Genomic DNA, 144,179 nt, shown 5'->3' on the forward strand with positions numbered 1-144,179 from the left:
AGGTTCAAAATCAAACTCTTGAGTCCCATTCTTTATTTTCTTTTTTAACTACAAACTACTAATAAGGTGGCTTTTATGAAATAATATTTAAGATGACATATTCAAAGAAAAACAAACTAACCTCAACTTATATTTATTGGTCAAAAAGGTCACTATTAAAGATGCAGAATTAGATGATATATAGTAAGAAAACACGAAACTGAGAAATTATTTCCTTATTATTTCCACCAGAGAAATAATCACCTGTGTACACCTTTTTTTAATTAATTGTTATTAAACTGTGTTTGCTAAGACCAAAAATGTACACTTCTTACATTTTCCCAAAATAAAATACTTGTCTAACTAATACATAGTTTCAGATAAACTCATATTAGTCCTTTCTGTTTATAATTTCTTCTCTTTAATTATCATCCTTGTGAATCTATTCCTATTGGTACATTATCTTCTTTATGCTCTTATTATTATTATTACCTTCCCCCCCCCCCTTTTCTTTGTTGAAGGTTTTTCTTCTTTGTATCTGCTTTGATTTCTTCCAGTATCTTCTCTTTACTACATATAATTGTTTCCCCCCCCTTAGTTATATCTACATATAAACCTTATTTCTTATTCTCCTATAACAGTAATTTATACACAAAGATGCTAATGAACTGTCCCTTGTAATGTTAATGAGATTAGTAAGTTTATATAAATAAATAGCCGAGACATATGAAATGTGAGAAACCAACCCTCTAAATCCTTGACTAAGGTAGGTAATAGCTGATGTGAAATATTCCGAGATTAGTAAAGTGTTGTCAAGGATGAGCCTTAGGATAGTATATAGGGGTTAGCTTGTTTGTTTGTTCATCTTTTCATTTCCTTATTTTTCTTGGCATATATGTCCATTTCCTTATCCTTGATTTTGATTCCTTTCTCATCTGCATTTAATTCCTTTCCTTCCATTTATCCTTGCCTTCTCTACTTATTCTTCTGTCTTCTTTCCTTAACCTTCCACTTTACTCCCTCCTGAATTCTCTCGTCCTTATCTTTCCTCTCCTCCTCACCTTGTCTTTCTTACCTTCAACATGTCTTCTTCACTTTACAAATCCTTCTCCTTACCTGTATTCCTTCACTATCTTTCCAACTTCCTCTTACCCTCTCACTTACTCTTACCTTTTTCACATACTTAACCTTCCATCCTTTGTCCCTCCTAAGTTATGTTTTACTATTGCATCTTTTGAGTTTATTTTTCGATCTTTACTTCTTCCTTTCCAATTTTCCTTTCAACCTCCTATCTCCTTAATCTTTATAAATCTCTATTCCTTCTATTTCTATTTTCCCTACAAACCTATTTTCCCCCTGACTTCCCACCAGAGGATTATGACAGTTTTTTGGTAATTTTTCAGCTATTTGTCCTTTTTTGATTCTCCCTTTCTAGTTATTTAAATACTATATTACCTTCTTCTCCTTCATGTTTCCATCTTTTGTAACCTTTTTCCCTTTACTTTTTAGTGCACTGTCTTGTTCTTTTTTGAAATTTTAATATTTTAACTCTTCTTTCTGGTAGTATTTTTCTTTTGAGTTTCCTTTTTACTATCTCTAACATATATCCACATCCCAAATCCCTTCCCATAGTTTGTTTATGACTTTCCAATCCTAACCAATTTTCCTGGGTTAAGGGAATGCTCGCCCTGAGCGGAGAACAGTTTCTTCCACTCCCTTCACTCTGTATCACCAAGGCAATATTCTCCTAGCAAGATGGGAAGCTTAATTTTTGCCTTCTTCCTCTGGCATTTTCTCCAAATTAAATGTTATGTAACTCAAATAATATTTGTAAATTAAAAAGGTGGTGACGGAACTTAAACCCTTGTGGGAGCAGGTCCAGGGCTGTGCTCTGCTCATTCGACCCATGCCTTACCATCTGCACCCCGATCACTTGCTGCCGCTTGCCTCTTGTTCTCCATTACCACCCGGTAGTCTGCTGCTCGATCTCCTCACTCCAATCTTTCTATATCCTCTCAGGATACTAGCAATCTACTCCTGGGTCCCCAACGAGCTCCTCCGGACCCCCTTTACCAGGGGGATGGTACTCACCCCTTAATAATTAGATAAGGGTACCAAACCACTGGAACTGCAGTTGTCTCCTTACCCGCTTCATGAGAGTACGACCACTCACGCCGCCATTACCACCAGAGGTCACCTGTGTACACCTTTTAAAGTCATTGTTCTAGACTAAAATGCTACATTGAAGTATTATTCCAGCCCTAGATCAGTGAACTTTAAAATATGTATACAGGTCATTATCTCTATAGGGATGCACTTCTAAGTAGCCATATACAGGACTATACTCTTAAATAATGTGATTGTGTGTGTGTGTGTGTGTGTAATAATAATATAATAATAATATAATATATTTTTTATTTATAGCCCGCCAATCCCTAGGAATCTGGGAGGGGTTACAACAGTAAAAATACATTACAATAAAATACTAAATGGTTCCTTCCCAACCCCCTTCCCAATATTAAAACTAGAATTAAACAATCAGAGTTTAAAAACAATAAAATGCAATACAGCATTAGGTTAAAATTAAAAACAATTTGGCGGGCAGAGAGACATACATCAGAGCATATATACCATCCTGCAAACTTTCTCTAACAGTCAAAGATTACTCTCCATGATCTCCAAAGCAAGGAAGCAATTGACTGGGTGGGGTGGAGAAGAGCATACGTTTTCTTTTATGGAGGGAGAAAGCAAACAATGACTCCTCAGATGAAAGTGGGTCTGCACAAGATATGGCAGAAGAGAGTTATATGGAGGAAGGCAACTCTCCTTATTTAATTGCTTCTCTTTCCCATCTCATTGGTCCTGTTTGATCTTCATTTTTCCAGCTGAGTAGACATAGAAGATGTCTCCTCAGATGAAGGGATTCCTGAGCCAAGTAGACAGCAAGGACCCTGAACTGGTTAAGTATATCTGAAAACTATTTATTCAGAGACTAGTACTCTCACCAGCAGCATTCAGCATAGGCAATCTCTGACAAGGGGTTCACCTACACAGGCAAAAGAAAATGGTCTCATCCTATCCTCATGGTGACCTGTCTTCACGGCAGTGACCTGTCTTCATGACAGGGCCAAATCCCCAATTCAAGTGCAGACTATCCATGATATAAGGCCAGTTCCACACTGAATCTGCCCTACTCCTCTCTTAACCTGCTCCAGATTTTGCAGGAAAATCGAAAACACTCCATTGTGATGCTGGGTTGTTGCTTATATGTTCCAGGCACCACCATGGATGATATGAATAACTCCCTCTGAAGTCACAATGAGGTTCCTCTGACCATAGAAGGAGTGACTTGTTCCAGCACTGGAACACAAACAGCAAGAATGTGTGTGTAGACAGCTGTTTTGTGTCACTGTGGTATGGAAAGGTAACATGGGGAGCCAAAGTAACTTCAGGGCCAGAATACTCTGGGAACAGCCCAGAGTATGCTGGCTTGTGTAGATGAACCCATGGTTGTAGTAGCTTACCACTTGGCCTCCATGTGTGCTACTTCAGTTCCAGAAATCTTCTTCTATGTCTACTCAGCTGGAAAAATGAAGATCAAACAGGACCAATGAGATGGGAAAGAGAAGCAATTAAATAAGGAGAGTTGCCTTCCTCCATATAACTCTCTTCTGCCATATCTTGTGCAGACCCACTTTCATATAATATATTTCCACACTTCCATATTTCTTCATGATGCCCTTGCAAGTTTCATTTTCTTTGGATATTGTGTTTCTCCAACTCATGAAATTCAAATTATGACATATATTGTCATTCATGAACTGCTTTTCTTGCTTTTTAAGTCTGTCTTCTTATAACAGGAGGAGTACAAGAAAGTGGCTTTTCTAATTTTACATTCCACAGATATCTGTGAGATTTTGGAAGGCTTTTCATTGTCATTTCAGCTCCACTCTTTGCATCTGTCCCTGAACTGTCCTCCATCCTGTCATCTTAACAAAACACTTCATGTAGTAGTAGTAGTAGCAGCAGCAGCAATAGTAATATAAATGTTATTTTTACCTTACTCTCCTCAAGGCTCAAGGAAGCATAAATGTAGGTTAAAACAGATAGACCCATTTAAACACACAGTTAAAACACATAAACATGGCACTCATTAAAATCAACTAAACATGAAATTAAAAATATACCAATACCAATTAAAATGCATAGTTTAAAATCAACTGGGTAGGCTTTCTGGAAGAGATTGGTCTTTAATACCATGTTCAATGCAGACAGTATACTTAACTATAGTATATCTCCTGGTAGGTAATTCCACAGTCTAGGGGTGGACAAAGAAAAGTTTCTCTGAGTGACAATTGCCAGTCTACCCCTGGCCAGTTAAAGTAAATGTTCCTCAGAAGATCTGAGTGTTTGGAGCAGATTATGTGGGAGGAGGCGATCCCATAGGTAACCTGGAACCAGATCATGTAGGGCTTTAAAGGTAATAACGAACAAATAACTTTAGTATCTACTGAAGTTACTTGAACTCCACAAAAGATTGTGCCCTAATAAATTTTGTAGTCATTAAAGGGTTATAAGACTCAGTTCCTTTTGGGAGACTTTGAAATGTTTCTCTCTTTCCATTACACGAAAACTACAAAACTCTATTCTCCAAATTGTTTCTTTTGAATTCAGCAATGAAGAGTGGCAACAAGATTATTATTTTTTTAAATAGATTTGAACATTTTGATGCTTGAAAGTTTTGATACTTTGCATGTCCATTCCAATTGTTCTTCTGAAAATTAAAAATGTGCTGAGTTCAGATTTATTTTTAAATTATACTTCAAGACATACTGGTATGAAATATGAAACCTGGAGAGAGAGAAAATCTCAGCCACTTTACAACTCCTTATAATAGGAGTAGGCAGTTCATATAGTGCAAATAGTTCCCAAGACCATTTTCCTGGTTTCTGAATGCAGCCCTAAAACTGTGCTGCTGAACTGCAGTAACAAAACAGAATTGCCCGCTAAAGCAAAATAACTTTTGTTCTCTTTATTTCTTAGGGGATAGAATTGTTGTTTGCCAACAATTCTGGCTGGGAACTGAGAAAACTCCATTAAAGACTTACATAGTTTGGGACTTCCACTCTGTGGAAAAAATTAAATAAAATAAATGTGGGTTTCTTACATTTTCTGCATGGAAACATTTTCTGCTGAAAAATCCACAGGCAGATATTTCTCAAAATAAATGACAAACTGTGAATAATCTTCAAAAATTGCACTTTCCCACAGTGAAATTAATTCAGGGTAAAAATAATTAAGTCATTTATATAGATTTACATTCTTGTCCTATTAGCTGGACTAAATTTATAGAATATTAGTTGGAATCCTCCTCCTATTCCTGATTAGCAGGAGTGTCAATTTTGTTTCCAACTCCTGTGTCTTATTTCTTTATACACTTATACATATGGGTGGGTGAGAACCAGAATTCCTAACCAAACATGGAAAAGTTACTTTTTGGATTATAATTCCCAGAATTCCCCCATACAGCACTTTTTACAAAGAGATCTGCATATTCCATTTTATGATGCCACATACTTGGAAACATTTGCACTGCCTTCTTGGAAATTTCAGAGACTATATGAAAGGAAAAACAATGAGAACAGGGTTTTGTTTTGTTTTTTAAATACTTTAGGGAACTGTGGTGGTGTTTAACTTATATTCCCCTTTCTATAACACTAAAGCTTTGGCAATTTCCTTTTCACAGGCAGGTCACTTGTTCTGCAGCCATTTAGCAAAAGATGAAGGAAATAAAAGTAGTAATTTTCTCAAGCTTTAGTTGGATCCCCACTTTGATGTGATTTGTTACAATGAACTTAGTAAACTGGTCAGAGGCTTTTCTTTTCCTCTATTATTCTCCTCAACCTCTAGCTGTGCTATAAGACACAGAATGTCTGTCATCTGCTATAGCTGAGGGCCATCAGCTCAGTTTGCATCTAAAAACAAAATCCAAAATTGATGCAACTTTTTTGTAGTGTTACAGTGTTACTAAATAATAACAACAACAACAATAATAAAGATTTATTTCTAGCCTGCCCTATCACACAGAATCTGGGTGGGTTAGAACAATAAAATACATCAAAGTTACAATGAAATCCAAGAAGAAAACAATCCCTATACTCACACCCCACTTCCAATGCTAAAACAGGATTAAACAGCCATAGTATAAAAGCATTAAAAACTATTAAAACATTAAAACTTTCAGCTAGAATTCGGAGGAAAATATGCAGACAAGGAGGCATTTTTCATAATTGTGATCATGTTCATGGCAGGTTCATATCCAGATCTATATCTATATTTCTATATCTGTATCTCTATATCTGGGGAAGGGTAACTAAGTTGGAAAGGCCTGCCAGAAGAGATACGTCTTGAGTGTTTTCTTAAAAGCTGTCAGAGTGGAAATGTGGCAGATCTCCTCTGGCAGGTCGTTCCATAATTTTGGAGCAGCAGTAGAGAAGGCCCTCTGGGAAACTGATGTTAGCCTAGATTTTTTAGGCTGTAATAAATTCTTCCCAGAGGACTTTAATGTACGGGACGGACAATACGGAAGAATGGCATCTATTGATTAGGGAATGTGGCAGGGAAAGTTCAAGGTCTAAATCTAAACTTTGGTGACTCTTTGGCAAGAAAAATATTTTGTTCCTTTTGGGGTGGTATATTTGTTGCTCAGAGTCATATTTTTAATATATCATAACAATTATCCATTATATCTAATGCAGGCTACATTTGTCAGCAAAACAAAACAAAAAACAACAACAACACAATGTATTTGTTACTTATTAAAGGCATTGTTTAAGCTGAGTACCATACAAAACAAAATATTTTCTTTTAGGGCTCTCCGGAATCATAAGCGGGTCTTAGGCTTCATTGGGCTTATGTTACTAATTATGTGCAAAGGCATCTTGTAGCACCTTTCACACTAACTGTGTAGACGTAGTTGTAACAAGGAAGTAGACAATGAAGGATTATGTTATAACTTCTACACAGTTAGTCTGAAAGGTGCTACAAGATCCCTTTGGATACTGAGATTCCAATCAAACATGGTCTCTGAATTACATACATAATAGTAAGGACATTACTAATGTAATGAATATTTTACAATAAATAGTAGCTTTCTTTACTAAAATTGCAAACATACAATGGTTAAAGGAGCGCACCAAGGAATTCCAGAAGCTTTATAGACTATAGCAAAGGCTTTGACTGCATAGATCATGAAAGTCTATGGAATACCCTTAAATACTTGGGAGTACCAACAGGTCTAATAATCCTGATGAGGAATCTATACTCAGGACAAGAGGCTATGATTAGAACAGATCACAAAGAAACAGAATGGTTTCCAATTGGCAAAGAGGTCAAACAAGGTTGCATCCTTCCACCCTATCTTTTCAACTTGTATACAGAACATATATGTAAAGAAGGCTTGGACACAGAAGAAGTAGTGAAAATAGGAGGAAGGAACAACAACAATCTAAGATATGAAGATGACACCATACTATTAGCAGAAAACACTGCACACCTAGAGCAACTACTGAGTAAGGTCAAGGAAGAAAGTGCAAATGCAGGCTTACTGTTGAACATAAAACAAAAATATTAACCATTGAGGATCTTAACAAATTCAATCTAGACAATGAGGACATACAAATAGTAAAAGAGTTCCTGTACCTTGGATCAAACATAGATCAGAATAGGGACTGCAGCCAAGAAATCAAGAAGACTAAAAATAGGGAGGGCAGCTATGAAAGAACTAGAAAAGGTCCTAAAGAGCAGAGATATACAACTAAACACAAAAGTCAGAATCATACAAGCAATTGTATTCCCCATTACTATGCATGGATGCAAGAGCTGGACAATTAAGAAAATTGACAAAAATAAAATAAATTTATTTGAGGTGTGGTGCTAGAGAGGAGTGCTGAGGATACCATGGACAACAAAAAGAATTAGTAAGTGGGTCCTAGGACAGATGGAGCCTGAAATTTCCCTGAAGGCAAAGATGACTAAGCTGAGGCTGTCATACTTTGGCCACATCATGAGAAGATGTGACTCATTAGAAAAGACAATAATGCTGGGGAAAGTGGAGGGAATTAGAAAGAGAGGAAGACCGCATGTTAGATGGACGGGTTTAATTAAGAAAGTCACAGATATGAATCTACAGAAAATGAGAAGAGAATGGAGGATAGGGTGTCTTGGAAATGTCTCATCCCCAGGGTCACCATGAGTTGAGATTGACTCAAGGGTGGTTAACAACAAACAAAAAAGTGTACTTCTCGCAACATCCTGATATTTCAGAGGGTTGAAGTCCACTTACCAGGCACTGTACTTTCACATTGTGTGTACATGCATAACAATTGCTTTTCCCCTATCCAATCAAAGTGGAGCTGAATATAAAAATATGTACTTAGCTAATGGGTGTATGTGAAGATGCTCAGATTCCATCACAAGATGTTTGCTTTGTGTGCACTGGGGAGACTCCTCAAGTCAATGGAATTGAGTAGTCACCATTTTATTTCTTTGTTTATATCCAAGCTTTCTCAAAATGTTGGGACAGGCTGGTGTGAAAGCAGAACAGTCATGGTGACATGAGAATATAACACAATTCTTTTTTCCCCTTAATTTGTTTACTATTGCTTGTAAGTTTGCAGAAATAATAGTAGCAACAACTGTAGCTGTGAGTCTGACTATCTCTGTGTGCATATGACCAATAAAAGAAATCATGATAAATTATATAGGTCAAAGACCAAATGGAAAATAAGAGCTAGTGCAGGGTTTTGGGGGTTGACTTTTTCTTTTTTGGGGGGAGGGGGACGTTTTTAACTGATTGATAGGGTAGTAGGAAAACTCAAGGAGCTTCTTTCTATCTTTTAGCATGACATGGATTTGGAGGGCATGTGAAGGATTTGGAGAACATGTGAAAGCACTGAGTTGTGTGCTCTCTGATACTGCAGCCTATGCTTACCAACTGAATAATCAAGTCATTCTTTCTTCTGAACAGATATGCATAAACTGGAGTTATGTATTATGTTGCTTTTATTCTGCTTCTATTGTACAGTTACTCACTGAGCAGACATGCAGTGGTGGCTTGGAACTAATTCCTTTAAACGGGCATGAAAGGGAGTGGATTTGCTGTTGCTCAGCTTTTCTGTATGACTGTGAGCATACTGCAGAAATTATGATTAAAATAATATTTAATACAACAATAATAATGCCATCATCATCATCATCATCATCATCATCATCATCATCATCATCATCATCATCTCCCTTCATGTTCAGGTTTGCGAGCATGGTCTTTGAGGCCAGGAACTTGTTGAAAACTGGCATAGCATAATGGTACACCACTGAAACTCCAAATAATTGTGAGGGAAACATGGCATCCAGTGTGGTGGAGAGAGGATAGATCTGTGCCCTCACAGCTTTCTGAGACACTGTTGTATGACCTGGGAGAAGGTTGACATAAAGAGATATCAGAAACCTCCACACATAAGGTAGTAAAAGTCCAACTACTTTCATAACTGGTCAGTAAAACAATCATCAATGGGATTAAATTCTTAGTGTTTTGCAATGGGCTGTTTGATGTTGATGATCATGTTACAATGTTTTGTTATTAATATCAGTATTTTTCTGAGTTCTGGCTATGTTATTAATATCAACATTGCTCTCATTTCTGGATTCCACCATCCACTTTTTTGTACTCATAATCTTAAAATGCCAGAGGAAAAAATGAACAACCTTTCTGGTTCCCACTACTAGTCAATTCTGATGTTGAAAATACTTAGAAAAATGTTTCAGCAACTGCTAAATTGGTGAACTTCTAGAGACAGAAAAGTATTCAGAACAAATTTCCCTTCTCTGTAACTCCATTTAGTGGATACATTCCTGAGTATAGTTCAGAGAAAATCTGTGAAAATCTTGTCTACGGGTCCTTTGGTCTTATCAACTCCTTTTCTTGAGATATTGGATTAACTTCATTCATTGTTATTGGCCCAAATAACCAAAACAATTAATCACCTAAATTTTACTAAAATGGCAAACCACAACATTTAATATGGTTAAACCAAGGCAAGTGCTTATCTTGAGATAAACTTAACATTGTAGGGTGCCCAAGAACAGTAAACACAAACCAAAGACAGTGTAAAGACAATCTTTTTATCAAATGGCATCTATTCAATAATGTCTGCCTCTTTGGAAATTCCGTGGGTGGAAATATCTAATATTTCCCTCTTGTCATGGCCGGATCATTTCCTGGTGGAGGCAAAAATCAAGGCTTCTACCCAGATCCTCCCCGGGGGTGGCGGACCTATTAAAATGGTCCACCCTCGAAGGCTGATGGAACCCAAAAGGTTCCAAGAAACCCTAGAGGGGTATATGGTTGGAACTGACAGCGACTCTGTTGATGCCTTACTAACATCTGGGATACAAATCTCTCCAGGGCTATACACAGTATCGCTCCCAAGCGCCCTCTCAGACCTGCTTCCAAAAGGAAGCCCTGGTATACGGAAGATCTCCGGGCAAGGAAGCAGGTTCTGAGACGGCTAGAGCACCACTGGCAGAAACACCAGCGCTTATCCGACCAGACTCTCCTAGACCATCTTTTGAAGGACTACGGAGAGGCGATATGTGCAGCTAAGAATTCGTTCTATGGTGCACGTGTCGTGTCCGCAGAGTCGCGTCCAGCAGAGTTGTTCAGGGTTGTGAGGGAGCTAACTCAGCTCCCTCCTGCCCTGAACCAGATCCTTGAACCTTCTAAGGCCTGCTGTGACCAATTTAACAACTTCTTCGCGGATAAAATCTCTCGGATAAGCGAAGGTCTAGATGCCAGTATTAGAGCAGAAACCAGAACAGAGGTGCCCAGAGCCTCCGTAGACGTGGTTAAACTGGATCACTTTGAGTCTGTAAGTACTGAGGATGTGGACAGGATCCTTGGAAGTGTTAGGAAGACGACCTGCTCTCTCGATCCCTGTCCCTCATGGCTAGCGGCTCAGGGAGGACCGGTTGTAACTTCAATGTTACACCGGATTACCAATACATCTCTCAGAGATGGGCAATTTCCATCGAATCTAAAATTGGCCACTGTAAGACCTTTATTAAAAAAGCCCTCCCTTGACCCCCTGATGTACAATAATTACCGGCCAGTATTGCTATTGCCGTTCTTGGGTAAGGTGATCGAGAGGGCAGTTGCGATCCAGCTCCAATCGATCCTGGAGGAAACGGATTATCTAGACCCATTTCAAACCAGCTTTCGGGCGGGCTATGGGGTTGAGACTGCCATGGTCGCCTTGGTCGATGACCTCCGTCTGGGCATCGACATGGGAAGCGTGTCCCTGTTGGTGCTCTTAGACATCTCAGCGGCTTTCGATACCATAGACCATGGTATCCTTCTGGAGCGCCTGGCAGAGGTGGGAATCGGGGGCACTGCGCTCCAGTGGTTCCGGTCCTACCTCTCTGGGAGGTTCCAGATGGTGCAGCTGGGAGACAAGTGCTCCGACAGGAGGCCCCTAACATCTGGGGTCCCTCAAGGAGCCATTCTGTCTCCCATGCTTTTTAACATTTACATGAAACCTCTGGGAGAGATCATCCGGAGACATGGGGCACGGGATTATCAGTACGCTGATGACACCCAAATAATTTTCTCTATGTCTCCGACTGATGCAGTGACCGGGGATGGCATCTCTCCTCTCGTGGCCTGTCTGGAGTTGGTAATGGGCTGGATGAGGGAAAACAGACTCAGCCTGAATCCAGAGAAAACGGAAGTGCTCGTGATAGGTTCCCCTGGCCCAGGGACGGAGGTGGTTCCACCTGTCCTGAACGGGATCACGCTTCCTGTGAAGGACTCAGTACACAGTCTGGGGGTGCTCCTTGACTCGTCGCTCCACCTTACGTCTCAGATGGATGCGACAGTCAGGAGCACCTGTTATCAGCTTCGGCTGATACGCCAGCTGCGACCCTACCTGGACCAGAGGGACCTTGAAACAATAGTACATGCTCTGGTAACCTCTCGGTTGGATTTCTGCAATGCGCTCTACATGGGGCAACCCTTGTACCATACCCGGAAGCTGCAATTGGTGCAGAACATGGCAGCAAGACTGGTCACTAATACATCTGGGACCAGTCACATAACACCAGTCTTAAAAGACTTACATTGGCTGTCTATTCGCTTCCGGGCGCAATACAAGGTGTTGGTTATAACCTATAAAGCCCTAAATGGCTTGGGCCCAGGGTACTTAAAGGACCACCTCTCTCTGTACAATCCGCCCCGCACACTCAGATCCACCGGGCAGCACCTATTAAGAGTTCCGGAGGCCAGATTAGTCAACAACACTAGAAGGGCCTTTTCCACTTCGGCCCCCACCCTCTGGAACTCGCTGCCCATTGAGCTCCGTTCAGCAACCTCCCTGGCCCAATTCAAGAAGGGGTTGAAAACGTTCTTCTTCGAGCAGGCCTACCCCTGATTTTCCTCCCTGAATGCCCTCCCCCCCCTCTGTTAGCAGCTGGTGACCTGGCATGAGTTCTTTTATTGTTTTAATTGTATTGTTTTTATATGCTGCATTGTATTGTTATATTTATTGCTGTTCACCGCCCTGATGTTTCGAAGGGCGGTATATAAATAAAGCCTTTATTATTATTATTATTATTATTATTTGCTCTATGTGGCAATAAATCATAAATAAGTCAATTTTGACTTGGTTACAGGGGTTTGTACTAGGGTCTGTATTTTTATTCATAACTATTTATTTATTTTATTTATTTATATATAGTCTTTTTAATTTTTTTTATTTTGGTATAGACATACAAATTCTCATTGTCACTTATAACATTGTTAAAAAGTTCTATACCTTTTTCTTAACATAATAAATGAAGAGAAAAAGAAAAAGAAAAAAAAACTATTATACCTCTCCTTCGAAATTCTCCTTCTAAGAGGAGTTCTTGTCTCTCATTCTTGAGGACAGACTACACCAAGTTTAATTAGTTCCCTATCCATATTATCGCTTCTTTTCCACTGTTACCGGATTTACCACTTCCTATCCTAGTTGTCTCTAACTAAATTTCCATTATTCCTCTAAGAGAGCCACTTTTCTGTAATTACCCCCCATTTCTTTTCATAGACCTGAATTGTCTTTCCAGCTATGTACATCGTTATTTGATCCGTGGTCTTAAATTCTTGTATTTTTAATTTCCATTCTGATAATTCCGGCATTTTGCTTGATTTCCAATGTCTGGCAAACACCATGCGTGCTGCTGTAATTAGATACAGAATCATACTGATTTGATTATTATTCAGTTTCGTTTGAATTACGTCAGTAATGTTTAATAAAAACAATTCAGGACACAGAGGAATATTAAATTCTACCACTTCTTCAATTTCTTTGTATATTGTTTTCCAAAATTTTTGTATTTTCTCACATTTCCACCAAATATGATACATTGTTCCTCTTTTTTCCTTGCATTTCCAGCATAGAGGACTACAATTTATTTTCATTTTATTAAGGCGGGATGGTGTTAGATACCATCGGTGGAATATTTTAAGGTAATTTTTTTTTTATTGTATTGCACCTTGTAAACTTTTGATTATTTTTCCATGTTTTTTCCCACATTTCTAAAGGTATTGTCTTCTCCATATTCTGCATCCATTTTATCATTACCTCCTTAATAGTTTCTTCTTTCATTTCAATGTTCAGTAATGCTTTATACGTTTTTTTAATAAAGCCTTTTTCTCCATTAAGAATGAATTTATCAAATTCTGTCCATTTTGGTTCTATTCCTTCTTCTAATACATCTTTATTAAACTCTTGCTTTAACTGAGTATATTGGAACCAGTTAATTTTTATCCCTTGTTGCTCCATCTGTTCTTTAGTCTTCATTTTCACTTCTTCGTTTGCAGTCGTCAAGTAATCATCATATTTTATCCAGTTGTGATCTTCTTGATATTCCTTTCTGTGAAAAGCCTCCTGCGGAGAATTCCACCTTGGAATTTTTGCATAAAAGAATTTTTGTAGGTTGTCCAAGTTTTGAATATCGCCTTTCTGATAATATTCATGTTAAATATTTTGTCTGATTCTTCTTGTCGTAAATAATTGTGCCATCCTGCCTTCAAGTCTGCACCTTCCAATTCCAACAATTTTGGATTTTCTAGCACAAACCAGTCTCTCACCCATAGGAGATTACATGCTTTATAGTATAATTCCAGATTGAGAAGTCCCATTCCTCCATTTTCTTTTTTGTCTTGAAGCACCTTTGCTTTTATTCTTGGTTTCTCCCCCCCACCCCCATATAAATTTACTTATATCTTTGTTCCAACCTATAAATACTGATTTGTTCCTGATTATTGGAAGGGTCTGAAATAAAAATAGGATTCTGGGAAGAACACTCATTTGTATAGTTGCTATTCTTCCTAAAAGTGACAAATGCTTATTATTCCAGTGATTTAAATCTTCTCTAATCTTATTCCATATATTTTCATAATTATTTTTGTACAAATCTACGTTTTGGTTATATATAGTCAATCATGAGGCTTCAAGACAGCTTACAAAAATTAAAACTGCTATAGACAAAAGTCAAATTACTGTAGAATTTAATATATGATTTAAAAGCAATTTAAAAGCATATCAATTAAAAAATAGCATAGGTATAATACATCACATTATTAAAAGCCCTTTCCCCAAAAAATAGTTCCCAAAGGGGAATAAAAGCAAACAAAGCAAAAAAAAAAATTCAAATCAAGAAATAAAACCTTCATTTGACTCCCAAAGGACAGCATGATGAAGCAAGCTTACCTGGTTTTGACTAAGGGCTAGTCTACACTTAAATGTATTGTGTGAATTGCTGCAGTTTTTAGCACATTCACATCAATGCTTAATTGTCTTCATTTTCCTGTGTAAATTCACATTCACCTCCCCTCTGCTGAAAATGTGCAGCCATGCAAATCTATGTGAATGTATGTGAAGAGAAAAGACAGCCACATGTTTGATCACACACATCCTTGTGGATACTCATGGATACTCTTGTAAAAACTGTGAATCCTTTTTCAGCAGAATTTATGGGGTTTTTTGCTCCCCTGCAAAAAGCCCATATTCTTCCAAATCACATGTGGCTGGATTGCAGTCTTTTTGAATAGAATACAGACTATTTAAATTATGTAGATAAGCCCTAAAATTCTCATTCATTCATAAATCCAATGGCATGTCTGTTATACTATAAAATATTTACTCTGTAAACTAGACATGTATTCAGAGCCCCACTTTGTCATAAACTGAGCATATTCTTTTCTTTTCTTTTCTTTAAAAAAAGGGTTAAATTGAACTTGATACTCAAAATTCAGCTCAGGAAAGATAGTGTAGCCATGTTTAACATGGTTTGATTGAGCTAGCATCAGTTTCAAACTAGGTTATTTTTCACTATGTTCCCAAACATGAACTGCAGGAGTTGTCAACAGTGACATAAAAATAATGCTTTCCATTAGCTTTCCTCATCCTGCCCTCATCTTGAAAAGTGCATCCACCAAGCACTGTTTGTCTACATGCAAATGAAAAGCACATACAAATTACAAACATTGATTAATCTAGGGGCTTGTTTGAAGCATTCATTCTTTAGTGCAGATTAGAGAAATGAGAAAGTCAGGTACCATTTTTAAAAAAATCCTTTTAAATTGTTGTAAATTGGTAAGACTGCCTGTGTTAATTAATTCACTAACAAACTCCAGTGGCAGTCCACAATGGACTTCTTTCAGTATACTCTTCTAAATGAATTGTACTCATTGCTGGGAAGGTCTTATATGCCAGGTCATGCTAGTGAGTTGAAACACTGCTGCTGGTACCTTGTTTTTTATGTTTCTACCTCTCTAGGGCAACAGAATCTGGTCTTGCCTTGGCTTCACTTGGACACATGTGTGGCTGATGGATCCTGACCTTCATTGGCCACCACTGTACAATTCAGAAGTCATGGATAAGCAAACACACAGCTCATCAATTAGAAGCTATAATGTCTTCATGCCAAAGCAGAAAAAAGATCAGAAACCAACATACTGACATATACGTAATAGGCAGATGATTTACTTTTCTAAGCATTCTGGATCTGGCTTCATGACATTGATGCTAGTACCTAGAGAGAGGGGTGGTGTTTGCCACTATTGTAGGAAGAGGCCAGGTATGTCATGGCAGTGCTATGTAGCATCCTTATATAGTGAACAGTGGGACAGAGCCAATAGGTATGTATACCTCTTCCATCCTGGTGTCAGGCTTTTCATCACTGATTAGATTATTTGCCCTTTCTGGGGGTTCTTTGCATGCTTCAACTACTTGTTTCCAGACACATAGGCATTTTTGATATGTTGACAATTGCAAGATTGGCAGATCAGCAGTTCAAGACCCAAGTACCACATGATGGGGGTGAAGTCCCATCACTAGTCCCACCTTCTGCCAACCTAGCAGTTCAAAAGCATGTAAAAGTGCAAGTAGATAAATAGGTACTGTCAGCGCAACTGCTGGGGTCCAACAACCACTGTCAGCAACTCAAACGAGTCCTGGGGTTAAATCAGACCCTTGGAGCAGAGCTGGCAAATTTCCAGAAGCAGAAGCATGGCTCCAAAGTCCAAGTTGGGATGACAGCAACTGGATGTCTTCCAGGAACTGCAGCAATGCAGGAACCTCCGGGGACACACAGCAAACCGATGCTATAGCTTCTTCTGATAAACCACCAGAGAAACTAAGTCTCCCAAAGTGCTCTTTATTCACAGTGCTATTATACAAAAATAGATCTCTAAAACTCCAAAACATACCAATCCAACTCCTTCTACTAACCCACACCACACCCTTGCAACCCCTGGGCTTATATAGTCTCCAGACCATGTGGTCTCTCAAACCCAGTGAGTTCAGGTGTGTAGCCATGTCATGTGTCTCCTGTGCGATCTAGACACATGGTTTCATCATCCATGGCTACGTGCACTTGGGCATTGAAGTGTCCTTGAGCCAATGAGCTTCAGCTGTGCTGATCAACCTTGCCACTCTGCTAAATGCTCATGGCCAAACACACACACATCAAACATTTCCCTGTGTGCTGTGTTTTAACCCTTCAAATCCCTGACAGGTACCACTTCAGTGGGAAGATAATAGTGTTCTGTGCAGTCATGCTGGCCACATAACAATGGAGTTATCTTTGATAATGCTGGCTCCCTTGGCTTAGTAACAGAGATGAGCACCACCCCCTACAGTCAGGGACAACTAGACAAGCTTGTCAAGGGAAAACCTTTACCTTTTAGTGAACAAAATGTAGCCAGAAATTCTTGTCTATCTTGCACTGAAGCCTGGTGGGACTAATCTGAGAAGATATGAGGGCATGCTTATATTTACATACTTGATCACACAGGTTACTGGGTAGTATGGAAGCTGATCAAGTATCTTCTGGCAGACACCCAAGAGTGTATTTAGAGGTTGTGTTTCCTCAGCGGTTTCCCTATTCTGTCTGTGACTCCTTTGATGTATGGTAAACATCAAAGGAGTCCGTTTGGGTGGTTGTTTGTTTTCACTCCTGTGGGTTTTTCTGGGTCTGGCATATGGTGCTGATATCTGGATGACACTTTCACCATCTGAAGCCAAGGAGAAGAAGATCTGACCATGTTTTTGAGCTATCTGAACAATATCTACCCAAATATCCAATTCATGATGGAAAAAAGAAAAGGAAGGAACATTGCCATTCTTGGATGTTCTGGTCATCCGCAAACCAAACCAATGTTTGGGCCACACAGTATACAGAAAACCTACACACATAGACAGATCCCTACACAAGAACTCCAACCATTACCCAGACAAAAAAGAAGTATAACAAAAACACTGGTAGACTGGGCAAAAAGGATATGTGAACCCCACTTCCTAGAAGATGAATTGAATCACCTAGACTGGACTCTACAGGGTTATGGTCACTTCAGCTCAGACATCAGAAGGGATGCCAGACCCAGAAAAACCCATAGGTGAAGACAAACAACCACCCAAAGGGAAGGTATTTTTATCATACATCAAAGGAGTCACAGACAGAATAGGGAAACTGATGAGGAAACCAACCTCCAAATGGTTTACAAACTGACCAAGAAAATCCAGCAAATGCTGTGCTCAGCGAAAGACAGGATAGATCCTCTCTCAGCCGCAGGAGTTTACCCCATACCATGCAGCTGTGGACAAGTCTACATGGGAACCACCAAATGCAGCATTCAAACACAAATCAAGGAACACAAGAGACACTGCAGATGAGGTCAGCCAGAAAAATCAGTAGTAGCAGAACACATTACAAACTATCTTGGGCATAAAATGCTGTTTGAAAACACTGAAATTCTGGACCATGCCAACAGCTATCAAGTCAGAATGCACAGGGAAGTCATTGAAATCCATAAACATCTGGACAACTTCAACAGGAAAGGAGAAACCCTGAAAAGTAAACAAAGTTTGGCTACCAGTCCTAAAAAAAATCCCACAAAAATCAACACCCAGCAAATGCAAATGAAAACCACCCGGGGTGAGTGGAGTTTCCCTGCAGACAACGGACCTTGCCATTCAACAACAGAACAATACACAGATTAACATGTAAATCATTTCCTCTTAACCAACAGTATATATACCCCACTCTCTTCCATGCCAGCATCCTCTGAAGATGCCAACCACAGCTGCTGGTGAAATGTCAGGAAAAAAATCTTCTAGAACATGGCCTCATGACCTCAAAAACCCACAAAAAACTATGGATGCTGGCTGGGAATGCCTTCAACTTCACCTAAATCTTTGCACTTGAGGATCTTGTCTAGTTTCTTAATAGTTGCCCTTCAAAGTCCTAGACTTCTTCTAATTTCCTGACTGCGGTCTCCACTCTGATTGTATCACACTGTCAATACAATGCATGAAAGGAAGTATACCATATGGTAATATTTGTATCATGGTATCATTAAAGTGAATGAAAAGAAAGCTATGTCAACATCTGATAGGAATTGCTACATCTTGGAGTAAATAAGTGGAAACTGGTAGTTCAGATGTGAGCGAGGCGGTAAAGCCACTGCAGGTATTAGTCCAACCTTTATAGGCAGTATTGAAGGTGCTGTAACTGTAGGATTCAGTACTCCTTTAAAGTTTGGACTAATATCTGCAGTGGCTTCATCACCATGTTGACATTGGACCCATCAGCTCTACAGACTGTAGCCACAGAGAAAGATGCATTTCAGACACCAGCCATAGTAAAAGGAAAAGAGGAAGCAATCTTCCAGATAAAGCTGAATCCATTAGTGGCATGTCCCCCCCCCCCCTCTTTTTAATTGTTCTTGGAGAAGCAGGAAGACAAGTGTGTGTTTTATTGTTTTTGGATAAGCAGAAGTAATTATTCTGAGTAGTCTAATTTTTGGCTAATCTCATTATGTGTTTCTTTCATTACATGATCTGCTCAAAAGGACTTGAAGGAATTAGACCCAGTAATAAAGAGAGAAGATGCACAGGTATATAATTGAATTAAGAAGGACAACCAACATATTAGCTTCTTGAAAGAGTTTAATGACTATTAACCACCCATCTTTCAGCCATCCCTTTTCTTGTTCTTGCTTCCTCATAGTTATGCATGCAGCTCATGATGATGTTTCTATCATCACTCTTTTGATCATGGGTGGGCAAGCTCCAGCAGCCAAATCCGTCCACAGGAGCCAATGTGGGTCATACTACCCACAAACCCAAAGGTAAGCTTGAAATCCACTTCTATTATTGGTAAAAAAATTATGTGCAATATAAGTTATGTCTATATATTTTAAGGTTTCCTTGCTTTAAAGAGCTGTCATACCTGGAGGCTTCCAGGAGTTCTAATTCCCACTGACATTTTTCCATGAAGGTCTTGAAGTACAAAATGGGCAGGTAGTATGATACACAAGGCCTAAAAGCCATATATTGTCTTCCTCTTGCATTGGTAGCTATGATTCTGCTTGGGTTGGGTTAGAGGATTTCCTGTCCTTTTTCACCTAATAGTCTTGAGAGGCAGGTCTCAAGCATTCTCTCTTTACTTTTAAGCTGGATATGGCCCTCAATGTGATCTTAACACAATCAAGGAAGAGTGATTTATCCACAGCATGTTGGACAGAGTAGTGGAAGGAAAGAGAGAAAGGGAGAAAGAAGGAAGTGAAAAGTGGGAGGAGAGAGAGAATGCCTCTATCTAAAGTGCAAATCCCAGATTTCCAGAGGCAGTCAGTCATAGTATTATAATAGTGTATTATGAACGAGTCCTGAGGAAATAAATGTCACAAGATATTGTGATGAATTATGGGGACTATTTATGGAAGTTAGAACCATCAGTGACCACTGAGATGGTTATATTTCGGTGTCAGAGGAATTGTCTGTTTATTATTTGTTGCAGGATGTGAGATGGAAGGTGAAGTTACACTTTTGTCCTGTTTACTGGCTTCCCATAGGCAATTGCTCAGTGAATAAAATATTGGTTTAACTAAAACCTTAAATCCAGCCTATCTGTTCTTATATTCTTAAATCAGACCAAAAGCTAAAGAGTCAAGAAAATTTCTGTAGATTGAGGTTATAAAAGAACTCCCAAAACTAAATAGAAAAACTGAGAATATTGAAAAGTATAGCATGTGCAGAAGCACAGCTTTGGGGAAAGCTATGACCTTTTTCACATCTAGGAAAAGAGCAACAAAAGCTGGACTTCTTTCTCCTTTGTGAGAGAAGTTCTATACACCCTAACTAAAAACAAAATAAAAATTGAAACCAGGTCAAAAGTATAGCGAAAAGGATATCCCTGTATTTGGGTTCCGTGTTAATAAGAAACATTTCTACCATTCAGATTTTCCTGCAATCCTGTTGGTTCTTTCTTACTGATGCTGTTAGGAATTTATCCAATTGAAGATTTTCTTTTTCTATTGTGATTCAGCATGCTACTCTTATGACTACAAAAAAAATGATTTTTAATTTTTAGAGAGACTAAGGGTGTATATATAACATATTAATGTACAATACAGTAAACCAGCTTTATATGTACAGCAAAGTCTCTTGCAAAGACTGCCTTGGAAGATAGGGGACTCTCCTTCATTGCAGGTTATCAAGCAGAGTTTGGATGATCATCTTTCATGAATGCTTTACCTGTGGATTGAAGGAGTTGGACTACATTGGCCATGGTGTCTCTTTTAACTCTATGATTTTATAACTAAGATCTGAGACATTAATCTCCCAAAGCACTAAACTATTTGGAGGATTTAGTCCACAGCGTATGAAGAGCCTAAAAACCAAAATCCGAGGCAAAGGAAAATATTTTGTGGATGTTACTGAAGGACAATTTTGAGTCACAATCTGTAGTCTACCTTTATTTTTCAGATGTTCTCCAGCATGAAGGATAAAGATGGCTGTTGCAAGCTACACATATTAGGATGTAAGGCTACCATTCAATCAGTGAAACAACTAAATAGCATAGATGTTTCCTTGGGCCACTGAGGGCAGGACAGGCTGCTTACTGCTGTGATCTGAAATCTCCAGTCACAACAGTTATCCTTGCACCTTCCTTCAAGCACTATCACAGGAAGGCAAATTATTTTTCCCACCTATTATCAGAAAGTCAGCCTTGAGAATGAAACAGCTTACAAGTGGAATATCTATTCAGGTGTTATTCAGATGATGAAAATAATCCAGGATGAATCCAGGTTGAATTTCCATTGTTCACATGCATCTCACATGCACACTGTTAAATTTGGGGGGGGGGGGGGGGAAGGCTGCCAACCCTCCCCCTTAATCTGGGATAATCAATATCAGGTTTTTCCCTGATTTTTTTAAAAAAAGATCTGCATTGTTGGTAATGTGAATAACTGATGCAAATAGAACTGAATAGACCCAGGAAAAACCTATGCATGCCTTGAATGTGTTCTGAAAGCTTTTGCATCATTGACTCCATCTTTATTTGAATGCTTGCACATGTGAACAACAAAACCTGCAGAAATGCACATCAATGCTGTTCCATAGTGTGAATAACAAACCTGGAATGCGTGAGTGAGCGCATTCACATCATCACACTAAAAACAATGATGTCTGAATGACCCCTTAGAAGGCCTCTCTGGGGGAGGGTCATTCAGATGTTGCTGCTTTTAGTGTAATGATGTGAATCATCTCACGCACGCATTCCAAGTTTGTTATTCACACTATGGAACAGCATTAATGTGCATCTCTGCAAGTTCCATTGCTCACACATGATAGCATTTGAATAAGGATGGAGTCGATGATGTGAATGCTTTCAAGAACACTTTCAAGGCATGCAGAATTTAATCCCAGGTTATCTGGGTCTATTCACATTGGGTGTTCACTATACTGACAATGAGGATCTTTTTAAAAAAAAACTCAAGGGAAAACCTGATATTGATTATCCTGGATTACCGGGGGGGGGGGGGAGGGGGGGCTGGCAGCCTTCCACAACTTAATCAGGCGTATTCAGAGATCGAACCTGGATTCATCCTGGATTATTTTCATCATCTGAACAACTCCCAGGTATTCAGTGGAGTTTACTCCTATTAGGATGGATTACGTGTAGTCTTAGTTATTCCCGTGAGGATTCAACTTGATCATAGGCAGGTTTACTCTTTTATATTTGTTGTTTTTATGTACAGCGCTGTGCAAATCTATAGTGCTATATAAATAAAGAATAATAATAATAATCATTTATTATGCTTCTTAATACTTGATCTTTTAGTACACTTCTAAAGGGACCAACAAGCTTGTTGGTATAATAGTGCCTTATTATTGGGGGGTCAGTCCCCCCAACCTAATCTTGGGAAGGTTCAAACCCCCATGCCCCCCCCCCCCCCATTCCAGGGTCAATGTAATTTTAATCATAATAGTTGGCACTGGAATTTGAAGTGATGGAAGTCTTAGAGTGTTATCTTCAGATTTTGAAGCACTACCTGTAACTCTGAACTAAAGATCACCCACAGCTAGCTGTGCATTGACAGTTCCATATTGTCAGTGTTCTGTTCTTTCTGGGTGTGAATGCTGAATTTGTGAGGCTTGGATGAGTCATCTTCAGACATTGCTGTTGAGAGTAAAAATAAATGAGACAGAAGTACTTCTTACATGTTCAGGCCTGGATGCAAAATTTGTCCAGAACATCTGCTTTGGTCTCTGTGAAATATTGTTAGTTTTCTATTAATACTAGTTTGTGTCCAAGAAAACAGATTCTAAGTATCAACCCTAGTTAGATAGTAGTGAATCTCTCAATCATAATAACCAAATTGGCAAAACAGAAGATGAACAACAGGTAATCTACCCCTCAGGTCTAGCAGTCTTCCTTGTGAAACATCTTCTGGCCAAAAGCAAACACATGGACTAATGGAGGAGATTGAGAGAGAGAGAGAGAGAGAGAGAGAGAGAGGACAACAAAATGGCTGTATGTTAGGGTGATGCAGGAAGACAGGAGATGTGGTAAAAGCAAACAAAAAGGAAGTTAACAAACATGCAGACTAAGTAAGTCAGTATAGACCTGCAAATGTTGCTAACATTCCTTCTCAAATGTGCATGCATCCCTGAAATCCCATCTTGATTCACAGGTTCTTGGATCACAATACTGGTAAAGGCTTGGTCAAGATGCGTCCTGTCATTTGAGTAGTTGGGTGAATAGATCACTTTGATTATTGCTTGATCAGTCTGCTCACACATTTTGCATGGGATCATCTTTTCTTGTTGTTTTCCATAACTTGAACTGGTTTCTATTCACTTATTCTAAAATCAGGCCAAGCCATAATAATCCTCTGCATATCTTGCTGCTGTTGTGTATCCTGAATATGTGGAAGATACAGGTATTTATGTTTCGGAATGACACATGCCATAGAACCATTTTCACATAAAAATAAGAACATACTGACAGTTTGATAAGCTGTACCACTTCCTACCCAACCCAGATTAGTGAAACATACAGGTTTTGGATCACTGTGAGCTGATAAATTTAGTTTAAAGTTTATAGCCTCTTTTAAATATCTAGCCACGTGTTTTCCTCTAGCCCAGTCCTTCTCTGTGAATATGCTAGTTTTCCTGCTCAGAATACACAGAGAAGAATGTTTTGTATTAGTAAACAAGTATAAATGTTTTCCTATTATTGTTTTATACAAATTGCTATTGGACAGAGGTTCACTTCCTTCATTGTTTTTAAGGAAGCTTCTTATCATGGGTATTGCTACAGAGTAGCCATCTTAAAGTCCTAGAGCATCTAAGAGTTCAGCAATCTTTTGAACTTGGTATCACTGGGAGGTGATATGAAATAAAATAAAATAAATATTATTTTACGGGTTTATCTTGACACCTGTGCTCAAGTTCTGCATCTGTAGTTGCCGAATAGTTTCTAGGTCATGATATCCAAGATATGTGTTCCATAGAATCATAGAACTGGAAGAGACCTCAAAGGCCATCCAGTCCAACCACCTGCCATGCAGGAATACACATTCAAACCACTCCTGACAGATGGTCATTCAATCGCTGTTTAAAAATCTCCAAAGGAGACCATGCCACATTCTGAGGCAGCATATTTCATTGTCATATACAGTAGCTCTTACTGCCAGGAAGTTCTTCTTAATGTTGAGGTGGAATCTCTTTTCCTGTATTTTGAATCCATTGCTCCGTGTCCTATTTTCTGGAGCTGCAGAAAGCAAAATTGCTCGAACTTCAATATGACAACCCATCAAATATTTAAACAGGGCTATCATATCACTACTTAACCTTCTCTTCCCCAAGCTAAACATATCCAGCTCCCTAAGCCTTTCCTCATAGGGCATGATTTCCAGACCTTTCACAATTTTAGTTGACCTCTTCTGGATATGCTCTATCTTTTCAACATTGTTTTTGAACTGTGGTGCCCAGAACTGGATACAGTATTCCAGGTGAGGTCTGACCAAAGCAGAATAGAGTGGTACTATTACTTCTTTCGATCTGGACACTATATTTCAATTATTGCAGCCTAGAATCACATCGGTTTTTTGAGCTGACATATCATGAAGGCTTTTCACATTCTTCAGTGTTTGAGCCATATTTGTACATTGAACTAAAAGTTTTAACTCATATACATAATCACTTTTTGTAGCTGTGTATTTCCTCCTTTAGAAGGTATTTCAAATCCCTTTCTATCTACAGAAGATACACTGATCATATTGTAATGTATGTCAGAAATAAAGAAGATATTATTTGCTATGTTTTGCACAATTCTGTCAGGTTTAAAATTCAGAGTACTATATTCAGAACCTTCAATTTGCATAAAATACCTGTTATTCTGAATGTTTCTTTCTGCATGCCTATCTAGAATATAAAAAATTATTGTAGAATGTACTGTGACTGTGCAGCCAGAATCCAGGAAGTTAATTTCTTATTGTATCCATCAATTTAGTTAGAAGACTTGTTCGGGGTTGTCAGTGACCTCTTGGAAGTATCTTATTCATAGAGTCACTATAAATCAAAGTCAACTTGACAGCAAATAATAACAAGAAACCATGATCACAGCCCTCCCCTGAATTTCTTCCAGTTTCTTCCTTAGGGCTGGAGCATGGCTTTGGTGCGACTTCTGGACTCTTAGGACTCATGCATCATTGAAACACCATACCTCCACTGTGACTTGAAGCAGCTTTATTTTGGCTGTCTGTAACAGGCCAGTGTAGGTGGTTATTTAGATACGTATGCACAATGGGTGACTGAACGAATGTGGAAAGTTTAGAGAGCATATATAGGGTAGACGCATGCAGAAAACCCATACTTTCTCAAGCGCCATTGTTCTAACAGCAAATGGGTGGAGGGGTTAAACAGAATGTTTGGTTAGGAAGCATTTTCCAACACGAACTGGTGCCAGTTTGTGAGCTGTGGGCTGCCATTCTCCGAACAGCTTCCGAGAAAGAAATGAACTGTTGTAGCCAAAGGCAGAAATATGGTTCCACTTTCTGATATATGAGGGGGAAAATGCTGATCACTCACAGTTCTTGAGAGGCATTGCTTTAAAGTATTGGGTTTGTAAGCAATTCTTTCAATTTTGTATTGCATGGATACATAAGACAGGCACACACAAAGAAAAAATGTATTTGTAGTGTCCCTGACTTCAAGGGCAGTGGAACCAGACTTCAAACAACAGCTGGATGCGCTAGCATATGTTCTTGTCAAAATCAAGCTATTTTAGTTTGAAGAAAGGGAGCTGGCCAAAAGACATCTGTTTTAAATGGCATGGAGATAGTGTGCCTTTCTTTAAGTGAGAGATAGGAAACAGCACACCAAAAACCTGCTCTCTCTTTGTTCTTTTCCAAGATTTCTGTAGCAGTTGAGCTCTGCAGTGATATCTCCTGGTGGAACATAATTCTTTACAGGCTATACCTGTTGACTTTGAAAAGGCTTTTCAAGTAATCTTATCCTACCCTTATTCCCTTGTAAGAAAGCATGTAAGAAAGTAGGCCCTTCTTATACACAGATTTTTTATACACGGATTCAAGCATTCATGGTTTGAAAATGTTAAAAAAAGGATACATTTCAAATATCAAACCTTGATTTTCCATTTTTTATAAGAGACATCATTTTGCTATGTCATTATATTTAATGGGACTTGAGCATACACGGATTTTGTTATACATGGGGGATCTTGGAACCAAACCCCAGCGTATAACAAGGGTCCACTGTACAGTGCACCCGTGCCATACAAAGGCACACTATATGCAGCTTCAAGCTTATGCTGAAGCTGCACAACAAGTAAACAAATGGTGCACACACGCTGCACTGCACCACAAGCACACACCCCATTGTTTACACTGTAGGGAACCAACCTGTTTCTCCATCTCCCTGAAGATACCGTTTTATGCCAGCCTTCCCCAGTGTGTTACTTACTGATGTTTCTGCCTTCAGCTCCTTTCAGCTCCAGCCAGAATGGCCAATAGCTAGTGATGATGGAATTGGACTTTGAAACATCTGGTTTAGGGGAAGCTAATCTAGGTTCCTGAAAGCTACCAAAAGCTCCAAGAAACCCATAGGGTCATACTTTCCTCATCCATTATCTGACGTAAATTATTTACTTAGGCAAGCAAGGCTATTGCTGTATGAAAACCAGACTGGACTGGTAATTAGCATCATTCATCACAGCTGGAATGGAGAGACTGCCTCATGTTCTATCATCTTACCCAAGAACAGTAAATTAAACATTGGATGATAGCTTTTTGCATCAATGGAGGTCAAATCAATCAATTGATTTCTCCAACAAAGGCCTTGCCACTGCTTACATTAAGATAGCAGGATCTACACCGTGTCTCAAGGGAGAACCAATCACATCCTAATATCCAACCCAACTCTGGTCAGTTTCACTCATACAACATGTATCTATTTAGAAATATGTCTCATCAAGTTCAATGAGACTTGTTTTAAGAAAAGCTTATGTAAGATTGCAACCTCCAGTTGCCAATACAAGTATTTCTGTGCAGCTTTCAAAATCAAGGACAAATGTAGGCATACATACAACAAACCTGCTTAAGGTATTCATTCCATAGTTTCAGAAACTCTGTATACAAGATTATATTTTATTCATAGTGAATGAATTTGCAAGCTATAAACATGATGAGTACCACTTGATTTTTTTTCTTTTCATTACTCAGCTGGTCACAGCCCCACTCTAAGACCCATTTCTATAGAAATGTGGTGTCAGCATTGTTGCAGGAAGATAAGAAATTCTAGCTATGATGACTAATCCAGTATACAAATCAGTACTTGGTACTATAATGAATCAGTGACGGATATACCCTGTAACCTAGTGTACCTCTATCTTTTTACTTTATAAATGAACACTGCAAACACAATTCCAAAAATTTTAACAATTTTCTGCTTTTTATAATTTTTTCTTTAAAAATCCCACCGATAACACTGCTTGTTTTATACTGAATCCAGCACATACACATTCTTCCAAAGTTCCATACCTCCCCCACAAAGCACCAGCACAGGACTTGTTTGCAGAGATACTGGTGCACAATAGTTATTGGAGTCAACTTCAAAGCCTTAAATAAAAACATGAAATAAATGAAAATATATAATGCAAATTCTACTACAGGGAATTCCCTACTAAATCTGTACATTAAATCCATATTACCTAATTCAAGATGACAGGGCCTTAACTTTTATCCTTGGCAATAGGGCTTTTCTCCTCTTCATCTCTCGCTCTCTTCTCCCAACTTGAATTAGTAAGTAACAGTAACCAAAGCCCTATATGGCTCAGGCCCAGACCCAACTTTTCCAAAGGATCCTATCTCGCAATATGAGTTTGTCCTTGTCTTGACATCTTCAGGGAAGGTCCTTCCTCTGCGCCATAACCGTCACAGGTACATCTGGTAGGGATACAGGAAAGGGCCTTCTCAGTGATTGATCCCAAGCTCTGAAACTCCCTTTTCAGAGAGTTTAGATTGACACCCCCCTTACTACCCTTTTATAGGCAGGCAAAGACCTTGTTGTATTGACAGTCGGCCCTTGAGTGCCGACTGCTCAGAGGGATAGGGCTTTCCATATTGCTTCCGTCAATGGAATGGGGGGCAGCCCTGCTTATTCCCATGGATCCTCAAAATATGTTCCAGACACCTGAGAAACACCTGTTGAGATAATAGATTTCTGTTAACATATCATTAGATTTAGATTTATGTCATAAAAGCTTAGAGAAATTTTTACTCTTTTTAAATGCCTTGAAAATCTGAAGAAAGATGATGCAGGTTTTGTGGAACTGCTCTTCAGAATTTCTGGTACAAAATTCTTTATCCCTGTTCTTCAGCTTGTGAGTTTCAAATCAAAATCAGTAATTCCATTTTTCCCTAATATGTATATGCAAAGTATGCCATCTTGGTTATCTGCTTTAATTTGTTTGAACTGTCAAAACAAATTAAACATTCTATTAAAATGCTGCAGAGAGAACCATATGTGGCCAAAGAATGTAAATTTCAATGTTCCTCAAAGGAAATAATTCCTCCAATTTGATTCATTGCTTGAAACAACACAATTTCTTTTTTTAGTTTCCAGTCACTGACAATGTTTTGATACCATTCTTCCTAAACTGTTTTCATTAAAACTTCAGGCAAAACAAATCTGTTAAAAACCCAGCAGCATTATTAATCCATACATCAGGATTATCATCAAAGCTAAAACACAGCTGTGATAGCTGTAATACTAGGGTATGGAAGCTGTCCTTCAAGAACATTTTATCAAACTTTTTAGAGTATGGTGCAGAGAAGCTGAGGACCTTCTCTGCTCCATACTCTAGTTTCATTCAAAAATGATATGCTACCTTGGAATTCCCAAAGAGACCACTGATTTCAAACTCAGTTTTTAAGAAATTTATTCTTATGAATGATTCAGGCTCTTTGACTTCTATATACAGCACCGATCATGCCTAACAATAAAATTGTTGTACTTGTTGCTGGTAACTGCCCTTAAGTCAACCCAGATTCATGGCAACCCTGTGGATGAGACATCTCCAAGCCCCCCCCCCCTCCTCTATTGCTCTGCTTAGGTCCTGTAAATTCAAGCCCATGATCTCCTCATTGAGTCTATTCATCTGGCATGCAGTCTTCCTCTCTTTCTGCTACCTTCTACCTTTCCTAGCATTATTGTCTTTTCTAATGCTATCATGATGATGCCAAAGTGCAACAGTCTCAGTTTTATCACTCTGGCTTCCAGGGAGAGTTCAGACTTGATCTTTTCAAGGACCCATTTGTTTGTATCTTTGGTCGTCCACGGCATCCTCAGCACTCTTCTCCAGCACCACATCTCAAATGAGTTGATTTTCTTCTTATCCACTTTCTTCACTGTCCATCTATCACATGCATACATGGCAATGGGCAGTACAGTGGATTTGACTATTCTAACTTTATTACTCAGTTGTATATCTTTACACTTTAGGAACTTGACTAGTTCTTTCATGGCTGCCCTTCCCATTCCTAGTCTTCTTCTGATTTGACTGCAATAACTGTTCTGAGCTGTGTTTGATCAAAACTATGGGAAATCTGTAACTATTTAACTATTATTACCAATAATATTAACAATAAAATATCTACAATAAAAATAAAAAACCTAAACTATACACAATTAAAATCAATAACAGCCAGAGCAATAGAAAGAACAGATAAAACCAATCAGCAACCACATTAAAATCTGAACCATCAAAGGTAGATTAGAAACCTCTGTGCTTCTCTCTTTCATAATTTTTTGCCTAAGTCCTCTGGAATGACCTATTAAAAAGATAAGGTGTGTTCAAGGTTTAATACTCAGGTCATGAAATCTTGAGGATATGCAAGCAGAATATCACTGATAGAGTGGTAACTGGGAATGGACATTGTGATCATGGGTGACCTATGCCTGATACAGTGCCTCCAGCATGATTCCAGATTCAGTTCTCTGATCTGATAAAGTCCTTCAAGGCATAGTAAGAACCATGGAACCTGAAAAACTGACTGTCGCTATAAATACCTGCCTGCATTAGGAATTTTATTTTTTTCTCACATGCAAAAATGAAAAAAAAAAAAGTCAAAAATTTTCTCTTCAGTGGATATTACCAGAGGTGCTTCCCATTTTTCAGCGACTTTCTTTCCCCCATTTTGTGGCCTTATATGAAAAAAAAAAAAATCACCAAATTTCATTCCACTGGCTAGATGTTTCCACAGGAAAGGTACATTTCCAGCAACAGCTGAGATAAGACTGTAGTGCCTAGGAGGTTTATATGAACATAGGGAGATGGTCTCTGAAGTAAGTTGGTCCAAAGTAGGGTAAAGTTTTGTATTCAGACATCATCATCTTAAACTTAGTTGGTTATTAGACTAGTAGCCAGTGTAAAACTTTGCCAAATAGATGTATCCTACGAGAAGAGAAAGCTAAAATGGAGCAGGAGAAATGTTTTTTTCTCCTCATTTCTCCACATACCATCGAAGTACTTCTGTTCTCTTCCTGACATAGACAGTCATAGAATCTTGTCTTTTGTCACACTGGAAAAACCAATTTGGCAAAAGACATGTTTCTACAACCTTCTCTCTTGGGAAGGAAAATGGAAGTGCTATGACAGCATGAAAAGAGGCAAGGAGAAAGCCGCTTTTCTCCAGTTCCATTTTGACTTTCTTTTCTCATGCAATAAGGCTCTAAGTTATGTAGATGGTAAGGCAACACACTTACCTAGCAGCTGCTACATTACATACTATCTGCAGCTTCTGGACCAGCTTTAACCAATTAATCTCTGTTACCCATGTGTGACTCAGAATGATCAGGACATACCAGTCTAGGAAAACAATACAAAGACTAATCAGACAGTGTATTTCTTTCTTTCCTGCTCTGCTTATTTTTGTCAACGCAGTCACTCTTGTCTTCCCTGTCTGCTGTATGCCACAATCAGTTCAACCTAAAAGGTTTCTACCCAAATAGAAAGAAAGTGCTTATGCTGACCTTTGCAGTCACTCATTGTAGCCAGCCACCTGTGCAGACAGAAACAGACAACAAGGTGAAGTGTATGGCATGATGTTATGTACAAATCAGGTCTTGGGTGGGAAGTAGCTAGGAACCAATTGTAACTCTCATGACTGAATGTTACCTTCAAACTTTTCTTTGAAAAATGTGGGTCATGCTGCAAGGATCAGGAGTCATTCCAGGCCAAGCCACACAAGCAAACAGCACTTATTTTTCCCGTTTGATACATATTTGGATACCTCACCAGACTGAAGAAGTGTCATGCGAACTGGCTGTATACAGAGTGGCCATCATAATAAATGGCTGCAGTTATTCCTATTAGACAATTCATCCACCCCAAAAGGCCTTCCCGTGGCCAAGCACTAGAATAAACAAATGCATGACAGTGTAAATCAGGAATGGACAACTGAGATGGGGTCAAGATTCTGCCCCAGAACCCTTTGATGATAATGTGGACTTGAAAAAAATGTTCCTGAACAATCCATTTCTGGTTTTATTGTTAAACATTGTACAATTTTAAGACATGAACTGCTGTTTCTGGAGGCTTCCAGGACAGGACAATTCGCTTTCTTTAAAAAAAAATGTTTTTTTTAAAAAAAAAAAAAACCTATAAAAGGGTGGTCAAAGGCTACAAAATGGTAATATTTTGACTACAAATGTTACTTGTTTGTGTGAAATAGCCTTGAAATGAGAAAAACTAATTTGACTCATCTTACTTGAACTACATTTCTCTTTGAGGCTACAATCCTAGTATAGACACTTGCCTAGGAGTATGGTAAGCGCCATTGAACGTGGTGTTGTTTATTTCTGAGTGAATGTGCCTAAGATTGTACTGTTAGATTTTTATGTAGCAATCCAAAGAACCAAAATGAAGTCTAAGGCTGTTGCTACATTGCAGAATCCATGTGCATTAATGCAGTTTGACACCACTTTAACTGTCAAGACTCCATCCTATGGAATCCTGGGATTTGTAATTTATTGTGGCATCAGGGCTCTCTGACAGAGAAGGCTAAATATCTCACAAAACTACAAATCCTGGAATTCCATAGCGTTGAACCATGGTAGTTAAAACTGTATCAAATTGCACTAATGTAGATGCAGCCTAAATCTCTATAATAATGGTTCACAGTCTATGGTCCAAAATACACTGCAGAAATATTCCAGTTGGACACCACTTTAACTGCCCTGGCCCAGTGCTAGGAAATCCTGGGAACTGTAGTTTATTTTGACACCAGAGCTCCCTGACAGAGAAGACTAAATGTCTCACAATACACTACAGTTCCCAGGATTCCCTAGCACTGAGCCAGGGCAATTAAAACAGCCTCAAACTGGATTATTTCTGTAGTGTGTTTTGGACCAGACATAAAGACACAGACACACACTCCCGCCATCCCTTACACACACACAATCTCAATATAGTGAAACTGAAAGACACGAGGCATCAAGTTTCTTATTCTGGAATTGGATGGGCAATACCAAGAAAAGGAAATAATTGCTGTCGTCTTGGCACCGCTCAGCAAAAATTGTTCTAAATGTGACTATTTTCCCATCCTTTTTAACTTGCTCTATACCTGAGGCTATTTTTATCAGGATAGTTTGAAATAAGGCAAAATTGTAAACTGCACGAAGTAGATAATGGCTACCAAGTTTCAAATTATCTCAACAGGTGTGGTTTGTGTAAGTAATAAAAGTCTGTGGCTGTTCTTAATGGAACTCTTAGTTCTTCTTTGTCTTAAATATATTACATTCTTAATTTTCAAAGCCCATAGAGAGAGAAAGCAGAGGCAGCATGCTCTGCATGTGTGTGCTGAATGTAAGCTTACTATTTGTGGAAGAGCAGAAGGGCAATTCCAAAACAGACACACACCAAAAGGATGAAAAAGGATGAACTTCCAGAAGAACTTGCATATGCACAAATAAGTTCTATTGCTAAGGAGGTCAAGAGATGACCAGCTACTGGGATGAGGGACCTACATCACAGAGAACACAAAATAGATGAACCCACTAAAACAAAACAAAGCTTAAGTATGACTTAGGAATTGAATGTGCATGGAAGGATATTGGAATGCACTTGTTTTTGTGGCAGGAAAAGCTAACTACTTATTGCTTTATGTGATATAAATACTGTTTTCATTTCCAAACATGATTTGCAATTTTACACTGAAGAGAGAGACAGAGAGAGAGAGAGACTAAGCTTGTAAAGTGAAGAAATCTGTAAATGAAAGGTTGTAATTCTCTTTTAACCAGAGAAGCCCAACATGATTAAATACGAACAAAGCTGAGCAATAAGTGTGCTGTCTTTCTGTTATTTATGGATTGTAGCAGTGTGAAGGTTTTAGCTATATAGCTGGATCTGTATTTACACAAATGATTTCTCTGTATAGCTTCTGAAATCTGCAGTTAGCATTATTAATTACGCAAGCAGTTCTACAGGCTTCTTCAGCACTTGTTTCATAATTCTCTTGCATGGCAACAGTGCCCTCTTGTGGCTCTACACATTTTAAAAGGAAGTTGCTTTTCTTTTGATACAACTGACTTGTCAATTGTTGGAAATAAATGCAATGGAATAGATCACTCACAACCTGGCCTGAAGCATGCAATAAAGCAATAATGGTGCATCCAAAAGTATGAGTGCACCAATCCACAACCAGCTGCATTCATACAAAAGCATATTCAGTGCCCGAGGTGTACAGAGTCCCATCCATGCTTCAGGGAAAGTACTGTATAGTGTATCATTTTTGGATATTTTTCAAGTGACCTGTTGCTACCAACATTTTTCAGTTAGTCTTAAAGGTGCTACAAAATCCCTTTGCATACTGAGCTTCCAGACTAACATGGATATATATATATATATAATTTTTAAAAAATGGAACTGAGAGGAAGCCTGACCAATGTGTATACTTTTTTTCTTCACTTCCCATGTTTTGGAACTCTGCTAATCTCACACATAAAATGGTTTAGTGTAATTAAAGAAAATATGTGTGATTTATTTAATTTTATACATATTATTATATAATATTTAGTGTGTACACTTCTTTTCATCACTCAGCATAAAAGTCAAGAATTAAATAAAATAGAAACAATTAGGTCTTTTCTATATCCATGATGCCTTACTACTGCCATCATAGCAAGGCATCTTCACCAAGACAGGGCTATTCCTGGAAAAATAGACATCAGGTTCTACAAAGAAATATACATGGAAAAGAAATCCCTACCTAAATTCTATTTATTTTAAAAGGAAGAATGTATCAATAGGATTGATTTTTATAATTTACTATAGGAACTGAATTTTTAATTATCAGCACAGAATTAGGTATTAAGCTTTCATTTCAGTTGTTGTTATGTGCCTTCAAGTCCTTTCCAACCTATCGTTTTCTGAGCTGGATCAAACCACACCTGCTGTCTTTCCATTTCCATAAGACAAAATTTTAAACTGGTCTTAGTTAATTAATACTGAAGTTCCAACTTAGATCAATCAAATTAGTTAAGAATAAATGTCATTATTTGTCCCGTTCCATTAGAAAAGTGCCAAGTTGGTTAATTTTAACTAGATACATCCTATCTCAAACCAACACAGACACTCATGTTTTGCCGTACTGTACTTATTTCATGCTTGGACAACTGTATGTGTGATATGATTCATGGAAAAAAACGATGACATCAATAGTATTCTATGATCTAGCATTTACTAGTGTTAACTGTCACTAATCTTCAAACTGCAGGTTATTTCATTAAGATTTTATTCAGCTTCAGTTCAATTCTTGCAGCAGGGATTAATTATGAAGCCAGTATCACAAGCAAAAGTAAAAATGGGCAAGCATATTCTTTATTTTAATAGACTTAGAAGTGTATCAAATCACCCTATCTCCCCCACCCCAAAATTATTTGCTTCATTACCTGAGCTGCAGAGAGATCTTTAAAAGCTACAGGAAACACATCTCCATTTTGTGCATGAGGCCTGCTTTGAAGAGATTCCCTTGACAAAACTGAGGGTGAAGGCCAATTGTATATGGAATACCAAACTGCTAATTAGATCAGATGTTCAGCCTGACTAGAACAGTTGTTTGCAGAGGCAACTGAAAATAAAGAATTCAAGAGACACATCTGCAATTGTTTCTTCAGAACACAGCAAGGAGCCTGCAAGAGACATATAATCATAAACTGCTTCATAATTTCCAGTACCCTATACCCTTCCTGCTACACTTTACATCAACTGTCTGGTACCATGCTGTCCTATCACTTTGTCTGATTATGCTGTCTCTTAGTACTACTGCTAAACCATTTGCTAGTGCTTGTACTTAAACCTTGCAACCTTCCCACTCAGTGGAAATATAAGGGACAGGCAAGTTGTGAAGTTTCTGAATACCTGAAGGTGCCTTGATACGTACAAGAAAACTGTACTTTTTAAACATAACTGTTTCCCAAATCAATGGAAATCAATGGCTGCACTTTTGCATAAGGCTAGCAGTTAGGCTGACAGGCAGATGTTCTCAGTATGTGCTCCAAATTGGAAAAACTGCCACTCAGAAGCAATTATTATTGAGTTCACTTGTGCTCAGCTCAGAAGGTATCAAGGGTACAGGATCAACATAATGACCTATAAAAGGCAACATGTAGACCCTCCAGTTGTTGTTGAATTACAACTCCCATCTTCCCTCACCACTGTCTATGCACTGTTTATGACTAGCTGCAATTCAACATCATCTGGAAGGGCTAAACCTTCTTCTTCCAGCATCACCTTCTCTTATGGGGTAGCCAGATAGCTGTATGTGGAAACTGACCACATCGGTTACTCCACCAGTACTACTTATTAATATTAACATAAAGTTTATATTACAACAACATTATTAAAGTACAGTGGTACCCCGGGTTACGAAATTAATTCGTTCCGCCGCCGCTTTCGTAACCCGGAAACTTTCGCTAGCCGAAATGCCCTTAGGCGCTAATAGCGAAAGCCGCGATTCCGTGTGAAATCGCGCCGAAAAGCACCAAATTTTTTTTCGTAACCCGAAATAACCTTCGTAACCCGGAAAAATGTTTTTAAATGGATTTTTTTCGTAACCCGGAAATTTCGTAAGGCGGCGCATTCGTATCCCGGGGTACCACTGTATATATATATTGCACTTGTATCTTTCTTCCAAGAAGCTCATGGCATTGTGTGTGGATGTCTTTCTTGCTTTGATTTAATCCTCTGAATGACATTGGTTAGGAGGAGGTAGTGACTAGCTCAAGGTCACCAACTGCATTTTAATGGCTAAGCAGAGATTCAAACCTGGGTCTTTTCCAGTCCAGCAAAAACTATACACTGATCATTTAAGAACAGACCTTGTATTGTCAAATTTCTGCATCTATTTTTTGGTATTTTTTATTGTATTGGTAAATTTTCTGTTATGTAGCAATAGGCCTGTGTGCCTGTTATTACAAGAGAAGCCTCAATGTTAATATACTTTTGATGTTCAAGCTTCCAGAAAAAATGTCAGAACTTTAATGATATGCAAACTGTTTCAGTGATCTGCCTCAAAATGTGTAAGGCAAAACAAGTGGAAACAAAATAAAGTGTTGAGTGAGCACAAATGCACAAGAAGGTTTATTGGAATTATGACAAAAGGTTTAATTTTGATTCATTTTGCAATTTATGATTTTATTTTAAAAGTAAATATAAATCCAAGAATGTGAAATAAACTCACAAACACAAAAGAAACATTGTTTCTGTGACTCAAAAAATTACATACGGGATATTCATAACTCATCTATTTGAACAAGAGTACAACAGAATGGAAAAAAACATATGGAGTCAATCAAAATATAAAGTTCTATCTTGAAAGACAATTATTTAATATTTTGCACTCTGACAACTGAGAAATGATGAAATTCCAAGACCAGAAAATACAACTTGAATTTCAGAATGCCTAAAATCTCATTCTATCTTATCAAATAAAACTGATGTGCTATAGTCAATGCTTCCCACAGATGAACCTTCAGAATTACTGCAGTAGTTATATAGAAAACTTTTTCTAAGTTTTTATTGCTGTGAAACAAGGATGGTACACTTATTTCCAGCCACCTGTATTTATTAATCAGTCTAAATTTCCAGGAATCAATTTAATGTGCTGGTTAGTAAACCAGAATAACTTGTTTTTGCAGAAATTAATTTTTGATATCACCATGCCGAAAAGCTTTAATTAGCAAATAAAGCAAGGAATCAAGCCTAAAATTAAAACCACAAATTTCATAGACTGGAGTTCAGCAAGATGTTTATAATATTGCAGATACCACAGAATATGACATTTAGATTAGGTGTAATGTAACTGGTTGACATCTATGATTAAAGTATCAGGCTGTGAGAACATATAAAATGTTTTCTGTATGTTCTGATCTTATTTTGCTTTATGCATTTTAATTGTATTAAACCACAATAAAGTATATAACCACAATAGTGAATTGTGTAGGAACTCTCTCCATAAGGAATGCTTTTGATTGGACCCTAAAAGATCAGGTATCCTTAATACGAGACGTTTTCTACAGCATACCTTGAATTCAAAATATCCCACTGGTATTTTAGATTAAGTTTTAAAATGATAAAACTAGTGAAAATTAGATACTCCATCATGCAAAAAGAAAATAACCCCTTCAAACAATGTAATTAAATAATGGGGGGAAAAACAGCAAATGGAACAATACAGTCAAAAAATGTCAGTCCCCAAACTTGTAAGGTTACTAGTTTCCAGAGGATGAGTATAAGAACAATTGTAAGAACTATTTGCCTTGCCTGTTCTGAGATAAATAAGGTACAGAATCCATGTAAAGTGCACCTGGTGAATGAATCCTTTACAGCTATACCAATAAGCAATACAAGCTATTCTTTTTAGTCATTCTACCCTATTAAGTAGTAAATATAGTAGCTGAAACCTAAATTACAATCTTTTATATAACAACTAGGTTTTCTGTACCATGAATGTTAGAAGAAACTAAATATTTTTTCATAAACACTGTAAAGTTGAGAAATATTTTATGACTATCATATAGGCTGGTGTTAAAGAAAATGAGTTGTATTACTGTTTTTGTTTGGTTTTTTAAAAAAGCACACTCAACAAAGTGTCTTCTTAAGGCTCTGAGAGAAGCAGTCACTTTTCTTAGATCTTTTGGCAAGAAATATTACAGAAAGTATAGCAGGACTACCTGACATTTCTGAACTTGAATGTTCATCTTTCATTAAAGCCAGCTCATTCAGTGTCTGCACACAGTTATTGCACTCATGTATTCCTTGGAATACATTCACTTCAACACAGTAACAATGATTGCTATATAGCCATGGTAAAAATAAAGGGTTCCAATTCAATACGAGATGAAAAATCTCTGCATATTCAAGAATGTTCTTTAGAGAATAAATGCAGACAGTCCCTATTGATGTCTGGACACAGTTGTTCAATTATTCACATGTAAAAAAAATTCATTAACCCTCATCAGTACGAATTTGTCAGGGAGCAAAAAGATTCATCATGCAAATTCTTAATTAGTGCTGTATACTGCTTTGGAATATATTTCTATCAGAGTTAAAAGAGCATTTTTCAAAAAAGATAATGAAAAGTGGATTTAAAATAGAAGTCTACTGCTGAATGCGAGTCCTTGTAGCAAAGTTAAGACAAATTATGTTTCATTTCATCACTGTACTTTAGTCTTCCTGAAAGACTACCAGTATTTGTCCATGAATTTCTTAGTAAATGCTACATTTCAAGAATTATGGAACTATCAAGTAGGCATTATCACCTCCATTTAAAGTTACTTTTCTCTGTAATATGTCAAGTAGGCTTTCAGCAATTCAGGAAGAGGGAGGCTCATAATTTTTTCCCTCAGTAAATTTCGTGGGGGTTCTTCTGGCTTCAAGGCTTCACTGTGTTCTTTATCATCCTCTTCTTTGTTGTCTTCTTCCATCTTTTCTTCTTCTTCACTATCTAGAGGCTGAGGAATGAGCTGATTGCCTACAAACACATAGGTATTAATTCTGCGCCTACGGCACCTTCTGCGTTTACGTTTTGGTGGAGGCTTTTGAGTAATACCCTTGGCTTGCATTTCTTCATTTATATAGTTTCTAAGAGTGCGTCTAATGTAGATCCGTGCCAGATCCTGTAGATTCCTAACAGCACAGGGTGCTAAAAAGAAAGGAAAATTAGGCTTGCTCTCAAAGTAAAACACTAAACTAATACAATAAATTATATAAAAAGTCCCCAAAGGATGCATCTTTTCATCTGAATGTAAAGGATTGGTTGCAGCTTTAGTCGTATTCAAGAGCAGGCTTGCCAAAAACCAACAGGACATATTCATGAATAAATATGAACAAAGGTGAAACCAATCCACTAATACTGTATGAGGTATTCCTTGACCCAGTATAAAATACATCTTAATTTAATGGTAGCTATTATGGTAAATGGGATTTAAAAGGTTTTATCAATAGGTCTGATAGGTTTTTATTTTTTCTTAATACCAGCTCTGTTTTATGATAAATGAATGAGATACAACACTAGCATATCAAATGTCATAAGGTTTTCTCTGCATGTTAAGTCTTAACAAAAGGTTGTTTTTAGTTTTTGTTTTTTAAGGAGGGGGACATTCTTTAGAATAGATCTGAGATCCTGGACTTTATATGTCCAATAACTGAACAGGCATGCAACATAAATTTAAAAACCACAACATAATATATAAAAGCAAAAGCTACTACCACTCTCCCTAATTTTGAGAGAACCACAAGAGGATTCTACTCTAAAGGGTATGTCCATGCAATTAGTATAACATTTTATGTATTTTTAAACCAGATATAAATTTAAATATATCTTTAACAAAAAGCTTCTCTTCTTCCACAATTTATACCAGTGATGGAGAACCTTTAAGAGACTGAGTACCCAAACTCAGTGGCAGCGCAGCAGGATTTCTGGGGGTGGGACTTGCAGGGGGGGAACCAAGGCACACGCTCTCAACCTCAGGCTAGCAATAGCCATCCCTTCCTGAAGAAACTTGCCAAGAAAACCCCATGACAGTTTCACCTTAGGGTTGCCATAAGTCGGAAATGACTTGAAGGCATCACACACACATAAGTCATGCTCTCTCAGCTTCAAAGGATGGCAACGGTAAAGCCTGCTGTGCTCCTTCTCCCACCCTCTCTTGCCTTTAACTAGCTCTGGGAGCCAGTTAAAGGCATGGCGGGGGGAAAGCGGGAGGAGGAACAGGCACATGCCTGCTCCACTCCTTCTCCTGCCTTTAACTGGCTTTGGGAAGCCTGTTAAAGGCATGGGAGGGTGGGGAAGGAGGAGAAACAGGTGTGCGCCGGCTGTTCCTCTTCTCCGCCCTCCCACCCCTTTAACTGCTTCCCCAGAGACAGTTGAAGGGCTGGGAGGATGGAGGAAAAGAAGGTGTTGGCACGCATGCTGGCAGTGACAGCTCTGCATGTGTGCCATAGGTTCACCACCCCTGTTTTATACATATGCTCTCAAACATTTTTTTTCCTTGCTGGTACCATTTCAAGAAAGTTTATAACCATCTTGCTGCATCCGAAAGGCCACAGGGACATAGAAAGATAACAGTAAAACTACACAGTAATATGTGAAATTTTGTGTTAGTCATTAAAATTAGGAGCCCTGGTGGCACAATGGTGCCTATATTGCAGCCACTCATTCACAAACTGCAAAGGTTGCAAGTTCAATACCAGCAAAAGGGATCAAGCTCAACTCAGGCTTGCATCCTTCTGAGGTCGCTAAAATGAGTACCCAGATTGTTGGGGGCAATTAGCTTACATTTTGTAAACTGCTTAGGGAGTGCTTAAGTGCACTGACAAGTGGTATAGAAATATACTTGCTATTGCTAAAATCTGTACAATTGCTCTTGAACTTTCTTTCTTCTGAGATATTTCTAAGTGCTTCTTGTTTACAAATCCATTTTATTTGATCTCATTTCTTTTGTTATACATTTGAGACAACCAAAATATATTCATTTTTCTCAAAGCCCTAATCCAAATTAGGCTAGCATACAATAGAAAAGAAAGGTTCAGAAATGTGTTTATGACAGAGATATAAAGAAACACTTTGCACACAGAGATTCATCTGTGTAGGACAGGGTGGTCAAATTCTAGCCCATGGGCTGCATGTAGCCCCAGAGCCATTTCTCTGCCCCCAGGGTAAAAAAAAAAATTATTTATTTGCAGTCTCTTCCCCCCAATTTTTTCCCCTCCCTGATTATACTCTATGAGCTATGGAAGACATTTTGATGCCCCTGCCCCCCTCCCCAGGAGTTCAAAAATGCCCTTTTAAACTGCAAAATAAGGCAAAATGCCCCTGCACCACCCAAGCTGCATTTGGCCATGACTGGTTTTAGATCAATATATTTTTATCGTTACTCTACTCTTCTTACGACTCTTAGCAATGATTTATCAGTTCAGATTTAAAAATGGATGTTAAAAATAATTACAAAATGGTACTACTATATTTACAGTATATGATGTGGGATTGGATGGCAATCATGACAACCTGAACATTCAGTTTGGTTCAGTAGCGGGGAGGAGAATCATCATATACACATATTTTGGACTGAACTATTTGGACACACACACACATTTTTTTCCACTCGTCTCTAGTTGCCACAAATTCAGCATTCTACCACATCTCATGCCATTCCTAGGTCCTCTGACAGTTTTATGAGCAGAATACCATTATGATACTTAAGATCCAACCTTACGTGGTAGGAGTGACTGAAGCTGACACCGAGGAGGAGTCACCAAAAGTAATCCCCCCAAGCAAGTTATGTTAGTATAACTTTAGGAGTATTAACTTAAATACTATATATGTACCAAACAGGAACTGTGCCACAAGGGAAAGGCACAATAAATGGTACTTACGTAGTCCCACAGTATCATTTTTGCTGGTGTCACTCTTGCTTGGTTGCACAAGTGGTGCAAATGAAACAGCGAGAATGTTTTTGCTTTCCCAGGTACTCTGTCCAGTTCTCAGGATTTGGGTTAGCTGCATGAAATCATTGGAGATGCATGACACAAAGTTATTAAATACATGGTTTCAAATTCAAATTTTATTGCTTTTGACCAAAGGTCATTGCACAGCACAACAATATAACAATACATATAACAATATAACAACAGTATAAAAATACATGTAAATTATATCTAAAATGCGGGTATCTCGTATCTGGTACAGAATTTCTAGACAAACAAACAACAATTGTCCTTATGCATTAAAATTTTTGTCAAATGTAGTCATCGCCTTTACAATTTATACATGGTTTCATCTACATCTATATTTACTTTTCATATAATGTCCCAGTTCAGACATCATGATAAACCAATGCTTGTGCCAACCCTGGCTCATGAGCTTTTTGCTTCCACTAGTGTACCTGTTTGTAGCCTAGACACTTTTACTTTTCTTTTTCTCCAGATTATTCATGGCAGTTTATTATTTAGTTGAAAACTAAACATATCATAGTTGGTCCTTACTATGAAAGTAATCTTCACTTATTTTATACTGCATATAAGAATGAAAAAAAAAATCAGAAATAGAAATAGGACTGGCTATTAGCAACACAGGAAAAGCCAGTGTTGAGCAAATTACAAGGGTCCTAGAACACTACAAGCTTTGTTCTGGACATCTTCTGAAAACACCTGCTTTCAAAAGAGCTCCCTAAACTGAGATAACCTGTTGGGCCACACCTGCTTAGTAAAGTGCTAATAAACACTGGCAGGAGTTAACAATATGCATAGTGTAGGACTTGTGTCTGTCACTGGCAGCAATTTGCTTGCACAAACAGAACAGCTGCAGAAAAGATATGTTTTTAGAGTCACAAAAGGGATGGGGACAATACCCTGAGCCACATGAAGTGACTGAAGGAAAACAGATTGGAAATAAAAAAGAGATGAAGAATACACATATCTGGAACCAACACAAATTTATCCAATTCAATCACCTCTAATAACTTTAACAGCCATTCTTGAATTGCTGGGATTTTTGTTGTTTTCCAGTTTTGTGTCAATAGTATTCTAGCAGCAGTTACCATATATAGAAATACTTTCCAGTACTACCTTCCATCACTCATTGGTATCTTGTCATGTTCAACAAAGAGAGGTCAGGATCCATTTGATATCTAATTTTTATAATCTTACTGATTGTAATGTGGATTTTTCTCAATACTTTTTGCTTTTAGGATAGTTTCATATGTGAAACCAGGATCCTGTTGACTGCTGACATTTCCAACATTTGTTCTGTCTCGTTTATATACCTTTGCAACTTTTCTCTCAGAACTGGCTGCTCATAAATTGTTGGGTTTTCTTCCTAGATTATGTCCAACTTATGGCAGATAGTGAAAACCATGGATGTACCCTATATTTAATATATTATGAACCCAGCATCGACTTCTATGCTGGAAGACCTCAAGATGCCCAGAGAAAGAAAGACAATATATTTTTTCAGACATGGGTGAATGAATTTGTGGGTACTGGCCTCAAGGACAGGGGGGTTGTACTGTACTAGGCATTATTGTACCATTGAAAATAGTGTGCTTTCATGCTTTTTAAATATTGTGTCCCTGATGCAAAAGGATAAAGAAAATGTTCCAGTATGCTTTACACTAAGTATTAAACTCACCTATTCTATATATTTGTATGTGTATGAGGGATATTATCCCAACTGCTCTGCTGTATTATACAGTATATTAGGACATGTCTTAAGACACAGGTTACTCTTTGGTAAGATCCCTTGACATTCTAACACTGAATATGAATTAATGCAATAGAGTACTAATGCAATATTCTCATGTAATATTTAAATATTCACTGAGGAAGGGCCACAGGAACCTTTCTTATAAACCCTGTTGTACAGGACTGAGCAAATCTCTGGAGATTACAAGAAAGTGAAGAGTATTATACCTAATTATTATGTCACAATACTCTTCTATAATGTTTATAAAATAACATTGTACTCATTTTACTGAGGGAACTGACAACAGGAGAATGATTAGGAGTAATGTTCTGTATGTAATATTATGTTTCAGTGTCATTTAAACACATGGTAAAGAAAAACATATTTAAGTCACCTGATCTTCTATAGGCATAACTAGAATGCCCCCAATTTTCAGTAAGATTTTCATGTAGTTCTCATGGTCTTTTTGTACACCAGCTCCGCAATAAATCCGATCATACTGATGACTGTCTGATGCTATTTGTAAGCAGTTGCCAACTACAAAGGCAGGTTCACAAAATTCAAACCTGAGGATGAACAAAAATTCAAGTTTTTAAAAACATGATGTTAGAAAGGAAGAAATATTTTACTGATTTTATCCAGCCTAAATATGTCATTAAATGTCTTATGAATTATCAAAAATGCTTAACTGCAGCTGAATAAGCTGATAAAACTGCACATTATTTCAAAGAACAATAAAGCTTTGTTACCATATATAAAATTTACAGTTCATGATTAAGAAATAACTCAATGGTTTCCGTGGTGACTATGGTAAAAAATTGCATTAGGCATGAGGTTAAAAATGCAGTAGTCCTCTGTTATCCGTAGTTTCACTTTCTGTGGTTTCAGTTACTTGTGGTCTGAAAATAGTAAATGGAAAATTCCAGAAATACTGTACAGTAAACAATTTATAAATTTTAAATTGAATGCTGTTCTGAGTAGCATGATGACATATTGCACTGTCTCTCTCCATCCCACCTAGGATGTGAATTATGTGGTATCGAAGTGCTTGTGTTCAAGTGCCTGTTATTTTACTTACCGTGTATACTCATGTACAGGTCTTGAAATCTTAATCAGAAGATTGACTCAAAAAATCTGAGTTGACCTATCCACAGGACAATGTAAGTACTGTACTTTAACTCTTATTTTAAAAAGGAATCACCCCCTAGTGAAAGGCAGGTGTATAATCTGTCCTGGAAGTACTGGTTCCCACCTCTGCTGTCTCATCCATTCATCCTTTAGTGCAGGAACAAACAGTTATGCCTGTTGGGATTGTGTAAATTCCATGGCATTGTTTTCCTTTAATTATTATTATTATTATTATGCTTTATTGTTACATCCTTTAGATCTTTAGTTACATGTCCCTAAGTTTTGATTTATCCATGGGTCATATCAAAGTCAATAATTTTGGCCCCCAAATTTGTCCTCTATGTTTACATGAGGTCAATTTATAGTCACGTATATAAGGTAATAATGGTCCCAAAGCGCAATATTGATGCTGGAAATTCAGATATGCCAAAGAGAAGCCATAAAATGCTTCCTTTAAGTAAAAAAGTGAAGGTCCTCAACTTAATAAGGAAAGAGAAAAATTGTATGGTGAGGTTGCTAAGATCTATGGTAAGAACAAATCTATCTGAGAAATTGTGGAGAAAAACATTGTGCTAGTTTTACAGCCACACTTCAAACTTGAAAATGTATGGTCACAGTGCATACATTTAGTTAAGATGGAAAAGTCGTTAAATTTGTGGATGGAAGACATGAAAAGAAAGTATGTTCCATATGATGGCAACATGTTGTGCCAGAAAGCACTGACCCTATATGGTTACTTCAGCAAGAGATCTCCTGAAATTATTGACACCAAGCCATTTAACGCAAGTAAGGAATGGTTACACAAATTCAGGAATAGTTTTGGGATGAAAAATATAAAAATGAGTGGAGAATCTGTGTCTGCCGATGAAGAAGCTGCTGCCATATTTTTGGCACAGTTGAAGAAGTTGACTGAGAAGAAAGGATACCCTCCAAAGCAAGTCTTCAATTGTGATAAAACCAGACTCTTCTCAGGGACGTAGCCAAGGGGGAGGGGGGTTCTTGGGGTCCGGACCCCCCCTTCCGTTAGATAAAATGAATGGTGTGTGCTGCTGCGCCGCTGCACTAAAGCCCCATTATAATGGTGGCACATAGTCTGGACCCCCCCCCCCCCTTCCCAAAATCCTGGCTACGTCCCTGCTCTTCTAGAAGATGTCCAATAAAACCAACATTTTACAAAAATGCAAAGGAAACACAGGGGCATAAAACATGGAATGACAGATTAACTCTGTACTATATACAACATGGCATATGATAAATCCAAGCTTAGCTTCCAGGACAAAGAACTCATACATTCTCCAAAACAAACACAAGCATCATCTGCCCATGTTCTGGCATCATCAGAAAGTGTAGGTTGCAAGCAATATGTTAAGCTGTACCAAGGTTTCATCCCACAAAAATAAATAAATAAATAAATAAATAAATAAATAAATAAATAAAACATAAAAAGGAAGTGCAAGGGCTGGAATTTAAAGTTCTGTTAATAATAGACAATGTACTTGGCCACTCTCAATCTGTTTGTTATAAAAATATTGTGGTTGTATTATTACTTCCAAATACAACCTCACCGCTTCAGCCCCTTGACCAAGACATAATTTAATTCGTCAAGACCACATACACCTACCTGGTATGTGACTGCATTACAGCATGCCCGCGCCATACGCGGGCGCGCCTTACGCGGCCTTGAGCATACGCGCTCAAGCCACGGGGCGCGCGCGGGGCGGAGCGTCCCATTCAATTGAATGGGTGCACGGGCCCGTTGCACCCCGCGCGCACTGCCGCGCACGAGCCCCATTGTTTCCAATGGGGCTCGAGCATAGGCGGAATTCGCCTTACGCGGAGGGATCCGGAACGGATCCTCCGCGTAAGGCGAGGACGGACTGTATATCAGCAATTGGTGCAGACCCTAATATGGACATAACACCATCCTGGAAATCATTCACTATTGCTAATGCAACCACATCAATAACAATAATTGATTAATTAAACTGATTAATTAAATTGATTAAAATTGTAAATTCCTGCTGATTTTCTGAAGGGTTCTGAATTTCACATTAAAGGACAAAATTATGGAATACAATCCTTGGCTAGAACTCAGCACTAAAGTCATCCATATGATTATCAAAGGATTACAATCTCTGTAGCAACACTTTGATGAGTTAAAAAGAAAGACAACAACTTCTGATTACAATGTGCTTCCCAAAAAATTTTGACAAACAAACAAAAAAAAAACCCTTCAACTATCGAGGATCCCTACCCATCAACATGGTCACTGCTTGATGATTCAGAATCACCTGAAGCAGATAACTCTCTTTCTGACATATTGCCAGAAGATCAAGAGTAGTCTAACACTATCTCAAAATGCTTATGTCATTCACCTCACCTCTTCATGTAAGCACTTTATCATCATCACAAGAATAATGGTGATAATAGTAAGATAATAATTATTAGTTACTGTTGCTAATTTTTTACAGTGTCAAGTTTATAAATTGGATATAGTATATATAATTAGTTTCATTTATCAACAGGTGTGTGCATGTTTTGGAACATATATTACCCCTATCTACAGCTTGAAAATACCCCCCCCCACCAAATAAAATCCCCAAATCAAACCTTGATTTTGCCATTTTATATAAGAGACATCATTTTACTACACCACTGAATACAATGGATCTCAGGCATCCATGTATTTTGGTATCCATGGGGTGTCCTGGAACCAAATCCCAGGAAATACCAAGGGCCCACTGTATTTGCCAATACACTATCTTCCTTTCCCCAATTTTGAAATCAGTATTCAACAGTGATAATCACTCTATAAAGACAGGAATTCAATGTTATTTCTACAAGCTTGTAGCACTCCCCCTCCCCACATCCAAATTCTACATATCAGGAAATACTCTATCAAGCCTAAATGATACAGTACAGCCAAATATGTCAAAACATACAATGGTCATATTGTTCATGTTAAAAGTATCGTTGGCTGTTTTTTATGAATCGCAGAAAAGTCTTGCATCTACTAAAACAGAAAGTCCACAAATATAATCCATGATGATCCAAAACACTTGCAGAATTGTGCTCTAAATGTATCTAGCAGATAAACAGATAGGGTTGGCAGCTCATGGCCATTCCAGGACCTGAGATTTCAGCACCAAAACCTCACACTTAGGGATGATCTCTAGAGTGATGCTATAAGGGAAAGCCCATGCTGATGTTAGTAAGCACAGTACATTAAGAATTATCATTGTTAAAACACCAATAAAACCCCATAAATGAGGAAAACACCCTGAGGTACCTTACTTTCCCCCGAGAATAAAACCTCCAGCCTTTACGTAAAGATAGAAGCAAGATAAAATGTTGACAAGGAGTGACACTGAGCACTCTGATATTATTATTATTATTATTATTATTATTATTATTATTATTAAATATTATTACTGTACACTTTAAATCCATTAAGGCCTATTACAGGAAGGAGAGAAAAGTCTGTTCTCTGTTACCCCCGAGAGTAGAGTTGTGGGTCAGCGGGTTTTCATGTGGACTCTGGTCTCCAGGGTCATAGGCCAATGCTCAAACCACTACACTATGTTGGCTCACAAAGACATCAATAGAATAGTAAGTATATGCTGTGCTACCAAACAGTATAATAGGCCCTTATCAATGTTTACTCATAAAAAATTCTTCAAGGAAACCAGATAAGAACTTCAACTGCCTATCACAGTAGCTGAAACCTGATTGACCTACTAACATCTGCTGACTTGTACTTCAAGAGCTCTCACCATCTCCCATACCAACCTTCAATACTGGGGAGATTCCTCTCTGGTACAGTCTTTCAATACAAAACTGAAATCCAATATGGATGAATATCTCATTCTTATTTTAACCCTAACCCCTGACCCTTGAGCAAACAGCTAGTTTGGACTTCTTTTTTCCTCTTCTATGGGCTTCAGCTGGTTGTCAGTTTAAGAGAGCCAGGAAATATTTCATCTTCCTGAGACCCAACTATTATTTTTGTATATGTTGGTACTTTCGCAATTTCAGCTCTATCCATGTTACAAATGGTTTAGGAATATTGGGTAGGGAACATAAGATGGCGAAAGTGGGGAAATATTTCTGCACATAACAGGGGAACTAGACCTGAAGGTCATTATATTATCAGAACTAAAATACTAATATTAGTGATGGTCACCATCTGCTAGCAGGTAGAACTGGATTATACTATCAGTATGTAGATGTAGCTGCAAAGGATCCCATTCTGCAAGTAATGAAGTTGTGGATTGTTCAAGACAGTCCACTATGCACTCTCATCCCTACCACAGACATAATTCCATGGCCTATTAGTTACTACCAAGAAATCCTTAAGTGGTCATAAAATATTTGACTATTTAGCTGCTAATATAAAGAACTTAACAGTGCCTAGGTATCACAGATTTTTCTCTCAGGCTAGATGTAACGTTTTCTCTGTTGAACAGCTCAGAGGCAGATACACTGGTGTCCCTTATTTTGAGAGACGGTGTCCTTATAATAATACTAAAGCTGAGTCGATGATGCATATTCTTTTCTCCTGTTATAATATAGCTGTTATAATAAGGTGCATCAGAACTTAATCAAAATTTGTTGGATATTCAGACCAACTCCATATTAGGTTTCTGTTGGAGGACAAGTCCACAAAAGTAACGTTGGCGAAGAGGATTAGAGCTTCATGTGTTTTAGATAAAAGTTGATAGTAACTGTTTTACTGTATAGTTTTATCACCATTTGATGTCTATCCCTTTTTATTTTATGCTTTTTTTTATTGGATCTGTGAATTGTAACAAACATTGATTGAAAATAACTGACCAGCACACCATAAATATGAATGTTAGACTAACATATATTGACCTGATTTTTGCCACAAATAAATGATTTGACACTATCAGCAACATCTTGGACTCTTCAAACAAGATCTTGGACTGTTTATTTAATATGTACATACTTAAGGAAGCTGTTAAGGGAAAGTTTGTTTCCATTATTGTTTAAAATAGGAGTCCAGTGAAAGTTAGCTTCCTAGCAGATGCATTGCCTATTTTTATTATATATTGTAAGGCACATTAGTAGAGAGAAAGCACAGTGCATCAAAAATGTCTCAAGTTCTACTCCATTTTACCTAACAGTCAAAAGTGCCTTGGAACATGGAATTAGGCATCTGCCTTATTCTGCATCAAATCACGGGTCCACCTAGCACAGTGCGGGCAACATTGAACTGGAAAGGAGACCTCAGGGCTGGAAACAAGAATTTCTCCAACGCTACCGGGTGATGTGAAGAGATTAAACCTGGAAGTTTCCGCACATAAAGCATATTCTCTTACACTGCCCTATGGACAACCTCTCCTTAATTTTTCTGCATTCACATTGCATACCTGAGTGTATCTGAAATCATGAAAATGAGTTTCCAATATGAATTTTAATGAATAGCTTTTGTTTATTCTTTAGTTCAAGTATCCAGAACAGTTCTCAAATCCAGCCTAATAGGACAAAGTAAACAAACTGTTTTATCAAAAAGCTCTTGTACCTTGATAAGAACGCTTTAGCTGATATATATATATATAAAATCAATTTTCAATGTTTTACCAGAATCCCATTGATATTCATTTTTCATCCCAATTCCTCCTTTTTTAAATCCTTGCATGGAAATGTGTGCATAGTTTAATAATTCATTTTCCTCCTAAAGCATGTGTTTTTAGGGCTTTTCCTAATATATGAATTTTTACATAACACCCCCCCCCCTTTAGAAAAGTACATATATGCTTGCTTTTCAAATATATGTAAAAGAGGATATCAAAAAGTAATAATTATCACCCAGAAGGTATTATGGTGTATTGATTAAATTTTGTCAGTGTAATCATTAATCCCTAAGTGCATGATGATGAGAAAATCAGCTCATTTTTGTGGCCTTTATTTTTGTTATAGGTTGTGTCAGAAGTGACTAAAGTGTAAGGTAGAGAAGACTGAGGCTCACAGCATGATAACGTTCCTGCATTTGAAGAGTTATAGTGCCTGGCAAATTCATGATGAGATGGTAGTTTATGGAAACGATTGTCCATCTTATGACACTATTGAGGTGGAAAAGGAATTTCCAACCTGGTCACATGTCCCTCACAGATGAGCCAAGACCTAGAAGACCATCACTGACGAATGATGTGACCACAGTTAAGAAAGTGGAGGGTTTATTCCTGGAAGACAGATGAGCAACCATCCAAATGATCATGAATGAAACTGCTCTCAGTTATGGTAGTGTGTGGAAAATTATTTATTTAAATGAACTACACATGTCTAAGGTGTCTGCACATGGGGTTCCATGTTTGTTAACCCCTTTCCAGAAATAAACATGGTGTGACCTTTCAAGACAGATGTTGACGCTGTTGGAACAGGATGAAGAGGATTTGTTTGGTTGTCTGGTAACCATGGATGAAACTTGGATCTATCAGTATGATCCAGAGACCAAAACCATGAGCATGGAGTGAAAACATGTTGATTCTCCTCCCCACAAAAAGGCAAAGGTGCAAAAATCAGCAGGGAAGCTTATGCTCTCAGATTTTTGGGATTGTTGTGGAGTCATTTTCACAGAATACCTTGCAAAAGGACAAACCATCATGGCATATACTACAGCAATTTTCTAGACAAGATGCTCTGATGAGAGATGCTCTGAAAAAGAAATCTGCAGACGGTATGTTCTCCAGAGGCATTCGTCTCCTAGCTCACAATGCACCAGTTCACTCATCCCAAGTTGCATTTAACAAAGCAAGGGCATGTGGCTTTGAGATTTTGCAGCATTCACTTTATTTTCCTGACCTCGCACCAAGTGACTTTTTCTTGTTCCCAGAAATGAAAAATCCATTGCAGGGTCACCAGTTTGACAACCCAAATGACATCATTCATGAAGTGGAAGAGTGGTTTAAGATGTAATCTGCAGACTTCTACAATAAAGGTATCCGGAGTATCAAGAAACGCTGGGAAAAATGTGTAAATCTGGATGGTGGCTATATAGAGAAAAGTTAACAACTACTAATCAAAACGAACTTTTTGTCAATTTTTTAAAAGGTGATAATTGAAACTTTACGATGCCCCCTCATATCATGCACATTCTTCAAATACTGTAGTTTTGTATGCATTTTTTTTACTTCACTGAAAGACAACATAACTTTGGAAATGTGTGGATTCCCTCGTAAAGATAAGCTTTGTCCCAGTTGCAGTACCTGGAAAATAGATGTTTTCATAGGCAAATGTGAACTCAATAATTTCTTTTCCATCCTACTCCTAAGCAACAACAGCATTTATTACGGCACACAGCCAGCACAAAGCAGTAAAAGGTATGCAGGAAAATCAAGGAAAATATGCTCATGTGTACACAACATAAGTAAAATGTGGTTACAACAACTCCTAAGCAGTAACTACAACAACAAAAAAGTCTTTTCTGGCAAAACTAAATTGACAGGTGAAAGTATTCTTCATTCAAAAGAGACTTGGTTTTACAGGAGTATAAAGCATCAATTAATTATGTTGGTGAAAAATACAGAGTAACTAAACTGCACTGGGGGAGGGAGTACCAAGCCATTTTAGTGAAGTTGGCAAAGATGCAAGAAATCTATGATCAAATACACACTGTACTGCCTGCTTTTTAAGATCCTGCTGCCTGGCTTTAAGTAGGTCACAAACATTAATTCACAGTTAAGAAGTGTTGTGAATTTGGGGGGAAAGAAGAAAATAAGTTGAAATACATGACATTTAAGCACTAACCTAGGAACTCCAAACAGGAAGCAACTGCATGCAAGTTAGTGAACAGGATGGAGCACTTTGTTCATCCTATCCAGACAGCAGAGAAAAATAACGTGCTGCCGAAGGAAGAATGAAGCAGCATGGTAAAATGTAGGGTCACATCTTTTGTTATTAAGAAGGATGAAATAAAGCAGAATAATTAGTTCCTCTCAAAACAACAGGAACAATTTCAGTTAAATAACTGGGTTGTATTTTGAAATATATCACATTTGTAGTCAAAAACCACAAAATAATTTCATCTGTTCCAGAGTACTCCCTGTGTTTAGAACTTCCTATTTTGAAGATCATAATAGAAAAGAGGGTACAGTCATATACAGGGAAATTTACTTGCTATAAACAGTGGAATATACTTGTATCCTAAATTAAATTAATACATTTCCATCATTTGAAAATGTATTCATGGCACTGGAGTTAAGATTTATTGGGTTTAAACACAGAACACACATTGATATGAAAAAAAAAATAACTTGTACTTTCTTAGGACAAGAAAACAATATTAGTTCTATTATGAATTCCATCATACCATCCTAAACACAGTGATAAGCCTAGTTATTACTTGAGCAGGAGATGACTGGAATGAATGCCAAAACAAGGTTAGGGAATAATTCTTCTTGAAAATTTGAAGAGCCACTCCCATCCACTGTTCATTGACTGTATTGACCAATGATTTGATATTGTGCTCAGCACAATACAGCACAACATTTCTATGAGCCATAGCAGAATGAGAATGGATACATTCTAAATAGTAATGTGCAAGATAATAAGCTATACAATGTATTTTGCTAGAAATAATGCAGTATTATGTATTCCAGCTTCTGCATATATAGGCAACTACCATCTTGGTATATATACATATTTTCATTAAATGCTATCGTTGCATCAGGAAATGTACAAATTCAGGTAAAAGAGCAATATGCTAAGCACTTTTGAAATATTTTTTCATAACTACTACATCCAACGTTACTATAAAGCAACTAGCTCTTTCTATCAATTGTTACTCAAACAATGCAGATGTTTAATAAAGCCCTGATTTGCTTGATTTCAATATTCCATTTATTATTATTATCTATACTCTTCTCTTCCCCCAAAACTGGAACTCAAGTCAGTTTGAATAAAGTCAACTACTTGTTTTGGTCGAATCAATCATCCTGAAAACAGATATCTACTGTATGTTGGCCACATTTGCCTGCTAGCTTAGCATATGCAGATATTTTAGCTCCCCAGATTTCACAGTGTAGTAGATCTTGAAAAGTAAGTTGTCTTCTTTAGGGCTTCAGCAATTCCTTACATTTATTTTAGCTTCCATCGCCATTACCATCCAAGATTTTTTTTTAAAAAAAACACCATGTTCTTCTTAGAAACTTGCAAAAAGTTGTCTTTTGTCCAGATAATGTAGTATTAAGTGCTGAAAATGACATTATATTCCCTCACACAGTGTAATACTGTTGACTGAAAGATTCAACGTTTGGACAAAACTTGCTTCTTAAGGCAAAGCTGGCATTCTTTTACATAAAATCTCAGTTCTGAAAATCTGAACAAGCTAATGCAATGGAAGCAATGTCTTCTTAGCAATTTCTTCATTAATTCTGATGTATTTATGAGTGTCTGGATGCACATTTCTTCATTTTGGAGAAAATGAGTTCATTACTACAATGTGATCTTGTAAATCATTATGATATAAATACATGGTCTTTCATGTAAATACACAGGCTTTCAAAGTGCAATCTTTAGAAACGTTTTAAAGTATCATCAATGTTTTCCACATGAAGCACAGTGAAAAATATTCAAGAAAGTATATTCTTTCTGTTGAAATTGGTTAACGAAGAAATGTCCATGATTACTCTCTATCAGTTTGAGATTTTTTCAGAATTTACAAATGACAGGTTTCCATCTTCTTTATTTGAAAGTTTATACTTGGTTGTAAAATGTTATAGCCATGTGAACAAAATGTGATGAAATATATATATTTGGCAGAAAACCAGAACCTCTTTTCCTAGCCTTCACTACGTTGTCAGAACAAAAACTCACTGCTGGGAGTGCTGAATTTATGATGATTTCCTTCGTTATTGTAGATGAAACAGACTAAAAAGGCTACCTTACTCACAAAATTTATCCTAGTAGTATTACTACGATTCTTGTCACTTACCATTGTAGACATTTCTTTAGAAGAATGATGAGTGTTTCAAATAGTCGAGAGATGAACTGTTCGTTTTCTTGCCCAGTAGAGATCATACCAGCTTGTGCACTGGGGGTTTGATGGGGTGCTAGCAGATAAGCAACCTAGCATTGCCCGTTGCTCTCCCTCCAAGACGAATATTCTACATCTAGAAGCTGACTGGGAGCAGAAAAGACAACATGTTCCCCTTCAATAAACAGGTGAAGAGGGGCCTCTGCATTGCTACATCTGTGCATTTGTCACAGCCTTAAGGATCCTTTAGTTCTTAAAGATCTTAGATGGCCCAAGTAATTAAAGAAAAAAGTCTCTTATTGAGGGCAAAACAATCACCATAAAGTGTTACTCCACACTGCAGACCAGACTGAACACCACCTTCATTTTGCTCCTTGGACTCTACCTTCTGATTGCTCCATGAAGCAAGATTTCTACTGAAATCAAGTTGAAAAAATTGGGGATACGTTTCTTTGGCCTTCAAGTTTTGTTGATGTCTCTACTTGAATGGAGAATTAGATCTTTAAACAAATAGTCTCGTAAATTTGGAGACAGAAATGATTGCTAGAATATCCTTTCTATACTGACCTTTCTCATGAGGATAAACAACACTTAGGTTGATGTTTCTCTAAAAAGATATAGAACCAAACAATTTTATTCTCACAGCAAGAAAACACTGGTCAGAGAAAGACAAAATATAGACACACATTTGCAGACACAAATCTCTGGTACAGAATATTTTGGCATATCAGAAACAAAACTACTCCTGAAAAAGAACATGAGTATTAATCTTATTGGCCAAATTCAGGTTAAAGCAGGTGCCTTAACATTTTTTATCTTATTAAAATGTATGCTTCTTATATGCAAAAACAATTATCATGCTGTTCTAAGCATCAGGAGTGTGGATGTACTGCTTGTTGTTGATGATGTTGTTGTGCCCTAAAGTCACTTCCAACTTATAATGACCTAAAGGCAACCCCATGATGGAACTTTATTGGCAAGGTATGTTCACAGGGTGTTTGCTATTGCCTTCTTCTGAGGTCGAGTGAGAATGACTTATCCTAAGTTTCCTTAAATGAGTGAAGATTTGAACCCTGATCTCACAGAGTGCTAGTCCAACACTCAAATATTTATACCATGCTGGCTCTCAAATGGCTGTACAGCATTTAAATTCTAATCAAATTCAGTATTCAGTTGTGCAAGAAACACTGTATATGCATAGTGAATTTCGCAGACTTTGTTGAGTAATAATTTGCTGTTTGACTTTTCAGTCCTGGTTAAGACAACAATTTGAATGCAATACTTAATATTCCTTTGAAATGTTTGAAATAGTCAAGACAACAATGCAAGCAAAAAAACACGTGTAATTTTGCCTTGAAGGAAAAAAAGACTACTCTTCTAAACCACCAAGACATGTTAAACCAATTATATTTTAATTCAGTAAAAGACAGCTGAGGTCTTTGTTGAGAACATATAGAATATTATAACTACTGTATATACTCATGTATAAGTCTAGAAATTTTAGTACAAAAATTGACCCCAAAAACCTAGGTCGACTTATCCACAGGTCGATGTAAATTCTATATTTTAACTCTTATTAAAAAGGGAACCATCCCCTGATGAAAGGCAAGAGAGCAATATGCTCTAGAAGCACTGACCTCCCTCTATTCTCTCTTCCATCCAGCCTTTAGTGTGAGCCAAAACAGTTATGCTTGCCATAACTTTGTAGGTTCTTTGGCATTGTTTTCCTTTGCTTCATCATTTAGATCCATTGTTGCATGTCCCAAAGTTTCACCCTCGACTTATCCAGGGGTCATATGAAAATCCATAATTTTGCCCCCTAAGTCTGCCCTCAACTTATACATGAGGTTGACTTATAGTTGAGTAGATATGGTATTCAAAATCATTGCAATGATGAGCCACAGAAAATGATAATTGTCAAGAACCCAAGTAAGAATTTACATATTTTATGCTACTTGCCTCTCTGTGGAAGCTGAAAAAGTATACCTATTAGATAGGAAGGAGTAAATTAGCGATACAAAGCTTTAACTATTTTAAAAAAAGTTTTCTTGGATTTGTGTGTTTTAATGCAGAAGAAAAAGGCATTTTATACTTTCAATCCCTTCAACGTGTCTTCAGAAATGCTAGCAAAATTAAAATTAGCTTGGTTTAAAAACAAATTCCCAGTTGTTGTTGTTTTTTTAAGAAACTATGGTTATGGAATTATAATTATCTGTCTTGCTTTATCTGCCAATATCTGGTTTCAGAATGAAGACTCCTCTATCCTTATATCCATGTTGGGAGAAAAATGAGAATATACAGTTCGCCCTTCTTATACACAGATTTTTTATACACGGATTCAAGTATCCATGATTTGAAAATGGTCCAATAAAGTATAAATTTCAAATATCAAACCTTGATTTTCCGTTTTTTATAAGGGACACCATTTTGCTATGTCATTGCATTTAATGGGACTTGAGCATCCATAGACTGTGTTATCCACAGGGGATCTTGGAACCAAACCCCAGCGTATAACAAGGGTCCACTGTACTGCCTATATTTATACTTCTTGTCATGCATCAGTTTTTGACATCTCATAGCCCCTAAGATTGTTCTGGGTTAGCTAGACAAGTTAAGTATTCTGGGGGCAACGCTTTGTAAGTGGTTCAGATCCAATTCACTTGTGGCTCATATTTTAAAAAAGTTGGAATGAGACTACTGTGCCCTTGCTGATGAAATTACCCTTCCAGTCCCACAACAATCTATCTTGCCATGTTGTTTAAACGTATATGAAACTAATGAGGAAAACAATCTAGAGATTTTCATACAATCTATACATAACACTATTTTTCATATATATATTTTGATCCAGAAGTATAACTATCTGGAGCTAGCAAACAGAAATTTAATCCAGATGAGGCCAGGGTTGATGTTTATGTTGCAATGATAAAATTGCAACATGGACTAAGGTTTTAGATGATATCTGAACCATCAGATTTAGAAACAAGTATCACTCCAGGTCAGGGCACAGTCGATAACTCCCTGCCCCTCATGTATATCTTATAGCTATGTGGACAAGGTACCTTCTATCACCTCTAAGAAGGAAAATCCAATAGATGCCAATTTGTCCCTTTTCATAACATTCATCACTTAATTGGCCAGCATACATGAAGATAATCCTGCTCATCCTCTGCAGTCTGTTAGAAAAGACCATTCTGCATCTCTTCCATTCCTGTTCCACAACCAATTGTACTTGGTATGAACAAGGGAAAGAGATTTCTCAGTAGATGTATCCAGACTATAAAACTTCCCAATGTGATTTACACTGCTTCACTTGTGAATCTTCACCAACAGATAAAAACTGTTTGGATTTTTAAAGTCCCCCTGTTCTATTACTTGATATACTATGGCTTCATTTTATCATGTTGCTATGATTTTGGATTTTTTTCACTGTGTGGCTTTTAATTCATCATATGCTACCTTGAGTTTTCTTAGAGGAGTACAAGACAGAATTTAAAACATCCTGTAAAATAACTTCCAAGTAGTCAGAAACTGTTTTTCCAAAGTTTTACTGGGTGTTTCTTTTTTTCAATATTGTCTTTGTACTTACTTTTTTCTGTGTTTTGCATATTAAATTTGTCATTAAGAATTCATTGGAACCTAGCAAACAGTCATATATTATCTAAAAGACTTAACCTTATGTGCCCCCCTAATGTTTCAGGAACCTGTTACATGTTTGGGCATGCCGGCAACAACTTTCTTTCTTCACTGGATACTCTATACAGACAAGCAGCCAATGACTCACTGACCACTGCTTTGAACAGCATATGGCAAAATAAATAGGTATATAAATCCCTGTTGTGGATATACTGCCACCAAACACACTTCAGTTCTGAAGAAATGTGTTCTAACTTCCAAAATACTTCTGACTGTTGAAAGAAGAGAGTTCTTTCACATCTTCATATATTTCATATTTCTTAATGACAGTTACAATTTAAAAGTCAATAGGTCTTAAGGGTGGAAACAGGGGCAGTGCTAGGTGCTACTGAATTTCTTCAATATCACTGTAGTGATATTGTTCCTGAAAATCAAGATAAACGGGGGAACTAATACAGCACCTAGTAATGCCTTACAACATTCTATATAAGAAAAAAAGATCAATGTTGATGTAATTTTTTAAGAAGAAACACAGTTCTGATGTCATAAATAGCAATATCTAAACATAGAAAACAAACAAACAAACAAACAGGGAACTCTTCAGTCTCCCAGGACAGTGTTTCTGACCTAAGTGTGGCTGTTCTTGAACAAAAGAATATCCAAAAACAGAAGCCAGATTAGGATGCTAGTTTTTTCTGTAAACATAAAGAGAGTAGGAGATGCATTTTCCACTCTACCCTGTCTCATCTCCTCTCTCTCTCTCCATATTTACTAAATACCTGACTCCACTGAATATAAAACTACTCACTCACTGTTTACAGGAGTCATTTGGATTAAATTTCTGTTTGCTAGCTGACAGGTAATCCACCAGAGATCCAAATAGCAAATAAGGTAACATTTCATGCACCCGAAGAACAGTGTTACTATGCAATAACAAAGAGTTCATCTTTAACGTGCTACAAGGCATATATAGCTAAGTCTTGTCACATAATAACAATGAAAGTTGAAGGTTAAAGAATCTGATCTCAAGTTTTCAACTTAATCACAAACTAAGGAGAAAGTAAAGATAAATTTGACTGACATATCTGTACTTCAGACATAGGTAATAAAACTCCATGCAATTTAAGAGAAATAGGTATATGCCAGTATTTTATGTCCAGAAGTAGCATTATTTAAATCTAATATTAAAGGCCGAAACAGACCAGCAGTTTCAGCCGACTTCAAGCCAGCTTGGGGGCATGGCGTTTACATGTGCCATGCCCCCAAGTCACCTGGATGTTGAGCTGGCAATTAAATGCCAGGTGGCTTTTGGGTGACTTGGGGGCATGGCATTTAGATGCTACACACTCCGGAACCAGCGAAAGCCAGCTTCAGAAGCAAAGGAATGCGTCTGTTTGCCACAGCCCCATTCCAGCCTAAATGGGGCAGCTCCAAGCCTCCCCATCAGGGCCATCTGTTTCGCCCCTAAGCGCCCCACATCCAAGAGATAAGGACAGGTTGCTTACCTGTAACGGTATTTCTTCGAGTGGTCATCTGCGAATACATACAAATGGGTTTTACTGCGCCTGCGCAGTGCTGCTCGGAACCTTCTGGAATCACTGGGCAGAGTTAACTCTGCAACATATTGAAACTTTTTGGCGGTAACTCCGCCCACCCGTTATAAGGCCCCTGCCTTCCCGCTCCTTTCCCCAGTTCCGTAATTTTTCCGCCAAGCAGGCGAAGGAAGAGAGCCAAATGAGAGCAGGACACTGAGGGGACGGACGGGTGGGATTTGTATGTATTCGCAGATGACCACTCGAAGAAATACCGTTACAGGTAAGCAACCTGTCCTTCTTCTTCGTGGTCTCTGCGAATCATACAAATGGGTTTAGACTGACAAGCTTAGGTATGCGGCGGAGGGAGTGTCCTGAGACCATAGCTATGGTAAACCAAAGGCATATTTATTACAATAAACACCTTGAACCATAAAAGGAGTCAGTCTTTTTGTTGATGCACAGACCAAACATAGCAATGACATTGCTAAACCTGGGAAGGGAACAAGAGGTCGTGCAAGACCAATCCATGGAAATTGTGCAAATTATCATTCAACAAAATTGACACAGTAACATATGTACATAAGTGTTGAAACACAACCATCAGTAGTGCAATTAATGCAACCCTGAGACCAACACAGCCCTCCCGAAAGCTGCGTCCCGAATGGCTCTGGTGTCCAACCTATAGTGCTTAATAAAAGTCAGTGGTTGGGACCAGACAGCAGCCTTACAGACATCCTCCAAAGGAATCCCCGAGAGGAATGCAGAGGACGCTGACATTGCCCTTGTGGAGTGAGACCGAACCCTGCCAGGGAGAGGCTTGCCTAACAGTTCATAGCAGAGGTGGATGGTACCAGCCACCCACTTGGACAACCTCTGCGCAGACACAGGCAACCCCCGCTTCGGTACCAAGTAGCACTGGAAGAGTCTCTCGGACCGACTGAAGGCAGTAGTTCTGTCCAGGTAAAAGGCCAGTGCCCTCCTGACATCAAGAGAGTGCAGGCGCCGCTCCTCATCCGACGTAGGGTTGGATGCGAGAGTGGGCAACACAATGTCCTGGCACATGTGGAAAGCAGACACTACCTTAGGCAGGAAGGTAATGTCCGTACGGAGGACCACCTTGTCCTTGTGGAACCTCAGGAATGGTTGGTCCCTACGTAAAGCACAGAGTTCACCCGCACGGCGGGCAGAGGTGATGGCCACAAGAAAAGCGGTTTTCCAAGTCAATAGTCTCAAGTCCGCTGTGGCCATCGGTTCAAAGGGCTTGGATTGGAGGGCGGACAATACCGACTCCAAGCTCCAAGCCGGTGTAGGTACCGATACAGGAGGATAAAGGTTTGCACAACCCTTCAGGAACCCCTTCACCAAGGGGTCTTTGAAGAAAGAAACCCTCCCCCCGAACTGGTATTTGGCACAGATGGCAGACAAGTAGCATTTGATGGATGTGAGAGACAGCCCTCCATCCAAAAGTGCCATCAGGAACTCCAGTACCACTGGAGTGGACACCTGTGTAGGAGACAAGCCCTTCTGGTCCAGGAAGAGGCAAAATCTCCTCCATTTCAGGGCATAGGAGCGCTGGGTGGAAGGTTTCCTCGCAGCCAGGATCACCGCCCTTACCGACTCCGGTAAGGTAGTCAGCGCCGAATCCTCCAGGCCACCAGCGGCAGGCTCTCGATGTCGGGATGGAGAATCCGGCCGTCCCGGATCGAAAGCAGGTCCGGGCGAGGGTCGAGACGGAGGAAGCATCTCCCGGAGAGGTGGAGAAGGGATGCGAACCACGGCTGTCTCGGCCACCACGGGGTGATGAGGATCGCATGCGAGCGGTCCGTAGTCAATTTGGAAACCACTCTGATGATCAGAGGGAACGGAGGGAAGGCGTAGAGGAGCTCTCCCGTCCAGAGGAAAGCGAATGCGTCTCCGAGGGATCCGTCCATACGCTTCCTGGAGCAGAACTGGGGACAGTGGCTGTTCCAGCTGGTCGCGAAGAGGTCGATCCGGGGGGTTCCCCACCGACCGAAGAGGTCGCTGACCGTCTCGGGATGGAGCCTCCACTCGTGGCACACCGACGGAGATCTGCTGAGGCGGTCCGCCAGCTCGTTGTCTTCTCCGGGGAGGTGAATCGCTTGGAGGAGAACGCGTCTCTGGATGCACCAATCCCAGATGCGGAGTGTGAGGTCGAGCAAGGTCCTGGATCTGGTACCACCCTGCTTGTTGATGTAGTACATCACGGTGGTGTTGTCCGTCCTCAGGAGGACCACTCTCCCCGAGACAGCAAACTCGAATGCCCTCAAAGCCTTCTGTACTGCAAGCATCTCCAAGGCGTTGATGTGGAGGCGCTTGTCCTGTGCGGACCACCTGTCCTTGACGACCAGGTCGAGCAGGTGGGCGCCCCATCCTTCCAGGGATGCATCGGTTGTCAGAGTCAGCTGTGCCTGGGGCTGGTGGAAGGGCATCCCGGAGCAGACATTGGAGCTGTCTAACCACCATCTGAGGGAAGCTGCCACAGGTCTCGGTACCGTGAGCCACATTGAAGGCGGGTCCTCCAACGGAGAGAAGACGGAGAGGAACCAGGCTTGGAGAGGCCGAAGACGAAGTCTTGCCCAAGAGGTGACGAATGTCGTCGACGCCATGTGGCCCAGAGCGACTTGGACATCTCTGGCTCTCACCCTTCTGTGGGAGATGCACGGCCTGAGGGATGCTGTCAGGGCCTGAAACCGGTCCGGAGGGAGGAAAGCTAGGCAGTTGTCGGAGTCGAGGACGGCCCCGATGAATTTGACCCGCTTGGTCGGTGTAAAGTGGGACTTTTCCCTGTTGACGACCAGCCCGAGGGAGTCCAGCAGGCGCAAGGTGAATGAGACTGCCTCCTGCAGCGCGTCCTTGGATTCGGCTGCGAACAGCCAGTCGTCTAAGTAGGGAAAGACCATGAAGCCCTTTTGGTGAAGGTATGCCACCACCGGTGCCATGCACTTCGTGAAGACTCGTGGAGCCGTGGCCAAGCCGAAAGGAAGCACGTTGTAGTGGTACGAATCGGGGCCGACAGCGAAGGCGAGGAATCTCCGGTGGGATTGTCGGATCCCGATGTGGAAGTAGGCATCCTTCAGGTCGACGGTCGCGAACCACAGGCCCTGGTGGAGCAGAGGTAGAATGGAAGCCAAGGTTACCATTCGGAAGCGACGGTAGTCAAGGAACAGGTTCAATTGTCTCAAGTCCAGGATGGGTCTAATGCCCCCATCCGCCTTTGGTACCGTGAAGTACCTGGAGAAAAAGGCCCGAGAACACTGGTCGGGATGCAAAGGGGAGATTGCCCCTTTCGCAAGCAAGGTGCGCACTTCGTCGAGAAGGGTGTCCGAGGGGGGAGTGGACATAAAGGCTCCAGTTGGAGGGAGCTCTTGGAACTCGAGGGCATAACCCCTGCAGACGATGTCGAGAACCCACGAGTCCGATGTTATAGAGGCCCAGGTGTTAACAAAGGGCCTCAAGATGTCCAAAAAGAAGAGGGGTGAAGGGGAGACGAAGCGCGCTGTGTCCCTTCAGGCTCTCTTCTTCCCCTGGTCGGTGTCCTGCCGGCGGGACTTGCGGTACCGGGGCGGGAAGTTGCGACGGCCAGAGGAGGAGGAAGACTGCGAGGGGAAGCGCTGTCTCTGAGGGCCCTGCTGTTGGGGCTGTCGGTCCCGGGAGAAGGTCCCCTGTGACTGACCTTGCGGCTGCCACGGGCGCTGACGCTTCCTGAACGGAGAAGCTGGTGCCGAGGACATGCCGTGTTTCTTTGCCGCCGCCTTCATCCTAAACTTGCGGTTTAGGCGGTCGTCGGTCTCGGCGTGGAAGAGGCCGGTTCCGTCGATCGGCATGTCCTCAATGGCAGCTCTGACCGTCGGGTTGAGGTCGGAGGCTCTCAGCCAGGCGTGGCGTCGTAGAGCCATGGAAGCTGACATGGCCCTCCCGGAGCAGTCCACCAGATTCCTGGAAGTGGTGATCAGCCAGCTTCCAATGGAGTGCGCCTCGTCCCTGATCTCCACCAGCTGCCTCTGGATGTCGTCTGGGACGTCCGGGACGAGGGGGGAGATCCGTTCCATGAGGGTCTGAATGTAGGCCCCCATGCACGCAGTGTAGTTGGCGGCCTTGACCCCCAGTGCAGACGCCGAGTATGCCTTCTTCGCCAGTCCGTCCACCTTCTTCGCCTCCCGGTCGACAGGAGAGGTGGCCTGCTTCGGAACGAAGCTGTGCTGGGCTCCCTCAACGATGGCAGAGTTCGGCCGAGGGTGTTCGGCCAACCAAGGGCAACTCGCCGGGGCAACCCTATATAGCGACTCCACCTTGCGGGAGGGTGCCGATAGGGCGGCCGGGGAGTTCCAGGACCTCTTGACGATGGTCTGAAGCGAGGGAAGAAGAGGCAGGCACGGCGGAGTGGGGACTCGTCCATGCACCCGACGCTCAACTGGATCCTCAGCGTCGTCGACTGCGGATGCGAGCTCGATGTCGAGAGCCCTCGCCATCTTAACCACGTGCTCCGTGAAGGACCTGACATCGTCCGACGGAGAAGACGGCTCAGGGTTGTGCATCCTCTGAGGGGAGGCCGAGCCTGAGAGGACATCCTCGTCCGAGGGTGCCTCCGAGGGTAACAGCGGTTCGTCCTCGGAATCCAGGTCAGAAGAGAGAGGATCAGTCACTCTGACTTGGGATCTCGAGCGGGCTGGAGCGAAGTCAACCGAAGACCGGGAGCGTCGACGGAGTGGAGATAACGACCTCTCACGTCTGCGGGGTGGAGACGGCGACCTCTCGTAGACTGACACGGTCGGTACCGATGCGGATGGGTGAGACCGGTCTACAGGAGGGGGGTTCAATTTGGTGAACTCCCTCAAGGCTCTGTCCTCCGGGACCGACATGTAGTAGCGGCGCGACTGCATGTCGTAGAAGAGGTCCGGGAAATCTTGCCCGCGAGGCAAGTCGTCCTCATCTTCGGTTGCCGGATGGGATGGCGACCGATGCTCGAGGGAGCGAGGAGGCACTGTATCATCCGTCCCGCGGGTGAAATCCCCGATCGGAGGAGGCAGAGGTGCGACCGGTACCGGGGTCCCTTGGTCCAGCGGCGTCGGTCCCTGGTCGCGGGGAGCTGATGAAGCGGAGGCGCGAGCCTGTTTGGAGGGGGAGCGCTTCTTCTCCTTCGGTCCCGGTAGGTCGGTAGTGGTCCGATCCTCGGAGGACTTTGCCTTCTTTGGGGCAGGATCGCGACCGGCCTCGTCGTGGCGCCTCTTCTTCCCATGCTTGGAGGGCTCGTCGGATGGGAAGAACGGGTTGTCCGGGAGGTCCCGGATGACAGCAGCCGCTGTCGACGACGAAGGCCTCGGTGATCTCGACCCTTGTACCGGCTCGGTCTGCTCCTTAGGTGTCGCATGGCGAGATGCCTTGGACGCCTTGGAAGCCTTGGAGGACGAAGGCGAGGGCAGATGGACCTTCAGCTCAGTAGCCTCCTTTGAACGGGAACCCTCCGATCCCTTCTTCGGCTTGGAGGCCCGTTCGGTACCCTCAGTCCCCGATGACTTATGGGGGCGCTTGGAGGGTCTGTCGGTGGCGCTGGGCGGTTTGGAGCGACGGGCCACATCGGAGGTGGTGGAAGGGGTCCCGGCCGGGACACACACCACACTGGAGACGGCAACTCTCCCCGATCCCACACTGGAGACACTTGCCCGGGACGATGAAACGGGGGGCGCCAAAGGCGGGACAGAAGAGGACCGCGAACCTCCCTCCTGCACTTTCCCCAGGGCGATTGCCGACGTGAGCCGGGACTCACGGTTCTTACGAGCCTGAGTGGAGAGGGATCCGCAGAGCGTGCAGGCCTTGGGATCATGGTTCGGACCAAGGCACAACAGGCAGGAGGAGTGTGGGTCCTGAACGGGCACCTTGCCCTTGCAGATGTCGCACTTTTTGAAAGGCGCCGGCATCTCCAAATCGTCAAGCCGAAGGGAAATCCGAAAACGAAGTCAGCAGTCCGAAGGTCCAAAGTTACCAGGGGCGGGAGACAGAGAATGGTCAAGATACAGTCCGAGTTCAAAAACGAAAGTGATTCCAGCAAGCGAAGCAAGCGAAAGTTCCTTGAAGCAGCTAGCGCGGCGGAAAAAAGGAACTGGGGAAAGGAGCGGGAAGGCAGGGGCCTTATAACGGGTGGGCGGAGTTACCGCCAAAAAGTTTCAATATGTTGCAGAGTTAACTCTGCCCAGTGATTCCAGAAGGTTCCGAGCAGCACTGCGCAGGCGCAGTAAAACCCATTTGTATGATTCGCAGAGACCACGAAGAAGAAACATGTTTACACTGACAGATCTGGGCGAGCAACATCTTTCCATACATCTAGCATTATAAAAATTCTGATGGCACCCCACTAACAGGCATTTTTGCCAGGTTTTACTTCCTTTCTGATCTCTTTATGGCCAGGAGAAGAGTTAATTTTTCTTCAGTCAAAAAGTAACCAAAAATCACTACCAGTTTTTTGAAACCCCACTACCCAGCCAAAACCTGAAAAGTTATTCGTTTAACCCTTAGAGTGGGGAGAGTTTTTCCGTTTTCCTCTATGGCATGGGCACAGGGGTGCCTAAAGTTGGGCCATTTGCATCCGGCTGGCAGCACTCGTTCACCCGTTCTAGACAGAACCCTCAATTAAAAGATAGTGAAGCTAATTTGGTATTTTCCTCCACAACATTTTTTTTTTTAAAAAAAACCCAATATGGAAGTAGCATTAGTAAAACAGAGGAGGTTACAAGGAAAGATAATGTTATCAGGATCTGCCATAAAGTTTCATGAATGAGAGAGAACAGTTGCAGAAGCCTAACCTGCAATCACCATCAGATATGACTTCTGAAAAACTCCTGAGAAAGTGAATGAGAATATCAGTTATGCTATTTCTGTAGCTCCAGCAGAAGTGGGATACAGGATTTCAAATACAGGATAATTGTACAAGATAATGCCTGCTACAATGTTGTAGACACTGCAGTCATGCCAATAGCACCTTTTGTATGGTGAGGCATGGCTACAGAACCTATGACTAGGCTGCATATATCAATATTCAACTGGCATACAAAAAAATCATGAATTTGCACTTGTATGTATGCACCTTGAGTGCTGTTTAAAATGAAGAGTAGCATTTTTTGAAAATGACCAAGAACAAGTGGTCAAAAGTGGTTGATTCAAAAAGGCATGTAGGAAGATGCTGAAACACTGCCTAACCTGGTATGAGCAGTTACCACATACCTGAAACATGTGTCATGATAATGTTCTGAAACGCCTGGGATGCTAAATGTTCCATAATGCAAAAGATCATTTGAAGTAAGTGCAGGTTCTTTAATAAAGCCAGTAGAAAAAAAAGAAGATTCAAAACATGAAGAAAGAAAAGAAAAAAAAAAGAGTAGAGACATGGGTACCAGTATTTAAAATATGTGTTTTTATTCCTTTAGTAATGGCAAAAATAACTTGGGTAGTCCAATCTAAAACTCAGTGACAGAGATGTAAACTCAGCAGTCTCACTGCAATTAGAGTAAGATCTCCACAGAGGTCTTGCGCAGAACTGAGATGTGAAAGGATATGGTACAGAAGTGAACCATCTCCTCAGCCAATACAAGTTTTGATAGTTTGTCTATCTGCGACAGTGAGAGAATGTATTGAAAGACAGGCCAAGATTGTTTATATTGCTATTTTAGTAAAGCACTCATTCCAATGAGTTGTATTCAAAGTAAATTGAGATACCTTTTGTGACAGTCCTCATCCTTACCATGTAGCTATTAACATTACATCTTATCTCTTCTCTTCAGGAATATTGATTGGAATTTTAATATCACTCTGATTCACCAACTTCAATTTTTTCTTTCAGCAAAATGGCCTTACTCATCATCAGGGTCTTACTCGTATCTTCAGAAAGCTACATGGTATACTGAATTAAATCAATGTTCCTGGTTCTGCCTGCACACACACGCACACACACACACACACACACACACCCATCCCCCTTCCCGGAGTGAGCAGTAGATGTGGTTGAAAGGAACCAGGAACATCTATGATTCTATGATTTTATTATCTCTAAGCACACGGACATTCCCTAAGATTAATGCAGCTATACTTTGAGTAACATTAGGTGCCAGCAAGAGTAGACACAGCTCCAATGGCATACATAGCATCTGAATAGGTAGTGCGAAGGACACATAGATCCAGCCATATGGAAAGGCACGGGGATGGAGAAGCTTGCAGGAAAAGTGCCACCACCCATACATCCTGCATTTCTGTCGGGGACCAAAAGCCAAAAGATGAGTTCTGCCAGATCAAACAAGACCAGAATCCCCCTTTCATTTCTTGTGTATCCCTAAACATCCCCTTCCGTCTCATTCCTGGGGACTCCAGATCTTGTCTAGGTATTGCAAAGTCCATGAAGCATCATCTAACAAAATTAATTCCTCTCTTCTCCTGGATATTAAAACAAACTTTCCACTTTAGAAATCTTCTCCAGTTCCGTTGAGGGGCAATCAAGCTTTTGGTTTCCCACTGAACCTCTATGGATTGGTGCTTGGCTTTATGGATATAAATAGCACCCCCAAAACTAGCATTTTTGCTACAATTGCCCTCCCCCCAACCACTGACTGTTGCTCTAAGGCTTCAGTCTGAGTCACTATTTCTTTGTTCCTGTCTGCTTCCCTAAACCTGCATACTCAAGCCTCATTGTTTAAGCTGCTCCTGCTTTCCATGCACCTTTCTTCGGGAGCTGTAGATATATACTCTTATCCAACCCTCAATCTCTGATATATTCTTTCAATTGTCTATATTTAGTTAGCTCTGTATTCTATGTGAGAGAATGAATTTCTCCAGTATGCATGTTCTTCTATATCTCTCCCAATAAAGGTTCAGTTAGTCCCACATACCAGGAGTGTAGATCAGTTATTACAGGTATAGTTGGTGCTCTGTTCCTGCATATGTTACCCCCTCAAGCCAAATTCAGCATTCCTCTAATTAAACATAGATTGCCACTGTTGGCAGATGCCCTACTAGTCTCATACTTTTTGGGTAAGACTATCATACAAATATAAGATATTAATATATATTCTCCTCATCTTCAAGCATCCTTTAATGTATAATGGTACCACATTATTTAACTTTTGCACCCTTATATTATACAGTTCTAAATTAGGATCTACTTCTATACTATAATGTACTTCTGTTCCTAGCCAAGACAGAATTCCTCACTATCTCAAAGATCCTCTGTACCCTTAACTCTCCTTTTAATAATAATAATAATAATAATAATAATAATAATAATAAAAGTTGATTTATATACTGCCCTTCCAGAGATCAGGGCAGTGCACATCAAAAAACAATACAATACAATAAAAACACAATAAAACCAATACAATAAAACAGCACATGCCAGCTTACAATGCTGACGAGGGGGGGGAGAGGCCGGGAAAGTGTTCAGGGGAAGAGTCAGTTTCCCTCTCATGTCTCTTACTTCCAACCGATTTACATAACAGGATTCATTTTCTTGATTATCCCCTTTCCCCACCTCTCTGTCCATCCACTTTCAGATGCAAATCCACATTCTCTCCTGAAGCTCTGCATGATTCTCTATGGCAGGTTACAGACGGGCAAAAAGGGGTGTGCTCATGACGTCATGAAGGTATAGCCTTTAGACGGCCCTTACCTGAATGCTGCCATGAACACGCCGCCTGCACGCCCCAAGCGGGAAGAAGCGGCATTAAAAAGGTGCCGCTTTTTTCCGCTTCTTTTCTATATACTGCGCAACTGCGCATCTCCGTCTGTAAGCTGCTGCACCTGTACGCCACAATTGTCACACCGCAAATTTAAGTTGCCCATTTAAAGGCTCCGAGTCAGCTGTGTCGCATAATGAGTCGGGGTCCTGGAACATGCGCAGTTTGCACCGAGGCTCTAATTAGAGCGTCTGATGCCATGCAGATGTGGAAGCTGCTCAACAGCTGCACTCTATTTTAATGCTCGTAACCCTAACCCTACAGTAACATGTACGCATGCGCTGCTAGAATTGTGGAAAGTTTGGAATTTAAAGTGAACCCCTACACACATTCCTGCGCCATTTTCATCTAACAATAAAAAAACGCTAAAACTATAAATATTTACATATGTACAAGGGAGGTGATGGGGGATGGCAGGGGGACAGCGGTGGCAGCGGCGACAGCTGTGGCTGTACACTGCAGATTCAGCAAGAGCGCGGGGACCAAAGGAGAGGAGGCATCCATGATGCTGGTGACACTGGCAACGTGCAAGCGGACAAGGATGCCAACACCAGCTGATCACCAGCTGGCAGGAGGCCACCTTTGTTCTTGGGTAGGACGGGGGGAAAAGTTTAAAGGGGCCTGGGCGCTTTAAATGTGCACATACGCTTTCTGCCGCCGGTGCTGACCGCCGCAGCTGCGCATCCGCCAGCCAGCAAAAGAAAAAAAGCCGCGTTTTTGGCTGCCCGTGCGGAAGCTGCCTCCCTCTTTGCAGCGTCCTGCGAGGCGGCGGTATGGAAGCTGTGGGTAAGAAACGGCCCCAGGTGAGGCGTCTTCACTACCCCCGGTGTGGAAGCCCCATCCACCTTAGCCACGCCCCTGGGGCAGGCGGTCTGGAGGCTCCGTATTCAGGGGAAGACACCTTCAAGACGTCTCCCCCTGCCCGTCTGTAACCCGCCTATGTTTTCCATACTTATCATATTAGCACAAGCGACTAATACCCAAATCCAACATTGTACCACACCTATCTCCATGTATTTTGAAAAGTTCTCATTTTAAAGTAATACTGCAGACTTTTTGCTCCAGTGGGAATAAATAACATTCTAGGTTTATCTTTAAAACAAACAAACAAACTCAAAGCCTTGTAACATGTTTTACCACCACAAAAAGCAACATTTTATGACAAAATTAAGCAAGCAGATAATATACTTACTTATCAAAACTATCACTATATTTTATGAAGCTCTCAAGTTTTTCCTTGGCATATTCTACCACATCTGGATGAAGTTCAATTCCATGATTTATTCCAAAAGGCCCTGTAAATTAAGAATCAGCAGCAATAAATTTCACTGAATCAATGTGTACCTTTTGTATGAAGCTGCATGTGAGTGCTAAACAAAATTATATTAATATTTGAGAAGTGGCAAAATGAGCAATACTATATTCCTATTCACAGCTGAATATGAGCTAAAGGGGGTGCTTTATGATACGGATAAAACAACACATTATCCACCAGACTCAGGCTGTAGAAAATGTTCTCTACCATAATCCAAGAACTATTTTTATTTACAGCTACAACACGTATAAGGGACAATGTTCATTACTTTCAGAGCACAAAGAATAGAAGGAAAGCAACTTTCTGTGTTGGTGGTAACAGCTGTTGCTATCAGATATGTATCTACATATAATTTACTCTACTGCAAACACACATAAGAAAAAGATAGTTCTCCATTGCTACTTAAAAATGGTGAAAATATCCAAATGGTATAAGTGCTTGGAATAACTATTAGAACATTTGCATGGGGCAACACATAACAAAATCTTGATTACTGTTTCCCCATTGCTACTCCCTTACCTCCACAGTTACACTCAGTTAACACTGTGTGGCCACTAGCCATGATTTAAGTCCAGTTTGGTTGTCTTCTCTACTTAGGCTTTTTACTCTAAAGGTTTTAATATGCTGAGGTTCCTCCAAGTTTATTTTCTTCTCACAGTGCTATTCAAGCTACATAGATAAAAACACCCAGAATCTCCCTCAGTAGACATTTAAGCAAGCTGTAGGTAAACATTGACAAAGAATAATTTTTATGTTCTAATTAATTTGTCCCACTGTATTTTTGTTAACACTACACTAAGCAGGAAAACATTTTACAGTATTCCCCACTAGAGGGAGCAGCAGTCAGCAGTCTAATTTTTGTTTATTGAAATTGGAAAATAATGTTGAATGTTTTTGCTTCATGTTCAGGACACGAGATTGTTGAAAAATTTAAAAACTATAATATACTTTTCTACCTCTAATTAAAAGCAGGTACAGGGCCTCCTAAACTGGATCAGGGCAATGAAGTTTGATGAAGGGAGGCCAGACATCCTCATCAACATCCACTTTCTTCTAATTGCTATTTGCTACACTTGTGAAACACATAGAAGAACTGCGACCATATGAAAAATTAGTTTACATTTTTGCCCACCACTGCTGTCTAAATCCAACTGTTGCATTGGTTTTAACTAGACGCATTAGGATATGCGACTGCAGATCTCTCACTTCTTGTGTACTTTAATCCCAGGTGACAGTGCATCAAGTGACATACTTAGTTCTTGCTTCTGAAATAATGAAAAGTCATAAGCTGCAACATTAAAATAAGCTTCTGGAACAGCTAGACATTTATTTTGTTTCTTTTGTAAAATGCATGAATAATAATTTAAGAAGTTGTGAGCAGTCATGTACATCCAGGGACAATTCATCTGGAAAGTAATCTGTTGAAACTCCACTAGAGTTCCATCAGCAGGCATCTGTAAAACTGAGATTACCAATACTATCAAAAATATAGGTTTCTTAATAAACATTACCTAATATTAATCCCACCATTGTGCTTAAATAACCAGTTCCACTACCCAGATTGAGAAAAGACAATCCTGGTTGAAGTTTCAATGCTTCCATGACTTCAGAATAAATGCAAGGTGCTGATAAATGTATGTTTCCATGCTTCCAAGCCAGGTCTTTATACGCATTGTCCCTATAACCTTCCAGATAGTAATCACCACGATCAATAGCTCTGAAGGCTTGTTCCACTCTCTCGGTGCGAATATATTGTGCTTCTTTCAAGTTATCAATTAAGTCATCATTGTCTTCTCCTGCACTCACAGCTCCTCCCATGATGACTTTCTTTTAACAAGTCAATTAACTTCGGCAATACATTGACAGGTGCTTCTTTGACGTTTTGGTGTAGAAGAAAATGCAGTCCTGTCTCGTTCAATACTGCTTTCAACAGAATCCTAAAAGATTTTAAAGAGTAAATGCTTTTTTCCACAGGATATAAATATATAATTATGTAAATATGTAACATAACAGTCAGGGTAAACAGTTAATAGTACTCATTTGTGTCTAGTGTTCTGGACAAGTATTGAATTAACTCACTTGGTTCAGTGTATATCACAAATTCTCAAGAGTTTCTAACTGTGATCTTTAATAGGTAATTCATATCAACCTCCTCAAATGGAGCTAGATCAAAACAGTCAGCCCAGAAATGTGGATTTTGATCCTTTTAACAGTAAGAAGGTATGGATAAATCTTGTGATTGTCATAAAACAAACATCTTGTACCACTTTATGAGGAGTAGAAAGCCAAGAATGTGACTTCCAATACGATATATGACAATCTTGGTAGGAGGAGGAGACTGGATAATTTAAATACAATAACAATAAACTTAGCCCAGTTCAACTACAATTAAACACGGTCACTGTTTTCAATGGCAGAATTAGCCTCTTGACTCTCACAGGAAACAATTGTGCTGTTTTAATTTGTTCTATAAAACACTGGCGCTATCCAGACTGGCACTTTGCACTCTGGTGTTGCAAGCGCGATGAAAAAAGAACCCTCTTTTTGCGGGTTCTTTTCCCACCAGCAGAAAAGGAAGCGGTGGCAGACCGCCCTTTTGGGGCAGTCTGCGTCCTGCCATAGTAATTATATGGAAGATCTTAATTCAGTTTTCATAGCAGATGTGGAGACAGTGCAGTCCATGGCCCCTGACCCCACTTTTGCAGTCCTTGGAGCACTCGAAATTAGCCCCAATCCCCATACAGTTGCCCACCCTGATCTGCTGATTGCTTCCCAAAAATTGTGCAGTATTGTATCCCTTTTAGGTCTTTATTATCAATGTGATTTCCATGGAAATATGATAAATTATGCACAGTACAGAAAGGACACATAGGCCCTGTACAGACTGGCCAATTGGGCCAGCTGGGGGGGGGGGGCTGTTGGGAGGCTGTTGGGGAGTAGCATCTCCACAGCGCACACCCCAGCTCCACCCCCAGGTCACCATGACTCCACACGCTGTTCCACATGGTTTGCAGCATCACAGCGCTCCTCCGGCGCCAAAGGAGTGCCGTATCGCCTTGGCACCACGGCTATCACACCCTGGAAAGGCCGGATCAGAGCTGTGGTGTGCGGTTGCTACAGCCCCGATCCAGCTGAAGAAGTAGTGACTGGAGGCCACCCCTTCAGGGCTGTCTGTAAAGCCCCATAGACACATTAAAAAAAATAAAGCAAATGTTAGTGAAATAGCATTCTTTTTGGTCCTAGGAAGGGAATTATTTATTAGAAATAATTAGGAAAAGTCAACACAATCCTTTCTGAAACCTTTCATACTTTTTAGGGGAGTCAACCTGAAAACACGCAAGACAAAATAGTACAATGACAAAATGGTTTATCATTTGCAAATGTTGCAGTCATAAATTGCCTTGGAAACACTTAGAAAAAATAATGTACTGTCAACCTAGAATATGTACTGACAGAGAACAGGCAACCCAGAAAGACATAACAAAGATTAAAAAAACAAAAGCAAAGCTAAGACTGACTCAGGATCCCTACTTGTGGTTGTATTTGAAGGAGGATCATCTTCCCTTCAAAATGGAACCAGAATTGAAGTTTCATCTGTATGAGACTAAAATTTCTTGAAGATAATTAACTATCCCCATGAAAATGATTTAGCAGCAGCAGGAATGGAACATAATTCCAGCACCATTTAAGACTACAGAGGAACAATGAGTGTTAATTTCTCTGATCACAGGAGTATGCAGCATAAAAAGACCTATCTTATAGCACTCCAGGCCACCTTATTTTAGGAAACACAAAAGGGAAAAATACTCCAATCATCTCTTTCTCTAGGACTCCTCCATTTGTTCTGTGAAGGGCACTTTCTAACATCATCTTCCTGTTTCTATCCTGAAAAGTGTTTCCAAAGGAAAATGATGTCATGGGGGTGAAGCAGACATCTGGGAAGGAGAAGCCTCTGGCTGTGATCAGGCTGGGACAGTGGCGACTGCATGGCCCGCTCCCAATGCAGGCTGCTGGAAGAGGTCCAGGAGCCAGATTTAAATGGCTCCTTTTTGATCCAGTTCTTGGGACTGGAGGGCAGCCTCCGAGTGGCTTCTGGCTACTTTGAGGGTATGTGTCATGTAAACATGCCCCCAAAGCAGCCAGAAGCCATTTCTTTTGGCCCATGTGTTTTGGGCCTTTGTTATAATATAGGAAGGGGGAATTAAGATCACTCCCAAACACTGTTGGATTGGAAATGAGTTGGTCCCACAAACCAAGAATAGAACTAAATATGATCAGTACTTAAATTTAGCTACGTCCCAGAGTCACATTTTGTAAAATAATCAACACAGAACTAGATTTACAGTGTAGACATTCTAACATTGTCACCTGATGCATTGTAACCAATCTCACACGTCAGTCATTTACCTAATGAAATTCTAGTCAGATTGGTCCATGGTCTGATTTTCAGTAGTTTAGTTCTGTTTGGGGGGAAATGAGATTTCTTCCAGGTAGCAGTGCCCTAGAATTTATTGGAGCCTGATATATGCCACAATATAAGAAGAGTATATCTCATTTTATTTCACCTTCTGGTTATTTAGGTAGAACACATTTAATTCTGTAGAGATACAACACTCCTTTAGATATGGAGCATTTTTATACCCTGCAATTGTCATTGAGATCAGAGCTCACAGAATACACACTTTTTAAAATCTTAGTGTTATTTAATTTGATCCTAGACTTTTTGTGTCTTTTAACTCTTTCTGAATTGTAACTAAGAAAAGCCCATGGTTATACTAAACCTAGATACTAAGTGAAACCAAAAGTGAGGTACTTACCTATTGAAAATACAGTCCTAGGACATGGACTGATCTATCTTTTATTTGATCTATCTTTTTTGCAATTATCTTCTTCATAGATACTGTAAAGTAAGAAAAGAATTTATTAGGATGCAAATCTATCTAATATATCCATAGGGAATTGCCAACAATATTGCCCCACATATCAGACAGAGTTGATTTAAATTTAAATCAAAATCACATTTTATCTATTTTCTACCAATTGCCTGTTATATAATTAATGCGTTTCTAAGTATGTATGTACAGAAATCAGTTGCTGTAAAAATTAACACAGCTCAGTTTGCAACATAAAACTATGATGATATGCCTTACACAGATGTTCAAAGCGCAAAGCCTTTGCAGCAGTTATAGAACTAAGGATTTCTGTTTCGTTCACACTACACATATGAGACACTAAGCAAGATCACTTAACATGCACCCAGAATTCCCCAGAAGCAAAGACTAACACCAGTACGGGACTGTGGCAAACCAAAAATGTGAGTCAATAATATCATGGATGTAAATACTGTTAGGGATGATGGGAGTTGCAGCTCTTCTCCTGGCTTTCACTCTCACCCCCTTGGTCAGCGGAAGAACAACCAGTTTGACCAGTAGCTCTGAGAATTGGCTGAAGATGTCTTCCAATCTTCTCTGGAGTCTGCTGGTTTTTGTTCAGCTCTCAAGACACCAGTCAACACAGTAGTCTTCTTTAAAAGATCTACTTTTATTCTACTATATACACTATGCACAAAACAATTCACTACTCACAAAACTCACACTACTATACTCCTCAATACCCACACTACTATACTCCTCAATACCCACAAAACGTATTGCCATACATTATTGTTTATATAGACATTTGTCTCTCTATTCATTATACAGTTGCCACCTCCTGGGCGTGTACATACATTATGATTGACATACCATACTTGGCTCAATCTAGACCTCACATTGCATCATACATTACTGTCCACTCAATGACTCTCAGGTGATATCAATTTGCACCTTTTCACTTTGTCATTGCCTCATATGTCCTTGGCTTTCAGGACCTTCTAATTACATTACTTACAACACCTGTGTGACAATTCAATAACTTTTGCTGTGTCATGTTACTTCCAAATACATTCATATACATATTATATTTCTTGTGACTATATATCCCATGTGGCTTTTTCCTGACAATCCCCTCTGAAATAGAATATTGTATGTGAATTATATTGTCATTCCAATCAACTGAGACAATCTCTCGTGTTTTTCAACTGTCAAAGCCTTTGTAAAAATGTCTGCTATGTTGTGTTGTGTCTCTATGTACTTTAACTCTATTTTTCCTTTCTGGACCATTTCTCTTACGTTCTGGTATCTTACACCTACGTACTTTGTTCTGTTTTTCAGACTTTCTGTTTCTGCCATTGCTATACAGGACTGCGAATCTTCATGAATTTCTACAGGAATTTTAAAGCTTTCATTCAAATCAATCAATAATTGTTCTATCCACTGTACCTCATTTGTGACTTCATTCAAAGCTGCGAACTCAGCCTCACTAGTGCTCAATGCTACGTTTGTCTGTTTTCTACTTCTCCACACAATGGGACTTTCGCTGTATCTTATAATCATTCCAGTCACTGACTTTTTGTCCCCTGATTCCGAAGCAAATGAACTATCTACATAACAATCCAAATCAGCATTGCTTTTTCTAATTATCAACCTCTTGTCTATGGTTCCTTTCAGATACCTAATCAAATGTTTCACTGCTGTCCAATCCTCAATTCTCGGGTCGTTTACTCTTCTTGCCAAAACATGAACCGCGTACGAGATGTCTGGTCTGGTATGGCTAGAAATAAACTGTAAAGATCCAACAACACTTCTAAACAATCTTTTATCCTCAAAAGCTCTTGTAACTTCCTCTGACACAAAACTTGTAGTCATCGGAGTTTTCACAACCTTTGCACTCTGTAAACCACATTTCTCAATTAACCTTTCAATTTTCTTGCTTTGACTCAGCAAACAATGCCCTTCTTCAGTCCATTCTACATTTATCCCTAAGTAAGACTTCAACATACCTAAATCTTTCAACACAAATTTCTTTGACAATTCATTTTTCACCAACTCAATTTCTTTCTTTGATTTGGCTGCAACGCACAAATCATCCACATAGATCAACAAAATTACATCTCCTTTTGTGTATACACAAGCATCAGCAACACTTCTCTTGTAACCTAACTTCTCCAATTCATCATTGATGCATATATTCCAAGCTCTTGCACTTTGCTTGAGACCGTACAATGCTTTCTTCAACCTGTATACATTCTGACTACCACCTACTTCAAAACCTTGAGGTTGCTCCATGAAAATTTCTTCTTCTAAATTGGCATTTAAATAAGCCGTCTCAAAATCAAAATGCTCTACAATCAGATCTCTCTTTCCTGCAACTGCTAATACCATTCTTAAACTCTCTGCTTTTGCGGTTGGAGAAAAAGTTTTGTCATAATTTTCAAACTGTTCCTGTGAAAAGCCTTTTGCTACCAACCTTGCCTTATATTTCACACTACCATCAGGCATGTCTTTCCTTTTATAAACCCACTTGCAACCAATGACTTTTCTATCCTTGGGTCTTCCTACTATTTCAAAAACATCTTTCCTTTCTAAGCAATCAAATTCACACTCCATTGCTTCACACCACTTCTCCTGTTCCTCTTTAGGAAAATTTTCTATTTCAGCAAAACTTTCTGGTTCTTCAAAAACCAAACAAGCTTTTGCATTGGTCACCACAAATCTGTCAGGAGATTTTCTAGTTCTTTGACTACGTCTAGGTACTAACTCTGTTGTTCTGCCTCTCTCTTCCTCATCTCTGTCTACACTGGAAGTTGTGGCTTTCTTACTGAATCTCTTGTCCTCTGTCATGCGTGTGGTTTTTGGTCTGGACATTTCACTATCTGAGGAGCTATCACTGCTACTCGTGGATGGTTCTTCTGGTTTTACTATAACCCCTCCATTTCCTGGAGATGCTTGGCTTTGGGTCTGAGTCTCTGCCTCACTTGAGTTGCCTAACTTCACAAACACTTCCTTATTTGCATGGAGTTTTTCCCAACCAGCATATCTTTCAAAATTGGCAGATCTCGAATGTCTCACTTCTTTTCCTCCTAAATAGAATTTGTAACTGTTTCCAGAATACCCCAAAAACATCATTCTTCTACTCTTGGGTTCACCTTTGTTTCTAAAGCATGCAGGTGTGTACACATATGCATATTGACCAAAGATTCTTAGGTATTTAAAATTAGGAATTCTACCATATAGAACTCTATAAGGAATATCATCTATTACTGAATGATAGAGTCTATTGGTTATGTGTACAGCTGTCAAAACAGCTTCACCCCAAAAATTATCACTTACACCCGCATCAGCCATCATACAAGCAGTTAACTTTTTGATTTCTTGAATCTTTCTCTCTGCAAGCCCATCCTCACTAGGACATGCAGGATTTGTTGTGTGGTGTGTTATGCCAACCTTTTGAAACCAATAAAACAATTCATTAGATAAAAATTCCCCGCCTTTATCAGTTATAATTGTGTCTACTCTGAAATCAAATTTTCTTTCAACCATTCTTATCCAAGATTTTAAGCTTTGCCCAGCGTCTGACTTATTTTTCAGTATTCTGACAAATGTAAATCTAGTGTATCTGTCCACAATTACCAAATAATACTTGCATCCTCCTATAGATAAACAGTTTGCGTGGGCAACGTCAGCATGTACAAATTCAAAAGGTCTTCGTGCAATTCTTTTTGTCTTTTTTGCTACAGGATATGACTTAATTTTCACTTGACTACAAATGGTACAATCCAAATGATTTTTACAGTCTGCCACTCTCAGATCAGGGCACATACTGATTAGGTTCTTTAAGCATTTAAAGCTTGCATGACCAAATTTTCTATGTAACTCATGTATACAATCCTTGTGTAACGGAACATTATCAACATTGTTTACATTCTCTACTTTGTAATGATCAACATTTTCCTCTAGGAAATAAAGCTTATCTTTCTTTAGCCCTATTCCGCAAAGCTCACCATTTAACTTTATCTTGCAAAAATTCTTTTCAAAAATTACAGTGTAGTCCTGGTCTGTTAATCTACTGACTGATAATAAATTGTTTTCCAACTCTCTCACATGTAGCACATTATTAAATTCTTGTTTTAACCCCGGAATGTAAACAGATCCCATTTCTTTTACTGAACTTACTTCATTGCCATTAGCTAGAATTACTGCATTAATATTGGCAGATTTCCTATTTTCAATCAACTCAATGTCATTACACATATTACTAGTTGCACCAGAATCTATTAACCATTTAGAATCTTTTCTATGTTTCTCTTTTATCATTGTTGCACGTTCCTTCTTGTTGTAACTGCCCCTGAAAAATGTCGGCTTGTTCTGTCTCTGTTGCTGAAAGTTCCGCGTCTGCGGTCTGTTATCTCTCTGTCTGTTCTGGTCAGCAGCCAATTGTTGACAGTTTCTTTGCAAATGTCCTGCCTTTCCACAGTGGTAACAACGTCGTTTTTCTCTCACGGGAGCTGCTGCTTGGTGTTCTCTTAACTCAGGAGCCTGGTGCAGTCTAGGTGCTGATTTGTGTGAGTCTTCTTTTTCAGACAACCTTCTCTGATTTTCCTCCAAAATTCTTGCTACTATTAAGTCTCTGCTTAGTTCAGCCTCAGGCAGATTCTGAAGACTGTTAGTGATGGAGTCCCATGAACTGTCTAAAGACTCTATTAGGATGTAACATTGCTGTTCTTTGTTTATTTGGACACCTCTTAATTCTGCCTCCACAAACAGGTTTTGCATTTTCTTTAAATGTTCAATCACACACTGTCCCTTAGTCATCTTTTGTCTATAGATTCTTTTAGACCAAAGCATTTTGGCAAAAGCTGTAGTTGGAGTATGTAGCCTTTCAAGAGTCTCCCAAACTTCTTTTGCGGAGCCCTTATCTCTCACATCGTTTATCATGTCCTCCTCGAGCATCAAATACAAGCATGCTTTTGCCTTGCTATCTCTTTCTTTGGCGGCTGCATTTGCATCGGCTGCTAGCCCCGTCTCGACTGTGGCCCATAAACCTTCTTTAATCAGTAGTGACTGTGCATAAACTTTCCAGGTGGAGTAATTGTGGGAGTTTAACTTGCTAAACTTCAACACTTCCATCTTATCTTGTGCAGTGACTCAATTTGGCAAAGTCCTTCCTGAGTTTGCACAGCTGCCTCGTCTCGGGCTTTTCCAAAACACAAAACACTTCACTCACGAGCTTACCAGTGCAGCGTACACAGCTTGCTCTGATCGGTCGTCCACAAAACTTTCTTTCTCTTCCAGGAAAGTTCAGCTTCTGTGGATGCTGGGTGTTCCAGTAACTGGCTCTGGGCCCATAACCCTTGTTAGGGATGATGGGAGTTGCAGCTCTTCTCCTGGCTTTCACTCTCACCCCCTTGGTCAGCGGAAGAACAACCAGTTTGACCAGTAGCTCTGAGAATTGGCTGAAGATGTCTTCCAATCTTCTCTGGAGTCTGCTGGTTTTTGTTCAGCTCTCAAGACACCAGTCAACACAGTAGTCTTCTTTAAAAGATCTACTTTTATTCTACTATATACACTATGCACAAAACAATTCACTACTCACAAAACTCACACTACTATACTCCTCAATACCCACACTACTATACTCCTCAATACCCACAAAACGTATTGCCATACATTATTGTTTATATAGACATTTGTCTCTCTATTCATTATACAGTTGCCACCTCCTGGGCGTGTACATACATTATGATTGACATACCATACTTGGCTCAATCTAGACCTCACATTGCATCATACATTACTGTCCACTCAATGACTCTCAGGTGATATCAATTTGCACCTTTTCACTTTGTCATTGCCTCATATGTCCTTGGCTTTCAGGACCTTCTAATTACATTACTTACAACACCTGTGTGACAATTCAATAACTTTTGCTGTGTCATGTTACTTCCAAATACATTCATATACATATTATATTTCTTGTGACTATATATCCCATGTGGCTTTTTCCTGACAAATACAACATATACAAACCAGACAGCCAAACAGTGGGGCATGGGATGAAGGAGCATATATAAGGGGCCTTCACGACTGTGCTTTGGCAATGTGTCACTGGGCACACTGGGCGGTGCATGACATGTGCAATTGTAATGCCAATTAATCCAGCAGGTGTCCAATGGAATGGCATCTGGTTGGGAAGAGGAAGATAACTGAGGTTGCACGCAGGGTGTTTGTGTGATGAGTGATGGTGTGCATTCACAGTGGGGAGATGACAAAAAATAACTGTGCAGCATGGCTTGAGACCATGAGTTTGTAAAAATCACAGCAATTTACATTGGCCTTGCCTCAGAGGCTTTCTGATATCAATATCACCATTAAAGAACCAAAAACACACAGAAAAGGCACTCATGCGCAGTGAAGAAAAACAAAAGTCCCTTGACCAAGTACACACTTCTGAGAAGTACACTTGGTACAAGAACTGTGAAACCACCTTGACATGTTCATTATGCATAGCCATGAGAACCCATGTTCAGTGTGAAACCCAAAGAGTTTGGTTATGCAATAAGCCTCTGAAATATGCAAGAGGCCATCTTAAGTAAAGCCATGTTCAATGCCCAAATGTGCTGTTTCGAACGGGGGGAGGGAGGTTGGCCAGAAAGGGAAGTACATTTCTGCCATCTGTCTAGGAATAATGCCCAAATGTCCTCCATTTTGATCATGCCTAAGAAACATGCATTTATATTAACATTTTTTAAAAATCATCAAAAAATTTTCCATGTCCTCCACTTTTAAAAAATGTGTCCTACATTTGAAAATGTTGTCCTATATTATTTAATTATTTATTTTTGGCTCTCCCCCCCCCCCCCCCAATTGTCTGGGGGACACCAACCTGGCCCCCGGCTCAAAAAGGTTACCTACCCTTGCCTCAGAGGCTTTCTGGTATCAATATCACCATTAAAGAACCAAAAACACACAGAAAAGGCACTTTGGAAGGTGACACTCTCTCGGCTTAAGAAACAGTGCCTGCATGCCTCTCAAGCTGACTCATATCATCATCATCACCACCACCACCACTATACTATCACTGTCAAAACAAGGGAGACTTGTTAGCATTAAAAGCACACAAAATAAAAATTTAAAAAACCTTGAGGCCTCTGGCCACTCACCACCTCTTCCTTCCTCCTCTTCCTCCTCCTCCTTCTGCTCCCCCCTCCTCCTCTTCCTCTTTCTTCTCCTCCTCCCCCTCCTCCATGCGCTGCGCGGCCTGGGGGCGGGGCGGAGGAGGCAGAGGAGAAAGAGGTGGGCGGCGTGGGCCCGCACGGGGAGGCAGGGAGGGTGGCGCAGGCCTGCGCGGGGAGGCAGGGAGGGCGGCGCGGGCTCGGGCGGAGAGGGGAGGGCGGCGCGGGCCCGTGTGGGGAGGGCGGCATGGGGCTTCCCCCTTTGCCTCCTCTGCCCTAGGCCGCACGGACCTCCTCTTCCTTCTCCGCGCGGTGGAGGAGGAGGGCAGCGCAGTCAAGTGGCCCAGGAGGAGGTGGAGGCAGCGGCGGCAGGACCGGGCTGGGGACGGTCCTGCTGTCTCCGTGGGCCGCATCCGGCCCGCGGGTTGCCGACCCCTGTACAAGAGCCACAATCTCCTACCACAATCTCTCAAAGAAAAGAAAATGGTGAAAATTGGTGTGCTATGTTTTTGCAGTTATTGCTATGATTTTTAAACGAATTCAGACTGTTTTTAATGGTGAGCATTTTTACATGTTTTTGTTAACAGTTTTTATCTCAAAGCTTAAAGATTTTAAAAGTTGTATCTTAGCATTTTGTTGTATCTTATTTTAACTTTGTTGCAAGTCACCTTTGGGCCATTGTTCAGAGATAGGCAGGGTCTAAAGAAGTAAAATCCATGAAGTCACAATGAACTCTGCAGTAATATCCAAGAATGTTAAGTATTTATGATGCAACAATCATGGAAAGACCGAACAAAAACAGTTTTCATGGGAAGACTGCCACGATGAAACCACTGCTCTCTAAAAAGAATACTGAATTTCATATCCTTCCAAATATGCAAGGATCTCAATTGCAAATCAGTTTAAAGAGTTTAGAACTGTACAAAAATGTAAACACCCTAAAATCATATTTTGATAATTGACAAGATAGACCAAAACCATCTGAAAACAGGTGAAAACAGTTTGAGACCACACATGTGTGCAGGTTTAGGAGGAATCAATTAAGCCAGAAAGACTTTACCAAAAAGCCATGCTTTTACTCAGCACCAGAATAACATCAATGTTGCCATCAATCAGGATGCTATGAGGAGTGTATTTCAGTTAGAGGCCCCACAGCAGGGAAGACCCACAGATTCCTTATCCACAATTCAACCACCCACAACTTGATTTTTTAAAACAACAACAATTTTGCCATTTTATATAAAATACATTATTTTACTACTCCACTGTACATAATGGAACTTGAACATTCACCAATTTTGGTATCCATGTGGAATCCTAGAACCAAACCACATCAGATACCAAGAGTCCACTGTAGTGCCAACATTGGTAAGACACAAGGAAAGGCCTCTCCAACAGACTTTAGCCTTGGGCAAGTGTATATAGGAGAGGTGCTCTTTTGGGCAGATGTCCCAAGCTGTTCAGGGCTTTAAATGTTATTACCAGCACCTTCAATTCAGATTGGAATCATCATTGGTAGCCAGTCCAACTCCTTCAAAACCAGAGTTATATAGTTTTATCGTGTTCAGTCAGCACTCTATATGCTGCATTTTGCACTATCTACAGCTTCTGAGACATTTTAAGGGCAGTCCTATGTAGAGTACATTATTATTATTATTATTATTATTATTATTATTATTATTAACCTTTATTTATGAAGCGCTGTAAATTTACACAGCGCTGTACATATAATCTTTTTAGTTAGACGGTTCCCTGCTCTCGGGCTTACAATCTAAAAAGACATGACACAGAAGGAGAAGGGAGTGGTGGAGGGAAAGGGTAAGAGGTCCAGCAGTTCCTCTCTACCTCCGAGGCCTGGACCAAGGCAGATGGACTGGAGGGAGGGCTTGGCTTCATAATGGATGGTTAATCATTTTCCAGGGAAAATACATACTCTCAAGTAGGATAATGCATATACAGTACATAGCAATACAGGAAATGGTTTGATAAACAGGCACCAAAAGAACAACAAATAGTAAGCGACAATTATGCAATGCCTGGGAAGGCTACTCTGAACAGGATGGTTTTCAACTCCGTTTTGAAGCTGGTTAACGAAGTGATGGCTCTTGCTTGTGGGGGAAGAAGGTTCCAGGAGTGAGGGGCAGCAAGTGAAAAGGGGCGAATCCGGGATGGGGCAGAGGAAATCCTGGGCTGAGACAGCAGACCTTGACTACCAGAACGGAGGGCCCTGGTGGAAAGGTGAGGAGAAAGAAGGTCTGATAAGTAAGGAGGGGCCAGTCCATGGAGGGCTTTAAACGTGGACAGCAGGAGCTTGTACTGAATACGGAAAGGGAGGGGGAGCCAGTGAAGGGATGCCAACACAGGAGAGATGTGGTCAGAGCGGTGGGTGGAAGAGATAATGCATGCAGCTGAATGCTGGACAGAGATTAAAGGACGGAGGTGAGAAAGAGGAAGCCCAGCCAGGAGGATGTTGCAGTAATCAAGTCGTGAGATCACTAGGGCATGGACCAGGATCTTGGCAGTAGAGGCAGAGAGATATGGTCAGATTTTGGCAATATTGTACAAAAAGAATCTACAAGCCTTGGCTGTGGTCTGGATCTGAGGGATACATGACAGAAAAGAGTCAAAGATAAAACCAAGACTGCGGGCTTGCTGGACTGGTTGAATAGAAATGTTGTCCACAGAGACAGAAAAGGAGAGTTGAAGGGTGGGCTTAGGAGGAAAGACAAGAAGCTCCGTCTTGGACATGTTGAGCTTCAAACGCCGATGGCGCATCCACTGCGAGACAGCTGTGAGGCAAGACGAAACTTGCTGTTCAAGCCTTGGAGAAAGGTCAGGGGCGGAAAGATACAGCTGGGTGTCATCGGCATACAGATGGTAGGAAAAGCCAAAAGAGCTAATGAGTTTTCCTAAGGACAGTGTGTAGAGAGAAAACAGAAGGGGACCCAGAACAGAGCCCTGGGGAACTCCAACAGATAAGGGTACAGGAGAAGAAGTCTGACCCCCTGCAACTACTGCAAAAGATCTGCCAGACAAGTAAGATCTAAACCAGCCAAGAACAGAGTCTGAGAACCCAAGGTCAGAGAGTACAGTGGATCCTTGTTATACGCTGGGGTTTGGTTCCAAGATCTCCCGTGTATAACAAAATCCGTGTATGCTCAAGTCCCATTAAGTATAATGACGTAGCAAAATGGTGTCCCTAATAAAAAATGGAACATCAAGGTGAATTTATACTTTTTTGGAACATTTTCAAACCGTGTATGCTTAAATCCGTGTATAAAAAATCCGTGTATAAGAAGGGCCGACTGTATGTCAATTAGGAGACAGTGATCAACAGTGTCAAAGGCTGCAGACAAATCAAGAAGGATGAGTACAGAGTAAAGGCCATTAGCCTTGGCCTGTAAAAGGTCATTCGAAATCTTAGGGAGAGCTGTCTCTGTAGAATGCCTTGGGCGGAAACCAGACTGAAAGGGATCGAGGATATTCTTATTGTGGCACAAAAGCTAACAAAACAAAACAAAAACCCACAAGCTCAAATAGACTCAAAATCAAGTAAATTTACTAGAGTTGTGGCTAAAAAAATTGCTCAGTAGAACACACCTCATTCCTATTTGCAGTACTCTAAAAACACCACCAAAGCACTTGTGAATAGTAGGGTATTTTTAATTATTGTTCTGTATACCCATAACAATGATAAACCTAGTAGCCAGTACCAATTTTGACTTCCATTTTGTTTTTTGTTTAAAGTTGAAACCTTGAAGAGCACCACTCTGAAATATTGCTTCAGATATTGTAAATGGTATCTCCAGTGAGTGATCAATTAAATAAGGAGAATCTAGTGAAATACATGCCTTAAGCAATTATGACTGGGATTGGGAAGATGCAGCCTTAATTACAATTCCCATTATCCCTCACTACAGGCTAGCATAGAAACAGCAATCGAAGAACATCTGGAGGGCATGTTCCCAAGCCTAGAGGGTTTTAGAGGTCACAGGCCCATCCTCTCTATTAAAGCATCACTATTCAGTATAGAGAAAGGGAGCATAAACTCTGATTATCACCACTTTTATCCCATGCCAATCTTTTACTAATCTTAACTTTCCAAATGCAGGTTGCAAACTCTGACAACCAGACGGTAAGATTCATTCTGAGCAGCAGTCTTGCTCTTTCTGAGAAAGGAGAACAGAAATTTGAGTCATATGCCACCTTTCACTGTTTCATGATATCCTCTCAGCTGTTAAATATTATATATATATATATGGGGTGGGTTTTTCGGGCTATATGGCCGTGTTCTGGAAGAGTATATTCCTTTCGCCAGCATCTGTGTCTGGCATCTTCCAGAACACAGGCATATAGCCCCAAAAACTCACAAAAAACTATGGATGCTGACTGTGAAAGTGGTCTAACATATAAGGCCTACAAAAGAATGGATAAAAAATAATAATCTGTGTTTCAGAATGGTATAGTCAAAGTTCAGATCTAAACCCTATTGAAACGCTGTGGCAGAAGTTGAAGCAAGTTGCTTGTGCACAGAAACCTGTTACTGAGTGAAAGCAGATCTTTAAGGAGGAACAGACCCAAATGATTGCCTAAAGTTACTGGACACAATTATTTGAAGCCACTGCTACCAAAAGCATGCCATTAGTTACTGAATCTAAAGATTCTTGTACTTTTTATAACACATGGATATTGAATACTGAATCACTGAATAAATAAATGTTGAAAATGCACCATGTTTGTGTCTCATTTGCTTAATCAGGTTATCTTTCATTCTTTATCTAGGATTATGTTGTTAGATTATGATCTAACAACCTTTTAGGTTGGAAATATGTGGCGATCTTAAGGAAGTATATTGACAGCAGGTGTAATTCCTTAAAACCACTAGTACATGATTTCTAGACGGTGCTTTGGACACCAGACTAGCTGCTGCATTTTGCACTAGCTGCAAGTTCTAAGTCTTTTTCTCACCACTGTACCTGTTCAACTGGTTATGTATCTTTGGTATACCAACTTGAATGCTCTGAAAGCACGTATTTCATTTCAAAATCCTCAAAGCCACTGATGTAAAGTGCAAGATTTTGTATGACACAACAGAATGTAGTGATTTGCAAAACACGCACTTTATGTCATTTTAGATGTAGTATAAAATATAATATACTCTTCTGCACAACTTAGGGAACTATTTTGTAGTATGTCTTTAAAAGGGACACACTGACAATTGTCATTACATCACAACATCTTTCACTTTGGTTCAAACTAATAGTTCTCCAGACCACCTATTTAATATGACAGAGAAGTATAGATTTTTATCTATCAGGATTGAGAAAGAAATAATCATCATCATAAGCCTCGATAGCAATTATACTGAAGCAAGTATGTATGGCAAAGTAACCACAAACACTAGCAGCTGTAAACTGATAAATGATTAATACAGTCAAAGAGAGTATGTGGGGGAGCGTGGGGGAATATCAGAGTTTATCACTAGTGTAATAGCAAAAGCTAGAAGTATACTGAGGAAATGAAGGAAGAAGTTTAATTACATTAAGCTTCTGTTTCTACTAAAGACACACCAGCAACAGCAATCCAAGTTATTAAGGCTATTTAAGTACTCCAAAAAAGGGAGCTCGACTCTTGTCTTCACTTTTTGTTCTCTTTCAGTAACAGCTGTTGAATGGAGGAAGGAAAGTAGGTCATGTAAAGGCTATCATCTGACTGAACATAGATCACTAGCATTATTCATATTTAGGCCAAGGTTACATTTGTAAAAGTGTAATATTAATAATACATTTGAAATTTAAAGTCTTCTCAACGCTGAAAATTAAAATCACAATTATTGACATAAATAACTTACAAGAAAAATCCCTTTCATAAAAATAAAAATAAACCTCCATAATCTCTGCTTTTTTCAACAACTGTGCTCATTTATTAGACAAAACTGACAGTTGCCTGTGTAACACCTTTAATTTCCCTTTGGGTCTAGAACCAACCTACCTAAACATCCCCTCTACCCATATTCCTATGTCCCTCTTTAAAAAGCACTAAGAAAAAAAATAGGTATATATTTTTAATATTTATTTATTTATATCCTGCCTTTCTCCTGATATATGGTCTCAAGGATTCCACCACCCATTTTAAAACAGTACAAATTAAAAACAACACAAAAGCATTGCAAAGTACAGTGGACCCTTGTTATATGCTGGGGTCTGGTTCCAAGATCCCCTGTTTATAACAAAATCCATGGATGCTCAAGTCCCATTAAATATAATGACATAGCAAAGTGGTGTCCCTTATAAAAAAAATGGAAAATCAAGGTTTGATATTTGAAATTTATATTCTTTTTAACATTTTCAAACCGTGGATGCTTGAATCTGTGTATAAAAAATCTGTGTATAAGAAGGGCCAACTGTATAAAAATAACGCCTAACAAACAAACAATTTTAAGTTAACATTACACATCAAAAAATAAAAATGTATAAAAAATATACAAACCAAGACATCTGAATTGAACAGCATTTAAAAGCTTAATTTTTGTCAGTTTGAAAAAGCATGATAGCACAAAAATGTTTTTACTTGCCACTGTAAGGAGAACAGGGATTGGCCCATCCTGGCCTCTCAAAGAAGAGAGTTTCAGAGCCTTGGGGAAGTCACCAAGAAGACTCTCTTCCCTTGTTCCCACCAAATGAGTTTGAAAGGATGGTGGGACAGAGAGAAAGAACAATCTCAGTACTTTAATGGGCCTAAAAGTCAGAGACAGCCTTTCAAATAACCTGAATTCCAGCTGTATAGGGCTTTACAGGTCAAAGGCAGCACTTTGCATTGTGCCCGGAGGTGGACTGGCAGTTAGTGAAGCTGTTGCAGCAAGGGAGTTGTATGTTGGGATGTAATCACGGCATGTATCACAATGGCTAAAACTGACCTCTCCAAGAATGCACACAATTAGCACAGTAGTTTTAACTGTGCAAAACTCTCCTGGTCACTGCTGAAACCTGGGCATCCAGGCTCAGAGCTGAATCCAGAAGTAACCCAAACTTCAAACCTGAGTTTTTAGGGGGAGTGTAACTGGTTTCAGGGCGGGATACAGAGTTGAGACCGCCATGGTCGCCTTAGTCGATGATCTCCATCTGGGCACTGACAGGGGAAGTGTGACCCTGCTGGTGCTCTTGGACATCTCAGCGGCATTCCATACCATAGACCATGGTATCCTTCTGGAACGCCTGAGGGAGTTAGGTATTGGGGGCACTACGTTCCAGTGGTTCCATTCCTACCTCTCGGGCAGATTCCTGATGGTGATGCTGAGGGACAGCTGCTCTTACAATAGAGAGCTGACATCTGGCATCCCTGAGGGCGGCATTCTGTCCCCCATGCTTTTCAACATTTACATGAAGCTGCTGGGAGAGATCATCTGGAGACATGGGGTGCGGTGTCATCAGTACGCTGATGACACCCAAATTTATTTCTCTATGTCCTCGACTATTGCAGTGACTAGGGATGGCATCTCTCCTCTGGATGCCTGTCTTGGATCAGTAATGGGCTCGATGAGGGAAAACAAACTCAGACTGAATCCAGAGAAAACAGAGGTACTCGCGATAATTACCTCAAGTCCAGGGATGGAGTTTTGTCACCCAGTCCTGGATGGGGTCACACTTCCCCTAAAGGACGAGGTTCTCAGTTTGGGAGTACTCCTGGATCCGTCCTTCCAAGTGACATCCCAAATAGATGTGACGGCCAGGAGTGCTTAGTATCAGCTTCGGTTGATACGCCAACTGCGTCCCTACCTGGACCAAAAGGACCTTGAAGCAGTAGTACTTGCACTGGTAATCTCTCGGTTAGATTTCTGCAAATGCTGGCCAAATGGCTGTAATAAAGGTTGTTGTAGATTTCTGCAATGCACTCTATTTGAGGCTACCCTTGTACCAAATTCAGAAGCTTCAATTGGTTCAAAATGCAGCAGCCAGATTGGTCACCGGAACAACTAGGTTTGACCATATAACACCAATACTGAAATCTCTTCACTGGCTGCCAAACAGCTTCCGGGTGCAATACAAGGTGTTGGTTATTACCTTTAAAGCCCTACATGGCTCGGGCCTGAGTTACTTGTGGGAACGCTTCTCCCTACATAATCCGCCCCGCACTCTTGGAACATCTGGGAAGTTCTTACTAGAATATTATAATACCAGACTAATGACAACTTCACATAAGGCATTCACTGCTGCAGCGCCAAGATTATGGAATGACCAACCGGAAGAGATCCGTCTCATTACTAGCTTAGAGGCCTTTAAGAAGGCACTCAAAACAGATCTCTTCCAGCAGGCTTATCCACTGAATTCCATATAAAAAGGTTATGACGACTGTTCTTCCTTGACTCTGATTGTTGGCCAATTGACGAATCGTAATTTTTAGAGAACTAACAGGAATTCTTGGTAAATTCAGTGTTAGTATTTTATTGTTGTATTGATTGTAAATTGTACTAAGTGTCTTTTAAGGTTGTAATCCCGCCTCAATCCGTGGGAGAGGCGGGAGGTATAAATAAACTAATTTTATTTATTTATTTATTTATTTATTTATTATCTGGGAGCCAGCATGGTGCAGTGGTTTGAACATTGTATCATGACTCTGAAAAGCAGGGTTCAAATCCCCACTCAGCCATGAAATGCACTGGGTAACCCTGGGCACGCTCTCAGCTTTAGAGTATGGCAATGAAAAACCCTTCTGAAGAAACTTCCCTAAGAACCCTTTGATAGGTTCACCTTAGGATCACCATGTCAGAAATGACTTGAAGGCACACAAGAAACAACAACAACCCTATCTAACACAGGATGAATCCCTATTCCTGGATATGTCTTCTGACTAGCCAGGAGCACCTCTGTCTTGTCTGGATTAAACTTCAGTTTGTTCATCCTCATCCAGTACATTACAGCTGCAAGGCACGAGTTTAGCATAGGAACAGCTTCCTTGGAATTAGGTGGAAATGAGGGATAGAGCTAGGTATCATCAGTATACTGGTGACACCTGACTTCAAAAATTCAGACAACCTCCTCCAGTGGTTTCATGTAGATGTTAAAAAGCACAGGACAACACTGAACCCTGAGGTATCCCACAGCCAATGGGCAAGGAGTCAAGCAGGAATCCTCCAGCACCACCCTCTGAGAGCACCCCTATAAGAACGTACAGAGCCACTACAGAACACTACCTCCAAGCCTCATCTCAGAGAGGTGACTCAGAAGGGTACTATGGTCAGTGGTATCGAAAACATCTGAGAGGTCCAGCAGAACCAACAGGGAGATATTTCCCCTGCCCAGTTCCCTACATAAGTCATCCACCAAGGTGACAAAAGCTGTTTCTGTCCCATAACAAGCCCTGAAACCATACTGACATGGATCTATATAATCCAGCTCATCCAGGAACTCCTGGTGTTGAGAAGCCACCGCATGCTCCAGTACCTCGCACAAAAATGGAAGATTGGAAACTGGCTTATAGTTACTGTATGTGGGAATCAAGGAAGTTTTTTTCAGAAGAGATCTTACCACAGCCTCCTTCAAACATGTTCAGATCCTGCCTTTTTTAAAGAAGTACCAATCACTTCCCTTACCAACTCAGCAAATCTTCCTCTGGTCTGTTTACTAGGTCTAGTACACATGTGCTCGCTCTCAACTATCCAAGGATCCTATCGATACCTTCAGGCAAAACAAAGTGAAAAGTATTCATCTACATTGGGCAAGCCGGAGCCAATGTTACATCCACTGGAAACGTATCTAAGTCAGAGAGAATCCAAGTGATTTTATGTGCAAAATAGTGGACAAAATTCTTGACAGTGAGTTGTTGAAGCAGCTTACATTCTTCTCTTGGCCAGATCATAACAGATTGCTGACCACTCGAAACAGCTCAGCTGAATGGTTCTGTGTAGCTGCAATTGTTTTAGCCAGAAAAACCTTTTTTGTTACCTTTATTGTCCCATCATAGGCCTTCAGATAGATTTCAGTCTGTTTTTGGTTAAACATCTTGAGTTTTCTGCCACTGTTGCTCTAGTCTCCATCTTGTTCATTTCATCCAACAAGGTCTCTGTAATATATGCCAGGTCAGCATATTTATGCAAGATCAAATCTGGAATGGCAGCTGTTTTACCATTCACCAACCTGACATTAAGCAGCAGCAGGGGGCTGCTGACATGGCTATCCAGATCATTTGGTATGAATGACAGTTCGGAAGGTGGCTAGCATCCTATCATAAACTCTACCCCCAGGGCAGTGCAACTGTTTCCCATTTTCCACTATCCTGTTCAACTTCAATGCCTTCTCCCCAAGTACCATTACCTCCCTCCCTTTGTTGGCAGAACATCTACCTGCCACACAAAAATAGTCTATTATTTAGCCTGACAAATCAATGATTGTAAACAAGCAGGGTTTTCTTTCCTGCAAACAGCAGTACAGGCCTTCATGCCACACATACACACCATAGCAGGAGTCCTATTTATATTCCATAGCCCATGGAGCTAACACAATCCAGCTGGGGAATATGCTGAAAACTGGGTCTCAGTCCTTCGAAGAGGCAACTCGCTCTTGAGACAGTGAAAGAGTCCTAGAAAAAAGGAAGAAGTGGCAGATAGGATATGCTGTCACTGACAAGCTCATTCTCCTTCAGTCACTCCTTTAGTTGTGGGGTCCTCCTCTATCTCTGCACGGGTGCTGTGTATCTCTACCCACAAATAAAAAAACTAAACATGCAAATGTTTGGTCACACACTTCTAGTTTTCATGTTGTTTACTCACAATTATTTAAGAGATTCAGAAACCCAAAGAGACTATATTAAGATGAAATTGAACAGAAAAACATGTGAAGGTCATAAATTTGCAGTCCTATGAAACATATATGGATTTTTTTAAACTTCTCATTTCTATCTGATTGACAAAATTTATGAAAGCTCATTTGCCATAGTCATTGCAAGGCACTCTCTGTGCTAGTCCAAATTGCTAATCACTGTGTAAAAGAGACAGGGAACCTCACTATTACGGGAAAGGAAATGAAAAAGGCAGAAGCATAGATTTAATTTCCCAATATTTCTTTAAACAACAATGTAGTTTAATACACAAGAGAAAACTGTGCTTTGATCTCGATTCAAAACTGCACTTGTTCATTAAATTCATAGAGAAATCTTGGGTCAAATGCTCACTCTCAGCATGATTCACCTCATAACATCGTTGTGAGGATAGGAGTACAGGGATATATGGATGCCCAAATATTGTAACAGGTTATATGAGCACCAAAAAGCTGTAATGGACTGTATGAGGTCAAATAAACTGAAGCTGAGACCCAATGAGACAGAACCATTGTGGACTGGAAGTGCCTGGGTCTGGGAATTCAGTAAGTGACCAGCTTTTGATAAACATCTCCTGAAGGAGCAGGTATGTACTGTAGCTTGTGAATACCCCTCCACTTCTCAAAGCACAAATGGATTTTGTGGCTCAATATCAGAAGCCAACTCTGACTGACTCATTAATAAAAACCTTTGCTGGAGAAGAATGTTGTGGTCCCAGGGATCAACTTAATTGGAGAAAAAAAAGGGTTTTGGCCCACGTGCTTCCCAAATGGTCATAGGTTTTCCTTATTTTTATCCCCACGCCTGCACAACAGTAAGCTCAAGAGATGTCTTTTTAAAATAAAAGTATCAACCAGAACCAGTTCTACAAATTTAGTATATACCATATATACTTGCCTATAAGTCAACCTCATGTATAAGTTGAGGGCAGATTTTGGGGGCAAAATTAGGGGGTTTGATGTGACCCACGGATAAGTTGAAGGTAAAAACGAACATTGGCTTAACTTGTGAGGTGTTTGTTTTCAGTGCTGAAGGCAGAGAAATCCTTCATAAGGGTTTGTCCCCCCTGTTCACTGCCATCAGGTAGGACCTAGAATTCTGGGCGTGAACCCTGGGGAATCCATCCCCTTTGTTGCCCAGTCAATGAATAGCCAAGCAGAGGAATGTCTAATAACAAATCATCAAAGGCTAACAACAACAAAGGATCTAATATTAATTAAGAACAAACCTAGATCCCATAACATTAACCTTTAAAGTATATAACTGATCCCGATATCAGGAATATACTCTTCAGTCTCGGGAGGGCAGGATGTCTCCACCTTCAATGCTTAAAACAAACATCTCACAAAGTAAGCTAATGTTCGTTTTTCCAGCAGTGAAGGTGGAGCCATCCTTCATAAGGGACATACCAAAACTCCCCTGAACTGGGTGGGAAACTGAGGTAATATCTGAATTATAAAATTGACTGAAGAATCCGTCTACCAAAAGAATCCTCAGCCAACTGGAAGGTGTCAATACGGTAGTGACAGATAAATGTAGAAGGAGATGACCAAGTGCCCGCCCTACAAATATCGGACAAAAGGGTGTTTGTGGCCAGGGTGGCAGACATGGCAGCACTATGAGTGGAATGAGCAGTGACCCTTCCTTGAAGAGTTGTTCTTGAAACTGTATAACACTTGGAAATACATGATCGGATCCATCTTGACAATGTAGATGAAGGGACCCTTTTTTCCAGGTAAGTATTGCTGAAACAAATGAATAAATGATCTGATTTGCGCCAAGGACGGGTGCGTTTGATATAGATGCATAAGGCCCTGCATACATCTAGGGTATGCTATATCTTTTCAATTTCTTTTTGGGGGTCTGAAGGTAAAATAACCTCTTGAGATCTATGAAAAGTAGAATATCTATATATTGTAGGTGGTTTAATGAGAGCAGCAGCTCTCAAAAACCTTTTGACATAGATTGTGGTTGGACAATCTGAATGCTGATTTTTGCCAGGAGTGCCGACGTAATAGCAGAAACCTGTCTCTTTAAAGTATTAAGTCTGAGCCCCTTGTCGAGGCCATCCTGAAGGTATAGGAGGAGGGTGTCAACTGAAACCGATGAGGCTGAGGTACTGTTGGAGACACACCAGTCGGAAAAAGATCGATAAGAATATTTGTAAATCCTACGAGTAGAATCCCTACGAGACTGAATGATAGTTCCAACCACCCGGGGAGAAAGACCATCTTTTATTAACAGACACCTTTCAATTTCCACGCATATAGGTTTAGCCAGTCCAGGTCTGGATAATTTATCTGACCCTGTGATAGGAGGTCTTTGTGTAATAGAAGACAGAAGTGGTCCTAAGCCAGTTGAGATATCTCTGGAAACCACACCCTTTTGGCCAATGAGGAGCCACGAGAATGATCGTAGACCTTTCGCTTCTTAGCTTTTGGAGGCATCAGGATAACACTGCCATCACTGGAAATGCATAAAGAAGACCTCTTGGCCAAGGGGAGTGGAGAGCGTCCATCTGTTCTGCTCCCTGAGTCGGAACCCTGAAGAGAACCTGGGGACTAGGTTGTTTACTGGGGAAGCAAATAGATCGACTAATGGCGTCCCAAACCTTTGAGTTATGAGGGTGAACATCTCTGGGTGGAGGTGCCACTCCGCTTGGTTTATGTCTGACCTGCTCAACCAATCAGACCTTGCGTTTAGATTTCCTTTTATGTGTTCTGCCTTGATGGACAACAGGTTGACTTCCACCCATTGAAGGAGAATGGATGTTTCCTTCATTAGCGACAACGACCTGGTCCCCCCTGGTTGGTTTAGATGTGCTTTTGTTGTCATGTTGTCTATGTGGATCAGAACTGTTTTGTTTTTTATGTGTTGAGCAAAGGCCAAGAGCGCCAGTCTTACCACCCTCAGTTCGAGCCAGTTTATGCTGTGAGTTTTTTCGGAATGGTTCCATCATCACTGAGCAGAGATTGTCCAGGGTGGCCCCCCCAACCCCTCAGGGTGGTGTCAGCTGTGATCATAACTGGTGGAGGGGTTTGAAACGAGAGTCCTCACCGGATGTGCTGAGATGTCGTCCATGTTAGGGACTGTTTGACTCTGTGGGGGACTGGAATCTGTTTGTGAATTTGGTGAGTTATAGACTTCTGGTGTGGCAGAATCAACCATTGTAACTTGCGGGAGTGGAAACGAGTCCAATGAACACACTGAGATGCTGCAATCATTAGACCTTGCCAAAAGATGAAGATTTGTTGAGGGACTTTTGTTTATTGACTTGATGATATCTTGAATGCTCTTGATTCTCTCTGGCGGGAGATATAACAAGCAGCTTTTGATGTCTATGATGACTCCAAGGTGTTGGGTGATTTGAGAAGGACCAAGGTGGCTCTTCGCAAGATTTACCTGAAAACCATGGAGACGTAAATATGAAAGAAGGAAACTGACATCTTCCACTCCCTGTTGTGGAGACGATGAAGCAATCAGGATGTCGTCCAAATAAGGAAAGATGCGAAGGCCCTGGAGCCGCCAATGGGCCACCAGGGCCACCATGATTTTGGTAAATATCTTTGGAGCGGATGAAAGACCAAACGGGAGAGCCTTGTATTGAAGATTTCTGTTGTGCTAACAAAAACGTAAACATCTGCGGTGGTCTGGATGTATCGGAATATGCAAATAAACTTCTATCAAGTCCAGAAAAGCCAGAAAATCGCCTTTTCAAGGAGACTCTGTTATCGTTTTGAGCGTTTCCATCTGAAAACAACGTTTTGCCACAAATTTGTTGACCCTTTTGAGGTTAAGGACTGCTCTCTAAGATTTGTCTCTTTTTGGGACAATGAAAAGATTGGAGTAGGATCCGCATGAGATATGAGACAAGAGAACGGGTTCTACTGCTCTGATCTGGATCAGATGGTCGATGGCTTCCATCATTAACTGATGCTTGTGAGGTCTGCAAGATCTGGGAGAAGCGATGAAATGATCTCTTGGAAGGCGCGTAAATTCTATTAGACAGCCCGACGACAGGGTGGAGAGGACCCATCTGTCTGAGGTAGTATGAGACCACATCTGAGAAAAAAGCTGTAGTCTCCCTCCCACCCTGGGCTCCAGATAGTCATGTAGATGAATTATGTTGTTTTCCTGAGGAATTGGAATTATTGGACTGTCTTGTGTTGGCTGATCTTCCTAAAGACTTGTTGAATTGAGATCTAGAGGAAGATCTCTGATCACACCACTATCGTCCGCCACCTCTGCCGCCCCTCCCATGGGAGGATCGAAAGGAACAAAAGGAAGATTGTCCCTATCGGGACAATTTTTTGTCTTCTTGGCAGGGTATGGAAGGGAGAGCCTTTTTTTTATCTTTGGTTTCAATAAGGACAGGTTGTAACGCTTCACGAAATAGCTTGCCACCCCCAAAGGGAGCCAAAGTTAAATTTTGTTTAGATCTAGAATCAACCTGCCAGTTTTTTAGCCAAAAATGTCTTCTGACAGGGATAGAAGCTGCCTGGGCACAGGCACTAAACTGAATGACATCAAGGGAGGAATCAGTAGCGATGGCCAAGACCTTTAATAATTTATTAATTCCTTGGCGTAGCTTAGTATTGACCCAAGGAACCTCTAATAAAAGGTCTTTGGCCCAGAGGTGAGCAGCCCTGGTTAACACAGAAGTAGAAGTGGCGGCTCTGATGGCAATAGAGGAGGCCTCGAAGGACCTTTTGAGGGCAGAGTCAGCCCTTTTGTCCTCTGGCAATTTAAGGGAATATTCTCTGACCTGATGGAGTGAAGACAGGAACTAGACTGGGCAACAAAGGGGATGGATTCCCCAGGGTTCATGCCCAGAATTCTACATCCTACCTGATTAGAGCAAACAAGGGGAATCAATCCTTATGAAAGATGGCTCCGACTTCACTGTTGGAAAACTTAAGGGTATGTAACAAAGGATGAAACAGATGAAGCACAGAAAAACAATGCCAAAACAATGCCAAAATTCCAGCAGGCATGATTGTTTGTGCTAACCATAAAGGCTGGATGGATGAGGAGGGAACTACAGCCACCTTGGGTCCCTCCGGGGAGAAAGGCAGCATATAAATGAAATAAATAATAAGTAAATAAATAAATACAGTAAATAGTGGCTGTGGAATAGGTGGAGGAGGTGACCAGTGTTGGCAGGCTAACAAAATCCATGTGTGTCAAAAGGATGAAAAAGTAAAGCAAAGAAAACGGTGACATTAGCAGTCATTATAACCTTTAGCTTTAATGTGATAATTTTGCCTGATTTTAATCCAAAAAAGCTGATAAACATACACAAACATCTTATTCAAATCTTTCAAAGCTCAGTTTCTCTTGGAGCTCTATGGAGGGGATGCACCAGGCTTTTTTCCCACCTAGACATTCAAAAAGGTCAGAAACAGTGCTGCAGCACAGACTGTACGGGGAGAGGGGCAGTGCTTCTTTTTAGGTATTCTGGGATGGACTAAGCTCTCACCTCTTGCCACTCTACTCAGAGGAGGGAATAGTTCCTTTTTTATAACAGTAAACTACAGTAGTTACATTGACCATGAATAAATCGACCCAGGATTTTGGGAGTCAATCTTCAGACTAAAATTTCTAGACTTATACATGAATACATACAATATACATTAACAATGTATTATTCAATTTGATTAACAGAAGTTACTGTGTTTCAGTACTTGAATTGGAAACACTACATTGTCCTTATCTCACTCAAAGGCTTTTGGATAACAGATTACAACAATACAATGCAGATGACCTGCAGAGCTTGGTATTAGATGTTGCTGACTCTATACTATCAACTAAAATGGTGGGGGGAGTGGGGGGAGTACAGAACCAACTAGCTGAAAGATAGATGTTATAAAAATTCTTTTGAAGTATGTGTCTGGAGATATTGTACTAAAAATTAATGAACTCTTCAAAAGCATTTTTCCTGACGCAGAACTGCAACAGTATCACATAGATACTGTTTGGTTCAAAGGTTTGCACAAAATAAGTCATTAAATATGATTAACAATGTTACTGTCGTGTGTTTTAAATTGTTTTAGTGCTCCCTAGAAGTACTGACATAAAAGATTATGATTCTGAGAACACTTGTGATTACATTTCCCCTGAAAGTCTATACATATTTTTCATGAGCTGGGACACTCCTTCCAAAATCAGTGCATTACTGGCAGAACTTCTTAAAGGTTTTGGCAATATTTAAAGCTTGGTCCCATTTTAGTTTCATGTTACATATTCTTGTTCCTATCTAGCATTTACAATAGTAGTAGTCTTTGCAAAACAAGTAACCATGTAAACACTACTGTGGATGTTATACTGATGCTGGCAGAAGAAAGGAGCACTCCCATTTTCCCATGCCTCCCCATAAAATACTGAGAAATCTTATGCCTTGATTAGCCAAGAAAAGAAGCATATATGCCTTCCACCTCAGTTAATCAGTTTATTTTCTTGCACATTAACATGCTTGCAAGAGTGGTTACTTTAAGAATCAAGAAAACAAGCCCAAGTTTTCTACATACAATTAACACCCATAATACCAATCTCAACATTAAAAATATTATAAAATGCAAAAAAACAAAGTGGATGCTATTTAGGAGTCATAGTGGTAAATCAATTTCAGAATTCAACTAACAACTTAATGCACAAAAGAAAAGCAAGCATGACAGTACAGTAAAAGAGCACTTAATAAGCCTGTAATAATGTTATTATTTTAATGACTTCTACTTAGATGCAACACAAAACATTATCAATATTATTAGTTATCAAAAGTTTCAAAAATAAAGATCCAGGTATTTTTTCAGACTACACAATTATAGCATGATTATTCCACTTTAACTACGATGACAATATCCTATGGAAACCTGGGGCTTGTAGTCTAGTGAGGTCCTACAGCTTTCTGGCTGAGAATTCTAAATGCCCTTCCCTATAATACAACAATGATAGTTAAAGTGGCAGCATGGCAGTACAATTGTACAGTATGGAAAGACCTCAGATAAATACAGTTGGTCCTTCACATTTATGGCTTTGACTTTTGCAGATTTAGTTATTTGTGGTTTTGATTAATATGTTCTCTCTAGGAATCTCTAAGTCCTCCAGTACAATTCTGCTGGAAGTTGACCACAGAGTTGTGCTGGAGGATTTAAGTGATTACTAGAGAAAATACTTCTCTAGGCATTTGTAGGTCCTCCAGCATGATTCTATAATCAACTTCTGGAAGGTGTTGACCATAGAGTTGCACTGGAGGACCTGGAAATTCCTAGAGAGGTTCTCTTAGGTAAAAAGAATAGTGTCTTTTTTATTTATGTTTTTTCCACATTCATGGGGATTCCTTCACAGTGAATGTGGAGGGATCACTGTGCACCATGCTTGTCTACTTGTATGACTCGTAAATGGCCAACTTTTTCAGTCTGAAGGATATTCTCAGCCAAATGAAGTAAAGATCTCCAAGCTGATTTGCCAGCACCAGTAGCCACCCACAAATAGGGGCGACGTTCTCCACTAGGTTTCATCTAGAAGGAAGCAACAAGTAATTTTAGCAATTTTTCTTCCAGAACGAGAAAATCTTTGAAAACCATGCAGTTTGCAAGCCTATTTGCAATTCAGGACAAGTTCAGAGCAAAATTTGCAGTGGTTATTTTGCAAGTGGTTATTTTTGGAAATAACATTTGCTGCACAGAAAATAAAAGTCCAGTATATATGTATTATTTTCTGGACAGAAAATGCTGTCATGTATGCAAATTATCTATGTGCACATTTTGCACAGAATAAAACCCCAATTACAGCCTTTTCTGTACAGGTTACAGCCTTTTCTGCATAGGAAATATTATTTTTCCTTAAAAATATATCCTGCAAAGAAAATACAGTGTGTGAATTTTGCACAAAATAAGTCCTGGACTACAAAGATTCTTGTCAGTACAGGACTGTTTTCATCTAAGTTTCTTAACACTCAAAAAACAATAATTTTTCAACAATTTTTGAATATTTTTAAATATTCTTTCCACCCTAAACAGTTTAACTGCAGAGAATCTGTTCCTCTCATTAAGAAAAAGAATAGAGGCTCCTATTGTCTGAAAGAAAGAAAAAAAGCAGTACCTTGTATGCTGTTTAAAGTTGTTACAGTACTACTGTTACTTTGAGCTCATAATACTTCAATATTAGCATATCAGATACTGATTCTCTCTGTGCTGCCAAGCCCTTTTAGCACTGAGTTGTGAAAAATGGTCTCTGAGTGGTGGGCAACATGAATCCCTACAGATGTTGTTGGAATATAACTACCATCAGCATTAGTCAAAGCAGGCAATATGTGCAATGTTGAGAGATGGCGCTCAGAAACAAGTGAAAGACACACATCTTTCCACTCCCAAGGATGGATAAGTTTCTATAAAAACAGAAACATCATCTCCCAATGGGACAGCATCAACTGGTAAGTGGAAATATGATGTATTTTTTTTTGCTCTGGCTAACAGTTATGTACGTGCGAAAGGTTACAGCAGAAGCTAAAATTTTTGTGCATTCACCATATATTTTAAAATGGACAGCTTTATCAAAAAACAGTCCCAGTAAACTCAGTGGGTTTACTGAGTCCCAGAAACCCTTCTATAAACACAAGTGCATTCCATCACATGTAGATACATTCCAATGTGCCATTATTAAATATGAAGAACTGTACTCAGATCAGCTGCCTGCATATACTGTACCCATGCTAAATATTATGTGTAAATAACATGTGTATACAGATCTTCAATGTGTATACACAAGTGCACAAACTGTAACTCAATTGAATGTGACATGTGAACAAACCTCTTCTTGTCCCCTCAGGGCCTCTCCCAGACACAAGAACTCCCTAATACGGAAAGTTACGTTGGCCCCCTCCTTTTTGTCCTTTCACTGAAAGGCAAAAACCTTTTTATTCAGATACATTTTGGTAACTGACCAGTTGCTGAAGAAGGAATATACTAAAAGGTAAGTGATGCATTTTTTTTTAGTAATGTGTTTTAAATTCTGTTTCTCCTCTAACTGTACTTTAATGTTTGAATATGTTTTGTGTGAGTTCACAAACAGAAACACAGTACTGAATTCTAAGCAGCCACAGAGCTGCTAGGTTGTCCAGACTGGTTATCTCTGCTGTATAGTCTGTGGTGTTTCTTTCTTTTTCTGGCCCTACTATTTGAAAAGCTTAAAATTCCACATAGTTCCACTGATGTAAGCTCCAACGCAAGAGCAGACATACTAGCCACACCATTAAAATGAAGGCCTTATGTAAACATACAGAAGATGATTCCAGAGTATCCAAATACGACACAATTTCAGACATAGGTAAATTTTCAATAGACAAGCGAAAGGTTCCAGAAAATACTTGACTAGGGAGACAAAACAGAACCAAACATGAAGCAGAATACATTTTACAATCTATCTGAGGTGTGAAATGGCAGGAGTGACTGCTCTTCATTGCAACACAATCTGGTCCTGAAAAAAAAAATAAGCGTCAAATATACAGCCTAATAACGTGACAAAATGGAAAACAGTCTCCCAACTGTCAGTTCCCTGCCACTCAAGGCCTAAGCAACAGTTCCTAGTGATCAAATGCTATCATAGAGCCAGTATGCTCACATATAACATCAAGAAGGGGTCAAAGAACAGACATTAAACAAGTAGTATTCTGAATAAAAGGTCCCACACAACACAAGCTGACATAAACCACAGAAGATGGATGAGGAATGGGTGATTTACAATTATAACTACAGCAAAGTGTATGCTTAAACAGGAGCCATTCTTTGCATTGATCAGTGAACGTCTTTCCAAAAAGCAGATGGAGTGAAGAAAAGCCTATCTACCACCAACCACTCTGTTGCCTTAAGAATCCCAGGTGGGTTGTCAGCTTTCTCATAATTTCATTTATTTTTGCAGGATTGATTTATTATCAGCTGTTCAAGTAAGCGCCACAATGTCTACATTCACTTGAATAGGAAAAAATAAAACATCTCCAATCTAAACAATAACTAGAAGGAATGCCACCCTCCAGAAAGGATCCTTCAGACAACAGAGCTCTTGGTAGATAGCAAGTATGCTTCAATTAGCCATCTTCCAACAGAGAACATAGTCATCATCTGCGCTTTTCAGGTGCACAGAATTAGTGTTAACCGTGCCCTGACAAGTAATGGCTGAAAGACTGATCGCCTTCTTACTCTTCACCCCTGTTTTGGTGGTGTAGCTTCCCCTCCTTGCAACATGGAAAAAGGGGCAGATACAATGCATTTGCTTGAATAAGGTGAAAAATGCTATATGGGCAATGCCTGTGTGAATGAATGGGTGCTCTCACAGCTTTTCCCAATTCTTATTTTGCCCACAGAATTTATAAAATATTATAAATAAAAGCTAGTGAATACTCACACAAAGAACATTTCTGAGTTCACAGCATCAGCTATAGGCTAGTAAGCAGCATGTATTACAGAATTTACTAAAGAAAATAACTCTACTTTAAACATAATTAAAAGGCAACAACTTTTTGTGCTGTAGCCGAGATAAACAGTGTACCTGTGAATGGGGCAAAACTCATTTCATCTTAGTATACAGGAGGACAGAGACACTACTGCATGAATAATACTACAATTGGAAAATAAATTTGAACAAAGACTGAATTTAGGGGCTTGACAGAATGCCCCAAAAGTGCAGCATAACACCATCCCTTTCCTAGCCGGATCAGGGCTGCAGCAACCACACCTCACAGCTCCTATCCAGCCTTTCAAGAGTGTGAAAAGGAGCTGCAAAAGGTGGCTCCTTTTTGCACCCCTGAAAGGGCACCATAGCCATGGCAGCACAGCTATACGGCGCTCCTTCGGTGATGTGTCATATGGACGTAATGCCAGAGGAGCACTATGACGCCACATGCTATGTGCAGCAGCGCCCAGCGTCATGGCACCCTGTGGGTAGTGCCCTGACTCCACTCCCAGGCTGGCCTTTCAGGCCAGTCTGTACAGGGCCGTAGTCATTATTTCTCAATGGGTACTTCAATTTGTCTGCACTGGCCAAAAGGAAGCATCATGTTCTGGCAGCATACTGTTTGGATGATGCATGATCCAAACCCTGGCTCTGGTGTGAACAACCCACACAATATTCAACATGCTGGGAACCAGAACCAGGCTACAGCACCCTTAACGTGCAATAAAATGGCATACAGTGGTACCCCGGGTTACGAATTTAATTCGTTCCGCCGCCGCGTTCGTAACCTGGAAACTTTCGCTAGCCGAAAAAGCCATAGGCGCTAATAGCGAAAGCCGCGATTTCGTGCGAAAAAGCGCCGAAAAGCACCAAATTTTTTTTCGTAACCCGAAATAACCTTCGTAACCCGGAAATGTTTTTTTCAATGGATTTTTTTCGTAACCCGGAAATTTCGTAAGGCGGCGCATTCGTATCCCGGGGTACCACTGTACTTCTTATTCTAGATCTTTTGGGAAGATCCGGAATCCTCTGTTTCCACACCCAGGATGGCTGTTTGCATGGACATCCCGGTTGCTCCCTCTGAGGTCAGAATGAGACACCCAGCCATGTGATCATCACTGAGCACTTTGTTCTACCCTCAGAAGAGAGCAGCCTGCGGTAGAAGATGAACCTGGAGGGTTAGCAGGACACCTTTGTAGACAGGTGCCCTGGCACAGAAATGGAAAGCCAGGTAGCAGGGGAAGGCAGGGACAGCTCTGAGGCCAGGGTACTCCAGGCTGCCCCAATACAGACAAGACCAAGGTCTCCAATTTGGATCAAGGCCAGCTCACCCAGTTTCAGTTCTTAGCTATAAAGCCAATGTAATGTATAGGTTCATTCATCTCCTCCCCCCAGTTTTACAGTTGTATCTAACAGATTCTGATCCTGTAGGAAGGCTCTATCTTTTAGTCTCTGTACAGTTTTAAGTATATGCTTCACCTATTGATAAAATTAACAATTTTTAATAACTAATAAAAATTTAAATCTAAATGTTATTATTCAAACAACAGTTGCCAATACAGATGATGTGGGAACTGGGAACTTGCTTTGTTCTCACTGTACAATCCTGTATGTATCAGAAATGCCACAGAGTTCAGTGAGACTTAGTCCAAGGACAACCATCATATGCTCCCCGATGCTCCTCGATGATATAAGACTCCCCCCTATATGTACAGCATTATCGAGCACATTTAGCTGGCCTGGATTTGATGTATGGTTTTAATCTGTATTTTGAAATGTTTTTATTGAAGTTTTATTTATGTATTACAATTTTCATCCTGTATTTTGTATTTGATATTGCAATTTTTACCTGTACACCGCTATGATCAACACGGAATAGCGGTTTATAAATAAAACTTATTATTATTATCATCATATGATTGAAACCAAAGGTGTCTAAGTAAATCTTAGTTTTTAATCACTTTGGAAAATAAATGTAAATGAAAATAGAAATCATCCACTCTATAGTAACAAGAGAGATTTTAGTTTAGAACAAAAACTTCAGTATTATCTTTGTTTTCCAAAGGCCATATCATGTTAACATTAAAATTACTGTTTTCTTGATCTTTGGCTGAAGATCTCTGCAGTTTGAACTGGCTATTTACAAACACCTCCATAGAATACAGTCTACTTATTTCCTTGAAATAACTCATATGACTCCTTCTTCCCAACTCTTAAGTTTTCTGGACTGACCTGTTTCCCTATTTCATGCCTTTGGGAAGGCAAAGGGAATCTCCCTCCAAGCTTCTATGAGTTTTCTTCCTTCTAGGGCTTTCAAGACTCTAACCTGTCTAGAGTATAACAAATATTAATGCGTTTACCTTGAGTCACATTATGTACAGCTACCGTACTTTATGTCCCAGTTTCCATCTTTGCACAATAAGGTCACCTCCACATGACCACAACACTCCTGCTATAATAATAAGTATGAATGGGGCCTCAGTAAAATTGCTGGACATTTTATTTTGGCTGGATTATTTATCATGTATCTATTGATATATTTATACTTATATTCCACTTTTTTCCTGGGATGAGATTATGGATTTGCCAATTCTGGTAAACAACATTCCACTTTGACACATTGTGTATGAGGCAGGAAAAATGTGTACCTATGTTTGGATGAAACTGAGATATAGTCCCACTTAAACGACAGAAGTGTACACTTAATTCTGCCAAATGACTGAGTCAAGATAAGCCAATTAAGTTTGGGGGGGGGGGGGACAGGCCACAACAGAAGAAAGGAAAATGAAAAGCTGGGGAGGAACAGGCAAATTCATGATTCCTGGTTTCCCTTTCATAATATAGAATCATAGAGTTGGAAGAGACCACAAGGACCATTCAGTCCAACCTCCTGCCATGCAGGAAGACACAACCAAAGCCTTGTTTACTTCCCCTTAAGGTCAGAGAGTATTGTTAGGCGCCCTATACTTTTTTGTGTATCATGAAGAGATGACAGAACCCCAGGCCTGGGCCCTGCTGCTTGTTATGTTCATCAAAATAAATAGAAGACCCACCCCTCCTCAACATGGCAGAAGCAACTAACAAGTCCCACAGAGCCTCACTGTTCCCCATAAAGGGAAGCCAAATGCTTCTGCGCAACACAGGCAGGCAGAGGCAGCCCTCCCCCTCCCCCTCCCCCTTCCCCTTGAGCAGCCAAAATAGAGACGACTCAACAGCAAGTGGCTCTCCTGCAGTTAGGGATCAATGCAGAGCCTCCAGTGTAAACAGAAGGGAAATGTGACAAGCTCTTGAAAGAGGAGGAGGAGCCGCCACACTCTTCTCTCTCTCGCAACCAGCACAACAGAGCTGCAAAAGCTCCTGTGGAGCACATTTCATCAGGGCTCCTTTGGCCAAACAGTAAGAGCCGTTCAACAGTGGAACGAACACAATCCGTCGGAATGTAGTGGGGTGTCCTCCATGGAGGCCTTTAAGCAGAGTCTGGGTGTCCATCTGTCAATGGGGATGCTTTGAGTGAGAGTTCCTGCATGGCAGAAGGGGGTTGGACTGGAGGGCCCTTGCGGTCCCTTCTGATTCTATGAGTCAGGAAGGCCCAAAGTGACCTGGAGGCGGTGGAGGGTGGGGTGTCCCCTTGATAGGATAAATGACACTCAGGCTCCAGACGCTTCAGTGAGTATTCAGAGACCTGTGGGATCCAGCCTTGTACCTGGAGGTCAAAGAGGAGCTCTGCGTTTTCTTCCTCAGACACACTGAGAGAGAGAGAGAGAGAGAGGCCTTTCATGGCTGTCGCCCTCCTTTGTTGCTGCGGGGCTCCGGTTAAAGGCTCGCCCTCTTTGGCAGGCCGTCAAGGCGAAGAAGGGAAGGCCCCAAAGCAGGCCTCCAGGGCACCAAGCTCAGGAGCGCCTCCTGAATCCTCTAAAGGCGAGGGGAGAGAAAGCACAAGTCGTTCATACATACTCTACGCTCATGTTATTTACTTGTACGCCGCCTTTCTCCCAGAAGGAACACTCTCTCTCTCTCTCTCTCATCCAAAACACGCTGCAGAAACAATCCGTTTTGAGCCCGCTTGACCTGCCCTGGGCCAATGCTAGGGAACTCTGGGAACTGTGGTGTTTGCGAGGCATTGAGCCGTAGAGCTCTGGTGCCACAATAGACTACGATCCCCAGGATTCCCCAGCACTGACCCAGGGCGGCTAAAGCGGTATCAAAGCGGATTGTTTCTGCAGTGTGCTTTGGACCCCTCTCCTCTTTTCTGCCCCCTGAGATCTGATTCCCTTTTGGTTCGCTGTTTTGTTTGCTTGACGAAACAAAGGGAAGGGCGGGCTGCTCTTCTGCTTCCCCCCGGCCTAGCGACGATGTTATTGTGATGGGGGCGCTGTTGGCCCTGGGGAAGGCCACTCAGGGCCGCCAGACCCTTGTTTTTTCCTTCCTGGGACGTTGCGCACGCGGCCGTGACGTCACCGCCAGCGCGCGCTCCCGCTCCGCCTCGCCCCTCCCACACTCACACACACACTCACTGACTGACTGACTGGCCGTTGGCTGAGCTGCCCCTTCCCCAACCGCCGTCCCCTCCCCCTGCGCGAGCCACTCACCTTGGGTTTTGTTCCTCCTCCTCCCCCAACAATCGTCCTCCTCTGAGTTAAGTTCGAGAGAGAGAGAGAGAGACTGAGGAACCGCAACAAAAGACCCTTCTCCCCTTTCTTCAGAGACAAAATGGGGGCGGTGGGTTTTCAGACTCAGCTGGCGGAGGAAGGAAGGAAGGAAGGAAACCCGCCACCCGCCGTCCCTGCGCTCTTTCTCTCTCTCCTCCTTCCCACGCTATCGCCAGCGCCGACTTGTTGTTTGTGTCGCTGCGAGAGACGTTCGGAGGGGAGGGAGGGGGGAAGGGAAAGGAGCGGAACAGCTGAGAGGATGTAAACACTGGGTCACGTGAGGGAGGGGAAGAAGCCACGCCCCCTTTTCCCCTCGCTTTAGGAATGGGCGCCAGGGCCACGCAATACCCAGAGGCCACGCCCCTTTTTTCTTCTTTGCTTTACGAATGGGCTCCCTGGCCACTCAATAGCCAGAGGTTCCGCCCCGCAACTCGGCGGCCAATGAGAAGCATGAATAGAGGGTGACGTCAGAACTCGGCGGCCAATAGGGACTCCCTCGTTCCTGAGGCAGTTTTTTGTTTTGTTTTGGGTCGCTCTGCAGCCTAAGGAAGGAGGGAGAAAAGAGGCCAGAGTGGGAGGGAGGCCAGGAACTTGTCTCTTTAAAAACAGACAAAGAGGAAGATAAATGTTTACTTATATGTCTGTCTACAGTCCAGTGTTTCTCAACCTTTGAGGGCTCCAAACGTTTTGGACTTCAATTCCCAGAAGTCCCAGTGAGGCTGCTCACTGTCCAGGAATTCTGGGAGTTGAAGTCTCAAATATCTAGAAGACCAAAGGCTGAGAACCACTGATCTGTACTCCATTTTGTACTCTGCCTTTCTCCCAGGACTCAGGACCCAAGGATGAAAAGCATTTTTTAAAAAAAATTACAATAAAAATTCAAAATGGTTAAAGCTTGGTTTAGTGCATTGGCCATAACTAAATTCTCCAGGCGCAGATACACACAGTACTTAGCAGTAGTAAAACAGTAATAAATGACAAGAAACAGAACAGAGAGTCTTTTGCAACACACTGCCAATTTTTTACAGTATGACCATCCTGTTCGCCCACTCAGCCAAGTGGTCCCTAGACAAACTTTATCTTATGCACTTTCCCCACCTGTTGGCAAAAAAGTCATCTAGTCAGGAAAGAATACCAGCAAATTTGGGAGAATTTTCCCCACCCAAAGCCTATATAAAAAGGCCTGGAATGTCAGAGGTGACGTCTCTGATTCTAACTGGCCATCCTGCTTCCATCTGTATAGCAAATCCTTTTGCTGTGCTAATCTCTGCAAGAAGCATCCTTCCTGATCCCTGTTCTTGTAAACTTACAACTGAAACACTGTTGCAACCATTAGGTTGTAATCACCGTTTTCTGTTCAGAGCCTGAAAACCTTGGCTCACTTTTCCTTTCCTGAGGGGATCTCCCTTCCCTTGGTTTCATGTCGCTCACTAATTAGCAGATTCTAATCCCAAACAAAGTGACTGCAAGTAAAGATGATGATGGCATGATGATGTGTTTGCATCTTTTTATTTTAGGAGTCTTCTCTGTTTCAGGTAGATTAGGTCATGTTTAAACCACAGGAGAGAAGCAAATTCTGACAAGCAAGAACAAGTCTTGACACAATGCTAGCACTGCGTTCTCATGAGTAGCCTAAAGTTATTTGCAAACTTTCCTGAGAAAGAGCAAATACTTGGGGAACCTGGGGCATGTGTACTGCTGCCTCACAACAGGTGAGAAAAGCAATGCTGCCAACAAGCCTCAAAGACATTCCCCTGAATGTTTTACCAAAATTCCTGGAATTCCCCAATATTTACCAGAATATTCAGTCAAAATCCCCAGAAATAAATTAATTAAATTCCCCTGATTCTGGGGAATTCCCCAGAAATTGGCAAAACTGAGTTGGAAGAGACCACAAGGGCCATCCGGTCCAACCCCCTGCCATGCAGGAAGTCTCAGTCAAAGCATCCCCGACAGATGGCCATCCAGCCCCCGCTTAAAGACCTCCAAGGAAGGAGACTCCACTACACTCCGAGGGAGTTTGTTCCACTGTCGAACAGCCCTTACTGTCAGGAAGTTCCTCCTAATGTTGAGGTGGAATCTCTTTTCCTGCAGTTTGTATCCATTGTTCCGTGTTGTGTTCTCCGGAGCAGCAGAAAACAAGCTTGCTCCCTCCTCAATATGCTGCTTGTTCTTAATTTCCAATAATAACATTCAATACAGGGGTCACTATTTCTTAACTACCTGGAAATAGGAAATAATACCACTGACATGCCTTCCAATTGGCCTAATTTAGCCGGGACAGTTCCAAGTAATCTTCTGTCATCCTACTTTTCAGCTGTTTTTGAAATGTTTCTCTCTCCTCTTTCTATTTTCCGTCTGTGTTCTCAGTTTACTTCAATTACTACAAAGAGTTCAAAGTGCAAAAGTAGTTTGCATTCAATTAACTCAGTGAGAGAGGGGATTAGAGAGGAGAAGAGAGGGAGGAATCTTGTTCTTCCCTGCAAACTGAGGCAAAATCAAACTGCTGCAACCTCTCCTAGCTTGTGTGTATTTTTCTTCATTAATAACTTTTGCAATTTTGATCACACACTGATGGTGCTTGGCCACATGTGCCCCAGTTTTCATCTGTGAAATGTTGGAGGGTATAATTATCTGGAGTAGTTCTTGGCTCCAATTGAGTCAACATTAGTCTGAATGCCTTTCATGCATTATAGCTGTTCATTGAACTATTTATAATATTACTCCAAATGTCACTGAGCAAATGTAGGAATAATACTTCACTGATTTAGGTCTTATTTTAGAGAGCATGTACTTGGACATATTTTCAGTTTCAAAAACATTGTAAAGTCATGCAGTAAGAAGCAGAAGTGTTTCAGTCAGCAACTGGACTACCAGAAAGCTTTGGACTACTAAAAATATTATCTTTCAGTGATAAAACACTGGCAAAAGTTGAGGCAAAGAAAGGAGGAGAGAAATGTTCTCGACATGTCTGATTTCTATTTCTGCCAGGGTTTGACCCAGAATCACCAGAAAGAAGCATCCCTATGGGTCCTGGCAAGTGAGGGATTGCAGTCACTAACTTTGCCTCAAATAACTTTCTATTATTATTATTATTAACCTTTATTTATAAAGCACTGTAAATTTACACAGCGCTGTACATACAATCTTTTAGTTAGACGGTTCTCTGCCCTCAGGCTTACAATCTAAGAAGACACGACACAAAAGGAGAAGGGAGTGGTGGTGGGGAATGGCATCAAGTCCAGCAGTTCTCCACCTCCGAGGCCTGGACCAAGGCAGATGGACTGGAATTTCTACACCTTGACAGAGCTTGGAAAAGATACCTTTTTCAGACTGCATGTCCCAGATTCTCCCACTGGCATGGCTGATTATTCTGGGGGCAGTAATAAAAAGAGTAATCATTCCCCATCTCTGAGCCTTGGAACAGGGAAGAGTGGATACTGGGAACTTTTTGAGCATACTCTCTCTCTCTCTCTCTCTCTCTCTCTCTATATATATATATATATATATATATATATTGCAAGTAGTCAAACTGAACTCTTAGAGAAGGTTCAGTGGTTTAGCCATATAAGTCAGTTTCATTAAAAAAAATGTCCTGTGGCATTCTCCAGAATATTTTATTTAGCATCAGCTTTCATGGATTGCAGCCGATTCCTCAGATACATGGAATCTTGCCTCAGGTGGTAGATTATTTCATAGAGACAACACACCATGCAGCTGACGGATTAGGATGCAGTCCACTAAAACATGCCAAATGAAATTTGCTGTTTTTAAGGTACCACAAGACTCATTCTTCTTTATAGAAACAAGTGTAAACCTTCACAAACTTTCATTTGGAATGCTTGCAAAAACTTGACTACTTTTGTCATGAATAACAGGGCACTCATGCATTCCACCTCCCAGAACTAGGAAAAGTAAATTACAACTTGCAGAATTCTCCAGCCAGAAAAGGGAGTTGGTTGTAGGACTTGTTGTTCAAAAATAGCTTCTCCAAGCTCAGTATGGCCTGTTACAGACAGGCCAAAATAAAGCTGCTTCGAGTCACTTTGGAGGTATGGTATTTCAATGATGCATGCGTCCTAAGAGTCCAAAAGCCGCACCAAAGCTGCACTCCAGTCCTTAGAACTGGAGTGTGGCTTTGGTGCAGCTTTTGGACTCTTAGGACGCATGCATCATTGAAATACCATACCTCCAAAGTGACTCGAAGCAGCTTTATTTTGGCCTGTCTGTAACAGGCCGAAGTTTCACACATTCAAGTTTTAAAAGGTATGGGTTGCTCATTTTATTGCAGTGTCAGCTGTGTGCATTGTTACGCACAGGGGTGTGGGAGAGAGAGAGAAAGAAAGAAACTGTGTCATATGCATATCCAATACATTTTTCTGAAACAGTTCTCTACAGTGTTTGTTTGCTGTGTGTATGCAATATGTAAATGAATGAATGTATGTAAGTGGGTGTAACCTAAATCTCTGCCATTCCCAAGCTGAAACTGTAATATATAAAGCCCTGAGGCAAGATACTCAAGAAGCCAAAATGAAATAGATGTTTTATGTCTTAGATTATAGTATTAAGACAGGCAACAACACTCCTTATGCACCATAACAGACCCCGCCCCTCAATTTTCAATCTATGTGGAGAAGCTATAAATCCAAAGGACATTCCTCCTTAGCACTATTTAGAAACATCAAACTAGATATCTCTTAAATGCTATGAAAAGATTTTTCAAAAGTGAATCGTTATTCCTGTAGTAGCCTTCCTATCAAATCTGGGTCAAGAAATCCTAGGTGGAGACTAGAAATACATTTAAAAAAAAAAAAAAAGTTGAATATTTCAAAGGTTTTGCTTAGCTAAAGAAAACAGATCAGCTAATCCCATCTGACTTGAACATTTCTAGCCTGCACATGTTTAGGCCTAGGACAAATGAAAACAGAGATATATATCAAAATACTCCTTCCTTCCATTTATTCAGAAAGGGGTTGCCTTTGCCTTCTTCTGAGGCAGAGAGAATGTGACTTGTCCAGGGTCACTCAGTGGGTTTTCATGGCCGAATAGGGATTCGAACCATTGTCTTATAACTGTAGTCCAAAGCTTAAACACCATGTTGGCCCTCAGAAGGAGAAGGAGAAGGAGAAGGAGAAGAGATCAATTTAAAATATTTTTTGGGAAAGTGGCCTGTCTCCATCTTAAGAGAGCAGCCTCAGACTGGAGCATAAAGTGGCTTAATGTGTCAGAAACCAAACCCTAAGAGAATCAGCACTCAGCAGCCCAACCACTACACCTTACTGGTGCAATAAATATTTACTGTTTTATTATTGACAGCTATGTCTCACTATTTCCATTTAAGACTCAACAGTAAGAACCAGTATGGCATAATAGTTTGAGTGTTGGGCTATGGCTGTGCAGATCTGGATGGTTCAGTTCCCAGCTTGGCTGTGGAAATCCACTGGGTGACCTTGGGCAAGTCACATGCTTTCAGCCTTGGGGGAAGGCAATGGCCAACCTCCTCTGAACAAATCTTGCCAAGAAAAGCTCATCTGACTTGAACATTTATGATAGTGTCACCTTAGGGTTGGCATAAGTCAGAAATGACTTGAAGGCACATAACAACAACAACAATAACAACAACAGGGAGGACCCGACACAAACGCTTGGCCAATATTGAGATATCAGGGGAAACTACTCTGGCTGTTTTAAATATCTGTGACTTTTAAAGAAGCAGAGCCAGCCTAACTTGCCTTGGGGGTAAATTACACAGTGGAGCTATTGCTAGAGGGCCCTCCCATACATACCCACCATGTGTGCCTGGTAAGGTGGTGGAAAGGAACATGCAACAAGTTCTCTGCTGAAGATCTCTTTAACACTAGTTTGTTTTTAAATGTTTTATTTGTGTTTTTAATGCTTTAAATGTTTATTTTTCTATTGAACATTGCCTGCGTCTGCAAGACTGGCAGGTGACACCTAAATGTTCCAAGTGAATAAAAATAAATAAATATAAATGTTATGTTTAAAACAAATGGAGTCTCCTTTTAATTACCTGAAAAAAGAATGCTACTGCTAATTTAATTTATTTAATTCTAGTTTAATTGTCTAACCATTCTTATTGCTGTCTTTAGGCACCACAATCTAATAGAAATAAAAGAGGAAAAAAGAATAGGTAGGGAAGAGAAAGGCAAGCAAATCTGTGTTACAATTTAACAGTAATTGCTCCATTGAATGCACTCCTCATAGTATGATCTCATGCAGGTCATTTGACTAACCAATTTCTGATAATAATCTGCATGCTTGAGATTTATCAACATGTGTCTGAAAGGCTCTGCAAAGAATGAGCAGAGGATATGTACACCTTCATGCTGATGACACTATAATAGCATTCAATTGCTTAATGAGAACCTGTTCATTTGGTCATTCTGATGTTTTCTCCATGTCATTCTCTCCCCCCCACCACCTCTCCTTCAGAAACCATCAGATTGCTTTACATGGTGAATCAAAGCAGCAGGCTCTGAAATTGCTTGGCCCTGAAGTAGCAATTAATATGTCAAGATATAATACAGAATCAGGAACAAACATAATTTCAGAGTGGATAAAGACAAAGAAGCATCACATATTCTTGTAACTTCAAGAACTGTAACGCAGATTTGCTTGCCTTTCTCTTCCCTACCTATTCTCCCCCCCCCCCTCTTTTATTTCTATTTGATTGTGATGCCTAAAGGCAGCAATAAGAATGGTTAGACAATTGAACTAGAATTGGGGAGACCTGGATTAAAATCTCAGGCATGAAGTGTACTGGGTGATTTTGGACCAGCCACTGCTGGCAGTTTTCTTGTGGCAGCATAAATGCATACATATTGTTCCATGCTGTTTATATATATTTCATATGGGTTATTTCTATGTAATCAGTTATTACTCTGACTACACATTGAAGTTTTTTTTACTTTTTGACTGTGTTATTTTTAGTCTGTATGCTTATGAGTCTTCTCCTTCCTTTTTTTCAGAGCCTGCTCTCAGAATATTTCTCTGAAGATAAAAGTACTTGAGAACATTCAGTACCTGAAAATGTTAGCTTCTATTGTACTTATCTGTGCCATCACAATGCCCTTCTTAGAATTAACAAATAGAACTGTAATGGCTCCACTTTCATCATCATATCAGCCTGTTTGAGTAGGGAAGAAATCAGTAGCAGTCACAGTGGAAATCCACACTGCTTTTATTTGTCTACAGATGATGAAGAGCCACCAAGGAAGGAGAGTATATGAGGAAGAAGCAATGCTGAGCAATGGCTATCGGTGTAGATGCAGCTGTGGGTGCTACTATGCTGCAGCAATGCAGAGACCCGCAAATAGGATTGCCAATTCAGGACCTTCCAAGACTCTGAGGTTTATACACCAAAACCTGAGATCTAGGAACAGCCCTTGTTGATGTCATTAAGTACCAACCACATTGGCTTATAGCATGCCAGAGAGAAAGAAAGGGAGAGCACATAGTTTCCTCTTAGAAAGTTAGGACAGTTTTAGCAAAACTGACTTCTCTCGGATCAAGGTGAAATGTAGAGATTATTCCTTGTCACCTGTTTAGGAAGATGTTATGAGGAGTATTCAGAAAGCCGCTACTTTTTGAGCCGGTAAAAAGCTGACTTTGCTGCAACGGTGGTGGCTTTTCGGCATTTCTGTGGTGCAGTGCGACTGTCAAAATTCCGTGAAGCCGGAGCATGTGCAGTCAGCCATGTAGCTTCCTGGTGGCATGGAGGGTGCGCTTAGGGCCAAAACACATGGCCCTGAAGGGGCGGCTTCCAACCAGCCTGGAGAAAGCTGGATCAGGGCCGCAGCAACCACATGCCATGCTCTCAACTCGGCATAAAGTGGCAGAAAGCTTCTCCTTTTTGAGCCAGGAAAAAGCTGGCTTTGCCTTCACCGCAGCGGCTTTTCAGCATTTCTGCAGCACAGCACATGTAAACATTGTGCTGCCGAAATGCCATGAAGCTGCTAGACATGCAGTCAGCCATGCAGCTTCCCAGCAGCCTTAGGGTGTGTGCTGTCTGAACATCATGCCCTCACCTCACCGGACAGCTAGCTCTTACTGCTGTTCTGTTTTGCCCCTTAGTTACATAGACCTCCTTGAAATCTTTACACATTTCATCAACAAATCAATGAATCCTTCAATACTGTAGTAAGCTTCTGCTCAGCTAGCTGAGCTGGAGATTTGCATACAACCCTTTGATCTTGTCTGGAGATGGGCCCATGAAGACTGGAGAATGCACCTTAATCTTCCATTTGAAGATGACCTATGAAAAAAGAAGACTGGGCCAGACCCTGAGAACACTACCTGGAAATAGGTTTGCAGTCCTGAAGGATCAAATAGCTCACTTTGTGAGACAAGAGTTATAGCACCCAAAGCTCAGAGAAGTCACTCTTTTGGACTCTGAGAATCTCACAGCTAGCTGGAGATATAGGGAACAATTATTATTCCATGCTTTAGTAAAATCTGCACTACTTCATCTGCGCTATCCTCATTTGGTGTTTTCGAGTGGCCAGTAGGTGAGAAGTAAATCACACCTGCACAGCAATCACTTTCATTTGTGTAATCTGTTAGGATATTGTGAAGGATTCGGTGCAAGCATTTATTTTTCTTTATTACAGTTCTCACTACTTCCTGGCACAATGGTTCTATCAGACTCCCATTGGTCACTGCCTGATATATTTTGGTTTAGCTTGAAAAGCAAAAATGAGGTCATTGCTGGAAAACTATTTGAGCTTGCACGAATGCTTTGTAATTGAAATTCAATAATTCTGTTGATGTTGCACAACCTGGTAGATAAATGGTATTTGAGCAGAGCTGGAAGGCAGAAAAACCTTGATTTTTCACTATATCACTCAGGAAACACATCTGCTTACTGTGGAGAAACTATTTTTGCAAAGCAAATTTTCAAATCATTGGCTTCCTATGGTTCAAAGTACTGACTCAAATATTGCTGTGAGTGATTAAATAATGTAGTACATTAGATTTAATCTATTCTGTGTTTGCATCAGACGCATTTCCTGGGAGTGAGCTCTAATAAGTTTGAACTAGCTAGATTATGCTGTTCTAAACCAATTTATATTTTTCCAATATTTCCACTTTTTCTTCTTTTTTTTAAGAATGACATTCTGATTGCTCCAAAGATGAGCAAGGCAGCATTCAACATAATTAATCACTATGGATGCCTGTTTTCAGTCCCTTTCTATCTTTGGATTTATTCATCCCATAGAAATGCCCAAGAATATGCTACCCAGAATTTTTCTCCACCGAGACAACTGGACATACAATTGTAAGAAGAAACATATTGGATCAGACCAAAGACCTGTCTAATCCAGCATTCTGTTTACACACTGGCCATTCAGTAGTCTATGGGAAGCCCACCATGGTAATTAATTTCTGAACATGGAAATTGTCTACTCAGACTCAGCAGCAAATTCAGCTGGATTCTGAATTCTGAACTGTATTGGGCCAATCCAGACCTAGTTATGCCAGAACTGACAGTGACGGGGAGAGAGAGAAAGGGGCTGCTCTGCCATCCTTGTGGGACACTGTGGAAGGGAAGACAACTGTTTAACGGCACTCTCCAGTCACCATCAATAGATCCATTATAGCTCTAAAAAGTTGTATACAAGCATACATAGCTACAGTAGGTTCACTTTGGGGTGAAGCAGATGGCACAAAAAGGGTCTAGCATGGTGCCACGAAATTAGGACACTTTCCCTCATGAAAGAAATGCCCTTGCTCTATCTTCTACTCTGCTGTGCTGTTTTTTAGTCTATCTACCCACCCCCCTCTGCCATTGTCTGGTAGCTGTTGTGCTCTCTGCAGTATTGTAACTTTGCCTCTCTCTTGTTCTTTAACAGGGTCTTCTTTCATCCAGATCTTCAGCTGTAAAGCTTGGAGATACTCTTAGGGCTCTCGGATGTTGCTTGCAGCACTAAAAGGGACAGTGCCAGTATAAATTGGCAAGACTGAGTACTCATTTTGAGTCTACATGATTTCAAACTAGGAGTTGTTTGGGAAAAAAACAAGAGTCAAAGATGCCTAGTCGAAAAATCTTTGAAGCTACCTGTCTGCAGTTTGCAATGTTAATACCTTTTAAAGGTATGATGCCTCAAAATCATGCACATATATTGGGGGCAGGGATGGCAACAGCATCTGTTCCCCAATGCATGTCAATAAGAAAATGGCCACTCTGTATTTCTGAGTTTTGTTGTGGATTTTGGAGACTAAATCAGAGTGCATCAGGTCCAAAACAATCAGAATGAGTCAAAGTGCCCAGTCAGACTGTTAACTAAATCAGTGTACAGCCTCCAGCTGTCAGGCTCTGCTCCTATAACAGTTGAGTTGTATGGCATAAACTAGTTTGGGTCTTGAATGGGACAAAGGAGGTTTATAAATAAATAAATAAATAAGTAAGTAAGTAAATAAATAAATAAATAAATAAAGGAACAGAAAAATCCATAAATAGGAAAAGAGACATTTTGTCTCTAGGGAATTTTTCAGTTATCTCCAAACTTTTACTAAGATTCAGATTTCACTTCTGTGAAGATGCTAAAGGTAAAAGCAAGCAAAAAGGGAGAGAATCATTTTGACTGAGGCTGTGTCTGCACTGCAGAAGTAATCCAGTTTGACGCCAATTTAACTGCCTGCCTCAAAATTCTATAGTGTTTAAAGTCACATTATAGGGTGGCTTCAAACTATATTTTAAATAGTTTTGAATTTAGTTTACAGTTCATATTGTTGGGATATAGAGTCACAAGGAAAATGTACAATGTGGGTTTTAATAGTAACCAGCCATAAAAGGGTTACTGAGAGCCATAATGATTAGGCCTTTGGAAGTGACATCAAAAAGATAGTCAACAAGTGCTGTAAAGTACTGTAGGATGCTGCCAGTCTGAAAAGTCACTCAGGAGGGTGGCTGGGTTCTTTGTGACACCAAAGGGAGAGGCAAGGCCTAGTAGGCCTCTGGGTTGTTACCAGTGTGGATGGTGGATGGTGTCAATGTAAATATTGTTGTACACAGTGGAACTTCCTCTAAGAATAAAAACCTCATCTGAGAGAGGTTTACAGTGTCTCTTTGCTCATTAAAAAGGGAGAGGTGTTTCTCCAGTTCACAAGCTGCTGACTACAGTCACGAAGGTGGAAAACCTGGTGCCAAACGTTGACGTGTTGCCTCACATGCTGCACAACATCAAAAGCGTTTTAACAGATATATCCTCATTAAATATATGTAAATAAAGCAAAAATTATAAATGAGCACATCAAACCCAATCTTTTTTTTTTAAAGATTAATTTCTAGGTAATGTTTTAAAGGTTAATTTTTAAAATCCCTTAATGCAGGGTATCTTTTTACAGATGTTAGTAATCAAATTGTGCCCAGTCATTATTTCAAAAAAACTTTCGCATGTCTTTCTCAGATATTTTAATCAATGTTTCTTAGCAATTTTCCTGAACAGAAAAATCTTTTTTTTAAAAAAAAAAGTATATCATATCTTTGCTGTTATTTTTCTGTGATGTGTGTTCATTGCAAAGACATTAGAGAGTGAATCAATCTTCCCTTTCCCCAGCTATGAAAAACAAGTGATTCATTGGTATTTGGTTCATTCATTGTATGTTTTATTAATCATGTTATTGTTTTAGTGTTATTCTCCTATCTATCAATCTGTGTCTTGCTTCACTTTTTCCTCATGTAGAATTTAATGAAGAGAACAGTTTAATCCAAGATGCCTTTTTCATATTTATGAATGTGGAGGTTTTTTCCATATATATATACATATATATATATATATAAATAAATTAATTTTGGTTCCATTATCCTTCTGTTCCCTCTGACCTAGTTTCAGTCAGTCCCTTTTTCTATCACGTTATTATGGTCAGTGTTACTTTTGTTGCTACTGTTATTCTCCTGCTTGAAAGCAGTCATCCAGATAACCTATGTGTGGCACGGTGGTCAGAAACTACTGTTGTAGATCAGTTAAAAGCAGCTTGCCTAGCTTTTTGCATTGCAATAAGATTTGAAAAATGGAGATTTCTACAGGGGAAAGCACTTGGCCATGTGTCAAATGTCTCACATGTCAACCCTGAGAAGGTGTCATTTGACATTATCCTTTAAATAGCTGTATCAAGCATGGCAAATGAAAATCAGCAGGCACAAACTACATATGCAGGAGATCTGTGATTGGATCTCTTGACAATTTTTGTGTAGTAGAAAGTAGCCACTGGGGGTGCTGAGTTGTATCAGAGTAGCAGTATGGATGGGGGAAGGGTGTAAATGGTGCTGTTTCCTCGGCTAAATCCCACCAGCTGCTGTTTGTCCCTGTGAGGAAAAAGATACATCCGCTCCTTAACTATACCTCTTCTAAAACTACTTCAAGTGACAGGGGCACAGCTGTTTTTATGAGGAAATAAATGTATCAGGCTTTCCAGTCATAGGCTTCCTTCACAACATGTGCCTCAGTTTGCCATATTTACTGCTTTTCAATGGACATATCACTTTTTGAAGGGCTGACAGAGGATGTTCCTCAGTCTGAAGGAATCCTCTTTGAAGAACTGTCATGTCCAAGGGACAGTTTAAAGAAAAACAACCTGAAGAAAAGGAAGCAGGGTCCTTAAAATTACCCATTGCTATTTATGATCTGGACAAAAGCAGACTTGAGGGTGTCTCTACACTGTAGAAATAATGCAGATTGACACCACTTTTAAGTACTGTAGCTTCATCTTATGGAATCCTAGAATTTGTAATTTGAAAAGGTCTTTAGTCTTGTCTGCCAAACAGTGCTTGCACTTCACAAAACTACAAATCCCAGGATTCTGTAGGATGGAGCCCTGGCAGTTAAAGTGGCATCAAGCTGCATTATTTCTACAGTGTAGATGCATCCAGTAGGAGCATACAGATTAGCTGGTCATAGTCTTCCTGTTCAGATGCATTTCAATTTAAACAATAACAATTATCTATAAATTTAGCTATATATTGATTGCATTTATTTTTATACTATATGCAAATAGTTTGCAGCTCAGTGCCCTCTTTTGGCCTATTTTGTGGACAATGCATTTCTTCTTTTTTGACAATGAGCAAATACCATTTCTACATGTGGTTTGGTTGTCAGAGCACTTTCCAGAGATGAATACTGGTTTGAACATCTTGGTAAGCAGATACATGACAACATTTTCAAATAGTCAAGCTGTTCTTTGACAACTGCAGTTACCAAGTAGGAGGAGAGGAGGCAGTCAGATCATATTGATGTACTTAACAGGCCAAATCTAACACTTGCACTACTTCAACTACCCATCTAGTAAATGGAAGAAGTTTTGTGCTACATGAGCCAGCTACACCCTAAATGTTTGCTCAGAGCTTCAGAGGAGGGGTGGTAATCATGTGGCCCTCAAGATGTTGGACTACTGCTCCTCCTATGATGTTTTCAGCATGAAAGTTGAAAAAGTAGGGTGATAAAATGCAGCCTTGGATGATTACATTGCCAATTGGGAACCATTCTGTTTCTCCATAAGCTGTTCCAAGTACTATAAGATTTGTTTTTCCTGAGAATCTCAAGGACCATGAATCAGGCGAGGAAAATCTTCACCTAAATGCCATATTCCCAAGGCATCCTACAGCTAGCAAATGGTAATCCCCTTCAAGGACAGAATGCCCCTGTCTTAGATTTTCTCCTTGAAAAACTGGCCTTCTTATGTTACCCTTTTTGCCCTTGCTGGAATTTTTCCCCTGCATACCTACTTGCATTTGTAAGTGAGGTGGATCTGAAAGTCCACCATCATCTACTCAGGTCTATTCACATCGGTTATTCACTCTACCAATGATGCAGATCTTAAAAAAAAAAATTAGGGAAAAACCTAATATTGATTATCCTGGATTAAGTGGGTTTTTGGCAGCCCCCCCCCCCCCAACTTAATCGGGTGTATTTGAGATGTGTGTAAACAATGGAGATTTTACCTGGATTCAACCTGGATTATTTTCACAGTATGAATAACCTCAAAGTTAGCAGAGCCAACAATCAGAAATGCTGCAGTCAGGAGTGCTGCAGTTCAACTACATCTGTAGGACCACACTATGCCAGTCCTGACTTAGTACGTACATCACCCTTGTTTCTATTCTGTTGTTATAAACTTTGAAAGCTGAAAACTACTTTGAGGATCAGAACCCGTGGTCTGTGCCAGAGATATACATTAAGTCACCCTTTTAAAAGTCTTGGTTCCATCAAGATATCAAATAACATGGGAAACATTGTGGAGCTTTGAGGAGCACCATACACTGATAGCCAAGAGGTGTAACAATGTCAGGAAGGATCTAATTAGGGGAATTTCTGAATTTAGCTCAAATTGCTGAGAGGGAGGGTCCTAACAACACCCTTGCGAGACCAGGTCCCATGGTGTATACGAGAGGTCCACAAGAATCCCTTGAGAGACAATGCTGAGACAGACTGCTCCAATTAAGTCTAAATATTTATTAAAAGGGGAAAACAAACACACAGCAAAGGGGCACACACACATGCAATTCTCAATGAAAGTAAAGGAGGGAAATTCGGGAGAGAGTTGAGAGAGAGAAATCTATGGGAGATACTTACTTCTGGAGGCTTCTCCGGGAACCAGATGTGGATGTAGCTGATGAGAGGACACGGCCACCGAAACGTGGGGGGGAAATGGTTGAGGGAGCTAAAATCAGAGTTCAGTCTGATGTGAAGCCAGGCTGTATTCTGAATATAGCACACCAGTGTGTGCTTAGACTGAGGCTTATATAGACAATTTCTAGCCTCTAGCTATGAAATTAATGGCTTAACTACAACCAAGACAAAGGGTATAAAGACCTGGGCTTTTGTTAAACCAAGGTGAAGAACAGACTTAGCCAAGGCACTCTGATCTGAACACAATCGGGGAAGGCAAACAGATGAATAGATGGCCATTGACTTAATCACTGGGCCATCAGGTGTGAGGCTGAAAACAAACAGCAGGTATTGGGCTGGTTTTTGGAGGAGACTTTTTTTCTCCCAAGCTTCCTGTGGGGAATTTCCAATCTTATCTCTAGGACTCAGACCCCCTCCTTTGCAAGCTGCATACATGACATCTCTGCTTTGGAGAAATGACGGTTCCCCTAGGAGGTCAGCTTGGGGTCAAAGTAAATTCCACACACACTCCAAAATTTAATATAAATCGATGCTCTAACAACAAGGGTTCCCCAACATCACCTTCAGTAAATACCCATAGCTTCAGATAACCGAGTAGTATAGAAGTAGTATAGAAATGTAACCAATCAACCAGTAAAATAGTACCACTGACATCTGTTTATGCTGGCTGGAGGATTCTAGGAGCTGTAGTCCAAAGAAGTAGCTTATTCAAGCTCTACTTGAAAACTTTGATATTTTGGAAGGACAGTAGGAGAAGGCTACTTTGTTTTTAATAAGAATAGATAAATTAGGTATTTTACTATTACTTATTCCGTGTATGGCCATGATTGGGAACTTAAGAAAGGTAAGAGAAACAATAGATCTATATACTTGAACCACCTCAAACCTGAATTTCAATGAGTCCAGAGACACTGCCGATTCAAAACATTTACACATGCAGCCAAAAATATACAAGTTTTACCATTAATTTTCACACATGATGGTTTACATAAGTGTAAACACTGATGTCAGAAGTTGTCATGTGTGAAACAATTCTTAACATCTTGCAAAGTGTTTCACGATTCCATCTGTTTGGGCATGTGGCCAAACTTTATTTGAAAGAACACAAAAGGACCCACAGGGGGAAATGACTTGCAGTGAGTGTCGGTGTTTATCAGAGTGAATACAGGCATACAATGATGGCCTCAAGAACTGCATCATATTTTTCCCATTTATTTCCCTACTCTAGTTGCAAAGGGGAAAGCTAATGTTAGACCAGTGTAGTGAGCATTTTAGTTTCTCATAGTAAGCTACTACCATATGCATAGTTACAAAAAGAAAAAACATTTGTGAAATCAAACATTATAGAACAACTATATTCATGAGAGCCATTGTGGTGTATTGGTTTGAGCACGGACTCTGACTCTGGGCATCAGGGTTTGATTCCCAGCTTAGCCATAGACACCCACTGGGTGACCTTGGGTGGATCAAACATTCTCAGCCCCAGAAACCCTATTTGTTTTAGGGTCGTCATAGCTCAGAAACTCCTTAAAAGTGCACAACAACAAAAAAATCCCTAAATGAGTCAAATCAAGCCGTTTGATTTGTAATAGGATGCACACGCTTCAGATTAAGACTCCATTCCTAAAGCAAGTATAGAAATCATGCTGTCTTCCAGGTGTTATTGAAGTGCAAGTTCCAAACAACAATTAGCATTGTTGTTGCTTGGCATAGTCAATAATGAAGAATGCTGGGAGTTATACTCTAACAACATTTGTAGCGCTGACAATTACAACCCCTCTTTTATAACACTGTAACCCAAAGCATATTAAAGTAGCCAATCACAATTTGAATAGCCAAGACATTCTTACTTTTTGTAGCAACGTGAGAAGTCAGCTTGGTTCCCTTGGGAACTCAGTTGAAGAAGACTGGTATATGAATCATCAGAACCTTTTCTTCTAGTTTTGAGAGGGAGGGAAACAGTGCCTGTGTTAGATTCTCACTTACAAAGAAGAGCAAAAGCTCCCAGAGTTCTCAGAACTTAACATCATTGACAATTTGGATTCACACAGATGCATTTCTAAACTTTTGTATGTTCTTCAAAATCTCAACAAAATTGACATTGCAGGGTTGGAGCAGCTCACAGAGGCATAAAAAAGGCAAGAAAGCCCTTCACCCCCAGAAATGTTCCTCTCTGATCTATAAGCAAGGAAATTATCAATTGCAGCTGCAGACCATAAGTCAGTAATGCTTCTGTCATGGGTCTCCAAAGAGCTTTCCAGTGATGTCAAATTACACAATCCTCTATAAAGAGGAAAAGCAGTGTGAATTAGGTCTGTAACAAGCCCTCTAGCAGTGGCTAGTAGCAATGTAAAATATATTGACATTTTTTCTCACTAAGGCGTGTTACAGACCGCCAAAAAGTACACGCTCTGTGCGTACTAGGGTTAAGAAGGGGCGTGCTAGGGTCTTACCTTCCTAACGGCCTCCGACACTAGCACGCGCAGAGCGTGTACTAAATGGTGGCACCCGTCCACACGGGAGCCACCATCTTGACGTCTCGGACGCACAGCGTCCGGACGTCACGCGGCGGAAGTGACTCCGCGAGTGCGTGACTAGCGCCTCGTGGCACCACTTCCAGGTGGCAAGAAGAAGCGCCATTTTGGCACTTCTTCTTAGCTGCGCCAGGAAGCCTCGCGGTCTGGCCGCTGGGGCTTCTTGGCGCAGCTAATGGTGGTGGCGGCAGACCGCCCACTTTTGGGCAGTCTGTAACGTGCCTAAGACACCATATTGAAACACCTTTCAACCACTGGAAAAAATGTTCTTCCTTCAGTGAGACAGATTGGTGGATTTTTCAAAAGTCTGGTGTTTTTAACACCACAATGCTTTTGTGCAAAACCTACACACACACACACACACACACACACACACACACACATTTTCTGCAAAATAATGTTTTCTGTACAACAGTGTTTTTTCCCAATTTTAAAAAATAAACAATGTTCCCCCCCCAACAATTTACCAAATATGTAATAACAGATGCAAGCTCATCACCAGGGAGAAAACGTATTTATTTATTTATTTTCATTCTTACATGTGAGACAATATCATCATTATTTTTATGTATACCCCACTTTTTTCAAGAAACTGGGACTCAAGTGAACATTTGCATCTCAAGTGACCTGCAGAAAGCAAGGAGGCCTTTTCCATGTAAGCTGATCTGTCATTGATGTTTTAACTGCTTAGATGCTGTCTCTCTTTTTCATCCAATTGTAGCTGATCAGCTTTTATATCATATTTGAATCAAGATTTTGTTTTTAATCTGAGCCACCTTCAGTATCTTTATCAAAGAAGGGGGAGATCTTAAATAAGTGAATGTTATTCCCCTGTGTGTTTGTCACCATTTATCCTCCTAGTCTTCTGGAGCTCTCCAAATTGTCACACAGACAGGAAGGTGATAGATGTTGCGATTCACAGCATGAGCTCCCCCCTGGAGTTTAAACATTTTGGGGCATTGTTCCCCAAGTAAGAATTCTAATCCACTCAATGAAATTTTCCTTCAGTCCCAAAATTTCTAGAACTCTTATATTTGCTACGTTTGCATTCCTTTAGGAAATTTGTTTGTCTTGTTTTCTTTGGATGTCTAAGTTCTATTTGTAAATCCCCAACTGAAGTTATTAAGTTACTCCAATACTAAAAGTTTGGGGACACTGTTCTCATATACACTACCTCATAGGTATATTCCTGGGTTCTTCTGTCTGGCATATCATTTTTAAAGGTATATCAGTCCTTCAGTAAGCGAGTGCTGTTAACATTGTTGTCCTGACGTTACTGGCAACATCCCTGCCTGTTACTCACTGTATCATACGTGTCCCCAAATGCTGTTGTACTTCACTTCCCAGAAAGCCTGGCTGGGGATTCTGGGCATTGTCTTCAATATCTGAGAACCCAAAGTTAAGAATTACTGTACTTCCACAACATCCTTCAAGTGAAAACATAAACATTGTGGTGGGAACCAGGGCTGGGGCGAGGGGCATATAGTCTTTATTACAGGCCAGTGATGTGGTTCATGACAGGGTGCATACCTAGAGTGACAAGGAAAAGAACTGCTGTTGGTGGTTTATCATCCAAGTACTAACCAGGGCAGACTTTGCTTAGCTCCCAAGTTCAGACATGATCTGGTGCCTTTAGGATATGCACTAAATTAATTGCTCTTTCTGCTTGTCCCACAGCCATTGTCATCAAAGATTTTAGATGTTTTAAGGATTTTCTTATAGTAACTTGTAAAGTGCTTTGCACTGTTTTAACTCGCCAACATATTTTCTCGTTTTTAAATATTAGATTAAATTTTCTTTCTTCTCAGCTGCTATTGCAGGATCACCATAATGTTAACAAATTAATTATTGTTCAAATGGAAGAACAGAAATATAAGACATATATACATATAAATAACGGCATGACCTGTAGTTGACTTGTGCTCCTATATAGGTTAAAAAATATTCAAATATGTCACAAAATGTTTCAGTTCTTTCATGCACAGATAGAATGATCTGGTTTATTTTAACCAAGAGCTTGGAAATTACTATCCTGGGTTAGTCAATATGGCTGGGGCATTCTGGGAACTTAAAAAAATAGTTTCTTGTTTCATTTGAAATATATTTCTGGATTTTTCATATGAGGTGAGAGAAGGGAAGTTTTAAGTTGACACTTGACAAGCTTTAAGAAGGCTTAAATATAAACAGATGTCAATTGCTTTGTTGCTTTGTCTTGTGGAAACCTCTTAGAACTGAATAGACGATTACTTGGAAAGGTCATATTATCAGGAATCATAAAGATGACACTTGTGATTAAGGCCATCCCAAGATATTTTGCTGCCTGAGATACAGAATAGGATAGTGTCTATCACATATTTCATGCAGAGAAGCTTTCCAAACTAGGAGATGAACCTTATTCCAGCACTGAGAATTGTATTCTTAAAGTCAGAACTTCATCCTCCAGAACTTCCATGCCCCTAATATCTGCTATCTACGGCACTTTGCCTAATGTTTCATCTTCCGGTATTGGACACCCATAGTTGATAATACTGATATAAATGAACCAAAACCCTGGGGGGAAAAAGTCTTAATACAGACCTTTGGTAGTTTCTATCCCTCACAAGAAGCCCATGCAGTTCCTAGTGATACAAAAAGTCTTCTGGCTGCTATATTCTTTAACAGCTCAATCTCTTCTGTGAAACAGCAACAATATATTATATAACAGTAAAAGGAGGAAAATAAATAAACTGTCTCTCACCTGCTTCATGTCTAAGCAAAGGCTCAGATTGTGCATTGCCTGCAACCATATTTGCAATAATCAGGATGCATTTTGTATTCTTCTTATTTTAGTCTTTGGTGTCTTGCAATCTGTCTAAGTCTGTATAACCACCTCCTTTTTCAGTTCACTTCAAGCATCTGATAAAGTCAAATATCATCCATGACATCTCATTCCAAATAATAAGAATAAAAGTTATATCCCTAGCTTGCCACAATAATTTATACTTACAAATTAGAGCAACTTCTATATGACAGATAGCTTAGTCCAGTCACATTGGCCTGTTACAGACTGCCAAAATAAAGCTGCTTCGGGTCTCTTTAGAGGTATGCTATTTAAATGATGCATGCATCCCAAGAATCCGGAAGCTGCACCAAAAGCTGCACTCTGGTGCTTAGGAATTGAGTGTGGCTTTGGTGCAACCTCTGGACTTTTAGGACCCATGCATCATTTAAATAGCATACCTCCAAAGAGACCCGAAGCAGCTTTATTTTGGCAGTCTGTAACAGGCCATTAAATCTGGCAAGTGGGATTTAGTTCAGACTTCAGAGGCTCTTCAGTTGTGAAATGGAAGAAAGTAAAAAAGACTCCAAAGGTTAGAATGGGTTTTGAATGAAATTGAGATACAAAGTTGACTTTCTTCATACATATACCCTAATGAGCATCTTGCGTGAATGAACATTTGTCTAGCATCAAGCTGTGCAGAGAAGCATCTGAGCGTGACAGACACTTCATTTAAATTTAATACATTATAAGAGGTGGTAGAAATGTAAAATCACAAATATGGCCTAAAGAAATGGTCTGACAGCATTTTACTTCCTAGGATTGGGCACCGTATTCAGTAGATGTGGTCAGGGATATGAGGACTTTTCCTTCCTTGAGAACATGTTCTTAGTAGATTTTCGTAAGGACAGGAACACAGACTGAGGGCTTGGCTGAAAGGATAATAGAACCACTGCATTATTTTAGACAAAAAGCCATAACAGCTTATATGGGTGCATACAAAATTTACAATGCAATACATATCCCACATCACCAAGAAGTGTAGAAACACTTGATTTCTTTGGAAGGAGATTTATGACACCAACACCTAGTCCATCCCTCAAAAAGTTTCCCAGATGGTTTGCAATGAATCAACAATCATAAAACAATTACAATCAAATAGGTGTTTGCTGTTGTGCACCTTCAAATTGTTTTAATTTATGGTGACTCTCAGGCCAATCTATCACATGGTTTTCTTGCCAAGATTTGTTCTGGGGTGGTTGCCTGAGGCCATGAGTGTGTGATTTTTCCGAAGTCATCCAGTGGGTTCCTTGAAAGAGTGGGGATTTGAACCCTGGTCTCAAGAGTCATAGTCCAATGCTCAAACTATTATACCATGCTTGCTACGGTAAAACATTTGTCCATTCTATCTTTCCACTAAAGCTACCCTACCTTTTTAACAAACAGAGAAGAATTAGATTAAAGCCTAAAACAACATCAAGGATCCAAACCCACTCAATCTTTATACCTCCTCCATGAATAAGAGTGAAGGTACTCATCCACTGTCTGCACTGGTGGGAGCATACAATAAATATATGAGGGCTGCAAATCCATCTATGTACCTTTGCATTCTAGCACAGGACAAATTCTTGGAACTTCTTGAAACTTCAGAGCTGCATTATAAGGCCACATACACCAATAAAAAAAAATCAAAGTAAATTTATTTTCCATGTTTTCTTTCCCCCTTTTTCTTTTGTTTGTTATTAAGATAGCAACATGATTTACTGTGCACACCAAAAAGGTCAACACTGGCTGCCAGAGTGCTCAGCAGCTTGTTTTTGGAGTTAAACAGGTTTTTACATTCTTCTGGACTCTAGAATCTAGAGCAGACCTTCACATCTGGGCAGTAGAAACGGGCCAGAAATTAAAACAGGCTCACTTCTTTGGGCAGCAGATAGGTTTTAATTAAAAATTAGTTAATTTATTAATTAGTAATATTAACTATTATTAATATTATTAATATTAATTCCTTCCTCCTCTTCCTCCTTCTCTGCCTGGGCCTTTCCTCAAGAAAAAGCTGAGCAGCAGAGGAGCATTGCTAGTGTTCACCCATTCTCATCCTCCACCTGGCCTTCTTTTCAAGAGGAAGCCAAGCAGCGGAGGAGCCTTGTAGGGCAAGTATTTGCCTGTCCTGCTCTGCTGCCTCTGCCTGTCTTTCTCCTCCAGAGAAAGCTGGATGGTGGAGGAAACTTGCTTGGTAAGCATTTGCCCATCCTCTTCCTCTGTTGCCTGGCCTTCTCCTCAGGAGAAGGCTGAGCAGTGGATGAGTCTTGAAGTCGTTCCAGATCCTTGCAGGCCACTCAAAATCCTTTGGTGGGCTGCATGTAACCCCTGGGACATATGTTATGGAGGCCTGATCTAGAGCTAACATGGCGTGCTCTGTGTAATAGAAACAGAGGAAATGTGACAAGAATAGGTAAAGGACTGAGAAGCTCTTTCTTGTGTAATCCTAACTTTAGGTAACCCTAATTAGTCAGGGATCACTCTGTGTAACCAGCATAAGAAGTATTGCCCCTTCCATGGGTTTTAGTGGCCTCACCTAAAGGTATTTCTGCACATGGTCTTGTTACAGTATACAATATATGATGCTTATTGTCTGGAATCATTCAAAGAGGAATGAAACAGAATAAAATTACTATCAAATAAGTTACAGTGGTTGGAGGTCCAAGGGTGATGGGGGTGGCTGCAACAGACACTAACGAGTAGGATTTGTGACTTGGGATGAATTTGCTGTCCACCATATCACCATGGTCAAATTGAAAATCAAATCTTCTTTGTAAAGTTTGGATACTTTCCTGAGCATTTTTCTCCATCCATCCATCTCTCCTTTGCCCAGCTTGTTAAATGACATCCCTATTAGGCTTGTTAGAATTCTTGCAGGTTTCCCCCTCAATATTTCAGCTTCACTTCCTTTTACAGAATTTAATGAGGCTAGGCAGCGTTTGTTTCAGCTCTATGTTAAGCTTCATTACTGCTTGGCAATAACCTCTGGTGAAATGTGTCCCACAGCTTACATCTTGTAGGTTTATCAAACAGAATGCCTTGTAAAATGTTGGATTTGAGTATTTTGATTTACTTTCATTGATATTCACATGTAGCTATGTCTAACATTATGTTGTATATGAAAAAGCAGACCCTAGCTTTTTTCTTCCAAAGGTGAGTGCTAAATTTTCACTGTATACTTTCTCTCAATTTGTTTCTGTGAAGATATTTTTCTCTTAGCCAACTGCTTGCAGTACTCCCTTCAGTTCTGCATAAAGCTATTTATATTCATGTTTGTTTATACTGTAACTTTGTACAATACATGAAGAACTTTTCCTACCGTTTCCTCACAACTTGATCTAGTTGTACAAAATTGATGGTGGTGGTGATGATGGTGGTAGTGGTAATAACACAATAATAATAATAATAATAATAATAATAATAATAATGTTTATTTATATCTTCCCGCCTCTCTCAATTGGATCTAGGCAGGATCACAGCAGAGTTTAAAAAATACAATTAAAATGTTACAATATTATTACCACACAAATAAAAACCACAGTTAAAAACATAAAATCAACAATCATGGGGTCAGATGCTCTCATTCCATATAGAACAGTCTGTAATTCATAGAAGGTCAGGTGGGTATGCATGTCAAAAAAGCTCTGTCTTAACTGCCTTCCTGAAAATTTCCAGGGATGTAACAAGGCGGATCTCCTCTGGGAGTCCATTCCATAGTCTGGGGGCAGCAATACTAAATGCTTTTCGGGAAGCAGAAACATATTTAGATGCTGGTACCGCTAACAATTTCTTCCCATTTGTTCTGAGAGTGTGAGGCAGATTGTATAGGGAGATGTGTTCCCATAAGTAACTCAGGCCCAAGCCATGTAGGGCTTTAAAGGTAATAACTAACACCTTGTATTGTGCCCGGAAGCTAATTGGAAGCCAGTGTAGATCTTTCAGAATAGGTGTTATGTGAATAGGTCAAATCTCGAGGATCTGGTGACCAACCTGGATGCTGCATTTTGCACTAATTGAAGCTTCCGAACTTGATACAAAGGTAGCCCCATGTAGAGTGCATTGCAGAAATCAAGACAAGAGATTACCAGAGCATGTACTTCAGCTTCAAAGTGGATTATGGATACTGGTTCTTATTAGGACAACTTGTACAAGGCATTCTGTGATTAGGAAATATTTTGAAGCATGTTGAAAGAAAAGCCCTTGTTTTATTTTACTGAATGATTAGAAAAGTTCTTTGGACTATGGCTGGCATCCTGTTAGTGACATATGCAAGTTTGTGTCTACCTTATGCTTGTGTGTGTATTTTTGTTGTTATTGCAGCAGCTGGTACATCTTTCCTCTGACCACAACAACCAACACCCCCAAACTAACCCTATCACTGTGATAGCTGCTCCAACTGGCTGTTCCATTGTTGGTCGAGAGCAGCAGGGTTTAGAGAAATATCTGGCTATGTTCCCATCATTAGATGCAGACTAATGACATCATCTGGGTCCTTCAGTCAACCATGACATATCTTGACAGGAGATGTCTCTGATCTCCCTCCCTAGCTATGGCTCTTCACCTGCCATGGAATGGCCATTGAGAGTGGCTATTGCAGCAACATGGTGACTTCTGGGGCTAGTGACAAAGGAATCATAGCAGAGTTCCACATGAAGAACTCAGCTATGTAGGATCTCAGCCTGTGACTCACAGAATCCTCCCAATGGCTCCGAGGATTCTCTGAGCTGTAGATGCTTTTGTCAATTAAGGTAAAACCCAGGAGAAGATGCTCCTGTGAATGTATCATACCAGTTTATGTGCGTATGTGTCTTCAAGTCATCTGTTGACTTATGATGCTCATGAATTTCAGAAGGGTTTTCCAAGGCATGGAATATTCAGAGATGGTTTTGGCAGTTCCTTCCTCTGAAATATAGTCTAAAGCACTTGGTGTTTGTCGGTGGTCTCCCATCCAGGTACTAACCAGAACTGCTCCTGCTTAGCTTCCAAGAGCAGACAAGATCTGGTGCCTTTGGGGTATTTAGGCATCTATACTACGCTTATATATAGTTTATCTCTAACTTGCTCTTATGTGACTAATGAATACACTTTAAAATTCCTTTACAGTCTACCCAGTCCAGTGCTTTTGCCTAGGTATGATACATTTAGTTTGCTCTTGTTGAGAAAAAGGGGAAGAGGCTGTCTGTATATTTGGTGGAGATTCTGATTCTTGGTAAACAGTGGGAAAAGGTATTAAACAGCCACAACAGGATTCTCCTTTGGCTGTTGAGAAGAAGCATAAAAGGGATCGGAGCAATCCTCTTTAGGATACTGGAAAGAATGCTTTTCAGTGCTAGAAAAATACAGTGGCAAGTCCAGTATTCCCTGCCATTCCCCATCAGGCTGAAAATTGGAGATCTAATATTCAAAGTATTAGTCTCAGAGAGACTCAGGGAGACATCAGCATGATGGAACACTATAAATCTTCCTGCTGCTGTTCCTGATGAGGATTTGAAGACTCTGGTACGAGTTTGTTTATATGTGTACACACACATTTTCTGTTCTCACTACTGCTATTTCCTCAGCCAAACACATATCTAGCATATATTGTCAAGAGCATTTGGGCTGCAGGACATAGTATGCATATTCTAGCTATGTGACAATTAGAGAGGGATATTGATTGTTCCTGGACTGACTACTAAGGTCCTCTCCAGCAAGTAGAAAGTTTGTGGAACAAGGATGGGTATCATAGGCATGGTACAGACCTCCCCAAAAGGGAGGCCTGCCGGCACCTGTTTTTCCTCCACAGGGAAGCTGCAACCGCCAAACCGCACAGCTTCCTTGCAGAGGAAAAATAACCTGTGAAAAGTGGGTTCTTTTTATCCCATGGTGATGATGTAACGAGTGCGCCACTGGCACACTCGGCACGTAAGCCCCGTGTGGATGCCTCGTGGTGCTTACATAACAATGGTGGCACCTATGTATACAGTGCCCTTGTTATTGTTATACCCTCGTCATGTGCGAGGGTTGTAGGACGTGTGGGCTCTCCACCCCCAGGCAACTGTAGCATGTGACGAGGGCATCACAAAGGCCCGTATGTACCGGGCCATACACTCTTTATTTTTCCCTTCTTATGATTTTTTCCCCACTGCTACCAAGCCAGCTTCCTTCCATCAAACCAGCATTAAAGGATCTCAGTTATCTACATTAGGTAGTGAGGGCTGGCTATTGGTAGGGTTACCATAACCCGGTTGCAACTGGGTTTTTACCGGTTTTGGCTGCACCTGCCCGGTCACGGCACGGGTGCAGCCAAAAACCGGGAAAGCCCGGTTGCAGTGGGGTTGCTGGGCAACCCTGGGGCCTCGCTGCCCTCCTCCTCCTCCCCCGCGCATGGTCGCGTGGAGGAAAAGGAGGGCAGCGAGGCCTGAGGCGGAGGAGGCTGCAGGGAGGTGGCGCCTCTTCCCTCCCCGCCTCCCTGCAGCCTCCTCACCTCCTTCCTGGCCTCCGCTGGGGCCAGGAATGAGGTGAGGCCGCGGCGCTCGCCGGCGGGCTCCTCGCCTCCTTCCTGGCCTCCGCTGGGGCCGGGAACGAGGTGAGGCCGCGGCGCTCGCCAGCGGGCTCCTCGCCTCCTTCTTGGCCTCCGCTGGGGCCGGGAACGAGGCGAGGCCGCGGCGCTCGCCGGCGGGCTCCTCGCCTCCTTCCTGGTCCCTGCGGGGGCCAGGAACGAGGCGAGGCTCCGATCGTGGCGGGGCCCAGGCGGGGAGGGAAAGCTTCCTTAAGTGGAGGCTTTCCCTCGCCGCTTGGCCTCCGCTCCCCGCCTCGATCGTGAGGGGAAATGTAGGACAAAATTTTCAAATGTAGGACACATTTTTTGTGTGTCCTACATTTGAAAATTTTGTCCTACATTTTTCCCGGTTTGGAGGTCCGGCACTATGGCAACCCTAGCTACTGGGTACAAAAGAAAGAGACCTAGGGAAATTTCCAGTGAAGTTTACTGATGAAAAAAATAATAATAATGAAAAATGTAGAGACCACATAAATTGAAAACTAACAGCAATAGTGTAATATATCACCCACCTAACACCTCAAGCCCTGGGGCAAAGCAGGTAATACTATTACTATTAGTAGTACTACTGCTAATAATAATAATTCTGTTTTTTAAAAAATATTTCTTATTTTAAAAGTATTTGTTTATCCCTTCTGAGCCTGCTATGGGCCCTGCAGCAATGTACAATTGATAAAACTAACTAACTGAAAACTGAAACATCTTTTTAAAAAACTTTAAAAAATACCTCACAATTAAAACAGTACAGCCCTAGTTTTCATAACCAAAGACCATCCAAAACAATCCAATCTTGCCTGTCCACTGGAATCTCAAAAGGGATGGAGCCAGCCTGACTGCCCTTAGGAAGAAGTTTCACCATTGAGGGGCTGCTACAGAGAAAGCTCTGTCTTGTTTTCTCACCCGCCTTCTGGGGTGGTGAGACACACAATAGGTCTTAGAGCATTTTCATCACACACACACACACACACACACACACATCTCTCTAGTCACTTTCTATATGCATATGATCAATATTTATGTATACATATATTTAAAAGCCAGACTGGTACCTAGGAAGGGATAGCCATTTTATGGGCAACAACAACTTGTAACTGATTAGCATGCCTTTGATTATAATTACTCATGCACAGCATTGATTATGGAAGGAACAAATGTTTTAATAGAACCATACAGCTGGGAGGGGATCTCAAAGGCCATCTAGTCCGAAACACAGGAATATATAATCAAAGTACTCCTGAAAGATGGTTATCCGGCATATACTGCAGAGCTCACCACCCAACTCAATGATTCACTGTTTTTCTGAATCAGTCTGCTGCACTCTCAAACAGCTCTTACAGTCAATTCTTTCTAATGTTTAGGTGGAATTTCTTCTTGTAATTTGAACCCACTGGTTCATATTCTAATCTCCTGAGGAGCAAAAAACAAACTCATTCCATCTTTGACATGACATCCCTTCAGATATTTAAAGATGACTATTATATTACCTCTCAGTCTTCTCTTTTCCATGCTAAACATAACCAGCTCCCTCAGCTGTCCTCATAACGTTTCATTTCCAGACTTTGATAATCTTTGTCCCCCTTCTCTAGACACATCCCATTTTATTGCTATTTTCCTTAAACTATGGTGCCTCAAACTGGACACAATATTCCAGGTGAAGTCTAACTAAAGCAGAAAAGAGTGGTACTACTTTCTTTGATCAGAATGCTATGTTCTTGTTGGTGCAGCCCAAAACTGCATTGCCTTTTTGGCTGCTGCAGGACAGTGTTGGCTCATGTATAGCTTGTAGTCTGCTAAGACCCCTAGATCTTTTTGATATATACTGCCTTCAAGCCAGGTGTCACCTATCCTATATTTCTTTATTTCATTTTCTTATCTAGATATTACCTTATATTTATTCCTGTTGAAATTCATTCTATTAGATTTGGCCTAACTCTCCAGTCTGTCAAGGTCATCTTGAATTCTGATCGTGTCTTCTTGTACACTACCTCCCCAAATTTGGTGTCATCTGCAGATTTGATAAGGCCCGTTACAGACCGCCCAAAAGGGGCGGTCTCAGGCCACTGCTGGTTGCAGCGTGGAGGAGCTGCAGCAGCCAAACCACGCGACTCCTCCGCGCTGCAAAAAAGGAGCGCGAAAATCACGCTCCTTCCAGCAACCCGGAAGAGACGTCGCAAGTGCCAAAGCGCGCACTTGCGACGTCTCTTCCGGGTTGGGACGTGCGGACGCAGAGCTACGTCAAGATGGCGGCGGCCATCTGTATAGGGCACCACTATCTTGACGTATCGGTTACGTGCGAGGGGCAAGGCGTGTCTGGAAGCACCGCCCCTCGCGCATAATCACGGCGCAAAGATGGTGCCTCTTAGGCCCGTCTGTAACGCACCTAAGTCATTTATAAAGATGTTAAACAATACAAAGCCCAGGACAAAGCCCTGAGGCATCCCACTAATCCCTTCTCTTCAAGATGTGCAATCATACTTTGAGAAACTGTATCAGCCATAAAAAAATCCAGTCTCTTAATCGTGGCTTAAAAAATGGGGAGAAAATGGAACTGTTTAATTCAAAAGTTGTCTTCTCTTCTGTTCTTTATTATGTGTACCCAAAAGAATTCGCAAAACTCCACTCAATGTAATGACAAGGTGATAAGGGCCAATTTGTGAATAAGTTGCTAACAGCCTGGATGAAACTTTAGAAATCCAGAACAGGTGCTCTACAGCAGTAATTGAGTGGCAGATGGATTAGATACACAAAACCTCAACAAACTGACTGAACAAGAGAAGGAGCAGGAATGAGGGCAAATGCAGGCAAGCTCATTAACTATGGAAGAGAGCAGGAATCCATGAATGATTAAAGATCTTACACAAGACAATTTATGGTCATGCTTCCTGATCATCTTTGCTTCCTAGGTAAAGGTATAGACATGCTTATTGTACATGGAGGAGTAGAAAAGTGCATTTGGGAGGGTGCTAGTTTATAGGTTCCAGCTCCCTGCATTTTTGAAGGTCATATGTTCAGAGTACAATTAGTGGAACAAACCATCCTTCTTTGTTCTAGTTATATTCAGGCTGCATAAATATGAACATGGTAAGTGAAGCCAGACTCTTAGGAGGACTGAAGAACAAATTAGTTGTGACGTCCCCAACTTATGAACGTCTTCTCCAGAGTGCTCAGTGTCTGAGTACTGAAGAAAAGTCCTTTGCCCTCCTGCCATCTGTCATGCAATCCAGGCACTCTTTCAGTGCCAAGACCAATATGGATGTATATACAAATCCTCCTCACAGAATCCACAGGGAAATTCATAGAAATCCAGAGGAAGTCTTTCATCTCTCTGAAATATCATATCCAGGGTTGTTTTAGTTCTAATACCAATAGTGCGAGTGATCTTAACTTACGTAGTGAATATCAGGTAGCCTTCATAGGCAGCAGAGAAAGAAATGTTATATGCTACATTTAGAATCTAGAAATCACACTTCAAATCAGATTCCAAGAAAGGAGAGTAAACTATGGAGTTCTCCAGATATACAATTCATATCATTGTTCACCATTCACAATACTGATGAGAGTTTCAATTCAGCACAAGGAAGGCCTCACAGTTCCCACCCTGCTCTAACAAATCATGCAATAGTTTCACATGTGCTCAGACATGTCCCTCAGAGCACCAGAAGTGAGAAAAGAATAAGTGTTTGGTCCTCAGGTTCTTGGAAAGCTCAGTCTATAAGTGTTTGGTCCCCATATTTTTTTAAAAAAATCTAGCAATAAAGAACACAAGTTAGTGAAGTCTAGGTTATATTTTTATCAACAAAAGTGAAGATAATTTTCTTATACAGCTTATACACAAGTACCTTCATTTTTAATTCTTAGGACTGCACTATCAATATTTTTATAGAAAGATTATGCTACTTGAATTCCAGTAGAGGGCAGTAGTACATAGAGATACATCCCAGGCATGTATTTTCGTTTGGTCTGTGAAGCTTTTGAAAAGCTGATGTTTATGAGCATACATGTATCTCCCATATAGAAAATTTAAGGATATGGGAAGGAGTGCCTACACAGAACATGGACAGTTACAAATAGCTTGTTACTTGCGATTGAATCTTTTTTCCAACAATGGACACATCACTAAGTTTCACTGAAATGGTAACCTGGAGAATACTTTCATTTCTTTTGCAGTAGGAGTCAGACTTTTCATAAGTTATATAAATCATTTCTGGTCTTTATTATTTATTTCTTTTTTTCCTTAATGTTCACCTGTAAACCTGCTTTGAACTTTCTTCCTTGACTTTCCTTAGTAATTATTCCAAATCTTTGCTATTTTCTGCTAGTAATATGGTGTAATTGGCATATCTTTCCTCCAATTTTCCTCCAATTTTCATGCCTCCTTACTCCAAGTCTAATCCTACTCTACATAATGTTCAACATACAAGTTAAACAGATAGGGTTATAGGATGCAGCCTTGCCTGACTGCTGTCAGTTGGAAACAATTCAATTTCTTTGCCCTGACCGTAGCCTCTTCTCCTAAGGGATTCTGCCTCAGTATAATGAAATATTGTGACACACCCATTTCTTTAAGGGTGATTGATAGTTTTTCCTAATCTAAACAATTGAAGAATTTGCTATAATATATAAAGCACTGACTTTGCTGCGCTCTATTATCTAACATAGGTTTGCAATATGATCCTGGTGTCTCTTCTTTTCCTGAAGCCAGCTTAGGCATCTGGCATTTCTCACTTCCTATATGGTAAAAGTCTTGATTGTAGAATTTTGAGCATCACTTTGCTTGCATGGGAGATTAATGCAATGGGCCTGTCAATCCATGGTGTCAGTCATAACATTAAGCATTATAAGATGTCACAGCCAGAATTCCTGTCCTCCTAAAGAACTATTGAAGGCCATGCCACTTCATTTGCACACATGATTGTGTGGTTGTTAATTGCTTTCAAATTGACCCGGTGGATGAGATATCTCCAACTTTCCCTGTCCTCAACTGCTCTACTCAGGTCCTGTACCTGTGATTTCCTTGTTGAGTCTATCCATCTAGCATGTGGTCTTCCTTTATTTCTACTACCCTTTACCTTTCCTAACATTGTTGTCTTTTCTAATGAATCATGCCTTCTCATGATTACAACAGCTTCAATTTGATCATCTTAATTTTTAAGTTCAAGGAGCCATTTGTTTGGGTTTTGTTTTTGTTTTGGGTTTTTTTTTTTTTGGTTTTTTGTTTGTTTGTTTGTTTGTTTGGCTGTTTGTGGAATCCTCAGCATTCTTCTCCTGCAACACATCTCAAATGAATTGATTTTCTTTTTGTCCATTTTCTTCACAATCCAGCGGTCACATCTATACATGGGCCTTCTCTAGTTCTTTCATAGCTGCCTTTCTCATTCCTATTCTTATTACTTCTTTACTGTATCCTGCGTGCTGATTGATGTTTGATCCAAGGAAAGGAAACTCATTTAACTATTTCAATTTCCTCATTGTCTAGGTTGAATACACACACACACACACACACACACACACACACACAGACATCTTCCATGGTCGTTATTTTTGTTTTCTTTATGCTCAGCAGTAATCCTGCCGTGGCACTTTCTTCTTTGACGTACCCCTCTTTTTTTAATTACATATATCCTTATAAAGTCTACATATTTTCTAAATATAAAATATATTAGTATAAAATCTAAATTTAAATGTGTTACATTTACTACATTTCATTTATTAACCATTCTATCATAATAAAAAGAGACAAAGGAAATTTTAAAATTAAATCTAACATGGAACTTCATTTTCTAACTCTTGAACCCTAAAACACTTGTTTCTACTTTTGTCTGTTTCACAAAATCTATGAATGGTTTCCATATTTTCAATTATACTACTATATAACAAGTTAGTTAATTTATTAGATTGAGCTATTTCTTTCACTCTCTCCAACCATTCCATACTTGTTGGAATTTTATTTGTTTTCTATTTTCTCACAAAAACCAATCTTGCCGCAGTTATTAAATAACTTTTCAAAACTCAGTGTTCCCATATATTTTTGTCATCTAGATTTATCATACTTAGTATGATAATTCTGGCCTCATACCCTTACCTAAAAATTTCCCTGTTTGTTTATTAATCATATACCAAAATTTGCTTGGTTTCCTACGTTTCCACCATAAATAAAAAAATGTTCCTCTTTGTTCTTTACATTTCCAACATACATCTGATGCATTTTCATTCATCTTGCCTAATTTATCTTGAGTTAAGTACCATTTGTTCATCACTGTAAAAAAAAAACTCTTTCAGGTTAAAGGAGCAGGAAATTTTTAACCTCTTTGTCCAAATATCTTCCCATTGATATGAATTAATATTGTAACCTATATCTTTTGCCCAGTTTATCATACAGTGTTTTACTTGTTCCTCCTCAGTGGCAAATTTAAGTAATAATTTATCCATTTTACTAATTAAATGATCTTCATTGGAGCATAACAACTTTTCAAAGTCTGACATTGTGTCTTCATATATACATAAAATACAACAATTTTTAAAAAAGTGTTTTTAATTGTTGTATTTTATATTTTACTGTTGTCAACCGCCCGGATTGGTTTCCCATAGGGCGCTATACAAATAAATATTATTATATTATTATTATTCATATTGTAATTTTTTAACATCTTCATTAACCCTCCGTCATAGCTGATAATAATTTAACCATTGTATCTTTGCACCCAAAGCCTCTAAATCATGCCTTTCTTTCAGTTTCCATTCTTCTAATTCCCCCCCACCCCCATATGTCCCTATACACTAACCAATTCTCATCTCTTAATTCTCGTTTATAAAAGTCTTCTTGTGGGGAAGCCCATCCTAGAGTTTTGGGATTTAGCCTTACTTTGTATTTCTGCCAGGTTTTCAATAGTGATCTCCTCATAATATGATTCTTAGAACCTGCATGTATTTTGGCTTTTTCATACCATAGATATCCATGCCAACCCCACCTTAAATCACACCCTTCCAGTTCTAATACCCTTTATTATTTAATGTTATCCACAGTTTGAGCCAGGTTAGATTTAAAGCTTCAAAATACAATTTCAAAGTCATTTATAGTTTTTCATGATCTATGAAGTCAAATGCCTTTGCTATTGTCTATAAAGCACATGTTTTTTCTTTCTTTCTGGAATTCCTTAGTACACTCCATCAACCACTTGTACGTTTGCAATGTGGTTCCTAGTGCCTCTATTCCTTTTCTGAATCCTACTTGGACCTCTGGGATTTCTCTTTTCATGTATTATAGGAGTTTGTGCTGTAGAATTTTGACCATAATTTTGCTTGTGTGGAAATTAATGCTATGGTCCTATAGTTTTGTCCTATAGTCTTCTGTCTCCTTTTTGTGTGACTGGGAATATATATTGGGAAGTCGAAGGCTTTCATGGCCAGCATCCATAGTTTTTTGTGGGTTTTTTGGGCTATGTGGCCATGGCCACATAGCCCAAAAAATCCACAAAAAAACTATGGAATATATATTGATCATTTCCAGATCGCTGGTCAGCATTTTGTTTTTCATATTTGTTGACATAGACTAATTAACATGAGAGTTGATTCTGTCTCCATGCATTATAGCAGTTCAATTGTAGTATCATCTGTTCCTGGTGATTTATTTTTCCCAGTTTCTCTTCTTATGGCTTCCAGCTCGGTTTTTAGAATTTGGGGTTCATCTTCATATGGCTCTTCATTCCATGTGTCTTTCATTTTTTCATCTCTTTTATATTGTTCTGTGGATTGCATTCAACATTTTTATTTCTTCTTGATCTTTTAGTACATTCATTTTATTGTCATAGAACATCCCAGACCTTGGTTTGAACTTCCCTTTGAGTTCCTGGATCTTGTGGAAGAGGTCTTTAGTTCTTCCTTTTTTTGCTGTCATCTTCTATTTCTCTGCATTGTAATAGTTTTCTTTATCCTTGTACACTAGTCATTGTACAGTTATATTCATAGTTCTAGCTTTGTTCCTGTCTCCCTTCTCTTTTGCTTTTCTTCTTTCTTTTACTGCCTGAAGCATTTAATCTATGATCTACTATTTCTTCTTCCTCCCCTTTTTTGGCCACCAGTATTGTATTTCTGCATTCTTCCTTAATTATGTCCTTGGCTTCTGCCTGAGATTCTAATTCTCAGTCAATTATACTTAATAGCACAAATATGTTTCTTATATTGTCTGTAAATTCTTTTGAAACATTGTTCATACCATATTTTG

General features: G+C 40.3%; 1 protein-coding gene and 1 long non-coding RNA gene across 3 annotated transcripts; both read right to left on the reverse strand.

The window, feature by feature from the left end:
- Positions 1–27,816: 27,816 nt before the first annotated feature.
- On the reverse strand, positions 27,817–31,685 carry LOC149317306 (uncharacterized). The gene is made up of 5 exons (XR_016280738.1): positions 31,567–31,685; positions 31,422–31,450; positions 31,155–31,257; positions 28,450–28,591; positions 27,817–28,333 (listed from the first exon to the last, which is right to left on the reverse strand). It is a non-coding gene; the product is annotated as an uncharacterized LOC149317306 (long non-coding RNA).
- A 5,366-nt stretch (positions 31,686–37,051) lies between these two features.
- Positions 37,052–109,671, reverse strand: PCMTD1 (protein-L-isoaspartate (D-aspartate) O-methyltransferase domain containing 1). Of its 2 annotated transcripts, XM_089517288.1 has the most exons (7): positions 109,376–109,671; positions 76,294–76,376; positions 72,988–73,413; positions 71,354–71,456; positions 44,526–44,697; positions 42,325–42,448; positions 37,052–39,592 (listed from the first exon to the last, which is right to left on the reverse strand). In XM_089517288.1, exons 3-7 carry the CDS (start codon positions 73,292–73,294, stop codon positions 39,222–39,224), a joined length of 1,077 nt encoding a protein of 358 aa, XP_089373414.1. In that variant the 5' UTR covers positions 73,295–73,413; positions 76,294–76,376; positions 109,376–109,671; the 3' UTR covers positions 37,052–39,221. The 2 variants fall into 2 exon arrangements, with proteins under 2 accessions (XP_089373414.1, XP_089373416.1); XM_089517290.1 differs by lacking the exons at positions 71,354–71,456; positions 72,988–73,413; positions 76,294–76,376; positions 109,376–109,671 and adding an exon at positions 55,215–55,384.
- Between the last annotated feature and the right edge of the window lie 34,508 nt (positions 109,672–144,179).

This window comes from Sceloporus occidentalis, unplaced genomic scaffold, assembly GCF_023333645.1.
Source record: "Sceloporus occidentalis isolate IW3139 unplaced genomic scaffold, rSceOcc1.0.p SCAF_3, whole genome shotgun sequence".
NCBI lineage: Eukaryota > Metazoa > Chordata > Lepidosauria > Squamata > Phrynosomatidae > Sceloporus > Sceloporus occidentalis.

Bases quoted from the DNA above. Each gene is read 5' to 3' on its own strand.
- PCMTD1 (XM_089517288.1), bottom strand. From the start codon at position 73,294: ATGGGAGGAGCTGTGAGTGCAGGAGAAGACAATGATGACTTAATTGAT. The intron at 44,698-71,353 runs GTAAGTATATTA...GTTCATCCTCAG, and splicing joins TATAGTGATAGTTTTGATAA to GTTTGAATTTTGTGAACCTG. The intron at 42,449-44,525 runs GTGACTTAAATA...GATTTCATGCAG, and splicing joins TTATGCCTATAGAAGATCAG to CTAACCCAAATCCTGAGAAC.